At 35.6% G+C, this 141,725-nt stretch overlaps 11 protein-coding genes, 1 non-coding gene and 1 pseudogene across 20 annotated transcripts; 9 read left to right on the forward strand and 4 right to left on the reverse strand.

Moving 5' to 3' along the window:
- Positions 1-5,581: 5,581 nt before the first annotated feature.
- LOC132065254 (phosphoglucomutase, cytoplasmic) lies at positions 5,582-12,778 on the reverse strand. Its single transcript, XM_059458550.1, has 16 exons — positions 12,645-12,778; positions 12,307-12,420; positions 12,131-12,193; positions 11,149-11,268; positions 10,951-11,051; positions 10,514-10,573; positions 10,317-10,416; positions 10,053-10,210; positions 9,862-9,957; positions 9,675-9,738; positions 9,486-9,567; positions 9,205-9,380; positions 9,034-9,110; positions 6,495-6,627; positions 6,135-6,251; positions 5,582-6,055 (listed from the first exon to the last, which is right to left on the reverse strand). Exons 2-16 carry the CDS (start codon positions 12,406-12,408, stop codon positions 5,984-5,986), a joined length of 1,521 nt encoding a protein of 506 aa, XP_059314533.1. The 5' UTR covers positions 12,409-12,420; positions 12,645-12,778; the 3' UTR covers positions 5,582-5,983.
- Positions 12,779-40,806: 28,028 nt separating this feature from the next.
- Positions 40,807-45,737, forward strand: LOC132065255 (sulfite exporter TauE/SafE family protein 3-like). The gene is made up of 12 exons (XM_059458551.1): positions 40,807-41,380; positions 42,311-42,470; positions 43,001-43,201; positions 43,285-43,349; positions 43,800-43,830; positions 43,938-44,026; positions 44,104-44,190; positions 44,306-44,356; positions 44,437-44,658; positions 44,929-45,022; positions 45,107-45,247; positions 45,325-45,737. Exons 1-12 carry the CDS (start codon positions 41,162-41,164, stop codon positions 45,408-45,410), a joined length of 1,446 nt encoding a protein of 481 aa, XP_059314534.1. The 5' UTR covers positions 40,807-41,161; the 3' UTR covers positions 45,411-45,737.
- A 778-nt stretch (positions 45,738-46,515) lies between these two features.
- LOC132065256 (transcription factor MYB3R-1-like) lies at positions 46,516-58,986 on the forward strand. Of its 3 annotated transcripts, none has more exons than XM_059458554.1 (12): positions 46,516-46,795; positions 50,161-50,350; positions 51,235-51,283; positions 52,031-52,088; positions 52,996-53,090; positions 53,828-53,931; positions 54,497-54,625; positions 54,751-56,410; positions 57,134-57,450; positions 57,645-57,759; positions 57,920-58,117; positions 58,508-58,986. In XM_059458554.1, exons 2-12 carry the CDS (start codon positions 50,238-50,240, stop codon positions 58,631-58,633), a joined length of 2,964 nt encoding a protein of 987 aa, XP_059314537.1. In that variant the 5' UTR covers positions 46,516-46,795; positions 50,161-50,237; the 3' UTR covers positions 58,634-58,986. The 3 variants fall into 3 exon arrangements, with proteins under 3 accessions (XP_059314537.1, XP_059314536.1, XP_059314535.1); XM_059458553.1 differs by having other exon boundaries at positions 46,708-46,795; positions 50,153-50,350; XM_059458552.1 differs by lacking the exon at positions 46,516-46,795 and adding an exon at positions 47,534-48,599 and having other exon boundaries at positions 50,153-50,350.
- A 399-nt stretch (positions 58,987-59,385) lies between these two features.
- LOC132065257 (8-hydroxygeraniol oxidoreductase-like) lies at positions 59,386-63,714 on the reverse strand. 2 transcript variants are annotated; one of them, XM_059458555.1, is made up of 7 exons: positions 63,518-63,714; positions 62,852-62,994; positions 62,533-62,570; positions 61,531-61,933; positions 60,750-60,992; positions 59,834-59,992; positions 59,386-59,664 (listed from the first exon to the last, which is right to left on the reverse strand). In XM_059458555.1, the coding sequence occupies exons 1-7, from the start codon at positions 63,552-63,554 to the stop codon at positions 59,554-59,556; spliced, it is 1,134 nt and encodes a 377-aa protein (XP_059314538.1). In that variant the 5' UTR covers positions 63,555-63,714; the 3' UTR covers positions 59,386-59,553. The 2 variants fall into 2 exon arrangements, with proteins under 2 accessions (XP_059314538.1, XP_059314539.1); XM_059458556.1 differs by lacking the exons at positions 62,533-62,570; positions 63,518-63,714 and having other exon boundaries at positions 62,852-62,991.
- A 7,271-nt stretch (positions 63,715-70,985) lies between these two features.
- On the forward strand, positions 70,986-80,151 carry LOC132065258 (protein CIA1). The gene is made up of 10 exons (XM_059458557.1): positions 70,986-71,165; positions 71,288-71,434; positions 71,787-72,008; positions 72,191-72,255; positions 74,108-74,173; positions 74,301-74,369; positions 75,094-75,156; positions 75,543-75,612; positions 78,717-78,800; positions 79,794-80,151. The coding sequence occupies exons 1-10, from the start codon at positions 70,986-70,988 to the stop codon at positions 79,866-79,868; spliced, it is 1,041 nt and encodes a 346-aa protein (XP_059314540.1). The 3' UTR covers positions 79,869-80,151.
- A 902-nt stretch (positions 80,152-81,053) lies between these two features.
- LOC132065259 (D-amino-acid transaminase, chloroplastic) lies at positions 81,054-84,745 on the forward strand. 2 transcript variants are annotated; one of them, XM_059458558.1, is made up of 5 exons: positions 81,054-81,381; positions 81,703-81,752; positions 82,397-82,575; positions 83,287-83,960; positions 84,354-84,745. In XM_059458558.1, exons 1-5 carry the CDS (start codon positions 81,207-81,209, stop codon positions 84,446-84,448), a joined length of 1,173 nt encoding a protein of 390 aa, XP_059314541.1. In that variant the 5' UTR covers positions 81,054-81,206; the 3' UTR covers positions 84,449-84,745. The 2 variants fall into 2 exon arrangements, with proteins under 2 accessions (XP_059314541.1, XP_059314542.1); XM_059458559.1 differs by having other exon boundaries at positions 81,056-81,381; positions 81,706-81,752.
- Positions 84,746-85,808: 1,063 nt separating this feature from the next.
- LOC132065260 (TOM1-like protein 9) lies at positions 85,809-94,400 on the forward strand. 2 transcript variants are annotated; one of them, XM_059458560.1, is made up of 10 exons: positions 85,809-86,014; positions 86,837-86,915; positions 89,431-89,529; positions 89,623-89,736; positions 90,207-90,358; positions 91,377-91,458; positions 91,699-91,784; positions 92,232-92,420; positions 92,726-93,156; positions 93,539-94,400. In XM_059458560.1, the coding sequence occupies exons 1-10, from the start codon at positions 85,914-85,916 to the stop codon at positions 94,210-94,212; spliced, it is 2,007 nt and encodes a 668-aa protein (XP_059314543.1). In that variant the 5' UTR covers positions 85,809-85,913; the 3' UTR covers positions 94,213-94,400. The 2 variants fall into 2 exon arrangements, with proteins under 2 accessions (XP_059314543.1, XP_059314544.1); XM_059458561.1 differs by having other exon boundaries at positions 85,877-86,014; positions 86,745-86,915.
- A 1,100-nt stretch (positions 94,401-95,500) lies between these two features.
- LOC132065261 (protein PEROXIN-4) lies at positions 95,501-100,720 on the forward strand. 2 transcript variants are annotated; one of them, XM_059458563.1, is made up of 6 exons: positions 95,501-95,599; positions 96,016-96,072; positions 97,863-97,982; positions 98,147-98,275; positions 99,278-99,407; positions 100,408-100,720. In XM_059458563.1, exons 2-6 carry the CDS (start codon positions 96,067-96,069, stop codon positions 100,494-100,496), a joined length of 474 nt encoding a protein of 157 aa, XP_059314546.1. In that variant the 5' UTR covers positions 95,501-95,599; positions 96,016-96,066; the 3' UTR covers positions 100,497-100,720. The 2 variants fall into 2 exon arrangements, with proteins under 2 accessions (XP_059314546.1, XP_059314545.1); XM_059458562.1 differs by lacking the exons at positions 95,501-95,599; positions 96,016-96,072 and having other exon boundaries at positions 97,842-97,982.
- A 6,600-nt stretch (positions 100,721-107,320) lies between these two features.
- On the forward strand, positions 107,321-115,563 carry LOC132065262 (protein EMBRYONIC FLOWER 1). 2 transcript variants are annotated; one of them, XM_059458564.1, is made up of 7 exons: positions 107,321-107,605; positions 108,796-108,982; positions 109,717-110,126; positions 110,476-110,586; positions 110,705-112,035; positions 113,336-114,287; positions 114,818-115,563. In XM_059458564.1, exons 2-7 carry the CDS (start codon positions 108,816-108,818, stop codon positions 115,294-115,296), a joined length of 3,450 nt encoding a protein of 1,149 aa, XP_059314547.1. In that variant the 5' UTR covers positions 107,321-107,605; positions 108,796-108,815; the 3' UTR covers positions 115,297-115,563. The 2 variants fall into 2 exon arrangements, with proteins under 2 accessions (XP_059314547.1, XP_059314548.1); XM_059458565.1 differs by having other exon boundaries at positions 110,741-112,035.
- A 7,910-nt stretch (positions 115,564-123,473) lies between these two features.
- On the reverse strand, positions 123,474-125,394 carry LOC132065263 (U-box domain-containing protein 26). 2 transcript variants are annotated; one of them, XM_059458567.1, is made up of 2 exons: positions 124,857-125,394; positions 123,474-124,111 (listed from the first exon to the last, which is right to left on the reverse strand). In XM_059458567.1, exons 1-2 carry the CDS (start codon positions 125,253-125,255, stop codon positions 123,497-123,499), a joined length of 1,014 nt encoding a protein of 337 aa, XP_059314550.1. In that variant the 5' UTR covers positions 125,256-125,394; the 3' UTR covers positions 123,474-123,496. The 2 variants fall into 2 exon arrangements, with proteins under 2 accessions (XP_059314550.1, XP_059314549.1); XM_059458566.1 differs by having other exon boundaries at positions 123,474-124,117; positions 124,857-125,392.
- A 2,473-nt stretch (positions 125,395-127,867) lies between these two features.
- Positions 127,868-132,762, forward strand: LOC132065264 (probable beta-1,4-xylosyltransferase IRX9H). Its single transcript, XM_059458568.1, has 3 exons — positions 127,868-129,767; positions 131,585-131,834; positions 132,587-132,762. Exons 1-3 carry the CDS (start codon positions 128,878-128,880, stop codon positions 132,698-132,700), a joined length of 1,254 nt encoding a protein of 417 aa, XP_059314551.1. The 5' UTR covers positions 127,868-128,877; the 3' UTR covers positions 132,701-132,762.
- Positions 132,763-137,630: 4,868 nt separating this feature from the next.
- Positions 137,631-137,712, forward strand: TRNAS-CGA (transfer RNA serine (anticodon CGA)). Its single transcript has one exon. It is a non-coding gene; the product is annotated as a tRNA-Ser (tRNA).
- Positions 137,713-137,897: 185 nt separating this feature from the next.
- The window catches only part of LOC132062239 (carotenoid 9,10(9',10')-cleavage dioxygenase 1-like), a 9,305-nt pseudogene continuing 5,477 nt past the window's right edge, over positions 137,898-141,725 (reverse strand).

A 141,725-nucleotide genomic window follows, 5' to 3' on the forward strand; every position in this document is an offset into this window, starting at 1 on the left:
AAATAGAGTTCAAGTATGAATTGGAGGATATTATGAGATATAAGTTAACTTGAATTTTTATTCTTGGCATGTTATGAGTATAATCTTGTTGTGGGTGGTACGAATGATGTTGAGGAAATATTGTATATAAATATATATGGTGTTGTGTTATAGTTATTGTTATAAGTGGACTATGGAAAGGAGTTTTGGAGATTGAATGGAACCTAACTTGAATGAAGTATCTTAATTATGGTATTGTTAATAATGTAGTTGTTGTTTGGGAGTTGCTTTGGAATTTGGTAGAAGTAGATGAAATAGGGGAAATGCTGCCCAATTTGCGCTAACTTATGAATTATACTAGTTTGGACTTGAGAGTGTCTTTGAGACCTAACCTTGGTATGAACCCTCTTGAATGTGGATTTCTCAGGCTTTAAAGGTAAATGTTAAGTAGTTGAGAAGACATAAAGGTATGTAAGGCTAACCCTTCTTTCTTAAGGCATGATCCCATTGTTGTATACCTTCACGTGAAATCCATAATGTCTTCCATGATGACTTCATTCCTAGAATCACTAAAGCTCATAGTTCTTGATACTCTCATGATATCATTGATTTCATCCCATGATAGTCGATCCTCTAAGGAAAGATATAGTGATAATGATGATGACGATGTTGCTTTCACTTATGTAATTCTTATGGATATATATATAAAGCTATGTTGTAACACCAAGTCCTTTTGTGGCCGGGTATGATATCGACTATGCACACCACTGATCACTTGGGCATAAATAACACCGTGTCCCATTGTGGCTGGGTACGCTTCACACCGAGTCCTACTATGGCCGGTATGTTACACATCGAGTCCTGGAAAGGTCGGGTACGTTATATTGATAATGATATTTATATAGGTATGCATATGTATATGTATGGAAGGTCTTCTTTAGAGAAAGGAGTAAGTAAATATGATGAACGTCTAAAGAGGTATAAATGGCTCTTCTATCTCGAGTTATCCTTCATGCTTTTATCATGTTATTACTTATCCTTACATACTCAGTACATTATTCGTACTGACGTCCTTTTATTTGTGGACGCTGCATTCATGCCCGCAAGTGGACAGGGAGACAGACTCGACCCTTAGGTTGCTTTATCAGAGACTGCTTAGAGGAGCTCCACTTGATTTGGAGCTGCAGCTATTGGTACTATTCTTTTGTGTACATACATGGGCATGGCGGGGTCCTATCCCATCTTTATGATGTTAAATACTCTCTCTAGAGGCTCGTAGACAGTTGTGTATAGCTGGATGTCACCCAGCCTTGTCGGTTCATATTTTTGTATATCATTTTGTTAGCCTTGTCGGCTTGTGTGTATGTATATGGGCATAGTCGATGATGTTAATATAAAAGTGCCTTAGCCCGATGAGATTTGTATTATTGATGCAGAGGAATTGCGAGTTAGCCATGTGGCTCACCTAGATATGATTGTGAAAGTATAATGAGAGGTACTCGGTGGGTTCGCTCCGGGTGCCCGTCATGGCCCTCCGGTTGGGTCGTGACAATTAAACATGGGGAGAAAAGATCTGTGGGAAGGACAATATATCAGGTGTTTAGTACTATCCAGAGAATAGTTCAATTAAGGAATCCCTTTATTACAAAATTCCTAATAGTTAGGGGGAACTACTCAAATTTATAGAGGAAGGGTCACCTAGATTGAAGATTACAAAGGTTCTTTGGAGCTTGCCTCCAAGAAATTGGATCAAATGTAATACTGATGGAGCTTCAAGAGGAAACCCTAGGAGGAGTTCTTATGGTTTATGTCTTAGAGATGAACATGGGGACTTGATGTATGCACAGGCTGAGGAAATTGGGAACACAACTAATACAGAGGTAGAAGCAAGAGCAATAGTGGAGGCATTGAAGTATTGTAGTAGACAAGGAGTGCATAATATAATCATACAGACAGATTCTGAGATGATTTACAAGATTTTAGAGAAAGGGTGGAAGCCACCATGGACCATTGCCACTTGGATTGAGGAGATTCATGAACTGAGCAGTAATAGGAATATTACTTTCAGTCATATATTGAGGGAAGGAATAAGTTGGCTGATGCCTTAGCTAATCAGGCCTTAGATGATGACATAGTTCAGTGCCATTCTTTCCAAGAACTGAATAGCATTGGGAGGAAGATTATTAATAGTGACAAATCTCAGATACCCTACTTGAGGATCAGGTGTGTTGGGTAATGATTTTTACAAAGGAGAGAAGGAGGAAGAGGGGAAAGAATGAGGAAAGGAATGGAGATGGAATCACCATCATAATCAAGTCCTCAGGGATGAGATTATGGTGGTTTTTTTCACTAATTTTGTGTTTTATTTTGTAGGTACTGAAGTTTTTTTGTTCCATAAAGGCACAACACAGTACAATAAATACAAATCATGGTTTGCAAACAACAAGGAAGGTACAACAATAGGAAGCAAAAAGCACACACAACTCAAATACATTAGTAGGGATGAATATTTTCAAATCTAAACCCAGATACAGCATTATAACATACAGGAAGATCAAAGCTAAGTTCAATGACATAGATCTCAGCAGTCAACACAATAAGAGATGCAGGAAACAACAACAACAAGTGAAATACTCAAAGGATAGATGGAGGAAAATTAAAGTACCTGAATAGTATAGAAATCTTCATCGACACTAGTGGAGGTTTACGAGGCGAGACTCAAGCAGCAAACACCCTCGATCCAGCACATGTAAAGACAGAAAACATCAGTTAGTAGCTGGTTTTGAGGTAAATCGAAAAACAACAACAACAATGGAAGGAAAGAAGCTCAGCATTAGAAACTCAACTCAAAAGCATAGCAAATCGGGACAAAAAAGGAAACAAGTGAACCTGAGAATGAATACATCATCGGAAAAGTACATCATCGGTGTGAATCAAAGCTTTCTCATCATTTTCACACCATGGAGATGAGCAGATAGGAAGGGTTAGAGAGAGACGGGGTTGAAGAGAGAGAGACAACAAAAGGTCAAATGACCTTTGTTGCCTATTCAAGACTTTTTTTTATTATTTTGTCTTTATTTTATTTTCAATTTTAATTCTTGGCCAAGACTTTCTTTGGTTCTTTTGGACCAGGTCCGATTGGGCCTGGCTTTTGTTGGACTAATTACTAGTTTTTGATATTCAATAAAATGCCCATGGGCAAAAACTAATTTTAAAAATAAAAAAAGAGTACATTTAAGGCTACATCCTTCTAACTTTTATTCTTGCTTCTTTTTGGTTGTTCCCTTATGGTGAGTGTAGAATTTAAGGTTTGAGCTTTGATTATATATGTACATTTATTGGTGTGACTAGATCAGGGTCAGTCATAGGCATAATCCTGGATTGTGCTATGATGCTAGTGCTCTCTACAAGCTTAAGTAAAAGGATTTTTATATGATTGTGGCTTTGAGACATAATTAATATGTGATACATTTTAGAGTACTGGAGATTAGGATGAACGGAAATTTGAGGGTGCCTCGTAGTGGATTAAGAATTATTGTATATTGAGGCTATAATCTTACTGGGTTAAAGGATCTGTACTATTTTCTATCTTTGGTGGGAGAATATTTTAGGCTTGAAAATCGAAAACAACCGCTTGTTGAAGAATGACTTAAGAAGATGATGGAGTTTGCTCTAGGCTTTAATTTGTATTCTAGGTTTTGATATAAGAAATTTTGATTTGTGGCTGCAATTAGATAGACATGTGATTTGGATAGACTACTTTTGTCATGGACTAATGTTTCCTTGATTTTACTTTAGCTGCAATAATTCTATGTAGCTCAAAAGGGATTTGTGTTGTTACCCATGTTTGGTACTAAATATTAGGCTGGAACTTTAAATAATCACCTTGGTGGAAGAATTATAGTATATGTTGAAGGTAGCCATAAATTTCTCAAAGAAACTACATCAGGAATGACACGCGCAAGAGTAACATGCATGTATATACGTTGTTACTATGTCTGAGAGGTAATGTCGTTTTAGCTATGACAAGAGAGATTATAATTGAAAAAGAAAAAAAAAAGATTAGAGAGCAACGCCCTAAGGGCATGGTGTCATAAGTATCTAGTCTTAAAAATCAGGGTCGTTAGAGTTATAACATTTGACAAAGAGGCCAATGGCCAAGGGCATTCTATATAGGTCAGTTACCCCACAAAATTTCAAAATTTATACGATTTAACAAGTCTGTGTTATGTGGAATATGGTAGTGCGATACCTACATATAGTTGTAATAAGATCAAGAATGAGGCGAGAGGTTGTATAGAGTTAAGAGCGAAAGGGTATCAACTTAGCTAAGTGTTGCTCCCAAACGGCGCCAATTATGGGATGATTGAACTTATTTTCTAAGGATTGAAGCTTTAAACGTGTTTTGCCTTTGAATGGGTTTTCTAGAAATTGAAATTGAATAAGTGATTTGAATAAGGTTTCTAAATTGGTTTTGACTTGAAATACCTCTATTAAGAGAAGATGACTTGAGAAGTGAATTCAGCTATAAGCCATGATTGATGATTCGGTTGATATACCATGACTTGTGTTTGTTTGTATTTTAGCCTGTATGGGCAAGTTGTGCTAGTCCAGAGGACGATTAGCCGCTATGGATCCTAACATATCGCTTTTGAGCATTCTTTGTGTCAGTCCAGAGGAGGATTGACCTCTGGAAATTAACCCCGGAGCATCTATTGTTGTGCAAGTCTAGAGGACGATTAGCCTCTATAGGAAAATAACCCCGGTGTATCTATTGTTGTGCTAGTCTAGAGGACGATTAGGCTGCAAAGGATGGTAACCCCGATTGATAGATTGATTGTTCGCCCGTGAGTTGGCATGTGTTGATTATTTGGTTGCCCATAAGTTGGCTTGTTGATGATTCTGGATTCGTAAGTGAACACTTAATATAGTGAAGGGTAAATGAGCTAAGCTTGTTCTGTTCTTTGTTATTAGTTTCTTCCCAGATGACTTTCGCTAAGTTTACTGGCTTACTCTATCTTTGGATTTCAAACTGTTTTTGAAAGAACTTAGGTTAACGAGAACGACTTAAGGATTCAAAGTGATTATTTCTTCATCATTGACTTATACTGGATGTTCATGAGATGTTATCATTTGTTTTGAACCGTTTCTCAGTATTGTTTTCAATTACACTTACGACTTATATATTTTGCTATTAACTATTGCCCCTTAGACACTCACTAAGACCTAGTACTCAGGCATACTATTGTTGTTTTTGATGGTATGTTAGGTAACGAAGAAGAGCAGGTTCGTGATACGCATACAGAATAAGAAAACTTGCTGCTTTCTAGACTTATTGGTGAGCTCACATGTTTATTTAAATTTATTTCTTTTAGTTTCTAGGTTGCGTCCCAAGTTAGTTCATTCATTTATTTATCTTAGAAGCTCTATAGATAGTTGTCATATTGTGATTAGTTGTTGTTGAAGTCTCGTTCAACTTATGGAGGCGGTTGCCACATTTCATAATTGATTATTCATATTAGACTTTCTCTGATTTTTATAAGTATGAGTATGCTTTCAGTTAGCCGTAAATGATTGTTTTAAATAAATATTAAAAGACTACTGAAAGAAAATAGATGTTGACTAATTTTATAATGTGCTTCCAGTGTTATTCATAGCATCGGATGCCTGTTGCGCCTAGGGTGGGTTTTGAGTCGTGACAACCCATTTCTATCATTTCGGATCGAGGTACTCAGTTTACATCTCATTTCTGGCGGTCTATGCAGAAGGAGTTGGCACTAGAGTGGAGCTTAGTACAACTTTTCACCCTCAGACTGATTGACTTTGGTGGAGTTTGCTTAACACAATAGTTACCATCCTAGTACTGAGATGAGGTTTGGGAAGAAAGAGAAGTTGTCCTTGCTGGTGTTTATCCAGTAAGGCCAGTATGATTATTCAATTATTTAGTTCTTAAGGTACAAAAGCAAGTAACCATACACAAAAAGTTTAACCATACACAAAAAGTCTATGTAATAACGGTTGGGGCAGAACGGCCAGTGTATTCCTGCATTTTCGATAGCTTAAGAGCAACCTCCACCTGTAACAAGATAAATCTCGTTTAGCAGAAACAGAGAAAAATAAGAGGCGTGGACAAAAAACACTCCAACGTTACTTACCAGGGGAGCAAGTGCTTTCTGAGAATCTCTTCCAATCTTGGATGAATCCTTCTCGTACTGCTCAATATAGAGACGGATGGTAGCACCCTCCGAGCCAGTTCCAGAGAGACGGAACACCTAGCACAGTACCAAAAGTTACACTCAAAAAGTCATTATCATATGCACCCAACAACAGTTGCCATAAAAGCTTTTCCTTCACCCCACTTTATATGCCAGTTAGTTCTTTATATGGTAGTTAATTCTTTTAATAAAAAGGAAATCAGCTCAGAACATAATTTGAATCCCCAATTAACTCTATATTTTTCATTCCTATGCAAAATTCCCATATTTTGAGTAATGCTAGAGCAGGATCTTCCTTACCAATCGTGATCCATCTTGAAATAGATATCTTATACCCTGATGCTTTGAGACCGAACCATCAACTGGGTCCTTGTACTCAAATTCATCAGCATGCACGACATTCGAAACATCTGACCGGATTCCCTTTAGAATCCTGTATAGGAATTTATCTCAAGGTCAAGTATTACACATTGAAAAGACACATCAATGGCATTGAATTTTTATGTTCTATAATAAGTACCTACATGACAACAGGACATCTTATAATAACTGTTGCCACCTTTAACATTCGCCATAAAGGTCCAAGAGAGAAAATCCAAGGAAAAAGAATTCTACTGACATTGGAAAGTAATCTTACTTTTAATATGGTAGACATTTTATAAAAAAAAAAAAAAAAAGCATGCCAATGTTTTCAACTTCAAAAAGTTTGGTCTCTAATGAGGAAAATCTAACAAATAAAAGTTGGGCTCTCACATTCTTCTAATTATAAAAGGAGGTATATTTTTTTAGTGTCACATTTCTTGTTCTTCGGTAACGCTTGAAACTATCACAATCTTGAATTAGAATATATGCTCTCTAGATTTGGGTTTCAGATTACAAAAGATTAAGCTTCCAACTAAAAGAACATCTATCGCAGTAACATCATTTTCTCCTTTTGATAAGTAGCATAAGAGTAAGGTGATAATGCTGTATGAGTTGGAAATTAGAACTTTGCATGTATCTAGCATGAAGATCTGGCATAAATTTGTGAACTCGGCAAAATAGAAATGATCAAGCAACTATCATTTAAGATATTAAATATGGAGAACGCCTAGCTCTTACATACCAGGCTACCAGCAATGGGGCTATATAGATGAAAATGGAAAACTACCAAAAGCGTGCCAAGCTGCCGATATCTAAAAAGGATCCCAATAAAGCAAGCAAAGAAACCAGACACGCTAAGGCACCATTAAGCAGAGACCACTATAGTGGAAGAACAACCATAGCAAAACTTAATAGACATGGAAACTCAATTAGAGATTAAACCATTCCCGGTCCATTGGTGCAGCTAAATTTGAATAGGGTGAATCTACCACAGAGGAAAAGATGGCCCCTTGGCTGGTCGAATTTGGTTTGGCAGCACCCAAAATCAATCGAAAGCTTATCGATTTGACTCATCACATTTCATTTATTTGGCGCAGGAGATTGTGAGTCATCTGGACAAAGGTTTCCATTGGTTTATTCGCAAAATCACCCCTTAGAAAAAAAACCAAGATCTAAACGATTCTTCATTATAGGGGAGAAGGGAGGTGCGGGGCTTAAATGAAAGACCAAACAATGCAACCGGTGCCCACATGTAATAGATTTCTCATTTCTCCTTTTCATGGTATGTATATCATGGATTAAAAACAACCCCTTTTCATGAAATCCCATTATTTGACATGAGTAGAAGATTATGTTTATGATGACAAAACTATAATACAAATGTACTAAAGACGGTCAAAGATTTGACTCGATGGCCACAACCATGAACCAAGTTTTCAAAAGTAAAAGGTGCTGCAGTTGTCAAACTAATCTATAAAAGGCCTAGGCTCTAAAGTCATCCTGTCAGTTAGAACACTTGATGAAATTAGGGAAGGCATGCAGAAGATTATGATTTGGTATAAAGGGTAGAGGGGCAAGCCAATTATCCACCGAGTTTTGAACTATGCGCCACTGGCCCTCTGGCATTTCTTGGTTATAAAAAATCACTATTTGGTATAGGAAATTCTCCTTTATTTCCTACTACAGAAGGACTTCAGTTTGTAGGAAGGAGTCATAGATCGATGGGGTTATGGGGCAAAACCTCGTCTCCCAAATGACACAGTAGTTCTCAAGTAAATAATAGCACTAGATTTATTTTTTTTAAATGGAAAAAAAATACACAAATTTGTTACTGGTCGTTTTGCTATATTCTACCACCTTCGGGTTAAAAGTGCTACAACTGTCAAACTAAGCTAGAAATAGAAGGCTGTGGCTCTAAGATCATCCTGACAGTTAGAACACTTGATGAAAAGTGGAAGACACGCAGAATATTACAATTTGGTATAGAAAATTCTCCTGAAACTCCTACTAAGAACGGCTTTCAGTTTGAGGGAAGGAGTCATAGATAGATATATGCTGGTAAGGGGCGAAAAATCGTCTCCCAAATGACACATCAAGGTCTCTATTAAATAAAGGAGAAGCACTAGATGAATCAACAAAAAGATTTTTTTTTTTTTAAAAAAAAAAAAAAACAACACCCACAAATACATTGTGGTACAGGTACAGCTCTTAGATGATGCTACCTATAACCGCTCCAAGTGTCATTGGGTGCACAGGATCAGTCTAAAATCTCATTGTGTTATATTAACAGTTTAAGGAAAGACCTACTACCCCCTGTTTAAGCTAGTTTCTTCTGGAATTTCCCATAAGAAGGATGGACATCATCAAAATGTAAAGATAAAGAAGAGAAATATATAATGAGAGAAAAATTGCCTAAGTCATGCTTTAGAAAAACTGGGTATTCCAGAGGGAAACTTGAAACTAAAGGATAGCTTACTTGTTAACTTCTTCGATGGAAGATTGCAGCTTCACCAAATGAGCCATAAGCTCCTTAGCACCACCAGCATCAACGTTCTGGAAGAAACAAATGAAATTGATTGGCATGATTTAAGTTAAGCCAACACAGAAAAGCTCATTTTACATTAAATAGGAACTGTCGAGCAAAAACCTCGTAGTCATATCGAGTGTAATAGTGGCGTCCATAGGTTGCCCAGTGTTGGCGAACAATATCTTCAACAGACACAAGGTTACCTCCCCCGAGGTTGTGCTTATTCTTATAGGCAAGGATAGATAACCAAGCCAAAACAGCCCATATTCCATCTTTCTCTCGAATATGGTCTGAGCCTGTGAAGACATAATTAACAAGATTTAACGCATTCATGTGTCCAATTACATTGGCCAACCTACTTGTATCAAATTAGAAACAAGAATTAAGTCCAGAAAGCCAACCAGTTCCAAAACTTTCTTCTCCACAAATTGAACACATTCCAGCATCCATCAAGTTGCCAAAAAATTTCCAACCAGTGGGTACCTTAACAAAGGCAGATATGGAAAACTTAAAATCCAGCACGCCATCAACCCTCCACCAACAAAAGATGAAATAAATAACATATAGAAGTCAATGGAATAATATAGTACCTCAAAAAATTTCAAGTTCAGATGTTGAGCAACTATATCAAGAGCAGCAGATGTGGGCATACTCCTGTAGAAAGGTCAGCATTGCATCACATTAAACTCACAGAGTTCATCACAAGATAAATAGCTCTTGAACAGAAATATTAACAGCATAACAATCATGTACAGCTAAGCTCAAAGCTATACAGACCTGGCAACACCTTTCAAACCTCCAGAAAAATAAGGAATAGCTTGTACAGCGTTGGCAGCAATAATAGCGACAGAATCAGAAGGAGTCACAAAGAATCTAACAAAAGAAAAAACAGAAAAAACAAAATTCAAGATGCAATTTCAGGCAAGTGACAAGTTGTAGTTCAAAAAAGAACATCAACAAGATGTTACCTTTTCCCTAGGACCATGTTACGGTCCCCATCTCCATCAGCAGCTGCCCCAAATTCTGGTGGATTGGGTTCAGAATGCGTTTTAGACAATCCCATACGTGCAACTAACTCCTTTGCATATGTCAGATTGGGATCGGGATGCCCTCCACCAAAGTCCTCCTATTAAATTACTTATACATGTCATAGAAAGAAAAAAGGAGTCCTAAAATATAGATTTGAAAGAACAGAAAGTTGATCGGTTTAATGCAAAGGAAAACGAGAAGACCTTAGGAACACAATTTACTAGAAAGCTTTCATTTGCACCAAGCTCCTCCACAAATATACGCTTTGCATGTACACCAGCAACACCGTGAAGTGCATCATAGCTACAGGGGGAAAAGATGTGAGTACATAGCTGATACTCCTAGCAGGAAAATGAATTGACTGAGGAATGTACATCAAAAAGGTCTCCAACGTGCATACCAGAAACTAAATTTTGGAGAGGAAAGCAACTTCTGGATAGATGGGAAGTCAAATATTGACCTGGAAACAGATATGCAATGTCAAATTTCGAAAAGAATAACCAAATTAAAGTAACAATCAAAAAGATAGAATAACAATATGAAAGTTAATAAAGATGAAAATTAGCTGTAGAACAAGGTCCAAAGACAAATGCACGAAGCAATATCCCTTATAAGTGTTCAGTCAAAAACAAGCCCTAGACTCATCACAGATCCCTTACAAATTGGAAGGGAATGATACTCAAAGTTCAGCAATAGCTGAATAGTGCCTTTGCAACAAATTGTTGATTGACCTTTCCATATCGAAGGACATATTTACATGTATAAGCATTACTTGACATATATAACCAACTAAAGAAGAAAGACATTTATTTTTCCACATAAGAGAAACATTCATACTTCATCAATTTCAGATAATCACTAGTTGAATCAAAAACGTCTACGTCAAATTTCCCCTTTGGACCATCAAAGCTCGAGACACCTGTTGTAGATATGTCCACCTACGTTCAAGTTGGGAGATATCAAAAAGTTACTTCATCAATCAAATTAAGAACTTCAGGAAAATCAAAAATGTACTAGGGAAGCAGTACATCTTACATCAGGCAGGCCCTCGGCAATCAAGTACTCCTTTATTGTCGTGGTGTTCTCATAGATCTTGTTTGTTATACCTTCTGGAGCAGGTCCACCATTTTCCATGTTGTACTTAATTCCAAAATCCTACAGGTGAATACATATGAGAAACTGTACACTTCAGGAAGAGCTGACAAAATTTATCACCTAGGTATTCTAAAAACTCTAACAGGTATTCCGAACAAGGTAGTCTAAACACTAATAAGAATTCTGAAAAATCTGATGGAATATTACCCATTTTCCCACCGCATGCGTTGTCCTCCAAATAAAGCACCTTTCGAGGCTAATAGTTAATTCAAAGGCATTCCAAACTCTCTAATAGGTATTCTATATAATCTAAAAGGAGACCTACAATCATTTCATCAACAATATAGTATTCTCCCACCGTAACTTTTGTCCTCCAAATAATAAAACACGTTTAAAGGGCATGTACATAGATGTGTGTATATACTTATAGGTTCTTAATCAGCCGCAACAAAGGAATATTTCATCATCTGTCCTCCCCACCTCACAAAAAATTTAAAAAATAAACGCTAACTCCCTAGAGAATACAAAACAGAAAGTGTAAGTTTTGTTTTTCATCTTTAAAATGCAGATATATATTTAGTCCAAACAAGCAATAAACAAAACCAGTTCTTTATCAAAAAAATAGAAGCATACTAATTTTACGAACCTAAAAGCTAAAGGAATGGCTCTGAGCATGTAGCATGATTTTCAGGTCTCTCAAGAGTACAATTTAGAAAGGCACAAGCCGTAAATTGAAAAGAAAATCCTACTTTTTAACTGTGAATGAAATAAGAGCTCATAAAAGGACCATAACATCAATTAAACCTAGAATAGAAATTTAAAACCTTACAATTCAACAATTGGTTATCACATAATGTTGGAGAGATACAGCAAGAAAGCATCAAAAGTAAGAAACTGATTAAGAAAATATTGCCGGTAATACCTCATGCGGGCCACCTGGGTTGTGACTTGCTGTCAATATAAATGCCCCGGTAGCTTTGGAACCCTGTATCGAGTATAACGTATTATGTTAACAGATACTTGAATCAAGAAAAACAATAACATCGAAAAGGAAAGGGAAAAAGAAATTTGATGTAGCTCTAGAGCCAAAGTACTTACATCAGCCCCAACTCTCTCACGCACAACAGCTGATACAGCAGGAGTGGACAAAAGTCCATTTTGACCAATCCAAACACGTCTTACTCTGTTTGCTGCTGCCATTTTTGCAATGATCTGCAATGAAAAAAAAAAAGCGGTTATATTCTTAATTATACCCTTCAATTAAGACATAACCATTAAGCAAGTTAAGTATCGGCCTTCATAAAAACATGAAAAAGAAACTGTTTTGTTTCAGAATGTCCCTTACGCATTAGGGAATTTTTATATTATTGACTGAGTTAAAGCAAACAAACAATCCAAAATAAAGAATTGCATAGGAAAAACTTGATTAATAGTACTTGGATGGCATCCTTCGAATAGTATCGGCCATCACCAGAAACCACAAGCGTAGCACCTGCACAACAAAAGTGCGATTAGAAGAAGGGACAAGACAACAAAATCAACAACTGACCCCCCCCCCCCCCCCAAAAAAGGGATATATCTATCAGCTCTTCCATTCAGAGGCGGATCTATGTAGAATGATGTGGGTTCCATGCCACCGGACGCATCGGTTGAAACTGTGTACATATGTATAAGAAATATAATAAATACTAATCATGCCACCCGGAGTAATAGTTGTAAATATGGTGCCAGTGATGAAGGGTCAAATTTCGCTGTCAAGGGACGCGATTTTGGATCCCATCTTGTGCACTTTTTCATAAGCTTTTTGTAAAACTTTTAACTTGATCTTTGTTGACCTTTTTTCTATTCTTAATTTTTGCTGACTTTATTTTTCTTCCTTTTTTATTTTAATTATAAGATATAAGTAGTTTCCTTCTTCCAAGTTGTACGTTCTGCGTTAAGTTGTCAAAAATATTTTTTTTTTTTTTTAAATTGTAACTGTATCTATATTCCATAATGAGCAAAACAGCATATAGGCTGTACTGAAACCATATTTACAGGAGTACTCCAAAACTCTACTGTCATGTTATATATTGAATCTAAAACATCAATGATAGAGACAGTGTCATTTGAGTATATCTGATTGCACCAAAAACGTAGGATCAACAAACAATTCAATTTGACCTTCTGCATACTATTCTCCACATTCTCAAAACATCTAGAATTCCTCTCTTTCCAAAGTGTCCACCAGATGCAAGCAGGGACAATCCTCCATCTACCTCTGTTCTTAGCCAGCAAACCTGCTTCCTCCCAACTCTGAAGTACTTCTGTAATCTTTCCAGGCATAGTCCATGATATGCCTTTAAGATTTAAGAATAATCTCCAAAGTTGTCCTGTAACTTTGCAGTGTAGGAATAGATGGTTAACTGTCTATGCTTTTTCACCACAAAAGAAACATCTGGAACATAGAGGTATCCCTCTCCTCATCAAATTGTCTTGTGTCAGGACTGCTTCCTTAGCCAGAAGCCACACAAAACATGCAACTTTGTGTGGGATTTTGGTTTTCCAAATGTTTTTCCAAGGCCAGTTATTTAGTTGTTGATTGGGGTGGTTCATCCTGCTGTAAGCTAAATTCACATTGAAAGAGCCCTTATTATTATCCTGCCACCATAAAACATCTTGCACTGTCTCTAGTCCACTGAACTGCTCAATTGTGCCGAAAAAATCAGCCACTCTTTGGATTTCCCAATCATTAAGTTGCCTTCTGAAAGTAAAGCTCCAACCTTGAGGTGTCCACAATTCTGCTACAGTCCTTTGTTGATGTAAGACTAGACTGTGTATGTCTGGAAAAAGCAATTCCAGTTTGCCTGCCTCATGCCAATCATCCTTCCAAAAGTCAGTCTTTTCCCCATTAACCACTTTGATCCTGGTATGTTGCTTGAATTCATCCCACAGGACTCTGATGGATCTCCATAAGCTAACTCCATAAGGTGTAGTAACCTCCTTGGTCATCCAATTATCTTCCTCCTCATATTTAGCTCTTATGACCTTTCCCCACAAAGGTTGATTTTCATTAGTATACCTCCACAACCATTTCATTCTGAGTGCCTTGCTCTGTATATTCAGATTCTTGATACCCAATCCCCCATATCTCTTTCCTGTCAATAGAGATTTCCACTTGACCAAGTGGTATCCTTTCCTTTCTTTGTTTCCTTTCCACAAAAAGTTCCTCCTGATGCTATCCAACCTCTTGATAATCCCTGCTGGTATAGGAAACAGGGACATCATATATGTTGGAAGAGCATCAAGAACTGAGTTAATAAGAGTCAATCTATCACCCAGAGACAAATACTGAGTCTTCCATCTTGCTAATTTCTTTTCACACTTCTCAATCACATTATTCCATATTTCTGTGGATTTAGATTTAGCTCCTAGAGGCATTCCAAGGTATATGGTTGGTAAGGTACCAACTTCACCGCCTAAGATTGCATTTAGAAGCTCCAGATTTGGTACATCATTGATGGGATACAGAAAACTTTTCCTCCAATTGATGTGTAAGCCAGATATCCCTTCAAACAGGACCAAGATCAGTCTAAGATATTTCAGTTGCTCTTCCTCAGCATCACAAAAAATAAGGGTATCATCTGCATACTGAAGATGAGTTACTTCCAAATTATCTCTGCCAGCTCTAGCAACATCAAACCCTTTTAGCCAACCATTCACATTGTTGTTTTTACCATATTGTTTAGGCCCTCCATTGCTAATAAAAACAAAAAAGGTGACAAAGGGTCTCCTTGTCTAAGGCCCCTTTGTGCACTGAAAAATCCTGCTAGAGAACCATTTATAAGAACTGAGAAACTCACTGTTGAGATGCAATATTTGATCCAATGGATCCATTTCTGTCCAAAACCCATCCTCTCTAGTAAATTCAGGAGATATCCCCAGTTAACATGGTCATATGCTTTTTCAATGTCAAGCTTGCACAAAATTCCTGGTTTCTTCTGCTTCAATCTGGAATCTACTGCTTCATTGGCTACTAAAACAGCATCCATAATTTGCCTTCCTTTAATGAATGCCATTTGTTGAGAGTCTACAAGTTTAGCCATCACACCTTTTAACCTTTCTGTTAACACTTTTGAAAATATCTTGTAAATGCTGCCTATCAAACTAATAGGCCTGAAGTCCCTCAGTTCTTTAGCACCTTTTTTCTTTGGTATAAGAGCTATGAATGTGGCATTGAGGCTTCTTTCAAATATTTCTTGATCATAGAAGTTCTGGAAAGCACTCATGATATCCTGCTTCAACACCTCCCAACACTTGATGAAAAAACCCATAGTGAAACCATCTGGACCAGGTGCTTTGTCAACTGCACACAACTTTAGACTCCTCAGCACTTCATTTTCCTCAAAGTTTCCCTGTAAGAACTCCTTCTCCTCCTCTGTTAACACTGGACAGTTTATGAAATTGAAATCAGGTCTCCATTGAACTGTTTCTATATATAGCTTCTGATAGTAGTCAACTATTTCACCTTCAATCCTGATTGGATCCTGAGTTAATTCCCCCTGAATAAGCAACTGATCTATGTTGTTGTATCTTTTGTTTGCATTTGCCATTTTGTGAAAGAACTTAGTGTTTCTGTCACCCTCTTTTAACCACAAGGATCTTGATCTCTGCCTCCATGATATTTCTTCATTTTTGATCAATTCCTCATATTCCATAAAAATTGTTGCCTTCCTTACTGTCTCCTCTTCTGTCAGCCTTCTATCTTCAAGGACTGCATCCAATTCTGCCATTTTTCCTAACAGGTTCTTCCTCTGAGAGCCCAAGTTGCCTTGCTCACTTCTACTCCATTCCTTCAGTTTAACTTTTAGAGCCTTTAGTTTGCAATCCAATATGAAATCAGGTCTTCCAGTGAAGTTGAAAGAATTCCACCATTCCTTAACTCTCTCAGTAAAGCCTACAGTTCCAAGCCACCAATTTTCAAATTTGAAATAGTTCTTGCTCCTATTCCAGGAACCACCTTGTAAAGCTAGTGGGATGTGATATGAGGTTAGCCTCTGAAGAGGGATTTGTTTCAAATTACTAAAACTATCATCCCACTCTTCAGAGATCAAAATCCTATCAATTCTGGAGGCTATATCATGATTGTCCCCTTTAAACCAAGTAAAATTTGCATCCTCTAATTGCAAGTCAATTAGTTTCATATCTTCAATAAAATCAGAGAATTCCCTCATTCCTCTTGTTCTCCTAATGCAATTTCTTTTTTCTGAAATGAATCTAGTGACATTAAAATCCCCACACACTGCCCAGGGCCCTCCCATTAATCCCCTGACAGAGCCAATTTCCTCCCAGACTAGCCTTCTTTCAATATATTTGTTAGGCGCATACACCCCTGTAATATGGCAAGAAAAATTCTGAAGTTGTGCCTCAAATTTGCAGGTCAGGGTATAGGCACCTACTTCCAAAATCTCTCCTTTCCAGCTCCTACTATCCCACATCATCATTATCCCCCCTCTTGTTCCACTGGCCTCCAAGCAAGCAAATCTCACCCATCTGCCTCCCCATATCTGCATCACCAACTCTCTTATATCCCCCTCCAACTTGGTTTCCTGGAAGCAAATAATGTCTGCATTCCAGTCCATCACCAAACTTTTAACCAATCTTCTTTTGTCTATGTCGTTCAGTCCCCTTACATTCCATGATACAAGTTTGAATTGCATCAAGAAGTAGATAAGATGTTCCTCCCCTTGCTTCTATTCCCACTGCACTTGAATTTGACATCAAAGGCCACAAGACTTTTTAATTCTTGTACACCTTTAAATCTTATCTTCTTACAAACAGCTTCAGGTTCCATTCTTCTTGCTTGTCTGCAACTATCAACTTGTAGTAATAATTCCAAACCCTCCTCTTCATGACCTTTAAAATCTGCCCCCAACAATTTTCCCATTTTAATCATATTTTGCTGAACCCAAATTGATGCCCTCCTCTGTTTATCAAGAATCGATTGTTGTTGTTGAATAAGCAGAGGTTCTGCTTCCTCTATCTCCCAATCTTCAATTGTCATAATTGCATGATGATCAGCAGTTTTACTTGGACCTTCTTCACCTCTGTTTCTATCATCAACCCTTAATTTTCCCTGACCTTCTGCCTCGTTTATCTGCTGCACTTCTCCTGCCAAATCCCTATTTATATTCGCCACTTCCATCTCGTTCAGATTTGGTTGTTCTATGGCTTGCAAGGTCTTCTGCGTTGTGTTCTGGAGAAGACTAGAGGACTTTCTGTCTCCCGTGTCATAATTGTTCAGCAGCACCTTCTTCACCTCTGTTTCTGTCATCAACCCTTAATTTTCCCTGACCTATTTACTTCTCCTGCCACATCCCCATTTATATTCGCCACTTCCATCTCGTTCAGATTTGGTTGTTCTATGGCTTGCAAGGTCTTCTGCGTTGTGTTCTGGAGAAGACGTTGCTCGAGATCTTCGACTACACATTCTCTGAATTGCGTTATTGGGTTGTTGCAAGTTAAGTCATTAAAAATGACTTGGGCTGCATAATCAGGCCCACCTTTCCTTATAACTGAAGTCCCATTCTTGGGCTCCTTAATTCGGCCCAAAACAGATAATAATTCATTTAAGTCACGCATGTGCAAGTCACATGTGACTTCTGATTCCTTCTCAACAGCTGTTAAAATCCCACCCACGTGATCTCTCAAATTCAAATCCCTAATTTGATGGGATTGTCGTACTGTTCTGCAGAGACCACTCTTCATTACCCGCTGGACAAAAGGAAGATCTGGGTTTTCCTCTATCCCTTCTTCTCCGGCATCATCCCTCTCAGATTCCGGCGTAGATTCAAATCTGACTTTGCTCTCCGCCCATATAGGGAAATAATAAGTGATACCATCCCGAGAAACTACTTCTCTTGGCAAACTTCTCCCATCATTCGAAACCAAGATTCTGGCCCACTTCATATGATTTTTAAGCTCTGTCTCCTCTTCAGTGGCCACCCATCCTCCACATAGTTGACCAATTTCTTGGAAAACTTTGTTCGACCACAAGTGCAGAGGGATTCCAACTGCTTTGATCCAAGTTTCCTTGACATCAATGGAATTTGAAACACATCCCACCATTGGGTTCCACCACTCAAGGCTGAATCAGTATTTCTTCCACTTCCATTGTCCTTGGAGGATTTGTTCGGCCATATATCTGTTGGGAAATTCAAAAAGGAACAAGTCTCCATACATCTCATATATGTTTACCCCAATAGCTTTCTTCCAGATCGTTGTCGACCATCTCCTTATCTCGGACAAGGTAGGTTTTTCCTTGACTTCCACTTCCAAATTCCCAACGAGACATCTTTTCAGTAGCCCGTCCTCTTGAGTGCCAGATTGTGTTGTGACTTCAATGTTGCCTTTCTTGCTTTTCACCTCTGCTTTTCGAACATTCTTTGATTGCCATTTACTATCTCGTACAGCCTTTGCATATGGGTAGTTAGCTTCAGTTGCTCTTGGAGGACTTGCCAGTTCTAGCTTTTTGGGACATTTAATGAAATTCTCTATCTTAAATGCAATGTCGCACCAACCAGCATTTAAGACTGGTTCTGGAATGATGAGTACTGATCTCCCCCCGTTATTTAAGGATAGAATGCTCATATATCTCCCATGTTCATTATGTTTCCTGGTACAGAAATGCTCCGCATCACTTTCTGTGGTTTTCCATCTCCTTATCACCTTTTTTTGGTCTCTTGAGGCTTCTTTCAGCGTAAAACATATCCACTCCATGATCTTGTTGCTCATGGATAACTTTCGCATCATCTTACGACTCCTCTCAACCCATTCAAACCTAACTGCAGTGTCTGATGTCCATCTGGTGATATCGAAAGACTTGAACCCGGCGTTGAGATATATCCTGTTCTCCCCCATTCTTGAGAAGAAAGAACTAAGGACGAAAAAAAGTAGGGAAGAAAAGCTATCACAGAAGGTGGTAAATTAAGAAGGAAAGAAGAGAGGCAAATTCCGGTAGGAGCCCACTGGAAAGGGTGGTTAGAAGAGAGGCAAATTCCGGTAGGAGCCCACCGGAAAGGGTGGTTAGAAGAGAGGCAAATTCCGGTAAGAGCCCACCGGAAAGGGTGGTTCTCTCTCCTAGGAAGGAGGAGAGAGAGGGTTCTTGGGGAGTGTGCCTGGGAACATGTTATATTTTTTTATTTTTTTATTTTTTTGAGAATGGTAATGTTAAAAGAAACATGTTATATTTTTAAGTCTTTACTTCCCTACTTGGAGTTATTTGAGAATGTAGGTTGTTTAAGAGAATTATGGATAGCCCTTGTGTGAGAAAAAGCTAGAGTGATGAGTTCAATGAGCGAGGCTGCAAAGCCAGACCTCTGAGTGTAAACATGAGTATTGAGTAACATATACTTTGAGAGATACATTAAAGGAGTGATCTATGAAGTCCTTGATTTAACAAGCCAAATTTTCTTGTTTGAGATATTTTTTGTAGGTATAAAGAGTTATATAAGAGATTTGGACGGTTATGGGAGTTCTTTGGGAGGTCCCTATGATAGTAATGGAAAGTCGAGACCGTCTTATGAATCTACTTCAAGTGGAGGAATGTTGGGAACATTTTATGAAAAGAAAGAACATGTAGAGAGTTGGCATAAATTTGAAGTAGATATTGAAGGATGTGCAGATTGCATTATTGAGATTGATAAGCATCTTCTTAAAATTTTATAGAACCCGTTGTTGTTGAATCTTTGAAGATGCCTTTTCGTCTATGTTGCTCGGACTCGGGTGCGGTGGTCGGATACGGGTACGGATCTAGAGGTCGGATTCGTCATGATCTAAATATGAAGATTTGTGGGTACGGATCCAGGTACGATACGGGTGCTGGAATTCGGCAAAAAATAATTCAACATTCTAAAAATTTATAAAACCTAAATTGTGAGCTATTATGTGGAAAACTTGAGGAGAAAATATTGATCAAGAGTAGAATCCTCTTGGAAGGAGGTAGACATAGAAATTTCTATGTATAAGCTATTCCATTTTCTTCAATTTCACCATAGCTTTTGTTTTGATTACATAACTCATTGAATCTAACCGGAATTTCTCCCTCGATTTTGGTCAAAGTACCCAAAATTGGTTGACTAGATTGAGTACGGATCCCACACCCACACCCTGTCGTATCGACACCGGTGCGGCACCGAAAATGAAGAGTCTGAGCAAGATAGCTTTTCGTAACGGAGAATTACCTTATGAGTTTCCTGGAGTAAGCATTGACAAAAAGGTAGCCTCATTTGCTAAGGGACTACCAAGAAAAAGTTTGGTGTGATATACTTCCTTTCCTTTACAATGTTGTCTAATGTGTTTAGGAGTTCCTTGGTTTAATGATTATGACTTTTGGTTTGAGAAGGAATTGGGAATGTTCGCATTGAAGGAAGGATGCAATACTTATTTATATCCGTGACCCAGAAATGCTTCATGGATAACATGTTTCCTCTAGGGACTACCAAGTTTGAAGACTTGAAAGAAATTCAAAATGTGACCCTTTTGACAACTGCTCAACTTAACAAAAGAGGGTCAAGTGAGTTGTAGAGACCTCATTCTTGGACAAGCAGAGCTTGTGGAGCATATGTCATACCATTTCAAGGAGTGCCATGTTATCCTTACTACTAGTGCCTCCAACTGGAATGCAAGGTAGCTTGGCATCACCTAATCCTTATTTTTGTGCTATTAGTGCTGCAAATGTGCCATATGTAATGTGATACATCTTTGTGCAGAAAATGCTTCTAAGAGTGTGTATGTGGTTCATGAAGTTTCTAGTCATAATTCTTTGAAGCTGTTTATTCCGGATTCTAATGGTGAAGTTTGTGACTATCCTTGAAAGTGTGATAACAATGATGATTCTTGTGTTTGAAATATTTTTTTTTAGAAGGTAACAGTTGTGTATATTTGACCAAATCAGTACATAGGTTCTACAGAGGAAAGAACTGATCCAAAATCCTAACAAGAACCAAGGATATCTATGATAGAATCAGTATCTTCTAGGTAAATCTGCTTGCACCAGAAACAAAAAAGTCTAATGCAACTCAATTTGATCTTTTGTACTGTATTGCTGCTATCTTCAAAACACCTGGAATTTCTCTATTTTCATATTGTCCACCAGATACAAGCTGGGACAATCCTCCATCTATATCTATCTGAAGCTCCTACTCGCGCCTCCTCTCAGCTATATAGTACATGAGTAATCTTCTTTGGCATTACCCAAGTAATGCCTATGAAATTAACAAATATCCTCCAGAGCTGGATTGTTATCCTGCATTACAGAAATAGATGGTCATCCTACATTATAGAAATAGATGGTTGACTGTCTCAGCCTCTTCACCACATAGATAGCATAGTTTCAGCCTCTTCTTTCAACCATAGTTTGTCTGCTCCTTCTTGTGTGCCTTTAAATTCTTCAAGCTGCTTATAGAATTCAGTCAGTGAAGCTATTTCGCAGTCATTGAAATTCCTCCTAAACTGAATGTTCCACTCTTGAGAGGTCCAAGTTCAGCTACATTCTTCTGTTATTGAACAACCAGCCCATGAATGTCAAGGAAGAGGTCCTTCAGACATCCAATACCCATCAAATGGATCCTCCTAGAAGGTGATGCACAGTTGCACCCATTGTCCACCTTGATAGTTGTATGATTCCTCGTGAAAGGCCACAGTCCTCTTATGAATTTCCACAGACTAACGCCATAAGGAGTATGCACCTCCTTAGAAATCCATTTTGTTGTCCTCACCATATTTTGCTTTGATAATGCTTCCCCAGTAGAATTGAGGTGCTTGAGAGTACTTCCATCCATTCCAATCTAAGAGCCTTACTCTGCAACTTTAGGTTCCTGATGCCTAATCCACCATGCTTTTTCCCCAAACATTACTCCATTTGACTGAATGGAATACCTTTTTGTCCTTATTTCCCTGCCAACGAAAATCCCTTCTGAGCTTGTCTAGTCTCTGCTGATGGGAAAGATGGACACCATACATGTTGGGAGTGTATCCAGTACTGAATTTATGAGAGTGACTCTACCCCCTCGTGACATATATTGTGATTTTAACCCAGTTAATGGATTTGGCACCTAAAGGCATTCCCAAATAAGTGGTGGGCAGTGCTCCTACTTCTCCACCCAGGTCATAGTCAGCTCCTCCATATTAGAGACTTCATTGATTGGACACATGTGACTCTTTTTCCAGTTTAAATGTAAACCAGGGACTCCTTCAAACAACACCAAGATAGTTCTCAAAATTCTTAGTTGATCCTTTTCAGCATCACAAAAGATTTACGTGTCAGTTGCATACTGAAGATGTGTGACTTCCATGTAGGCATATGAGTTTGTGGCCGCCTCAAAACCTTTGAGACATTAATTGGTTCTTGCCACCTTAATCATGTTGTTCAGGCCCTCCATAACTAGAATAAAAAGGACAGGGGACAAAGGGTCACCCTGTCTTAAACCTTTCTGAGCTAGGAAGAATCCTTCAGGCGATCCATAAATAAGAATTGAAAACTTGATAGTTGAGATACAATATTTTACCATTTGATCTATTTTCCTCCAAAACTGTACATGAGAGCATCTTCAATAAGAACTCCCAACCGACATGGTCATAGACCTTTTCAATACCTAACTTGCACAATATACCTGGCTTCTCCTGTTTGATTCTAGAGTCAACTGCTTCATTAGAAATTATAACAGCATCCATTATTATGAGAGCCATTTGTTGAACATCCACCAGCTTGCCAATTACCCTTTTCATTCTCTCTATTAGGACCTTTGAGAGTAACCTGTAGACACTGATATGGGTCTAAAGTTTCTCAATTCCTCAGCTCCTGTCTTCTTTGGAATCAAAGCTATGTAGGTTGCATTGTAGCTTTTCTCAAAAACTCCATGAGAGTGGAAGTTTTTGAAAGTATCCATGATGTCCTGCTTTAGTACAACAACAACATACCCAGTTGGATCCCACAATGTGGGGTTTGGGGAGGGTAAAGTGTACGCAGACCTTACCCCCACCTTGGAAGGTAGGGAGGTTGTTTCCGAAAGACCCTCGGCTATGTCCTGCTTTGGTACCTCCCAAAATTTGATTTAAAAAAAAAAAAAAAAAAAAAAAAACATTGTGTAACCATCTGGACCAAGGGCTTTGTCCATGGCACACATCCCCAGACATGAATACACCTCTTGCACATCAAAATCACCTTGAAGAGCTTCTTTTTCATCTTTAATGATGACTGGACAGTTGATAGGATTGCAAGAAGGTCTCCATTCTGGAGTCTCAGACTAAAGTTTCTGTAGAATAGTTTCTGTAGAATTCAATAATTTCCCCCTTGATTCTTCCTGGATCTTTCACAATTTCGTCTTGGATCACTAGTTGGTCTATGTTGTTGCTTCTCTTATGTGCATTGGCCACTTTATGAAAGAAGCTGGTGTTCATGCTCCGCTCTTTAAGTCGTAGATCTTTGTCTCCATGCAATTCTTCATTTTTGATGTGTTCTTCATATTCCGTCAAAAGAGAAGCCTTCGAAACTGACTCTTCTTCTGTCAATATACGGTTCTCATGTACAGCATCCAGATGACTCAAAAGCTGAGTCTTTTGAATGCCCAGATTACCTTGACTAGCTTTGAGTTTGCAAGTCAAAATGTAGTCAGGCTTGCCTTTGAAGTCAAATGAATTCCACCAATCTCTAATTTTTCCACAAATCCTTCAGTAATCAGCCACAAAACCCCCTTTTTGGCTCCCTTTTCACCATCTCCAACGGCTCCATGGCAGCCAACGAACAAACAAAAGCTGTTTTTCTTCTCCCTCTCCATCGTCGACCCTCTCTCCCTCTCCACTAATCATGGTATAATGCTGGTTGTATGTTGTTTGTAAGCCCATCTCAGAGGAAAATGAGACTTTCATTGAATTTGAAGTGTAATGGCTGCTGGTATGTAATGGCAGATGTGTATAACAGTTGTATCTTTATTGTATAACAGCGTTATGCGTGTTGTTATACACCTTGTATAGTACTGTATAATCAGGTTAGGACTTTAAAAGGTGATTTAGAAGAGTTCATAGATGTATGCATTGTTATACAGTGTATAAAATCTATATAAACAGTGTATAAACACCTTTATACATTGTATAAACAGTGTATAAATATCTTTATACACTGTTTATATAGTGTGTATATAATTATACACTTAAATGGCTATATGAATGTAATGGGTGCTAAAGGACAGTGATGTATTTTCTTTTTCTTTTGGTGAATTTCAAACAGAAAAATGAAGATAAGATCTGGAAAGAAAGATGTGAGAAGTGAAAGATTTATTCTTCTTTTTTAATTTTATAAAAACAAGGAGGGAGAAAATGATGAAAAGCAGGTATGCTGTTAAGGTCAGAGGAAATGGAGGTAAATTGTGTGAAGACATGGGTTACTTTGTCCACCTAAATTGAAGATGTGGTTAAGCGGTAGTAAAGAACAATATAGCGGTGCTTTTTATCGGGCTAGAAAAGTTTAAGGTTATTAGAATGAGAGTTTATGGCTAGGCTGAGAAAGAAACACTAATGGGTGGTTAATTGTGTTTTTTTCTGTTTGTTTTTCTCCCAAATTCCACATTGTAAGGAAACAGGACCGTGATCAGTTTCCAATCTCTGCAAAGTGTCTGTTTGACATTCCTGAACCTGTCATCCCACTCTTGTGTTGGAAATATTAATGTTAATAAAGTTGATGCCTTTGATGAAGTTGCTAAAACTAGTACTTCTTTGGTAGAAATTGTGCATGATAAAGCTTTGGTTGTAAATGAAGACATGTTGGTTAGGAGAGTTGTCTAATTTTTTGGAAGGAGTGGATGATACTCAAAGGCATTGTCTCTTCTATACTAGATACATGATTTTGGAAAGGACGTGCACTTTGGCAGTTGATGGAGAATGACCTCTTTCTATACTTGGAAACAATTTACCTTTATGCAATGATTTATAGCCACACAAAATATATGTGACTCATTTAACACCACTAAGTTTAAAAGTCTTCTCTTCTTTACTAAACTCCGTGCCCGGTCAAATGGGTTCACATAAATTGAAATGGAGGGAGTAAAAGTTAACCGAACCGTACCGATACCGGAAAAAATCGAGAAGATTGGGACGGTTTCAAAGAAGTGTAATTCTAATCAAACAAAAAAAATAACCGAAAAACTGGAATGGTCTAAATCCTTTACCAAGTACTAGAAGGATTTTGTTTACCCAGAAACCATGAATCGCCATTTCTAATTGGAGTATCTGGTAAATGGAGCCTTACAAGAAAGAAGCAACGAAATGGTTAAGGATATATCACTTAGACCAAGCAGTATGCTAAACTCTTCCATTATTGTAGTACTGTGACAACGAAATATGAGTCGAGAAGGATTTATTGCTAATTAAGGTGTGGGAAATGGATTCCACTTTCACTAGTCTAGTCGTTGAAAAGGCTTACTGCCTCAAGGTGATGGAGTGCAACTAATATAGTCCAATTAATATAAGAAAAGCAGCTGTCCTGATGGATTATGTGATCTTTGTCAAAACAACTTCGGATTTTTCATAGTGCTCTCCATGGTATGCATATTCTTCAGGCTATATTACAACATCATACCCAGTAAAATCCCATGAAGTGGGGTCTAGGGAGGTAGAGAGGTTGTTATTCACTGAAATAGGTGTCTTCAACTTGTAATTGAAAAGGCTTGTGAACCCGTCTCTTGGGATTTTCTTATAAGGTCGTCAAGAGAAAGAGCTTTTCTGACTATTAAACAAAGTGAAAATAGAATGCCTCCGGAAAAACAAACTCAAAGTTTAGCACTTACAAAGATTATTAGTATGTTCAGATGAAAGAGGAGTAGCAATAGAACAAGAGATAAAAGAGGAAGGGTAAAGGAAAAATTGCTTGTTTTGTTAGAAAGTGAAAGAGGAAGAAAGGAGGAAGTAGTAATCACATTTCCAAACACCTTGAGGAGTAGGATAAACACTAGGCAAGTAAAATATCTAGCCCCGTCCCTATACACTTCCCCTCTTCCTCTTCAACCAACCATGGGTACAAGCGACAAAGTGCTAGCAAGATGCTAGGAGGCTCTAGAATATACAAAGTGCTAGCATGTCAATCTTACATTATTCATTGGTGGATAATACTATTTAAATAACTTTAGAAGATAAGAATAGTCTTTGATGGTCCAATTACTCTTAGGATAGAGATAGAGAATGCCAAACTGGAGAACAGGGTGAGGAATCATTGAGATCTGAACTCCTGACAATATGGTTCGACTTGCGCCACTTTAGCCCTCAACTGAACAACAACAACAACTATGTTTCGCTCTCAAACTAGTAGGGTCGGTAATTTTGCTTTATTTGGGTCCTTTATTCTTCTTTTTTTATAAGGAAATTTTTATTGAAAAGGTACCAAGCTGGTATTAAAAAAAAAAAGGACTCATACAAAGACCAAACAGACAAGTTGTTACTCTTTCCTTCCTAACAACTCTAGAAAATCCATATATTGGTCCAGACTAAAAAACAGGTTGTTATTACATCAGAAAAACAGATTATGCAAACATTTATTCATGACTCTAAAAATGTGAATACATGCTTTGTTCCTCTGCAGGCATAAGGTCCAAAGTGGGACGGTCTTCCAAATCCTTTGGGTTCAGTTCATTTAGGTATCAAATAACTTGATCTTTTTTTAAGGTTCTCTTTAGCCCTTAGTCCAACCTAGCTACAAGAACATACATCCCACAAACTAGAGAGGTTGTTTCCGATAGGCCCTCGGATGACGCAGTAGAGTCCAACCGCTTATTATTGTTAATAATGGTACATTGTTTCATGGGATGAATACTCAGAATCAACTATAATGGAAATGAATCAACAGAAACCCTAGTGGATTTCAAAGCAGAGGAAAGACATAAACATCAATTAATTGAGAAGCAAATATCGTACAGTGGTAAGATGATGATGATGATGACGGTGTTTCTTGGCAGTGTAGTGAGTAACGGCTTGAGCAGAAACGTCGCCAAAACCCCAAATCAAACCGGAGCTGATGACCTGTGTCTTTACGGGATGTACTGCCAAGCAATTTTGGTACCATTTCCACACCCTCAACATCTATCTATCTCTATGTCCTAAATCCCAAACAATGTGCTTCTCTCTTGTTCAAAAATGGTGTCTCGACTCTTATTTGACAAAAATGCAAAATGGGTTGAATGAATGTTACCGACGAACCAACCCCCAATCTCCTATTCTCTTCCCTTCTCACGCAATTTGACTTGTGCTTTATTTATTTTACGGAAAAGGGCCAAAATTACCCTTAACTTTGAAAAATAGTTCATTCATACCTTCGTTATACTTTTGCGCCAATTATACCCTTACAGTTATTATATGGGTCAATTATACCCTTCTCTTTGCAATCGTTGCCACGATAAGATCATCCAAAGCCCTTCAAAATTAACTATTTTTCAAAGTTCAGGGGTAATTTTGGCCCTTTTCCGTTTATTTTATCCTTCCACTATTACTACAACACTTATTATCCGTCTTGTAATGTGTGTTGTAATTTCTATCTAGGTAACTAATTGTACTAATGCTCTCTTTCATCTAGTAGATAGATTCAATATTTTGACCAGTTATAAGGTGCTTGTCACTGTATATTTTAAATAATAATCACAACTTTTAAGAATTTAAATATATTTAATTACATAAAATAAAATGTGTGATGTTTTTTGTCATAAAATTCTTGTATTTTTCTTCATTTTTACTAGTTTAATATAATGTGGATGATAAACTATACTCCCTCCGTTCACTTTTACTAGTCCACTATACTAAAAATAAATTTTCACTTTTACTTGTCCACTTTAGCATATCATCAAGGAAAGACAAACTTTTTTTTTCTTGTTTTACCCATAACATTTATTACTCATTTTTAAATTATTCTCCAAGTCCAATGAGACTATACATCAACTAATATAGGTCTTATAGTAAAATACATACTTCATTTATTAAATCTTAAGGGGCGTGCAAAGTCAAAAGTGGACGGCGGAGTATATCTTAAACTTGGTCTGATGTAATGGTACCAAATCTCCAAATCGTATCCTGTCAAATATTCGGGCTACTAATTTATTCATTTGTGCAATGTAAAAGATAGTTAAATTCAACCATGGCATCCATTTTGAGGGTTCACGTTGCTGACCATACTTAGCAAATTCAAATTAGTTGGATAAGAGTATTTCGAATTCTTAAAAAGAGAAAGAAACAAAATTCCGAAAGAAGAGTAATGATCATCTTTTTAGTTGTTAATTTGTGTCATTGAGACGATGGATGGAGCAAGATACAAAACAGTCATGGTCGTGTCTTGCGTTGGGCATAAGAGGAGGTCGTAGAGGTTTAATACTTCTTGGGCAATTTGCAAGATTGGCCTTCGCTGGGGGTGGTCTTTAATTTTTGTCCCTCAAAATGGTATTTTAAATTTTAGTCTTGAATTAAATTTGGCTTAAGCCTTAAAGGTAGAATTGCCATGCAATTCGCTTTAAGACGTGGGTATATTTTGCATTGCTTCGTAATTTATCTTAAGGCAAATTCTGCCTTGTGATTTTTATTTTCTTACTGAGTTAGGGTTTGAACCCATAACTTTGGGATATTAGGCGAAGGGCAAAACTTAAAGAGCACCGATTTAAAGGGCAAAAATTAAAGACCACCCCAAATGAAGGACAATTTGTGCAAAAAAAAGTTTCTTTTTTCGTTCCAATTTATGTAGTAGAATTTTACTCGATAGAGAATTTAAGAATGAAGGAGAACTCTTAAAACTCGTGGTTTTATACTTAAACTTGTCGTTATATTAGGGCAATTCGCAGGAATGCCCTTATTTTGGGGTGGTCTTTAATTTTTGTCCTTCGCCTAATACCATGAAGTTTGGGGTTCGAACCCCAGCTCAGTCAAAAAAAAATCGCAAGCCAGAGTTTTATAGCAAACTTAGGCCTATTCGAGCCAAAGTTAGGCCTGCAGGCAGAGTTTTGCAGGCAAGTTCTACCTGGTGAAATTTTTTAAAATTTTTGACTGAGCGAGGGTTCGAACCCGGAATATAGGAGTTTTAGGCGAAGGGCACAAATTAAAGATCAGTGAATTTGAATGGCACTCCACGCAAAAAAATGTTATATTATGAACCCATATCAACGGAGTCCATTAAATATAGTGCTAAGAATTTTAAAGTTTAAATCATGATTTAACTTGTGCACGTGACCTTAAATTTCTTAGTTGGTTGTTAACACTCTCACTTCTTGTTTCTGACTTTTTCTGGGGATATATGTAAACTCTCAAATCATCCTTACAGCCCAAATTTGCATAACGTCCAGAAGAGTTGATAAAAGTAGAAATCAGGACAATTTTCACACTTTGGGGAAGATGTATCAGTTAAGTGATCCTGTTGAGAAACACATTCAATCGGAAATTAGGAAGGGGTTGAAGGAGAATTTTTAGTGGGATATAAGTGGCTCAAGGAAACAGCACAAGATCTATCCTTTTTTTACCAGTCACAACTAAAAACTATTATAAGTGCATTGATTCCAAAGAAGTATTCCTGATACAGCGTGTCATTGTGAAACAACACCAGGAAAAAATGACTCAATGGAAGTATGAAATAGAGAATACAAAGAAAAAATAACTTTGTTTAATTAGCTTTAAATCTACAGAGGAAAAAAAAAAAGACGTGTAACATAGGCTGCCTTCTGTAATGCTCCTATATTGTTTTCGTTATTATACCCATGCTCCATGAATCACTCAAAGGTTGAAAATTTCAAGTGGAGAAACTTAAGTTGCAGTCTTCAGCTCAGGAGCTGCAGCACTCGAGTAAACTGGGTGAAGCACATGACCATCCTTGGGCTCAACGTGCACCCACTTGCGCCCACTCAGCTTGTGGTGCTCAAACTTTACGCAACCTTCTTTCAGAGCATAAAGCGTGTGATCTTTACCTATTCAAACATAGTTTCCAGGATGGAATCTTGTTCCCTTTTGACGAACAATAATATTTCCAGGTATCACCCTCTGCATCCGAAAATTTATATTAGAATAAGAATACTGAAGGGCGCAAGGAATTGCCTTGAAGGGGTACTTGGGAAGCAATGGTTTTGATAACATTTCTTTCAATGCCATAATCCATCATCTCCGTGTCATCAGCGAAGAGAATCCTTACCTCTCCATCAAATTTCTTCACCACTAGATTATTTGGTTTTGAATGACGGCCATTCTTTGTGGATCCTTTTGTCTTTTTGGTAGCCCAACGCTTAAACATCAAGCCCAATCCATTCCTAGATACATCTGAAACAAGTAAAACATACATTAGAAAATTCAAAGCTTGTGTTGGTGGCATTTATTCAGTTTTGTAAAAACTGAGTTTGAATTGTTGCTTTTCAAGTTTTTGCAAAAACTTTAGATTTTGAGTTGCAGGATATTAAAAACTGAAAGAATTCTTCAAACAGTTCTTTCAAACTCGGTATTTGCAAAAACTGAAACAAATGCCATCGTTATTTATTTTGAAAGCCGAAGCTTCATGAAAGAGCAAAATGAAATACATATACCACTAGCAGCATTGTAAATAGCTATTCTTGTTACCAGATCTCTGATATTTAACCTCCTAAATAATGATGTTGCAGGGTTCATCCTGACATTCACCAAGCCTGGCACTGAAGAAAACAAATGATAATGTATGTTAAAGATGAAAGAAGTGGACAGCATCTACAAGGAGTAATAGAGCAAGAACAATGAATATTGAGTTGCACAAAATGGTGGCTCACGTTTTCCATTCCTTGAAGGAGTATATATACACACAGTAACACGAGTTCAAAAAGTATAGAGAAGATAATATAGTTACAAGTTATGAAATAAATCCTAGATTCGGATAGACTGTTATTTCTATGAGTCTCTCCTAATACTCCCTTGCAGACTGAAGGCGCACGTTTTCCATTCCTTGAAGGCACCCCAAGTGCTTGAAATTGTTGAAATATTAAAAAACACATCAGATTTCTTTTCCACATGGTAAGCCCATTTAAAATCCAAATAATTATCAACCATCACAAGATAATAATGATGACCTATGTGGAGAGAAAGGGAGTAGGACCCAAACATCACTAAAATAAGTTGAAGAACAGAAAGTACTTTTATTTCGAATAAGAGGAAGAGACAAACATCTAAACTTGCTAGGTTGTTAAGCGGTGCACACTTTATTGAATTTAAAAGAAGAAAAAGAAAGCTTGTTGGAATTTAATATTTGATGGAGAAGACGATGATCCGGATGACCCAAGACATTGATGCCATCACTGGGGAGACTTTTGCGGCCAAGAAAGTTGTAGGTCGCAACTTAGATGAAAGAGTGTACTACTCGGACCAGAAAGTAGAATTTTCTAGGACACCTGATCCTCTACAAGAAAGAAAGTGGGATCAATACAAAAAAGACTATTGTCACTAGCAGACTTGTGAACCGAAAGAAGAGATCTGGTGATATGAGGAGCATGAAGAATGTTAGGAAGATTAAAGGAATAAGTTGAAGAACGGAGAATAGAACTACCAGTGAACCGAAAGAAGAGATCTAGTGATATGAGGAGCATGAAGAATGTTAGGAAGATTAAAGGAATAAGTTGAAGAACGGAGAATAGAACTACCAGTGTGAGCTATTGGCAGAGCTTGGTCTAATATGAAGTTAATCGGTTCACTTGTAATCTTCAATATGTTGTAAGTTTGCCAAGTCTGGAGTGATATATTGAGTGGCACTGGTATCTGAATACCGGTTCCGAGTGAAGGGAATGGGTACATGGTGTGCTAGATTGGCATTGATATGAAATTGGTAGCACTGATAACACGTATTAGGCTATTAGCAACATGATTTGTGCTATTACAAATCTGATTATAAATCTGGCAATGCACATGACCATCAGTTGACTGCCAACAAGTTCTGCTTATAAGAGGATTTTTATTTTTGGAAAGAACATCGACCTCATTTCCCCATAGGATGCCTTCCACGTCCTCTACCAAAACTTGGAGTGTATGGTTTGTCACCATTTGTGCCCTTTTTTGCAACATTGGCAGTGGGATTGTTGTAGTGATCCAAGGTGCTTCCAGATGAGGACAAGTTGTTTAAAGAAGAGCCATGAACGAATTCATGATTGAGAAGTAGTGTTTGTAGTTCAGAGAAAGTTACTGGCCCAGGTCTAGCAGAGAGAGTGGTAACTATATTTTTGAAGTTAGCTCGAAGCCCCTTAAAAATATAAATATATATTCTGATCTGCCAAGGGAATAGATCTGCCCACTGCTGCAAGCTCATCACACACAACTTTTTCTTTTTGGATGTATTAGGCGACACTAAGGTTGCCTTTCTTGAGGTTTTGAAGTTGCATGTGCACGTTAAGGATTCTTGTCTTGGACGGTGAGGAAAGAGCTTGTTCAATAGTGTCCAAATCTGTTTGAACGTGGTAAGGGCAACTAAAAGGCATAGTGTTTCTTCCATAAGGGATTAAAAGACTCATGATCAACTGATCCTGTTGAATCCAATGATCAAAATTGCATTTGAGGAAGAAGAATTTGGCGTTGGAATGAGGAGAGAAGAGCAATAAGAATTTGTGCAAGTTGACATGTTGGGCGTTTTAGTAGGAGAAGACTCTTGATACCATAATAGAGCAAGAACAATCAATACTGAGCTGCACAAAATTGTTTCTCATGTTTGCCAGTACCTGAGGGAGTATATATGGAAAGGAGCCCCTAAGCGTGCTAAGCTCCCGTTTATGTATGTCCGGGAAGGGCGGTTAAAGGGTACTATTGTACGCAAATTTTTCGAGAGAGATATATATACACACAATAAATCAAGAGTTCAAAATGTATAGGAAGACAATATAGTTACAAGTGATAAAAATCCTAGATCCGGATAGACTGTTATTTCTATGAGTCTATCCTAATAGTGAGGAGAGTTGATGAAGCATTCTACAAGTCTTAAAGATACCCTTGGTCAAAAATTATGCGTTACCACAGATACTAATTATCATGTTATCCAACATACTAAACAAGACACAACGACCCATCTGGATGAGCTCATTAGGATTTCAAGGATATTTTTAGATTGGTTGATATTGTAGCAGCTGAGATTTCCGATGGTAAAAATTCAAATTGCTTGCTCTAATATATGGAAGGATTTGGTACATGATTTGAAAACATATAACGGGTGAAAACTGGCAATATGAGGATAAAGGTTCCACTTTTTGTGCCAATCCTTTACATATTAACATTATAGGACATCCACAGAAAAATGGATTACTAATAAATATTGAAATAAGAGCTCAAATCCTTGTGAGTGAAGAAGCATCAGAGTTTAATTTTCTAATAAAAAATGCAGATTAATAATATTAAAATTTGAGCCATTATGGAAGAGGTCATATATATTATATATAGTAATAAAAGCGAGCAGATTAGTACAGCTCACTCACTCTTGGGACTGTCAATTAAGTAGATGATTTAGGATCGGCTACATGAATAGACTCACTCCACTATAATCATGGCATGAATTCAGTTTGCAGGTACTCATACATTTGGACTATTTTAACCTCAACGCACTCCCCATTCATTCATAATTAGTAAAATAAAACACAAAGAAACAAGTATACAAATTGAATTCGAGTATTGCAATCCAATTATGCAAAGGGATTAGGGCTATTGCCGAAAATATAGAGGAACTTACGAACGAGCATGAGGCTTTCATAATGGAGGTCTTAAGTTCGAAATCCTCTACCTACGACAGCAGGGGATTTGCCTTTTGGGTTGAGCTCGTCGTACTGGACTTGCCTAGTGCGGGTTACCTCTCCTGTGTGGTTTGCGAGCTATTGCACAAGAGCTGAGTTTACCCTGTACGCACCCAAAGAATAGTGGTTGCGTGTTCCCATGTCATCAAATAAAAAATAGAGGAACGTACCAACCACTTGAGTGGTCTCAACGCGCCGAAGCAGAGTGTGGTGGGGCTCATAGATATCACTCCCCTATATTGAGTGGGTCCATATAATACTATTTGGGCTAGGGGTATCAAATTTGGTCGGGCAATTCGCTAATCTGCCTTCGTTGGGGTGGTCTTTTAAATTTCTTTTCTCATTTGAAATCTTTAAATTTTGCCCTTCGGCTAAAACCCATAGGTTCCGAGTTCGAACCACGCTACAAATAAAATTTTAAAAAAAATTATAAGGCAAGTTTAAATTTATTTATGCTAACTAAGACATACTAACGAAGGATTACCAAAGTTATCTTGGGACCAGCATACTTTATGCCTTAGGGCAGACTTGGCATAAGTATGCCGGGTCTGGCATAACTTTTGATAATTCCTTCACAAAGTTTATCGCCGGGATCTAAGATAAAAGTTTGCAAACTTTTATGCCCCCACCGGCACTTTGTGAAGGAATTACCAAAGTTATGCTCGGACCCGACATACTTATGCCTTAGGCGTACTTGGCATAAGTATGCGGGTCCGCATAACTTTGATAATTCCTTCACAAAGTTATGCCGGTCCGCATAAAAGTTTGCCCATTAAAAGTATGCCCCCACCTATGATAACTCTCTTTGTGAAGGAATTATCAAAGTTATGCGGGCCGGCATACTTATGCCAAGTCCCATAAGGCATGAGTATGCGGTGCCCGATAAAATGTGTAATTCCTTAACAAAAGTATGTCGGGTCCGCATACACGCGACCAAACCTTTGTCTTGCGATTTTTTTTTTTTAATTTATGCTTGAGCTGGGGTTCGAACTCGTAACCTCATTATTTCGGCGCGAAAGTTCAAAGTTGCAATGCGAAGGGCAAAAATTAAAGACTGAAGATATACGAGGGCATAATTTAAAGACCACAAATATGAGGGGCAAAATTTAAAGACCACCCCAAAAGAAGGGCACTCCGCGCAAAAAAATGAATTTGGTCCAAATGGTGATGACCCACCCAACCCGTCCAAACTTTTTTGAGTTAGGCTCAACATAATTTTATATTGGGCTGATTTCAGCCCGACCTAATATAGCTCATTTTAAAGTGATCTCCAACTTAGCCCAATACTAGCTCAATTCTAGCCCATTTTTAAGATTTACTTAAATTTGAATTTATTGCTTGAGATTTAGTTTATTTGTTAATATATACGCTTTTCTTGTATCATGTATCTTATAAGTTTGTGGTGTGTTCAATATGAAGGGAAATATTTTTCACGAAAAATATTTACCACGAAAATTGTTTTCTTAAAAAATATTTTCCACAAAAAATCCATAAAAATAATTTTCAGGAAAATATTTTTCGCGAAAATAGATTCAAAAAAACTGGGTCAAGTTGGGCGGGTCATGACCCAGCCCATTTTTAGTCCATTTCAGCCCAACCCAATTCAGCCCAAATAATTTTTGGGTCAATGTTAGCCCAACCCATTTATCACCTCAGCCCATTTTTATTGGGCCAATTTCAGCCCAACCCGATCATTTGACACCCCTAATTTGGGCTCTCAGTTTTGAAATTCATTGGGTCAGTCTGGAATCCAATCAGCCCCAAAATGTTTTCCTTTTAGCAAAATATACTTAGTGCCATAACATATATGGGCGGTCAGCTAAATATAGTTGCATTCGCTAGCCAATATATATATATATATATATATATATATATGTAAATATTTTGTATATTATACATTAATATACAAAAAAAATATACATTTGTTGGCTTGATGGATGGCTATTTACGTCAATTTCTCAAATACTCATAACCTATATGTCATATTGGACCCGCAATGGTGGTTCAATTGGTTTGACATGGGCTTCCATAAAGGAGGTCTCAGGTTCGAAACTCCCCGCATACAACAGCAGAAAATTTGCCTTATGGGTCGAGCTTGTCGCACGGGGCTTGCCTAGTGCTGGTTATCTCTCCTGTGTGGTTTGCGGGCTGTTGCACAGGAGCGGAGTTTACCCTGCGTGTCCCGAAGGATAGCGGTTGTGGATTCCCTTATCATATATATATATATATATATATATATATATATATATATATATATATCATATTGTTCTTACTCATACCACGCAAACTTATATAATGTGGGGAAAAAAATACGATAGTCAAATTATCATAGCATGTGATCTTCACTTTATAGAAGTCAACTAACAATATCATCTCACTCCTCTCTTTCTTCAATACTACACATGTATTAAGATTTAAAACTTATCGTCAAGAAACAATCCAATAGAATCACGATCGCTCTCTGCTTTCTTTATAATTCTAAACAAATGGAACTTCTTTTGAAATTAGGAATTTCAAATAGGGGGTCTGACTGAATTTGAGCTGGTGAACAAATGCCTCTATTTTGGGGTGGCCTTTAATTTTTGCTCTTCAGCATTTTTGGTGCTAAGATAAACTAAATTTTAGCCGGCATGGTTAACGTTTAGCTTCAGCATGTAGCATGGTATCCCACAAGTTATGTCGGACAAGGCAAAACATTCAATATTCAACATCATTTGAAAAAAGGCATAAGTTTAGATTCCACTCGGCATAGTTAGCATTTAGTTTCGGCATATGTATCATCATATCCATAGAAGTTATGTCAGAAAAAGGTAAAACTTTCAACACTCAACATAATCTGAAAAATACCACCAACTTATGTCGCATAACTTAATGCCTACAGGACTTGTGTCAAGCGAGGGAAAAGTTCAATTTCCAAGGATAAAAATACTACACAACTTATGCCGAACGAAACATATCTAGATATTTTCACTAAATAAGCAACAGAGAAAAAATTAACCAGTCCGCATGAAGGCAATTCGTGCAAAAATTTGAATATTACTAGGTAGCTTAAGATGGGATAAACAATAAGTCATAGCCCCAACCCATCCAACATTTTATCAAGTTTTAATTTGTATTCTCATAGTTTGTTTTATATCAAACAAAAAAAATTAGAAAATACTTTGATAAAGCTTCTAATGAGTCGATTTGAGCTATACATTTAGTCGAAATCAGCTCAAGTTTTAAATGAGCTGAATTGAAAAGGTCAAAATAAACTGAGTTAATACATGAACGAATTATTAATTCGCCCAAGCTTAAATAAGTTGAATGGATCATATTTTTATATGTTACTGACATATGAATATGAATTTTAGTGAATAGGGCCTTGTGCAACCTGTGGGAAACTTCTCAACTACTACAATACATACATATTGACATTGTGGTTATGACGTAATTTTCACTTTCTTCCTTTCCCGCAACCACCAATTTCTTAAATTTGAGCTATATTGCAAGTGACGAGGGAGGTTGCTTAGATGGTAAGCGTCCTCCACTTTCAATCCGAAGGTTGCGAGTTCGAGTCACCAATGGAGCAAAGGGGAGCTCCCGGGGGAGGGGATTAAAAAAAAAAAAAAAAAAAAAAACTATATTGCAAGTTGACACATACACATTATGTTAGGAGGACCATGGCTTTGCTTAGATTTTGAGTTTCAACTTTGATGTGTGCTTAATTAAGACATAGTTTCCTCTAATAAAAAATTAATCACGAGTCTTAATTACCAGATTCGACCATTCAAATATGATGATTATTTAGTTAGTTGCCCACGTGATACGATCAAATTGATTTCTTATTATAAGATCCATTTATTATTGAGCTGTTTGGAGTTTGTGAGTGTAATCATTTTGGAGCATTTTTTAACTAAGACAGCTAACTAATACCCACAAGTTAATTTAGGAGCATACTCATCAAGAATCAAACAAATTAGTAGAACAACTTATAATTAAATAGTGACATGACTACATCATCGTAAATCGTAATGTACGTATAAGCTGTAAGGTAGGAAAATCAGAGCTAGAAGTTTGCACCTTCAATAAAATAAGGAATTACTACTAGTTTATACTTTAAATTGTGTATTAGGAATCTGAGTTGAATAAGTTAAAATCATGTGAATTTGTGATTTTTTTTTTTTTTTTTTTTTGTCTTGGCTAATGTTTTATGCATATGGGATGATTCCATTAATGAGCTATTAGAGAATAAGAAAATAAAAGCACAGTGCAAATTCATAGAATTTTAGGAATAAGCTCTGTTCATTCCCCACTTTCCATAAAATATAAAAAAAAAAAAAGTGGTGCCGACTTTTTTTTTTTTTTTGGCTACAAATATGTCGTACTAACATACATACTTTAGATGCCGTCGCTAGATTAAGTCTTGCAAGGTGCTGATATTTTGACTGCCTTATATCAAAAGCTTCTAGATTGAATTTAATAAGGTAAAAATGGTAAGAAACGTAATATTTTTCTATATTATGTTTTTACGATTAATCATTAATGGGAACAAGCAAAGGACTCATTCTCTGACTATGAACCACTACTTTGAGAATGCAGGAGATTCAAACTCGAATAAATATATTAAGACGATTGTAGCAAGCTGACCATGTTAGAGTAAAATAACTCAACTACTAAGATGTTTTCCTTCTGTTCAGATCTCAGTTAATGAATATTAATTAATTAATTCTTGTAGCCTCAGCGCATCAAAAGTATGACCAGTTGCCAGAAATATTGTGTGTGTATGTGTAATTTTATTTTTCTCTCATCCCATGTGACCAGATTCATGGAATGTCTCCATATGGACAAGATTATTTAGAATAGGCTAAAGTCATCGATGGATCTCTGAACTTGTCCTGATTTTTTATTTAGACCCCCCAACTTAAACGTTGACCATCTGGACCCTCGAACATAAACTAAACTATGCCATTTGAACACATCGTGCCAGCTTGGCACATACGTGCAGTACACTACTTTAAACAGAGCGTGAGAGACCAAATTTTTCTTTTTTAAAATTTTTAATCATTAAAAATTAATTTTAAGAAAAACTCTATTTTAAAATCTATCTAAATAATAAAAAATAAAAAACTGAAAAACCCAACCCATCCTCTCCGATAGCCCACTTCGCCGCCACTACCGCCGCTGCCTCCATCGCCACTGCCGCTGCCGCTCCGCTTCAAAATCTATTTAAACAAATCTTCGATGAAAAAAGGCTCCATTTTTTAAATTATTTAAATAGATTTTGAACCGCGGCGGGCGCGGCGGCGGGCGCGCGCCCCCTCTTGGGGCGGCGGGAGTCGATGAAGTGTGCTAGGTTTTCAGATCGGAGAGGATGGGTTGGGATTTTCAGATTTTTTTTAATTATTTAAATAGATTTTTTTTTAAAATAATTTTTTTTTGACATGGCTTATTTTTATTGGTCTATTTTTCCATGTCATAAAGTGCAAACACTCACGACCGATTTTGATCGTATTCAAATGGCACGATTTTAGGTGTTCGAGGCCCAGATGCTTAACGTTTCGATTGGGATTAAATGAAAAATGGTGACAAAGATTGAAGTTTATCGATGACTTTAGCTTTTAGAATATTCCACAAGTAATGAAGTATCCAATTTTCAAGTAACCAAAAAGGAAAAATAAAAATCTAAGCATAGAATTGAAGCTCTTAAAAATTAAATTGAAGTACGAATCACTCACCCCTAAATCTATAGCCAACTTGCCAAGGACATGTTTCGCTAATAGATTATCTCAATATGTTTTCGAAAATTGTGGTGAAACTGTAAATTTTTAGCTAAATGTTTCGAGTCCAGACTCCCGTATACAAAATTATTTTTGGTAAGAATCTAACTGAACAGTTTTCAAATGTCAAGATCTGATTCAGATATGACTCAACCATTACGTGTTCTTAGCCATTTATAATGTATTTGTTGACTAAAAGGTGAACCACTTTTTAAGGATCGTCTTCTCATCCAATTTGCTTATTTGAGCATCAATTTATTTAAGTAAATTACTAACTCACTCTTTCTTTTGTCCTTTATCGAGTTTTAAACTAAATCAAGTTACATCTAACTTTGGGTTCGGATAGACTTTAGATATCTTACCAGAACTAGAATTGTTGCATATTATCGATCATCTTAAGTTTTACACATATAATAAAATAATAGTTAATGACGTTAATTATAAGAGTATTAATCTAAATACTTATGCAATTACTAATGATCTATTAAGATAGCATCTAAATACAAATAAAGTTAAATTAGAATTGATAATTGAAAAATTACGAGACGTAGTGAACATTTAAACTTACATACATACCTATAGTTTCAAAAAATTATGAAAAGTAGCTCCACTTTGGGCTTTGTAGCAAATACACAATACACACAAGCATTGATACAGTATGTGCTAAAACGAACTCTTTGGAGCGTTTTCAACTGATATAATATGCAATGATATATTTGATACCCGTCTGATACCCGCTGCCTGAATACAATCCTTTTGGCACAACTGATAGTCGCCTTATCCAGCAGGTGTAGCTACATTTCATAATAACACTATAAACTATAGCAATTTATAAAAATTTCTCTTGATAATTTGAGACCTATTAAATTAAAATAATTAACAAATAAAAATACCTTTTAAAAATATTAACCAAAATTTTCTTAATTTGTCTTTTTTCAAAGACAAATATGTTGAAACAAGCACTTGCCAGGCAGTCTGAAACCTTGTTGTTTCATGCAGTTGAGAAATTTCAATTCTTGTCCTTACCACATTTTGGACTTTTTCTAGCCTTTTTTCATCATATATTCATGCACTACTCATTTCATTCAAATGTGAGACTCAAAAAGACCAAAGATCCACCCTTTTCTACTCCTTTTCTCCTTCACTCTTTTCCTCCTATTTTTTCTCCCTTCACACAATAAACAAACCCTTTTTATACTTCACTTTCTCTTTACTTGTAGCATTTCTCATCAATCTTGAATCCCCATTTCCCAAGTTAAAAGAAAAAAATTGGTTTAACATACATTTTTGTTTTAAATTTTCAATCTTGAAATTGTTAGAAGAGAAAGAAATCCAAGAAAGAAGGATTCTGTATGTGAGTGTTTGAAAGAAAACCAAGAGAAAAAAAGTTTTTTGATTTCTTGCTTTTTGGTTGAGGAAAACTATTGAATGGCGGAAGTTGGAGGAAAACTGAAGATTTTGAGGCCACTTTTGTCAATTGCATGGAGTTTTCTTTTAGCTGCTGTATTTGTATCAGCAGAAAGAAGCATCAAGAGGGAAACTATGGAAGCCCAAAATGCAACTGAGCTTTCAGATGCAGATTACCTTTCTGCTGTTGTCAACTTCTTATGGAAGCCTAACGAATCTGGTTACCAACATGTTTGGCCGGTAACATTTCTGGATTATTGGTTTGAACCGTGTCATGTTTATTTCTCTTCTTTTTCTAATTGTTGGGTCTCTAGAACCTATGTTGCACGGATTCTCCAAAAATATTGTTGCACCCGGTGTCTTACCGAAAATATTTTTGAAGAGTCCTAGCAACATAGGTTAGAACTAACATTCATATTTTATGACTGAACAATTTATTGAGTATAGGAATGAAACAGGTTACAAATGAATCAGATTGGATATTGAGTATTCATATAGTCGATCTCAACTAGTTTGCATTTGAGGCATAGTTGTTTTTTCATTTTTGTGCATATTTATTTGGTCTTCACGACTGATTAATAGGTAGTAGTTGGTGATTGTATGTGAGCAAAATTGTTAGATTAAGTGGTCCACTAATTGATTAAATTGAATCTGGATTCTGGAGAAGATAAGCTCTATGAGCTACTACTAGATAGTGAATGTCAATGCATGAAAGGGACCACTTGTTATTTCCATGCATATGTAGAGGCAATGTTTTCTTCATTTCCCTTTTTTTAGCAGGCATAGAACATGCATGTCACTGTATGCTTACTTACCATTCGACACCAAAAAGCAAGAAAAAAGATAGAGCTTATAACTAGGATGTTCAATTAGAAATGAACAAAATTATGAGAAGAAACAGAAAGGGATGAACATAACTACAATGTGAATTTAACTGGGCTGATGTTGCAGTGGTGCTCCAAATTAGTTATGTAATTTTTCCATTTGAGGTGTTATACGTAGCAGAGGGCAATATATGTCTTATGGTGTGCCTCATATGGACTAGCACTTTGGATTTATAACCACCTTGAGCTCTGTTGATATTTTCGTTACCCACATTTTTGCTTTTATGCAGTTGACTATGTCGGGAAATGGACATTTTTGAATATGTATTGTCGGGTGTCATTGCAGGATATGAAATTTGGATGGCAAATTGTTGTTGGTACCATAATTGGATTCTTGGGCGCAGCATTTGGGAGTGTAGGTGGTGTTGGTGGTGGTGGCATATTCGTACCCATGCTTAGTCTTATTGTTGGATTTGATCCAAAATCATCAACAGCAATTTCAAAATGTAAGATTACAGACTAGTTTACATGACCTTTAGGAAATTCATTTTCATTACTTGAACGGAGTACTGAATTGCAATTACTTATTGATTACCGAATAAAGGAAGCTCAACTTTTCACCTAGAGATACATATTAGATTCCAAATAATCAATGCAGAACACTTATGAACTCCATCGTTTTACACCATAATTCTTGATATTTGCCTTATCCAAAGACCAAAAAAACCATAGTTCTTGAGCTAAGATCAGTTATCTTTTTGTTGGTAGATCATTCAATACTAATGTTACAAATTTTATCAGAACTTAAGATAGCTTGGTTTATGTTGTTATTCATTATATGGATCAATAAATGGAACTTGACGAGACTAGTCCGGAAGATTAGATTGTTACATCTTTTTCCTCTGGGCAGAGAGGAGTAAGGAAAACCTTTTGAACTCATGTGATATCCGCACTAAACTGTAGTAGGGGGTCATAATTTATGAACGATCATCTTCTGCTATGAACGGTTTTTTCTCCTTCTATTTCTGGTTGACAGGTATGATCATGGGAGCTGCAGTCTCCACTGTTTACTACAACTTAAAGCTGAGGCATCCCACAATTGCCATGCCTATTATTGATTATGACTTGGCTGTGCTCATCCAGCCAATGCTGATGCTTGGCATCAGTATTGGAGTTACTTTCAATGTGATATTTGCTGATTGGATGGTTACAGTTCTGCTAATTGTTCTCTTCCTTGGTAAAGCATCTCTCATAATATGGCGCTCGTGTTTTTTTAAGTTATTGCTCCTACAAGACTTTGATCGTAAATGATTGTCGCAGGCACGTCAACCAAGGCCTTTCTAAGAGGGGTTGAGACGTGGAAGAAAGAAACTATTGTGAAAAAGGTTAGCACCTTTATGTTCTTGGAAGTTTCCTGCTTTTGTGATACTGTAATCTGCACCCTACTTTGTATTCTTTTGTAGCATGTTAGAATATTGGTTTAATATATCGACAACCCCTTAAACTTTTCAGCAAATTTCATTTAGACACCTGAACTACGTTTATTTCAATTGAGCACCTAAACACATGATAAAGCGTTCCTATTATTTTGGAAAAAACTTTTCCGCGTGTTCCCAAGCGTCTATTAGGTAGTTAAGTTAACCACATGAAATATGTCATCTTCTTTAAGTATACACATCAACCTCAATTGGAACATGTCTGAGGTTTTACGGCTTATTAATGCACGCTAATCTCAAAGATTATTTATCCAGTCAGATTTTAGCAAGACGATGTTAAACAAGTCATGCATGTGAAGTGTTGGGTTTTTCTAATCCTCTGTTTTTTTGTTACTTCAGGAGGCTGCTGCTAAACTTTCAGGGGCAAATGGTAGGTTAGGCAAATGAATTTTCTATTTGTATGAAGAGTTTAGAGGGCATTCCGTCTCGATTTCCTTCTCGTGGAGATTAGAGTATTTCTTTCTTTCTTTATGCCAGGCACGGGTGATGAAGCAGAGTACAAGCTCCTTCCCAGCGGTCCCGCCAATGGAAATGAAAAGGATGCTAAGGGTTCGGCTGAACCAGAGGTGACTTATCCAACTCTTGAAAGGAGAATATTATGTTTATCGTGATTTTGTAACTCTAAAAAACCATGTCATTTTAGGTCCCTTTCATGGAGAATGTTTGCTGGAAGGAATTTGGACTCCTTTGTTTTGTTTGGATTGCATTTCTTGCGCTGCAAATCCTGAAGGTTTTCATTTCTGATCTCGTTGGTTCAGTTCCCAAGTATACTTAGGAGGGGATGCTGTAATTTTGTATTTTTTTGGTTAATCTATTAACTGACTGGCCTTGTGTGTTTGAAATAGATATACACAGCTACTTGTTCGGTGTGGTATTGGGTGGTGAATTTGTTGCAGGTTTGTATTTGGTTATCTCACATTATCAAAGACGCAAAGTAATTCTAAAGACTGCTATGAACTCGTTTATTGTCCTGCAGATCCCAGTTTCTGTTGGGGTATCTTCATATGAAGCTATTAGCCTGTATAAAGGTTGGAGGAAGATTCAATCCAAGGGAGACGAAGGCACCAATTTCCGTGTGATGCAACTGATTGTTTATTGCTTCTTCGGAATACTAGCTGGTATGGTTGGCGGACTTCTTGGTCTTGGTGGAGGATTCATCATGGGTCCATTGTTTTTGGAGCTCGGTGTCCCTCCTCAGGTTAGTTTGTTTGCTGTCGTACCGCGTGACCAGCAATGCATTTTTAGTTCTTCGTCTTAAGTTGACATGCAAAAATGTTACCAACCCATGGTTAGTTTTCGTGCTACGTAAAACATAAGCATGGGTTGGGAAATGACAATTTAAAGTGGTTATGGAGGGAAAACATTTTAAATTCATAATTTTCTTAATTTATATCATATCTCTCTTCATTAAAATTTTACTTCTTGTCATACTTAATAACTAGTCTCATGTGTCTGTCTCTGTTATTAGGTCTCAAGTGCCACTGCCACCTTTGCGATGATGTTCTCCTCATCAATGTCTGTGGTAGAGTATTACCTTCTAAAGCGTTTCCCTGTTCCTTACGGTATGTGCCATTATTCCCTTATGTTAGTGAACATAGAATAGATTGTTCAGGTTTCATTCTTTGACAACTATATGTTTCTTACAGCTATCTACTTTGTTGCTGTGGCAACCGTTGCTGCTTTCGTTGGGCAACACGTCGTGAGGAGGTTGATTGTTGTATTAGGACGGGCTTCACTTATCATCTTCATCCTTGCTTTCACAATTTTTGTGAGCGCAATATCACTGGGTGAGTAGCTAGTTTTCCCTTATGCATTCTGTCTTCTCGTCTGAATAGCTATGACATTTGCTTCTTCGTTTTGACAGGTGGGGTCGGAATATCAAATATGATTGGGAAGATCCAGCGCGATGAATACATGGGATTCGAGAACCTTTGCAAATATGAGGTTTAATCAAGTTAGTCTCCAGGAAATGGTGGTTCCATTCTACATTAGCTATACATTATTTAGAGATTTCTGCTTTGGAGAAAAATATAGGAAGTAAGAAGTAGAAATCTTTTTGTTTAGGATTTCTTTTGTCATTTTTCCCTTGTCATTCTGTTTGAATTTTTCTGTTTTAGTGCTTCCATCAATTGAAAATCTGGTACATCTTGAACACCAGGAATAATGGAGAAGAGATTGAGATCGGTTGAATTTTTGTTTCTTTGGCATAATGTTCTATGATCCACTCTACCCGCAATATTAGTGAAGCGTATTCATTCATTTCTCTTTTTAGCAGAACATTTTTATTAATGTATAATTAAAGGTACTTCTATTGCTCAAGACTCAATGCCAATACCTGATGAGCTTGGAAATAAAAAGGTTGTTTCACCCTGTGTTGGTTGGATTCTTAAATATGTCGCCAAGCACCATAGCACCTTCACCTTATTCTAGGTGCGGCAACATTTTTCGAGAGTTCGAGTGCCATACAACCCTCACCTTACTCTAATCCTACTTATAGGGGCATGACTGATCTTTATCACCCAATTTTGCTACGAGGAAGTAATAGTTCAAATACAAACAAGGGCATATCTACTCAATTTTGCATACTTTAAGGGCATATTCAACTCTTTTTCGCTTATTAATCAGTTAATTGGGAGCTCCAGTTAAATTAAGGACATATTTAAACCAACTATTAAACGATGAGGGTACTTGTGAGCTAAACTATTTACGAATGACATATCTGCTCAATTTTGAATACTTTAAGGGCATATTTGAACCTTTTTCGTAAATCCTATATGAGTCCTCTATTCGAGGTCAGTTTCATTTCACTAAAAAAATAGCTATGAATTTTTCGCTAATCCATCACTAAATGCTTATAGATTTTTTTTTTTTCTATTTCTAAATAGGATTAAAGAATTATTTTTATTGTTTAGCGACATAATTTCTACGACGATAAGTCCAAACTCTTGCCCAAGCAGCATCAAGATTGTCCATTGAATCAAATATTTTGTACAATAAATACTTTTAACAATATAAGATTGTGATTTATTTAAACAACTAAGAAATGAAAGTTCTCCTTGAAAAAGAAAAAGAGAGAAAAAGAGGAACCGGTAGACAGCAGGTAGCAAGTAGAAACTAACCGTTGGACTTGAAAAATTTGAAAAGTTGCGAAAAATAGGTACAATCAAACGGCTGAGATAATCTGGTCTACCGGCAACCGGTCCCAATATAGGGTTTCAATCTCAAACATTTGAATTCATCACACCATTTACCCACCCACCCACGCCCTATATTCTTCAAATCTTGCTGAATTCATTACACAATTCTTTTCTTGGAATGCTGCGAAGCTCATTTCAGTTAGTTCTCAATCTTTTTAAATACTCTTCGTGTTGTGATCGAAATCAATTGCTTTACTTTAGATTCACCATTTCTTCAACTCTTCTCATTGTTTTCGTACAATCTTGAACCTTAATTTGATTTGATGATCGAATTAAAGAATACCCAGTGGTGTTAATTTGATTTTTCAGTATGGGTTTTCTGTTGATCGCTTTAAGTTTTGTGCTTTTGTTCATTTAGCTAGCGTCTGGTCTTTTTCCGCTCTAAATCTTATAAGTAAATCAATGATCAACATAGCCAAAAAAATGATCAACTTAAGCCTCAATCCCGAAATAGTTCTGGGTCAGTCCTGTGAATATTTGTATCAATTCCACTTTATTCAGGTCCATTTCATGTTCTTTTAGCCTTCAACTTACTTCTATCATCCTCGAAAATATAAAAAGATGGATACAAAAGTTTTTGGATGATTGGTAGTTCTGATGACAGTATTATTCTTCATCTTTTTCAAAAAGAAGAATATTAACTTCTAAAAAGCATTCCCTTTATTTTGGTGTAGTAGTGCCATATCAAGTAAGATTTTAAGTTTATTATCAGGAGGAGAAATGTCAGTATTAGTTGGGATGCAGAGAGAATGTTACTTTTTGTTTAGTCGATGGGGAAATTTCAAAATACACTTTAATCTTTTTATTTTGTTCCATTAAACTTCTATTTTGGCTATTTTATTGATCCTAAGTAAGATGACAACTTGTAATTATTTATTGTGGACTTCATAATGTCCCTTTCTATTTTGCAAGGTGGTGCTAGTAGGCTGAGATCATTTTTATTCTGATTTTGCATTTGTAGGAAAGAAAGCATGATGGACGACATTTAAGTTACAAAGTAAAGATATTTCCTTAACATATGAAACACAACAACATCACCAATTACGCCTTACGTTAGTTAATAATAGCTATATGAATCCTAACTTTCTATTTTGCTCCATTGGGACCCATTTCTTTCCTATATTCAATAACTTCAGTTTCTTATATGAGATGTTCTCTACAATTTCTACTGATGTATAAATATCTAAACAAACTAAAGAAGATTCATAATGGCTAAATCTTTATCTAACTAGTTGGTATCACTTATAAAGATATGTTCCTTATTTTCTTTTTTCACTGAGTCTGCATCGATTCGAGAGGTTGTTCGTCTTTTAAGAAAACTTCCTCCCATCTGATTTTGGCCAACTTGGTCTTTTTTAACATCTTGAGTCATCATGGTTTCATACGTATGGATTCGTTTAGAGGTCTGCATAGGACATGAACCATCACTTGTGACTTTTACTCATGTTTTTGTATGGACTCATGGAAGCAGGACGAAGGACTAGGACTAGAAACTTTACATTACCTTCTGGATGCAGACTTTGGAGGAATAACATAAAGGGATAGAAAGACCTGAGTGGCTTTGTGACATGCAAAGTAGGGGATGGAAGAGAGTCAGAATTTGGGGTTAGGTCTAATATGAAGAGAAAACGTTGAGAAGTGCCTTCTCTACTAATATGGAGTGTTGAGCTAGAAAGAGATAAAGATGCAACATACTTTGGAAGTTGATTAATTATGAGGTTGGTGAAAACACTCTACAAACAGAAAGAAAGACTCACTAGCCAGGACGCGTGGAGGTGGGGTTTGAGAAGTGATTACGCGTTCTCGCTTAAGTCATATTACCACAAGCTTTTCGTGAGAGAAGGGTCGGGCTTCCGCATGTCTCAGTTTGGATTCCTAGGGCACCAGGTGTAATTCCTCGATTGGTTGGTTGTGTAAAGAGAGCGATTTAAATATTGAAAACGTGAGTAAGAGAAAGATTACATATGTTTGACTAGCTTTATATGTAGATGTTCAAACAAAGCTTACATATGTTACATTGTCAGGTAGCTACACGTATGTGGTGGATTGTATTAAACTGGATTATATTCACCGACATGCTACATAGTTGGACCTTTAGAAGAAAGTAGATAGGATGTTGGGATGGGACATTTCCCCGTTGCCAACATGTGAATCATGTGAGGGGAGAGAAACTGCAGAGTTCTTCTGGGGATAAAAAATAATTTGTACATGTGAGTAATAACCTATTTTTCTTAGTTAGTTTCTGTTGCACCCATGAGGTTTCTACGTTTATGAAAGATCCATTGTCATTTGTAGGGAAGCACATTCCTGTGTAGGTTCTCTACTTTTTGGCAGACCGATTTTATGCTAGAGTTATTCCACATTGATAAAATTCCATACGTCATCGAGAAAACACCTTGTTGCAGATATATAATAGGTAAATAAATTGACCAGTTCTAACAATTTAAAACTTTAAAGTGAGGGAAAAGGGAATAATTTAGAAAAAAATTCTGGACCATGAAAAGAAGGTTGCCATTATATTAACAGAATGTGTAACTAACAAATTGATTCAAACTATTCTGCGGTCAAGCTTCAATTGAGGATTTCAAACTGTTTTTCAACTAATTCCTTTTTTTTTTTTTTGTAGTGTCTTAGATCAAATATGTCGGCTCAATTGGGTTTTTAACACACTAGCGTTCAGATGATTCAGAAGTTCTGCCAAATTCTTTACAACTGCCTTGCACCTTGTAGTTTTAATTTAAGCAAATTCTATCCACATGGTACTCTGATATGGGATGAAAAGTTTCGTGCTTAGTGTTAGTTCATGATTGTTGCAAAAAGAAGCCTTTGTGCAGCCTGCATTTAGATGTAGCGACCAGAGATTAAGTAGTTTCCTAGTTGGCTTTTGACTTTTTGTTGTAATTTACGAGAGTTCATTTCAAAAATACAACTAGTACTTACAGGACACTAATTTGCTCCAAAATGTTTTTGTATTTGATATATTCTGCATGTTTAATTCTGCCTTGTGTTTTCAATTATGCAAATTTGAGATTTTCTGATGAATAGATGAACAGAAAAAGTATGGATAACTGGATATTGTGTTTCTGTTAAATTGAAAATGTTTACACATGTACGTATCAGAGGCTAGCATTATCTTTTGGCTTTAGTTCTTGATTTTGAAAAAACAAATCACTACATAGACTACTTTTTGGTGCTAGGAATAAGGATTTTCCTTCTTTTATGACTTTATCTAATTTTTTGTGGTATTCGAGGTCACTGATTCTAAAAATTGAGTTCGTATCGAACCCATGATAATGCTTGAATCTGCCATATCTCGTTGATTCATGACAGAGAAGATCTGGAATATTAATTGATGGGATAATAAATAAACTTCCCCTCTCAGTTTTCACCTAGGAAATTCTGTAGATGTCATTATTCCATGCTTTGTCAAATCAGCTGCATAGCACAGCCATCACATTATTTGTTGTGCTTTATCAGTTCATCTTATTTTGTCAGAACATCAGGTAGGATCTCTTACATCTTTGGGGGTGACACATAATGAATTTGGAAGGACATTTTGGAGAGAATTGTAGACCTTTAGATGTTGGATTATCCAGATTTGCCTTTGTCTCAAGCAACCATGGAAAGTGATGAAACAAGCAAGTGTCCTTCAGATGACACCAGTAGTCTGCAAAGTGTTCGGCCTTTGCATGGGTAAGTCTCAAAGACTGCATGATCGCATCTCTCGTGTCATAGTTTTTTTTTTTTCTGGGTTTCAATTTGTGCTTTTGTGGTTCCTGTTATTGAGCTTTTCTTCTATTTCACACAAACCCTTAATCCGCTCGTACATACCTGTCACGTAAGATGAAAAGGACGTCGATCTGAGATCTAGTTGGATGTGGTAAAGTCACATTGCTTTCTTTGACCTATCCTGGAAAGTTAGAAATCAGAGATGCATCAAAACAAGTAGTGGAGATATAGGAGACGAAGCAGTAATAAGTTTGTCGCGTTACCTCTATAACATATATGAAGACACTATAATATTTATACTTTTCAATGACAAAATAGCTGTCTAATGCTCAAACCATTAGTCTGCCTGGTGCATCCCTGTCAGTATTACATGGAAAGGAATATATGAGATCTGGTCAGGTTTGGTGAAATTACATTGGATTCTTTAGCTTTTACAACATAGTTAGTGGGTATAAATATAAAAACTGCATGAAAGCAAGTAGAACAGCGGTGAGGAGAAGAAATAATGACAAGTTTGCTGTGTCACACCAATTACACATGTGAAAACAAGACATAATCTATAGTTTTTAATGACAAAAATAATTTCCTGATGTTCAATTTAAGGAACTACATATAGTAATCTCTTTCCTTCCCACAGTATGGCCCCATGTCCGCCTATCTTTACTTTAAGGGTCAAGTTAACATTGTTCTGTGCTGTCCAAGAAGTTCAATCGAATTGAAAGTTATACTTGATTGTGAGCTTTGAAAGGACCATCATATTCACATCCTTTATGTTATCAAATTGAACTTGACAAAAGCTCAGTCAAACAATTTGTCAATTTTTTTATTACTTCCTGCTAATGTTACAGGAGGACGAGTGGTCCTAAAAGACGTTCCAGACAATGGATTCCCGAGGAGGTAAGCTGGCGTTTCCTAAATATTTAGAAACATATGCGTGAATTCAGGGTTTTCTTTTGGTTTTATGTTCTTCTGATCTTTTAACTTCTTCTTCTTCTTTTTTTGGGTAAAACTGGGGCTTTGTTTTCCCCCACATTTTGTATGTATAATGTTATATGCTTTTTAAGGATTCAAATAATTTAGCTCTATCTGCTTTTCGGGGGGAGGGTGGTGATTCATTCCTAGTATGGAAACTCAGAACGCCATGACAATGTAAGTGTGGCACAAATGCTGTTAGCCATTTAGAACTACTTGTCTGTGCCTTTGTGGAGAAGACACTTAATTATTCTATTGCAATTTTATTCTGTTTGTTTGATATTTATAACAGCCTTTAAGTTTGTGGGAACTGTTTCTTACACAAGGAGTATTGAGTCATTCTAGTTGTTTTCTGCCTTCCATTAGTGATCTCAAACAATGTAGATCAAGGCCCACCAAACATTCTGGAAAATGCTTGGGCTAGTAACTGCAAAGTCAAGGATTTAGTATAACGTAGAATCATTAGGTAGAAAAACTGTCAGAAGCTCGTACAGCTCATCTTAGTAATTTTTTTCTAATGTATTAGTTCTTTACTCTTCCTTCTTTTGAAGTTAGTTTCTCTATAAATTTTTAATGTGGTGAAGTACTTGCCAGAGACCATGTAATATTTTGAGTTTACGTTTTAAATCTTTTATGTTGTACTAAAGTATAAATTTCTTAATCTCCTTTCAGGATGAAATCTTGCGCCAAGCTGTCCAACAGTTTAAGGGGAAAAGCTGGAAAAAGATTGGTAAAAACATTGTTCTTTTCTTGTCTAACCTAGCATGTCTTACAGTCAAGGGGCTAATTGCTCATACTTTTAGCAAGACCTAGAATTTTCTCAAATGGCTGATAGAGGGACTAAAACTTATGTGATTCTTGCTGTGTTTATTTAATGTTTTGATATATAACCAAAACAATCTCAGAATTGCTTGTAAATTGAAAAACTGGCCATAGTAGTGAAATAGTGATTTTTCCTTTGATTTGTCTATGTTGCTTTTTCTACTTTCCCAAATTATGTCTCTTTTTTCTGTAAGGATCGTCCCAAAATCAATGCCTCCTTTCCTGGAAGGGATATTCCATCTTTGCTTTGGGGGATTTCCACTTTTCCTATAACAATACTTTATAAACAAAATGTAACTTGTAGCTTCCACACTTTTTCTCCATTTGACATGCAATTACACATTTTCCATGCTCATCTTAATATCCGTAACTTGTCAAAATTTGCCATTTGCTTGGATGCAGTGAAAGTTGCGGGTTGGAAACCAATTCCAACTCAGGCAGAATTATAATAGCTTAAGACTTATGGTGCTTTCAGCTTCTGCAACAGTTGTTTAGCAAGTCATACTTTTCATTATCATTAATAGGAAAATGCTGCATCTCTCCTGACACATATCTGGATGAAGAAGTTATTAAATAGGGCTAGAAATGGTCTACTCTTGTCGAAAAATATTTTTCTGGATAGAGTGTTTCTTCAAGGCATTGAAGTCTTCCTTATAGTACTTGTATGATTTGTTTGAATTGGTTAACCTACAATTGAAGTTGAAGACCTTTGTCACACCCAACTATTACAGCAGATATCTATCTGACAAACACTCACCCAACTAGTAAAGATGATAAATGTTGAGTGCTTACTAAATCTAAGATTTAATTTGCAGCGGAATGTTTTAAGGACCGGACAGATGTGCAATGCCTGCACAGGTGGCAGAAAGTTCTTGATCCCGAACTTGTCAAAGGTTCATGGTCTAAAGAGGTAAAAAAAGTGCTTTCCTGTTGGCCTGTTTGAATCATATCTTAGTAGTACCAGTGGTATCAAAAGCGAAAAGTGCAAAAAAGCTCTAAGGTTAGCTGGAGCTTTAAGCGCAAAGCGCAAATAAAGCGTGGGCTTTAATCAAAAAAGGCGCAATGGTGCAAATACACAAATATGTATATGTTTAGTCCAAGTCTAATAATAATAAACATGAATAACAAATATTTGGACAAAGAAATTGTAAAAACATTACGACAAAGTGAAATATCAGTTGTTTAGTGTCATCTCTGCAAAAGAGGCTCATTGGCAAGGAAAAGTATGTCTTAGAGCCTTGATGATGACACTGAAGCGCACATAAAATGAGGTGAAGCACTCAACATGTTTTGAGCCTCGCTTCAGGGCTTAAGCGCGCCCTTGATAACACTGCTTAGTACCCATTTTGTTTCTTTTATATGACACTATAATATTTGCGGAGTCAATCTGAGAATCTTTTCCAAACAAATCCTAAATATTACAATTATAAAAAAAATTGTGACTTATATTACTTTTCATGTAGTTGAATAAGTTATATTTTCAAAAAAATATGAAGGCATTGTCAGAATTGAGAATGATAATCACATGTTTTGACCATCTTTATCAACAAACTATTGTTATTTTTGGGGCAAAGAAAATACAATTCTTGAGAACTTTTCACCCAAGTGCTTATATTTGCTAATATAACTCTTTTAACTTATGCACAGGAAGATGATAAACTAATTGAATTAGTGAGCAGATTTGGCCCCAAAAAATGGTCCACCATTGCACAGGAGTTAGCAGGACGTATTGGAAAGCAATGTCGGGAAAGGTAAGCACAACATTTTTGTGTTTATCTAAACAATTCAATGTTTTTTTTTCTTCTTCTATAATAGAGTTCCAAAGTTATTAGAACATATTAAGCAAGTGAGATGCTGTAGCTTGTGGGATTTCAAGAATTGTGCATTCCTAGCTACTCTTTCAACATCACAAGCTCACTTTATGCAGCCTTCCTCTGCTAGGAACATTGATTTTTCAAGCCTATGAAACTGATATCTTCCTATTTACCCTTTCCACTAACTGGTTAGATGCTGTTCCTCAGCTAATGACTCAACTAGTCCTCTAAAACTTAAAGATATGCATGATGATGGCTTGAGATGATGGAGGCAGATAACTACTCCCACTTTCTATTGAAGAATACTTTTTTATTTCATATATCTGGATATATTACCTAGTAACATAAATCCTTTGACTTAGTAGGACTTTTGTAGTGTCACATTTCTTCTAGGTCCTTTGATTTATTAACATTGAGGTTGCCATTGAAAGAATAAGTTTTAAACTCATCAACTTTATATGACTATGAATGTTATAATAGTTATTTTGAGAGATCTTTTCAGATGGCACAATCACCTGAATCCTGCAATAAAGAAAGAAGCTTGGACACAAGAGGAGGAATTGACTCTAATTCGTGCCCACCAAGCTTATGGAAACAAGTGGGCAGAGTTATCAAAATATTTGCCTGGAAGGTATTTTGAGATGTTACTTTTATGTCGACAAGAGTTTGTTTCCATCTTGATTTTCTTTCGAGTTCTTATTCTCAGAGTTCTTTCATAGTTATATCTGACGTGAAAACTCTTATGGCTAATTTCAGGTCAGACAATGCAATAAAAAATCACTGGAATAGTTCTGTCAAAAAGAAACTGGAATCATATTTGGCATCAGGTTTACTTGCACAGTTCCCTGCACTGCCTAATGTCAACCATCAGAACCAATCAATCCCTTCTTCGTCTATGAAGTTGCAACAAAATAGTGAAGATGAAAGTGTTCACAAAGAAGGAACAGAAGCAGAGGAAGTTACGGAATGTAGTCAAGGTTCGACTCTTGCTGGTTGTTCCCAGTCTACAAGTGACTGGGGCAATACATTTGTGCATATAAGAGAGAATGGTGGGATGTCGGAGGAATCAATTCGTGAAAAGAATGCAAACTCCAGCGGGGCACCATGTCCTAGGAACTATACCCCAGCTTTTCGAGATGTTTCTTGTTCAATGCCAAAAGTTCCCAGTGAACTTGTGGATTCCAAGTTCCATGAGCATAAGTTCTCATATGACTGGGTCAATTCCATAGGAGAAGATTGGCAGTTTAATAGGGATGACATACCTAGTATTTCTCTTCCGGAGTTCATTCAGGAATCCTCAGGACATTACATGCACTGTTTACATGGCAATGAGAACCATGATTTGGTAACCTATCCATTGCAAACGGCAATGGAATCTGGAGCAACTTTTAACGTAGGAAACATGGTTGAGGATCCATATAAACCCAATGAAATGTTTGATGGTTGCAGGATCGTATATCCTGAGGCGGGAATTCCTCAATGCTCTCCGTCCGAAACTGGGGTTAATGGCAGTGGTGAACCTGCAGATTCGTCAATTTACGAATCATCAAACTATCAGATCCCTGAAGCAGGAAATATGGCTCCACAAAACTGCAATGCTTTATGTTTTGATGATTTTGAAGCTTCATTCCATCAGCGATTTTCTGTTCCTTCGCAATTTTCTTCTGAGGATAGATCACTTGTGTTTGGTATTGCTTCAGATCAGTTCCATTATCCTCCACTTGAAAACCCAGTTCAAGAGTCCTTCACCAGTAGATGTGATGGTTTTATATGTCCAAGTGAGTTTGGCACCCCTTCCAATGAAAATGGCATAGAGAATGAGGTCATGAAAGATGAACCTGATCATACAAAAGATTCCTCAAGGCTAGAAGAACAGAAAGATGGAGGATCTTTATGCTACGAGCCTCCTCGCTTTCCAAGCTTGGATGCCCCCTTCATGTGTTGTGATATTAAACAATCTGTTTCAGATACACAGCAAGAGTACAGCCCTTTTGGCATCCGCCAAATGATGATGTCTTCTGCAAACTGCCTTACTCCATTAAGGTTGTGGGACTCACCATCAAAAGATGATAGTCCAGATGCTATCTTGAAAAGTGCTGCCAAAACTTTCACTGGGACACCTTCTATATTAAAGAAGCGACACCGTGATTTGGTGTCGCCTTTGTCAGAAAAGAGATGTGGGAAAAAGCTTGAAACTGATCTCAATATGTTTGAGGAGTCAGCCAATGAAAAAGTGTCTACTGAAGACAAAGAAAATCTACGTCCATCCTCAGAAGATGGAAGAAAGGAGGAGGGTGATGGAGTAACTGGACTTTCATGCAATGGAAATTCAGAGAGACAATTAGATGGTGGTGGTGCTCACTACCATAAAGAGCTCCATAGTGAAAGAAATGGAGCCAATGATGCAACGGGAAAGGTTAGTTATAATTTGTCATTATATTTTTCTTCTCTGGCATCGGTCTTTTTGTTTTCGGGAATGGGATTATGGAGTGACAGTATAGGACCTCCATTCCAGATTTTATTTTTCTGTAAGAAATGTATCCTCACGAGTTCCAACAATTGGAATACTGAGTAGGTGCTTGGGATATGAAATGGTTGATATTGAAAAAAAAAAAAATGTAGTATTTGCAGTTAAGTTGAAAGAGAGTATTTTGGAAGTTAGAGTTGTGTTTGGACTTGAAAAAATTTGAAGTTTACTGAGTGAAAACTTGAAAGATATTAAGATCTATTTTTCAAACTTCGAATTCCATATTTCAAGTTTGAAGTTGAAAATGGGCCAGTTTGATAAACAAACACTTGAAATAATCTCCAAGTGTTATTTTAAAATTTTGAAACCAAATCTCTGGACAAACAGGACCTAAATCTCACATGCGTATGAAGTCTCTTATTACTATTCAGAGCTCTCCACTGTCTGCATTTTCTTTTGTTACAGATAGTATTAGGCGACTCAATATTCATCACTTTTGTTTCTGCTATTTGCATTTCTTTCTAAGTCAAACTTAATTTAATGTGGTTCAGGCAACTTTGCTCTTAGCTGATTTTGAACCGTGTGGTTTACAAAAAAACCCATTCAACTTAATTTAGCAAAATCCCCGTTTAAACTTAAATACAACTTTTGTTTTGTCATTCCTGGCATCAGGTAAAACAACCTTCTGGAGTTCTGGTTGAGCTTCGCTCAAATGACATGCTTTTCTCTCCTGATCGTTTCTTGATCAAGTGTGATAGAGCTACAAGTCTGAGTAATAAAGCTTTAGGTAACCAGTATGCTAGACGACTTGAAGCTGCATCAAATCAAGTTACTGCTTCATCCTCCTTTGAGACTTCATGCTTGTCTATTGTTTGCTCTCCTGACATACTTGGGAAGCATAGAAGCACAACGCAATCTACTATGTCAATTGCATTGGAGAATACAGCTGAAAATTCTGAAAATGGATTTGGTGCTGAGACTTCAAACATGTAAGATTACTGAAGTGTTAAGTTCTTTTGCTTTCTGTCCTTTTTGTTTTTTGTTTTTGGTTACTTCTCTCCCACATAGCATTTCTGGCCCACAAATTTGTATCTGTTGGTCCGTTTACCTAATGATTGGTTTAAATGGAGTTTTGCTACACATTCGTTTCTAATGATCCATTTACCTAATTAATGGTTTACAGATTTGGAGAGACACCTTTTAAAAGGAGTATTGAATCTCCTTCAGCATGGAAATCTCCATGGTTCATGAATTCTTTTCTGTCTAGCCTAAGCTATGATACAGAACTTGCATTTGAGGTATATACATTATGTGTTCTACTCAGTGACTAATACCTTTCTGTTTGTTAGTTCTTTCACATTTATGTGTTCATGCTCTTTTTTCTTTTTTGTTGATAATGGTGCATTCTGTGCTTGTGTTATATTGCTTTGATTTGTTTGTGTTTTCTTTACTTGGCAGGATCTTCTTTTTATGAGCCCGGGTGATAGAAGCTATGATGCTATTGGGTTAATGAAGCAATTAAGTGAGCAAACTGCACCTTCAATTGCTGATGCCCGTCAGATCTTGGGAAATGAAACTCCAGAAACAATCCTGTCGGAAAGGAATTCCAAGAAACAGAAAACAGATGAAAATTGTGCCCAGGCTTCAAATGCTATCGTATGTTTGGTCCCGATGTCAAACTTTTTATGTGAAGCGATCTATCCTATTACCTATTTTTAAATAAACTAGCCCTGATTTAAAACATTTCTTTTCCTCATTTTCTCTCTAATCTTTTATATCCTATACTAATTTTGGCTGTTTTAAACAATAACCTTGCAGTTTTCCTCTTTTTGTTTCTACTCTTATATTGAAAACTAATCATTCTGCTGTAAGATATGGCTTAGTAAATCTTTTCTGTCAAATGTCACACCCAACTCATTACTCGTTCACAGTTTGGCTTTACTTAAAAATATCCCCGAATTTACAGCAGCAGGTTGATATCTTTCTACAGCCATGGTCATCTGTTGATTGACATTTTTGATGTTTATATTTTTGGTTCCTCTGCAGAGTGAGAGACGCACACTTGATTTCAGTGAATGTGGAACGCCGGGAAAGGGAAAAGAGACTACCAAATTTGGAAGCAACAGCAGCTTTTCCAGTCCTTCCTCCTACCTGTTGAAGTGCTGCAGATAGAAAGTCCTTTTAGGATAGAAGGTTTTCTTCCCTCAAAGGTACTTGTTTGTCGGAACATATAGATTCTATTCATTCATTAAATGTATGCTTCATTCCCCTTTGCTAAATGCGGAAGCCAATAGTACATTCCCTCTTCTCTGAGCTTCATTTTGCAGGAAGCATGGTAATGTTAAAAAAGGGGAGAATAGAAAGCTGTGTAGATTCTTTTTTTGAAGTAGTAAGTTTGAAGAAACTTTCTGTAGGTTGGGTGAGGTTATGAGCATTTGTACTTCACATATTGGACAAAGTGGACTAGATTGACTAAAATTGGGTTTGCTTTGGTAAGTTCCAATTTGTTTGGGGCTGAGACGTAATTGTTATTCTTGTTGTTCTGTCTCCGATATGTTAAAACAACTACAAAGGAAAAAACTTACTCGCATTTGTTCATTGCATTTGCACCAAGCAAACGAATGCAACATCTGTCTAACTCCAAGTGTCTAATATATTTGACGGCAACCAATTGAAGATTACTACTAATATGGGAGCTTTTATTTTCCTTCCTTCCTTTTTTTGGTTAGTACATTGGAAAATGTAAATAGAAATACTAAAATATCTCATAATTTATTAAGAGCAAAAACTCTATATCCTTGATCGACCCTTCTCATACTAGCGGATCTTCGTCATGTCTAATATATTTCACCTAATTGGCTTGATGCAAGTATTTCTTCTCTCTTTCTATATATTGTTGGACTTGTAATCTTTAAAACCACTACACCATCTTAAAATATTACTACTATGAAATTATCCGTTACCAAAAAAAGGCAGACAACAATACAAGCTTGATCATGCTGGACACTTCATAACTCCATATCCTTATTGCTGAAATTTTTATTGTTATATAAGAGGGGGAAAAGACTATATAGTAGGCATATTTGAATAGCTCAAAACTTGATAAGGATCTTTACGCAATTTGGTTCTTTCAAGTACTCAAATGCCTTGTTTATTTCATTGAATGAAACTTCATGAGTCAATAATTCATCTAGTTTGATCTCCTGCAGAAATAAAGCATTAAAACTTGTATTCAGTAATAAATATTTAAGTAATAATATCTTAGAAATTTGGTAGATATAATTTTGGAGCTTATGTTAAGTTCTTTCGGACTCTTTAAAAATATTATCGGATGCGTGTCGGATATTTCAAAAGTAAGGATTGAAAATGTACCTTGCTAATGCATTTGTCAACTATAGATGGAAGATCTGTGTGAGTTCTAATGCCACCATAGATTGATCCCTTCAGTGTTCGACCAAACATAAGAGGGACATAACTCATTTGCCATTCCAACACAAGTCCAGCTCCAAGCACTATCACTGTTCCATATCCCTAATAATAATTGGTTGTCCCATTACTTAATTGTTCAAGTCAAACAAAACATAGCTATTTAATAAAATAATATACTAGAAATAGAAAATTAAAACATTTTTTCTATATGTGGAAAATGGAGTTATACAACACATATACTCCCTTCATCCGAATTTATGTGATATAGTTTGACTGAGCACGAAGTTTAAGAAATAAAGGAAGACTTTAAATCTTGTGGTCTAAAATAAGTCAAAGATATTTGTGTGGTTATAGATTATTTCGTTAAGCGTAAAAGGTAAAGTTTAAAGTTAAATTGTTATCAAATAAGGAAATGTATCATTCTTTTTTGGGCAGATTAAAAAGAAAAGTATATCACATAAATTGGAACAGAGGGAGTAACATATTAATCCATAGAAGCAAGGGCATATGCACGTTATACGAAGCAGTGTCACCTGATAGCGCTTCATCAATTATTTTACTAAATATGTAATACACAAACCGTAAATTTAAATAACATAAAGAATAACACTGCTTGACGTAAAACATTCTTGATATACCCTAGCTACCGCCTACCGTAAAGCATTAGGTTTTGGACAAATGTTATCATACTAAGTGTTGGGTAAGCTTGTATAACCACGCTACAAGAAAAATATCAATTTTGTGACGAAATATTTATGATGTACGTTAAGATATGTGACGATTTTATGATTGAATTCATTAACGGAAAATGAAATTTGTGTTGGATTTATGACACTTTTTTTTAATAGAAAAGACATACCATTCTTGTGGATTGAATGGCTTCATTGATGGTGAGGTGAGGCACATCTGTACACTCGAAGAAGTAGTCAACACCAAGTCCACCAGTGGCATCTTTAATTAATTCTGAAATTGATTTTTCAGAGATTTTAGAAATATTTATAAAATCAGTAACCCCAAAAATCTTTGCTTTTTCACTCTTCATTTCGTGTATATCCATCCCAATTATTTTGGTTGCATCTTTCTGTCGAGCTCCTTCTACTACCTGTATGTTTCAAGAACAATATTTCCTTTACAAATCTTGAGAATAAAATACAAAAAAAAAAAAAAAAAAAAAAAAAGGAAATTGATTTCCCATCTCATTTTTAGAATTAGCCAGTAGCATGAAGCTTTAAATTCCGCCGGTGAAACTTTGAGGAAATTGTCATGAAATTTCACCTATGACAATGACTATTTTTTAATTACAAGACTGATATGTGGCAAGTAAATACTAATTCTACACCAAGTCCAAATTAGATAATAAAAAACTTAAGTTGACCAATGAACAACTAATTCTACACGAAGTCCAAGAATGTACATGTAACATTACGAAATGGCCACTTTTCAGTCCCTGTAATTAAGAAATTAGCCAATTTCATGAAGTTTTAAATTCCACAGATGAAACTCCAGGAAATCCAGAAAATTGTCACAGAATTTCACCTATCGGAGTTTCATGTCCAGGAGTTCACCCATGAAATTTAGAACTTCATGGCTATTTTTCAAAGATATAACCGAAAAGTAATCAGTAGATCTCAGGTACTTACACCAAGTCCAACACCTCCAAGACCAAGGACAGCAACAGTGGAACCCTTTTCAATGTTGACATCTTTCCAAGTTGCTCCAAAACCAGTTGTAAATGCACAACATAAGGAAGGAACATGTTCGATTGGGAGCCTAGGATCAACCTTAATAACATAGTTTTCATCAAGAACTGTGTACTCTGATAACGTAGAGCAACTAACATGGTGATAAATCCTTTGACCTCTAGTTGACATTCTTGATGTTCCATCCAACAACAAACCACTGAAATTTAAAGGGTATTTGTGGCATAAATTGGACTTTTTTGACTTGCAATTGGGACATTCTCCACATTCTCCCAAGAAATGTGGCATCACTATGTCTCCCTCTTTCAAGCTTTTTACCCTTTCACCCACACTTTCTATCACACTGCAATATAAAAAAGAGATTATGAGATCATTTCCTTCTATTCAAGCTTTAAAGGGTTATGTTCAATTGTTTTCTCTTTAAGAACATGCTTAATTTGAATTATTTGGTATAAATTATAATATATGTAGATAAGCGATTGTTAGTTAATTAACTAATAAAAAGCACTTTCATCTTAATAATAATAGTTAGTTATGATTTGAGAGAAAAAAATATTTGCATACAACAACTTAACATTGATTTTGATTCATAAAAAAGGACGCCATCTTTAGCCATAGAGTAGAATGAAACAAATTTTGAAATAGATGGCTAGCTATATATGTACAAACCAAAAATGGTAAGTACTAAATTTAAAACTACTAGAAATGTCCCTAATTCTAATATGATGCATATATAGCTAGAGAGCAGCTAAGGATCAAAGATTTAAATTCTATGATTCAATTTTTTAATGTTTTTAGTATTAAATTCATTATATTTTTAAAATTATAAGCTCAAATATATTATTTATCACAACTCCAGTGAAATTTGATGTTCCACATCGAAAGTATTCTGAACCCTTGCAATGTTGCATTCGCCACTCAGAGAGAGAAATTAGTTCTTACCCAACTCCTTCATGCCCAGGAATGCGAGGGAATAAAGGCTGAAAAGACAAAAAAAACAAAAACAAAAAGAGATAAGAAAGATGGCGAGAAAAACTAATATATGTGTGTGCAACGTAAGATAGCTTATCATAAAAAATGTTATAGACAACCACTAGCTACGAATTTTGTTGTAAATCTATCGTTAAATAGCTCATAGTCATCGTTAATAAAATTTGCCACGGATTTTTATTGTTTAACGTTAGAATCTGCCGCTAATTACTGTTTTTTTTTTCTTTTTCTTGTAGTGTAGGTTGATTTAAGAGCAAGCAAATTCCCATACCTTTGGAAAGCCATTGCAGCAAAGAACATCTGTACCACACAAACTGGCATAAATCATCTTAATCCTAACTTCTGTTGATTTTGGTGGATCCACTTCTATCTCTTCTATTTTCAGTGTCTCTCCTGATTTCCATACTACCGCACCTGCATTTATTTTTAACCATTAATACATGTATACCATCAAATATAAAATATTGTTAAATCTTGAACACTCTTCGCGATTCTGTGTATAAGCGTCAAATAATCAAAACATATTTCATCTTAAAAACTTTTAACGAAATTTCTGCCTTCGTCATTAGAACTATTATTGTTCACTCGTTGGACGAGAAAAATCTTTTGTTTTATTTCCTAGTACGTAAGTAGGAAGAAATAACATGCTTGGTCAAGTTATTCAAAAGCTGCTTATTTTGAAAAGTCTCACATCAGAAGTACATTAGCCAACACTAAATCATCAATTTGTGCTTGGTGAAGCATTCAAACAGTGTTTTTAAGGAGAAGCTACTTTTATCATCTTTTTAAAAATAGCTTCTGCCATTATTCAAAAGCACTTGCTTTTTTCCAAAAATTCTACTAAACGTTTGAACTCTCTAGCTAAAATAAGATTTTTGTTTTAAAAATAATTATCTTTAACTTAGCAGAAAACTTAACCGAACTGGCTAAATCTCACCTTTGCAAGTGATGACCCTGTGGCAGCCTGAATTCATTATGGTGAAGAAGGATGAGGAGCTCGAATGAATTGGTGAAGGAACTAACTAATGTGATGAGAATTTAAATAACCAGAGCTTATAAAGTTGGAGAGTTGTATTTTGGCATGAGAATAATATGATTTTGTAAATTGCAAACATATTTTTTCTATATTTTTAGCGGTGGACCTGTGGTTCTAGCTGGTTAGGTACTTCCAAATTTTTGTGCATCAAGGGATTATCTTGGTCCCGCATATCTTAGGTATATACTTCAATAATGTTGTCTTAAATTAAATTATAAATAAAATATAAAATTTGGATACAAATTTTGCATGTGAACTTGTAAATTGAGACATCACATATATCAACTTGAATATTAAATTTACAATTGGATGCCATTGACCTACAAGATTGGCACAAAATTGTATCATTTTAAAGCACGAAATTAAATTATTGGAAGTTAGATATAATTTGTCTGTGGTGAATACTAACCGATGTCATTATGTCTTACTTCTGGACAAAAACAAAAGATTTGATGTGAATGTTCACAAAAAATAGCCTTGTTTATCATGACACGTGAATTAAATGCTTTTCTTAGACTATCCACAAAAGGGAGAAAGGATGCATTTAAACTTTATTGTTTTCTTTTAAAAAATTTGTTATTGTTATTGTTATTGCTTTTTTAATCTAACATGATAAAGTTTTTGGAAAATAGAATATATTGCTTCGACTGTACCTCGTGAACGACAAATTTTCACGTAATTTAAAAAAAATCTTGCGATGTGCCTCCAAGAATTAACATTTTAGTGATTTAAAGTTCTAAATTCAAACTGAAAAAATGTTTTCAGAATAAAATAAATTGAAAGGGTGAAAAAAGGTGTGGTCATTGAGTGGCCAAAACATGTAAAACTCAATATTCATGTCATTGTTTTCTTCACTAAAATAATCATTCAAAATTTCACGTAATCTGTACTCAAAATAATCACACAGCACACACATAATGATTTGTATTTTAAATCTCATTGAATATTTAAAGTTGAAATTATCGTGGAAGACTTTGTTTTTTCTTTTAATTGCTGTAATTTTGTTTCATAAACAATAAAGCATGTTTTTTTTTAGGAAAAGAGTTTAAGTTATATTATCAGGTCATCTAAAAAATATTTACAGATAAATCTCTTTAAAATTTGAAATCTGTAATCTTGAAAATAAAACATGTCTACATGCTACAACAAGAAAAGATAACTCAATGATATAAAAATGTTTATATTGATAATGCGTATAACTTAAAGTCGAAAAGAAAACGAACATTCACACTAATGGATGGCCATTCATCAATGGGGAAAGCGAGCCGAAAGTTGAGAAGCGTTAGAGGAAGAAGAAAATGATAGAATTGGTCTTATTATGTATGGGATATAAATCCCATACAAATATTTATGGATAATGAAGTGTTGGAGAATGAATGAAACAGATGATGAATAATGCAAAAACTTAAGTGAATGTCGCTTTTGTCTTTAGGGGATTCTTTCTTCTTTCCATTTTTTAACCCCATGGCTAGAATAATCTACGGGGGAAAGAACGTCGAAAATAATTATCCAAAACAAAACTATTTGTTCGAAATGCCCCCAAATTTATGATACTAATATGACATATAAATATACTGAAATGGTATCATATTTATTTATTCAAAAGACATACTTTTCTGAAAAACATCTCTATGATACCATCATCATATATACGTATATGTGATGGTATATGTATTCAATACTTGATGAGATCTTTCTAGGATTCTGCGTAATACCATTGTAGTATATGAAAATACTGAGATGGTATTATAGATAGATGTTGGATTCTTACGAACTAAATGTGATATATAAATATACTGCGATAGTATGAGGACGGATTTTGAGCAAGGAATACTCAGGTAAATATCTTCAACCGGTTAGATAAGAAGCAAAATTAGTTTAGAAAGGACATGAAAAGGAAAAATATTTTACATTTTAGGGATATTTTGTATTGTTTTTCCTGATTTATGTCCCTTTCGAGTCAGTAAAGGCCACACAGTTGGCCATAAGGAGCCCAGCCCATTATTGCAAAAGTGGTCGCAAAAGTGGAAAGGACACTTAACTGGTTATGAGGAAGACTACTCTTGTGCGCTTCTTTGTCTTTTTTTGCTTGTTTGTCTTTTTTTGCTTGTTTTATTTTTGTAGTAGTATCTTTCCTTACCCTTATTCCATTTTTTCTCTTTTCTTTATCTTTTTCGTTTTGACATAGTATTTTATTTCGTTTAATTTGGTTGAATTTAAGTAGATATCAATTGAATGATTTTGATTTTTTTTTTTAATGTAGGTAAATCCTTCTAGCAGAGTTTGAAGGAATGAACATATTCTGTATGATAGTTTGTCAATGCATAATATATGTCACGTTAGTATCATAGAGGATTGAACTGTGGGTTTTTAAGGAATGAACTTGTCGTCTATGATATCATGTCAATATACGTTATATACCAGGTTGGCATCATAAAAAATTGATTAATGGAATGAACTAATGCTCTACTATATATACTGTAAGTATATTTTAGTTCATAGCGTGATTACTTCAAAATTATTATTGTGTATTAATTTCAGTTACATTCTTAATGTTGGAACGAAAAGAGGTGAGTTGAAGTGTGAAAAAGAGTAGAACCAGACAAGGTTTTAGGCGCAATGAGTTGAGACGGTAAATAGTTTGATGGGTGTAAATTCGAGTGGGCATGTACGGCCTTTTTTTATTTTTTATTTTATGGACAGCTATGTGATTTTTCCTTTAATAAATTGGTAACCGAAAATCAAAGTTTTCATTACAGTTTTTGCCGGGCTCCTTTTCTCTAGTCTCACTCTTTAGTTTCTCCAGCCCCAAAAGTCGTGGAAAGGACGCGTGGTGTCACGACCAGCCTAGTGGGCCGTGACGGGCACCCGGAGCTAACTACTGAGCACCACATACCATACTGCTATCGTCTTAACCTGTACCCTTATAAACTCCATAAAACATGCACACATATACATATATATAGGTCCTCGCGGCGGCAGAAGGATAATATACAAAACATACAATGAGGGTCACATAACGTCCGCTACCCACACATGAGTATCTACGAGCCTCTAACCGAAACTCTAAAGTTATGAAGATGGGATAGGACCCCACCATATCCAAGTATGAACACAAAAGAATATATCAAAAACTGCACCTCCGAGATATGAAAGTGCTCATGTGCAAGGCGATCCGGCTCTGGAAGCGGGTCGTCTCTGTTCACTCGTGGGCATGAGCGAGCATCCAAAGAAAAAGGGATGTCGGTACGAGCGATATCGAGTATGTAAGGCATGCATCATAAAATAATAAGGGAACAGGAAGATAAAGTAAAGATAAGAAGATAACCGGTGATTGCTTACCACTTAAGGCGGAGTCATGCATGCATACTCGTAAAAATGTCATCATATCATGTACTGATGTGGAACGTGCAGCCCGATCCATATATCATCATATATCAATATATTGTCGTGGAACGTACGGCCCGATCCATCACCCATATAGCCCGTGTCCTGGCATCCCGCGTCCGGGATGATATTATAAGATACCAGCTGATCAGGTGGCTATGCGTCTATAGCGCCTCACCTTTCCCCAATATCCCCTATATACATATACATATCATATATATATATATATATATATATATATATATATATATATATATAATATACGTAGCAAGCATGAGAGCCCAAGTAAAAGTGCACTCTATCGGAGTGACGTAAGGTCACGAACCTATGATTACATTATGGCATCATCATCATCGCTATGTCTCACCTTGAAGGAACTAATATCATGAGGTGAGACAACAATAACGAAGAATAGCATCAATGAAATCATAAACATAGAAACATCGGCATCATGAAAACATCATTATCATCATCGCTATCATAGAACATGTCTCATAAGAAGCTCTTGAAGACCTTTAACTTTCATGTTTAGGGATGTAAGAGGGTTACGAAAATATAGAGAAGTAAATGATAATACGGGAGTCATGCCTTGAAAGAAGGGGACGAGCCTTACATACCTTTGTATCTTCTTAACAATGTCGACTAAGAGCTTTTCTTCCGGTTTACAATTCTACATACAAAGGGGTTCGCACGAAGGTTAGATTGTTGGAGGTATACTTAAGCCTGAACTAAAGCGAATAACGCTAACGAAAATTAGGCAGCATTTCGTTTGTTTCAACAACTTTCTCTCAAATAATAAAACAGCTTCCAAACAACACAACGACATCCATAATATCATAATACGTAAATTTCCTCAAGTTAAACATTATTCAACTTCCAAATTCATCCCCCAAGATCCTCCATAACCACAACTATAATACAACATCATGCATATCATTCACATGACACTTCCTCAACACCATTAGTACCATTCATAACAAGATTATACTCATATTATATCATGAATCATAACTCAACTACCTTTTAAACCAACATACCATTATTTGCATACTTAAGCTCATATTTCATACTTGTTGCTAATTCAAGTTCTTCAACTACTCAACGCCATCATTAACATGAAATAATCGTAAAACTCACCTTTGATTATATAGAGATGATCTTTGGATGAGAATACTTCACTTGAGAAGAACTCCACTTCAATACCAAAGAGATTCTCAACTTCTATCAACCCTTAGGAAGCATTTACACCCTTGATTCTATCAACTGTTGATGTTTGATCTTTGATTTCCCTTCTTGGATATGTGTTGATGTGTTATGAAGAGGGTTCTAAAGGTTTTTGGAAGGTTGGAGAGGTGAAAAGTGAGAAAAAGAAAAGGAAACCGTGCATATATAAAAATTAAACTCGGACCCGACCCGAAATATACAGTCTACTATACGGATCGTACAATTTATACGGTCCCTATATTGGACCGTATGTTTCTTCCAGAATACCACCCTTCACTGGAAGGGTTCTACGGTCAGGTATACTAGCCGTATAAAATATACGGTCCGTATATATGACCGTATAATCCCCAATTTTTTCGAATTCGTTCTCGTCGCTTCGTTTGGTCTCGAATCCTTGGGGAACTTTCTTGGTTCCTGTGTAACACTCCCTTAACGATCTAACAGACATTATAACTCGTCCTCAAGACCTTACTAAATATTCGTTAGTTCAACATCCATGAAATCTTTCCCAAACATAACGTATACTCCACTTCCTTTGACGAATCTAGTTTCACCAAGTCCTATGAATTAAAAATCTTATCGTATATACATGAAGGCTGCCAATCACCCTCTTGTAGTCGTGAAGATACGTGTCCGACTTAACTGACGTTAGTCTATTCACGACGCAACGACATGAAATTGCCGAGGTGTAACATCCTCCCCCCCTTAAGAACGTTCGTCCTTGAATGTTAAATTCTCGGGAATTCTACTGAAATTTTGCCAGAGTTTTCCCTGTAATTTGGCACTATCATCCGTCATCAAAGAACCCAAAATGACATCGCCACACAGGGCTATAACATCAACAATAAGAAATATGGCCACACACGACCCGATAGTAATAAAGTAAAACATTTCATACCTGGGAGCAATGACGTTTCATCCGGTCTTAATTTTTGTGTCCCAACTTAATAAAATCTTTAGAAAATTACCCTAACTTGAAAATATTCGCTTGGAATTTTTTTTGTTGCCCATCAGACAACTATAAGGCAGACCTTGTGGTCAATCAAGCTACTATCTTGAAATATCCTGAACTTTTGTCTTATAGGCAAAACTAATTTATGACCACGATTTATACTCAATGGGCAATCAGAGCTTTGCCTAACAAATTTTCTGAAGAGAGGCTATTTTTTAAATTTTTTGTTAAGGGGGTCAAAAGATCAAGAACACCCCTTAGACATTTATGAAGTTAACCCAAATGAAGCCCAAGTTTGTGATTCGAGCCCCTTTCATTTTTTTTTGCGTGGACTGTCTTTTGGGGTGGTCTTTAATTTTTGTCCCTCAAATTAGTGGTCTTTAATTTTTTCCCTTCGCTTAATACTTTGAGGTTCTGGGTTCGAATCTAGCTCAATTAAAAAAATGAAGGAATTTCGCAAGACATAAAATTACCTTTAAACTCTATCTTAAGGGAGAATTTTGCCTTCAAAACACTGCCTTAAGGCAGAATTTTACCTTAAACTCTCCCTTATGAAACTCTGCCCGAATCATGTAAAACTTTGTTGTGTGATTTTTTTTAAAAAAATTTTTTACTGAGCGGGATTCGAACCGGAAATCAAGGGGCTCTGACGAAGGAGAAAATTAAAGACCATCAATTTAATGGCCAAAAATTAAAGACCACCCATTCTGGACAGTCCTGCGAATTGGCCAGCCCCTTTCAAGTTTAGTACAACTACTACTTTAAGGTTCCAAAATTTCAAACTCCAGTTGCTCATTGCGAAGAAAGAAAGTCGAAAAAACAAATAGCGGGTTACGTTGTTGCTGCTGCCGTCCGTTAAGGTAAGCCTTCGATTTAATTTAATTTATTTATTTATTTTAACTTTCAAGTAGGGGTGGGCGTTCGGTTCTTCGGTTCGGTTTTAAATACTTCGGTCTCGTTAGACTAAAAAGGGTTCCGTTCTTTCTTTAGTTTTTAAGTTTGGTTCGGTTATATCGTTTTCAATTCGGTGTTTTCAGCGGCAGCAGCACAGTTCCTGTTGAGCAGCAGCAGCAGTAGTTGCTCAGTTTCAACAGCGGCAGCAGTTCAGCAGTTCAGCAGCAGTTTTCTTTGTTTTCTAATGCAGTAATGTTTGCCATATGGGGCTAAGTATATTAATTATTAACATTCTTTTTATAAGAAGGAAATGTCAGGTGGATGTGGGTGTCTTTGAAAGCAATAAGAATCATAACTAATTTAGATAAGGTGTCAGCATTTTTAACAACAGCAGCAGCAGTTTTCAGTTTGGGGTTGGGTTATTTTCGTTTGATACAAAAGATGAAAAGAATGAAGTGGGCTTGGGTTAGTTTCGTTTGGGCTTAAATTAAATAGGGCATGGGCTTGGACTATTAATAAAGCTAAGACATAATATTCGGTTTAAAACCGAAAACCGAATTAAACAGTCTAAACAGAGGCGAATCCCGAATTTTTTGAAAAGTGCACAAATAAGGAATTAACTATGCCCTACTTTCAAGTTAAAAGAAAAAGGGATATCCGTTGACTAGTTTTGGTATATATTTTCTTAATGATCTTCAAATCTACTTTTGCTTGGATTGCTTATTTGATATTCTGATTGTAGTAGAGCTAATAAACTGATTTTATATTCTGTTATTCAATTTTTAATCCTAATATGGCATAACTTGAAAGTAGAGTAAGTGAGGTAGGTTAAAATTAAAGCGAAGCTAGTTGTGAATTTGTAATCCCTTGACTAATCACGACAGCGCGTCTACTCCACGACTTAATTGGGCTATGAATGATTTTGAACTGAGGGAGATTCAAAGGCTTGAAGGCCACACCGATAGGGTTTGGTGTGTAGCTTGGAAACCGGATACTGGAATCAATGGTGTGCCAGCTGTACTAGCTTCTTGCAGTGGAGATAAAACCGTACGAATATGGGAACACAACTCCAGTGGCTCTTTTCACTGCCAGGTTTGAATCTTTTGTTTCGTTTCAATTTAATATACAAGGGTGTATCTGCAGTTAAATCATAGTCTTAGTGTAATTTTCTCTTTAAAAAGAGTTGTACTGACTATTTGGAAGAAATTTTGCAGGCTGTTTTGGAGGAAACACATACACGGACTGTTAGATCATGTGCCTGGTCACCGTCAGGCAAATATTTGGCAACAGCTAGCTTTGATGCCACCACTGCTATATGGGAAAATGTTGGGGTTGACTTTGAGTGTGTCTCCACTTTGGAGGTACCGTTACCTTGTGGCTTCCATGTCTCTGTCATATTAATTTCAGTTTAGATCCATTACCCCAGCTCTAACGACAACAAGTACAAAGTTGGCAAAACTAGTATCTTCTGTCTGATCATATCTGCGCATAGCGCAATATAAACTTTAGAAATCAGCCAGTAGAATAAGGCAATCTGTCACTTATGGAGTTGTGCTTACATGGAATCATATAATTTGGCTTACAGTGCTTTGTGATCCTAACTTACATTGACTTTTATACGTGGTCTTTTTCCATTTTCTTTTACGGGTTATAACTTATAAATCTACTAAACTCCTGTCTTCTTCTTACTTGCCTTACATGGATAATGTCCAGGGTCATGACAATGAAGTGAAAAGTGTTTCATGGAATGCATCATCAGGCACACTGCTTGCAACGAGTGGTCGAGATAAGTCGGTTTGGATATGGGAAGTGTTGCCTGGAAATGAGTTTGATTGTGTTTCAGTTTTGCAAGGACACACTCAGGATGTTAAGATGGTTCAGTGGAATCCCTCTAGGGATACTTTGTTCTCGTGTAGTTATGATAACACTATCAAGGTATATTTGAGGTTCAACTCTGCATCCTCTATCTGTGTATGTGTGTGCGCTATTTGCTAGGATAGATTCTAGCAGGCGTTTCATACCCCTGTTACATGTAAGGCATAAAATTGGTAGCCAACTGCTTTCTTTTCCATTTGTAAGTGATAGCATCTAATCTCTACTGGTGCGTGAAACTGCAGGTTTGGGTAGAGGATGTCGATAGTGATGATTGGCATTGTATTCAAACTTTGGGTGAATCTAACAGGTAAGAGTCATTCTTGGTACCTTTCTATTAATAAAACGCTTTACCTTATAAAAATAAAAAGAACAACAAAACAGGTAAGAGAGTCGTAATGATCATAACAGAATCTTGAATTATTTTTTGTATTAGAGGAGAAAAATTGAACAGTTGAACTATGTCATCAAGGTCGTGATCATACTTTTAGTTTAGTAAACTCTTTTCATTTATATAGACTACCGTATCGTATTGAAATGAGGTTACCTTCTTAGTCCATAACATGTAGATAGTTCAACTTTGGTTATAAGTGCTCCCTCTGTCAGAATGTATTTTCCATGCAAGACTTTGTTTCATATTTTGTCAAGTTTTGAGAATGAGAAATTTCTAGTTTTCATTTGAGAAATATGTGGAATCATAGGTAATAAGTGTTTTAAGGGTTGATAGAAGGGGAAATGTGCTATTTGGAAGTGAAAATTTTAGAATGCGTACAAAAGTCTATTTCAGAAAGATTTGGACTCAAATATGCCACTCGTAAAAAAAAAAAAAAAAAAAGGGGGGGGGGGGGGGTGGGAAAGGAGGTTGGTAAGTAATTTATGGTTTTTAGATAATGCCACGTTGCAAAATCCAATACTTAAAAAAAAAAAAAAAAAAAAAAAAAAAAAAAAAAAAGACAAGGTAAATATATTTATTCATAAACATGGCCAAAGAAAAGTATCTATTTCAAAATTATAGCAAAATCCACCCATTAGTCTTGGGGACTTTTGGGTGCACCAAAAGAAAATAAAGGACCTGAGGTTACCTTCAACCGAGTAAAACTCGACTCTACCCCCTCAAAGGATCTCCTATTTCTCTCTGGAGAGAACACACATTAATTTATTCTATTTAGTTATATTCTTACGCCCCCTCACGTGTTCGATTTTTTTATGAGTCCATGTGAAATTTTTTTTTGATAAAGAGTGAAATGTTGAACAAAAATATTTTCCCCTCATTTAAAAGCTTATGTCACAGAGAGAACCTTTCATTAATGAATATTTGTTTATGTGCACTTCAAGTCATCATCAAGGCTCTTAAGACATACTTTTTTGGCCTTTCAAGACGTGACATAGATAATTGATATTTCCCTTTATCGTAATGTGTTTACAATTTCTTTGTCTATATATTTGTTATTCATGCTTATTATTGTTAGTATTAGACTAAACACACACACACACACACACACACACACATATATATTTGTAAATTGCGCCTTTTTTTCATTAAATCACGCTTCTAAGTGACCTTATAGCTTTTTTGCGCTTAACACTGGAGAGAACACACATTAATTTATTTAATTATATTCTTAGCCATTCCCCAACTAGATTTTTTTTTAAAAATAATAAACCTTTCATTTAATGAATATTTTGGAACTAATGAATTTGAAAAAGCTATTTTTTTAAAAAATGCTTCTAAGTGTATTTTCTGAAAAGTGCTTTTCAGAAAATACTTTCGTGGAAAAGCTATTTTTTAGCTCCTGAAAAACAACTTTTGCTACTCCCCAGAAACACTTATTTTCTCACAAAAGCATGGCCAAATGGCAAATACTTCAATTTTTTAATAAAATAAGCAATTTTGGCCTCCCAAAAGCTTGGCCAAACAGGCTATTAGAGTGTCTGACATTCGCATATCAATGGAATGGTTCACGCATTCAAAAGTTCTGCTCTCAACTTAATAACAAAAAAGTTCTGCTCTCAAATTTGTGCTGTCTTGACTGCTCTTTTACTAGGTTTTTCATGTTCTCAGTGCCCTTTGACCTAAATAATTACCATGTATGGTCATACAACATAGTAACTTTGTTTAAGATTGTTTGGGAGCTTATGTCACTACATGGTTGAGCTTTCAGCGGACATACATCTACTGTCTGGTCTCTTGCTTTCAATGCTAGTGGAGACAAAATGGTGTCTTGCAGGTATGCTTTTCTATTCTGCTAAATTTGTTTTAAAATATATGCTCTCAGGTCGCTGGTGTATTTTAAATAGGACAGTAGTTGCAGTCACTACTTAAACAGATTTTACATTTAATTTTCTAACTTGCAGTGATGACCTTACTGTTAAGATATGGACTGACGTCGGCAGAATACAGGGTTTGCATGAAAACACACCTTGGTTAGTGTGAGCTATGCTCCCTTTTGTAATCATAGTGCTATCCTATGTAGTTGATTATTGGACTTACTTTCACAGTTGGTGTTCATTAGTCTAACTGATCTTTTTGTCAACTCTCTGTGTACTGAAGACTTGGAACTAACAATATACCTGAACTTTCTGTGAACTAATAGTCAAGTTTGCAATATATTTAAGCCTTATAGCTTTTGTTTGACAACTAATGTATGATATCTACAGTTTCATAACTTTTACCCTCCTCTAGTTTGTTAGCGTTGTTTGAATAGTTATAATTACGAGTTTTTTGCTCTTATATCTTGAACAAAATTTTTTAAGATATCTTTAGTATAAGTTTCTGTAGCGGGCTGGGGTGCTTTAATAAGCCATCGCTGTTTATCCCCCGGGCCAAATGTAGTTAAGGAACAACATGGTCAGTTTTACATGATTCAACCTCAACTTTGCCATGTAGTTTCCAATAAATTCATTTCGTAGAAATTGTGTCAATTCGTTTTCAAAAGAACAGTGTATGTCATTTAAACATCATTTGGTGCATTCAGGCGGACAATGATTTTTGTTCACCTAAGTCAGCATTTATTGTTTTCTTTTCTCTGGCGAAGAGTGGTCTTTATTTGTTTAATGAACTTTATTTAATGTAAATGTTTGCAGTAGTTAGTATGTTTGCCAACTCCTGATTTGCAAATTGCAACCATCTCCTTTTTGCGCTTTTCAGGAAACATGTCTGCACTCTATCTGGATATCATGATAGGACAATTTTCTCAGTTCACTGGTCAAGGTAGCTACTCTATATCTATTTCTTATCATGATCATGCTACTGTAAGCCTTTTATGTTTTCACTCCCTAACATTACCTTTCTTTGACAATTTTTTTTTTTTTTTAAAGTGTGCATGTGGGGGTTGGGGGCATCTTAACAAAATCTCTGGTCTTCTTTTCAATAATCAAGAGTTTCATAGGTTATTTTGCTGCCTGTCTAGGGTTCATTTTTGATCTCCTTTTATTGGGACTTGTATTTGTAATTACCCTCAATTGCGTCAGGGACATTGTAAACTGCATAGTACTATTCATTTTTCAATAATCAGGGCATGTCTGCAGTGATAATTTTGTGTCTGTTTCTTCCCCGTCATCCTAGGGGCTAATGTACTTAATATGCTAATATGTCAGGGAAGGAATAATTGCCAGTGGAGCAGCTGATGACGCCATATGTTTGTTTGTTGAGAATAATGACAATGAGGTTTTCAACCTTCGATATCCCTATTTATTTTAATCTTAATGTAATTCATCTTACATGATATCTAGGACACTGGTGAATCTTATCCTGCCCATACTCCTCAATCCTTTTTTTTTTTCTTTTCTTTTATACAAGTCATGACATATTTTATAGATACTTGCACTAAGACAGTGCGTCAGGCGTAATTACAAGTTGTGCAATTGCCTTATTTTGTTTAGCATATCATCTACATGTACAATAACCAGGTTGCACCAAAAAGCTAACAAAAAAAAGTATATCTTCATTTAGGGATGTGTATCTTTCTCCCTTTGCCTTAAAAAATTCTGCTCTTTCTTTCCGCCAAACATTCCGCCAGATGGCCTAAGCTATAATGCTCCAAGTCTAAAGATTTGTTACAGAGCCCCTCTCAATTCCAGCCCTGCAGCAGTTCAGTAGTGGAGTTTGGCAGGGTCCCACTCATGCCGAGAATTGCAAAAACATGTAGCATAACTGCCTAGTGACCCGTGCAAAAAGAGGTGGCAAACTACTTCAGAGTGCTCTTCGCACAGTGGGCATCTGCTGGAAAGCTGAAATCCCTCTTTTGGAGGTTGGTTTGAGTGACAAGCCTCCCACGCCACAGTACAAGAGGAGCAAGAGACCTTCAAAGGTGCCTTGTTATTCCAGCAAGTTATAGCAACTTCTCACTGAAAAGAGACCCTTGGAATGTCCCTTCCAGCTAATGGACTCAGTTTTATTGTGATCCAAATCATTAATATTCCTTCAAAGAAAGAGAGTCTACCCTTGTGCCTGGTAGGAAAAGCCCGCAAACAAAGTTAGGCTGAACTTACCTCAACCTTGTTCCTCAACTCAATGTATGCTCCAATACGTCCGTCAAATACACAATCTACATAATATATCTCATTTCCATCAATTCACACCGTATATACCACAACAACAAAAACAACAAACCTAGTATGATCCCACAAGTGGGGTCTGGGGAGGGTAGGATGTATGTAGACCTTAACCCCCACCTTTGTGGGGTAGGGAGACTGTTTCCGGTAGACCCTCGGCTCAGAAAAGGTACCTGGCACGGTAATGTTAGAAAAAAAGAAAGCCAAAATATCAAGATACATAATAACAAGATACAAACTACTAGTGGCAATAGATGGCAATAAACCTCAAGAATAGAAAACTATGCAATGGCTGAATATTACTAAAGGATAAATAGGAGAGGGTGGACTCGTCCCCTCCCTCCTCGCACAGAAGACGACAACACTTAGTTATCTACTAACCTTTTACCCTAATTCTCGACCTCCATACCTTCCTATCTAGGATCATGTCCTCAGTCAGCTGAAGCTGTGCCATGTCTCGCCTAATCACCTTCCCCAGTTCATATTCGGTCTACCTCTACCTCTCCTGCTATAGCCAACCTCTCACACCTCCTTACTGGCGCGTCCTCGCACCTCCTCTTCAGTCTTCACATGCCCGAACCACCTCAGCCTCGCTTCCTTCATCTTGCCTGCTATCGATGCCGCTCCCACCTTGTCCCGAATAACATCGTTCCTAATCATATCTCTTCGAGTATGCCCACACATCCATCTGAGCATCCTCATCTCCACTACCTTCATTTTCTGAACGTGAGCATTCTTAACTGGTTAGCACTCTACCCCATACAACAATGCCGGTCTAACCACCACTCTGTAAAACTTACCTTTAGGCCTTGGCGACACCTTCTTATCGCACTGTACCCCTGAGGCAAGCCTCCATTTCACCCACCCCGCTCTAATGCGATGAGCGACATCATTGTTAATTTCCCTGTCTCCTTGGATTACAGATCCAAGATACTTGTAGCTTTCTCTCTTGGGCATGACTTTTTCCTCTAGCTTCATTACTACCTCTGACTCATGCGCTACGTCACTGAACTTGCACTCTAGGTACTCCGTTTTCGCCCTGCTAACCTGAAACCTTTAGCCTCTAGGGTCTCTCTCCAAACTTCCGCCCCTATCATTCACTCCACCGTGCATCTCGTCGATCAAAACTATATCATCCATCACTAAGGCACCGTATATACCACAACTCAACTCATGTAGGTGTTTAGCATTGACGGCAAGCCTTCCAAACCCTCAATTCTTCCAATTGGGGTGAAGCCTAAGTTCACCCAGCCTATTGTGATGCTTTCAATGAGTTATTAATGTCATTTGAGTCACTACAATTCACAAATCATCTTCCATAACCTTCCAATAACCACCATTAATGGTCCATTTGAGCGTTCATTAAACACTACCCTCCAATCACCAATAAAGTCCATAAATATCATCAACATTCGCAAATACTCATGAGAAATGAGTTCTAGGCGGTGGAATTGCCTTGTAGTAGCACAACCTTTGAAATCAAAACACCATATTTTACTCACCTTGGATGGTAGATCACAACCCTTGTCCGAAATCGCCTATTCAGACTCGAGCCCTGGCTCCCAAACTCAAAATATATCTCTCCCCGACTGCCCCTGATATTTATAGTCAGAGGGTTCTGGTACTACGCTTGCCCCGCGAGATCCATCGCGCGAGCTCATTCCTGTGCGTGGCAGCCTCGTCGCAACGCCAGGTCTCCGCGAGAAGGGGTTGTCCTACCCAGACCTCCCTCTTGCATTGAGGTTCGTGATGGCACGAGTTTTCTGCTTTGTATCCTGCCGACTTGGCACCTCACTCGCAGTGTTCCTGCGACATGTGCCCCCCAGCTTAGCTCAGGTGAGCTTCTTGCATGTTGCACGCGATGGGCATAGTTTTTTGTTCCATGGCTAGGAATCCTCTTTCCAAAAATCAGGGCCCTCGCGACGTGCCCCTTTCCACTTTTGACATTCCCAAGCTACAATACCAACTCCGCACTCCCATTTCATGTTCCACATTTATTCTTGACCAAACTGTATCGTTCATATTATTAATCATCGTTTGCTCGTAAAAACGATGTGCTTAGCAACGTGGTAACCCATTTATTAGACTTAAATAGTTCCAAAATAGTGCGCTGCAATTATCACCTTTGCCAACCCTTGTTTGGCATAATAATTTTACACTGTGTCTGCCTTATCAAACAAACAAATAAATTACTTAATTAACTGTTTTGGATGACAGGTTGATGGACCCACATTTAAACTACTTTTGAAGAAGGAGAAGGCTCATGACATGGATGTAAATTCTGTGCAATGGAACACTGGGGTAAGTTAATGGAATACCGCAAAGCTCGGATTTTTGACTTTTACATGTTCATCTATCATTGCTTTAACTCTGCATTAGTCTGCTTCAAGATGATTTATCTTTTAGCAGAACCGACATCACCTGGAAATTTCTTGAGCATGTTAGAAATTTAGTCCCTTGTTTAATTGCCATGTTGAAGTGTAACAGATGGTCGACCTTTCTAATGTATCTTGTGATGGTGCATCCTGATTCAGCAACCTGCTTTCTTGGACTTGAAGATTTGAATTTGATACTCTTGGAACTTTAGATTTGAATTTGATACTCTTGGAACTTTAGATTTGAATTTGATACCTCTTGGAACTTTATTTTGGGTTATCAATTGGATTGTTAAAATGTTATACCTCCTTATAAATAAAAAATGTTAATTTATACCTAGACAATGCGTAAGTATAGCAGAGTCTTATTGTGCACGGACTTTTAGTGGCACCTAAATTTGACATGTTAGATTGAAACAGACTTCTAAGATCAAACTAACAACATATATTCGTTTGACTCGAGACTTTAAAATCCACATTTCTAAATGAAGCCTAAGATTATTCTGCCCTGGGATAGTATTGCACATTACAAATGTTGGTTTTCATACTAGGAACGCTCAAAAAACATCTAGGTTTGGCCCTTGGAATGAATATTTGTTGACCTCAGTTTTGCTTCACTTTCTGTTGACCTATCTGTGATATGATATGTGTGTCAGAGCTTATGATTCATGTGGTGGAGAATAAATATGTTAGGCATTGCAATGATCGTTGCAGGGTTTTTCAAGGAGATGAAATGTTTGCTTTCTGTAGTGTTCCCGAATATTCAGTCTTGTTGTTTTATGTCGGAAGACTAGAAAAGCAAATTTAAGTGTATTGCTGCATATTTGAGTTTCTCTTCTATATCCGTAACAAAATGAAAACGAGATTCCTTTGGTTAAATAAATCTTGCAGTAGGTTTACTTCTGTCAAAACCTTGCAGGATAAAAGGCTTCTGGCTTCGGCCAGTGATGATGGGACGGTGAAGATTTGGGAGTTGGTTCGTCTCTCTGGATAGAAGCTGCTGTCAACATAGTTTCGTAGCTGATACTAGAAAGCAATCTGTATTTTTTTTTCAGATCATGTAGAAAATATAATTCACGGTAATTTTGAGCCTTTTGAAGCTTTGAATTGCTACCAGAAAATGTTAGCTTTAGGCTTCAAAACTGGGGTGTGGAACTCTTCATTGTACCATAAAATAAACTGATACAATGTTGTTATCACACCTAGAATGTCAAACTGTTGGAAAGAGATATTAATTTACTTATTTTATGTGTGCAAGAGCCTCCCATTTTTGTGCAGTAGAGGCTATAGTCAATTAAGTGACATCTGAAGATGATACTTTTAAAAGTCTTGTATACCAAGTATGATTGTGTTTTCTCTTATATGTTTGATGTTACATTTTCATTTCCGACGATGGCCTGTCATTTATTTTTTTATTAACTTGTGCAATGCCATTTACTATTTTTTTTTCTTTTTCTCTCTCTTTTTAACCTTTCCTTTTATGGGATGACTAGTTTTTAGCTTATGGCAAAAATCCTCTATCATATAAAATGAAACGGTAGATAGAATTGCAACGAAATAAAGTCCACAGCCCATGCTAATTTAATCACATCTCAACTATTTTATGAGTATTTGTTAGTTTCTGGCTTTCTGCCAATACAAATATGGGTTCGTTGAGGATTGAATGTCCACGTGATGTTATATTTCGGTGATTGTGAGAGAATATGATTAGCCTTTCAAGTTTTTTTTTTTTTTTGAAAAAGAATGGATGTGATCCTACCAAAAGTAACCCATTGAATTCCATCAGAACTTCAAAGTTAAGCGTATTTGGGTGAGAGTAATACTAGAGTGGGTTGTTTTTGTTGTAAATTTGAAAAAGAGAATCATAATCGAAGGACTGTTAAAGCAAAAGAATCAATTATATAAGGACTAAAAGAATTGTTAGCAATATCTTTACTGCTTGTTTGGTTGTTTGTCATGTGTTGTTACGTAACTTATCATAGTACTGTATTATTTTGATGAATATAAAATTTGAATGAATTGTATCATTTCATGATGCCATCGTGCACCAACCTAAAAATTAAGCTTATAATATTTTATATTAAAAAAAAACAATGCAATCACATTAAAATTCATTTTATAAATTTAACAATAAATATGATTAAATTTAAGTAACAATAACATAGTAACAAATATCCAAACAAGCCGGCTAAGCAATGGACAATATTTTATGAAGGTTCTGTTTTTTTTCAGTTTGGTTATTAAGAATGGCCAAACTATTTCATTATTCAAGTTTTGATCTTTTGATTCTTCATGCCACTCTTTCACGCATAACTCATACAACTATACTACAATGGCTTCTTCCTTGTCAACTCTCCCAAAACCCATCTCAGAATCCTCTTTTTTCCTACCAAAATTAAGCAATTCCATTGTTATTCCAAAGAACATCTTAATTTCAAGATTAAAGATCAGACCTTTGATCCAATCAAATGTTTTCAAGAATTCAAATCAAACCCAATTTTCCTCTGGTAAATTTGAAATGATTTTTCATTAAATTCTTTTATTTTGGTAATTGGGGTTCCATATTTCAGTTTATTATATCACTCCATCCGGTTCAAAATAAGCGTCAGAGCCTTTTTAACATTCTTAAGAAATAGATACTAACTCCTAGAAAACAATAGGTATTTTACTAAACTACCCTTAATTCTTATTTATTGTCTGAGTAAATAGGGGCAAATATGAAAAAAAAAAATTAATTCTAACACTTATTTTGAAAAGGAGGGAGTAGCTCTTATTACAAGTTTACTGAAATTTTGAGCTAATACTAACATGGGTGTTTGGTGTGGCAGAAGGAGAATGTAGTCCAATGTTTGATGTCCCACTTCTCTCTTGCTCAGAGGTCTGTCCTTTATCACTTTTATGTATTTATTTCACTTCTATTTTTATTTGGTACTATGATGACATGAATTGAGCTTAAATGGAGAAACACGGTCCGTGAGGATTCATATAGCTGACCCTAACTTTTTTGAGATTGAGGGGTAGTAGTAATAGTAATGGTAATAGTAATAGTTGTTGTTATTCTTAATGTTTATGTTAAATAATTGTTTGTAAACCTGCAGAGATAGAGCTTAAATATTCTTGCCTCTATAGTGGAGAACATAATTGTTAAAACTAAAAATTTTAGCTTGTTCAAAGCAGCTACTCTGGTTGCTTAGCTTAATTCTGAAGAGATAATAAGAAAGAGAGTGATTTCTTCCCATCTGCCTAGATCTTGTTGTGCAGAGTTACTCGGTACCAGGCGCCTGGAACCAGTAGAGTGTATATGTGCTTTTCTGGCGAATAGACAGTTTGCGGCTTTGTGCATATCAATCATCAAGTTGTTAGATTGATTTTAACAGAATGTGCTCTTGCTGACCCCTGCCTCCATGGAAAACTAAAAGAAACAAATATTGAGAATTAATTTAATTCAGTGGAATTTTCAGAAAAAAAAAAATCGAAAATTCATTTAATTTAGTGGAACTTTCTTATTAATTTCTTGTAAAGGTTATTGAGAGGTTGAGAACAAATCGAGAAAGTCACAAAACCAAGCAACAGTATTTGGCAATGTACTCTAGCGTTTTTGGTGGAATCACAACTGATACAGCTGCGATGGTGATTCCCATGGATGATCACATGGTCCATAGAGGGCATGGAGTTTTTGATACTGCTGCCATTATGAATGGGTTAGTTTTCCTAACTCTATAAGTTAAGCCATTCATTTTGGTTCTTTAAAATCTTTTCTTTTTCCATCAGAGTTGATTTGTGAGGTGGAATTTCATTCCTGTATCTAACATAGATCAAGTCTGAAAAGGCCTATCGTTCCTCTAGATTTAGCTGCACTTGATTACATTAAACACATATCCAAGTGGTTGTGCTCATGCATCCCCTTGATAAAATTTGTCTTCATAAATACATTCAATAGGAAGTTCACTGCGTAAGACTAGTCAATATATTATCCTGCAGTTTTTCATAAAGATATGCTGTTTGGGGCTTTCGTAATTTCTCAACAAGTAAAATAGTGATTTAAATCCCTTTAAATTGGGTCTTTAGCACTTACAAGTTGAGATAATGAGGTCTGATGTTCTGGCAGATTGAACATACTATAACTTGGTTGTCTGTCTAATTTGACCAAATTCTAGTCACATAGAAGTAGAACATAGCTTGTTTGCCTATCTAACTTGGCCAAATTCTCATACTTTTTGTTCAATTCTGTCTTCTAGTTAATCTTGAACCCGATTTCTCTTACGTTCTACGTTGGGCAAACCTCCATTTACAGGATTAAATTATGTGAGCAACTCTAAAGTGTGGACTAATTATACTTTACATGACTCTGAACTGGTAAATCTGTAAATGTCTTTAATTTTCTATTCTTCTTATTTCCTATCTACCCTCAGATACCTTTATGAGTTGGATCAACACCTTGATCGTTTCCTGAGATCTGCAACCATGGCCAAGATACAAATTCCTTTTGATAGGGAAAGCATTAGACGAATTCTCATTCGTACAGTAAGCATTTCACAATGCAGAAAAGGTTCTCTAAGATACTGGCTTTCGGCGGGATCCGGTGATTTCCAACTATCTCCGTCCGGCTGTCATCAAGCAGCTCTTTATGCCATTGTAATTCAAGATCAATCACCTCCTGATCACAGGGGCGTCAGAGTTGTAACTTCATCAATCCAAATAAAACCCCCACAGTTTGCTGTCATGAAGAGCGTAAATTATCTGCCAAATGCACTTTCCAAGATGGAAGCAGAAGAAAATGATGCATATGCAGCGATTTGGTTGGACGGCGACGGCTTTGTTGCTGAAGGACCGAACATGAATGTGGCTTTTGTTACAAAAGACAAGGAACTTCTGATGCCTTGTTTTGACAAAATTCTCAGTGGTTGTACAGCTAAAAGAGTTCTGGTTCTTGCAGCAAAATTAGTAAAAGAAGGTAAACTTCAGGGTATTAGAGTAGATAACGTATCTGTGGAGGACGGGAAAAGAGCAGAGGAGATGATGCTTATTGGCAGTGGAGTTCTTGTACGCTCAGTGGTGCAGTGGGATGAAGAAATCATCGGCAATGGTAAGCCTTTCTCTGCTTCCATCAAAACAATGAACTATGGAATGTTGTCCCTTCATTCCATTTGCTTTGGTTTCTTATGCTGCTGAAAATATGATGTTTCAAAATTCGAGCACGAAATAATCTTTTCTCGATTTCTGGAACAAACGTAAGTACTGCTTGACAAACTGAGACTAGACGGATATTAGATGCCAATATATCGCTCTTTCTGAACACAATATATTGCTCTTTCTGAAGACATGTTCTATCTAAATATTGTTCTATGATTGGAGCTAGTATTCATGATTATGCAACAGTAACATAAATGTACAATCGTTCAAGGAGTTTCAAATGATTTTGACTGTTTTACTTGTGTATTCTTATCTCCTTTCTGTTTCTTCCTCCTCATTACTGTAGGTAGAGAAGGTCCTGTAACACAGGCTCTGCTAAATCTTCTCTTGGAGGATATGAAGTCAGGGCCTCCCACGGTGCGAGTTCCCGTTCCCTATTGAACTGGATCATCGGCGGAGGTAGATGCTCAGACACGAGTTGGCCGAACCTAGTAGCTTTGCTCAAACAACATATCCATAAAGTTAAAATCCTGGCTCCGCCTTTGAAGTAGATAGCATATATTTCCTTGCAATTGTAATTTGTGGATCAAGATTGAACAATCTCACTCATCAAGTCTTATAGGAAGTATTACAGCATAAAAATGCTTCTCAACAGTAGAAATGATTTTTCCTAGAAATGCTCTTCATAAGAATGTAGTTATCACATGGCAAATGCCAAAAACTGTTTGATTCTTCTCATATTCCACCATTTTCTCTCCATTAGTTAAAACATGATGTAGGTATCAACAGAATGTATAACTTGTACGAATCATAAATATGCACATTGAAGCTTACAAAAAAAAATAGTGCAAATATTAAAGATAAGAAGTTGGAGATCACTATCAGGGTGAGTGGCCGGATGATTGAGACGACTCCATTTTAATTACAGTCTCGGAATCAAGCTTTGCCAATAAGCAAAGGACCTCGTGGTTAGGAGCGATATTCAGCACGAAACTGAATTAGCTGAACTATAGATTGAATTTCAGATGCTGGATGCCTTGAGCCCAAAAAAAAAAAAAAAAAAAAAAAAAGAGAGAGAAATTAAAAATCTATCTAGTAGCCAACTACTGTACAGATTTTCTTGCTAATCAAGATCAAAATTAAATGTAAATTTATTTGGACATAGTTTTGAAAAATTTCTACTCAAAAATAATTTTCTTTCATGTTTTAAATGGACCAAACTTCAAGAAAATGTTCATATCATGTCTATGGAATGCTACGATATGCTCAAATTACATGATAAGTAATAAATATACTCTTTCGGTCACAAAATAAGTGTCGCTTTAAGAAAAAAAAAAAAAAAAAAAAAGAGATTGTCCCAGAATAAGTGTAGTTTTAGGAATTCAAGACAAAAAAAAATAATAATTATTTCCAACTATATTCTCATATTAAAGAACTACTACTTTTTCTTTATAGTGTTCAGTTCTTAACAAACATTTAATAAATATGGGTGTTAGCAAACTATATGTTGCGAAATGAGTTAAAGTAACAGTTATTTTGGGGCACAAGGAGTATTAAAAATAAGGAATAAACAATAAATGCCTTACAAAAATCCATTGAAAACTATTATGTGGTCTTTCCCCAACTTACTACAAACCTTAGGGGCGTCATTTAATAACACCCAAACTTGAAAACTTGCCGTAGTCAGTGGCACACGTGTTCACTCCTCATTGGTTCTTTCTCCAGTTTTCATTTTTAACTTATTTTTCCGCATCAAAAAAATAAAATCATAATAATCATCATAACAGAACAAATCACATGATTCGTTTATCGCCGGTCATTTTTTAACGGCGGAAAGTTCGCCGGCGGTAACTTTGAGTTGATCGGATACGAATTTCTATTTTGTTTTAGCGGTAAAAAAAGAAGAATGGTGAATTTTTTGGTGGAAAGAGCGACGAGCGATATGCTGATAGGTCCAGATTGGGCAATGAACATTGAGATCTGCGATATTTGCAATCGCGATCCAGCGTATGCATCCACATTTCCCTTTTTAATATTCTGCATCTACAAATATTCAATTTTTGTTACTCAAAATCACCATTCCTAGTTTCTCGTATAATAAGTAAGTCAATTTTTGTTTAGAGTAATTGTTTTCCTTTGTTTTTCCATGTAAAATTCTGTTTTCTGTTATTTTGTTACTGAAAAAGCTGTAATTTTCAGCTTTAGTAGCTTCTGATTAGGTATTTTTTCTGTTTTATTGAATACTCCTATGTTATGTGGTTATCTTAACTACCTAAAGATAGATGAATGAAAGCACACACCAAAAGATTTCTAGAATTTGAACTGAAAGTGTCTAATTGAACACTTTATTAGGAGTTGAGGTGTTGCTAAATGAAATATTCTGACAAGTTTAAGGGGCTGGCTATGTATTTTTTTTTTTTCTGTTTCTTGTTACTTAATGTATGATTTTGTTTTCTGTTTTATTGAACATTTTGTTACTGAAAGAACTCTAATTTTCAGATGTAGTAGTTTCTGGCTAGGTACTGGTATCAGTATGTAATATTAGTTTAGAAATGTAGTTATTTTTTCCTCTTTTTTTTGCATTTAGAATCTGCTTTTAGCTTTTTTCAGTTATGAGATGTTTTTTGTGGATGATCTGAACTAATTCTAAGTCTTTTATTTAAGTAAAAATTAAGAACTGAGGTTCTTCTAGGCTCAACGTAATTCCCCCTTTTTCTTGGTGTTTTTCTATTTTCAGATATTTGGCATAATTATTGAGGTGTTTGCTTTTGTTTGGACTGAAGATTGGTTAAAATAGTTCTGATTATTTGCTTAATTTTGGTTCCCCAGGCAAGCGAAGGATGTTGTGAAAGGAATAAAAAAGCGTCTTGGCAGTAGGAAATCAAAAGTCCAGCTACTCGCCCTGACGGTAAGCTTTTGAAACTATTAAATTCCATAATACTTGGTGCGACAACTTAACTATTTCTGTCTACAGTTTGACCTTATCAAAAAAGTAAATTCCACAATTTAATACTTGCTTGAACTAAATGGATTTTCAAGTCCTTACTTCCATCATTTTTGTTGGTTTTCCATCTACAGTAATTTAGTACAATGTGCTACTTCTTCTCCAGATTCTAATGGAAGATTATGAAAGTATTGATATAATGAACTACTTGGAGCAATATGCCATCAGTGTTACTAATAAAGCTCTAGCAGCATAGAGTATTGGTTTCTCTTCAACGTATAGTATCACAGTTGCGCCTGTGGTACAAATATGGTGCTTGGAACTAAGAAAGTCTAGCTTCTTTCTTTCTCTAACTTTTGAACACAGTTTATGCATTGATCCATTCAAATTGTAAACCAAGAGAAATTCCTAGCTTAAAGTGTTCTTTTTTCATACTTGTCTTAATTCCCAAAGTTCTCGGATCAAGTTTTTATCTTCTGGGTCTAATGTGGCAACTCTTCTTAATCTTGGGTGTGGTTGGAAAAGCTAATCTCCCAGAGATCCTTTTCGCTACTTGTTTTTATGATAGAGATGATACAGCACACAGTAAAATTGTACAGAGACTCAACAAAATTGCCAGAGATGAACTTCGAAGTAGTTTATCTTATCAAAAGAAAAAGAAGATGAATTTTGAAGTGCAGAATCAAGAATTTGGGAAGATATTATGGTTCTTTTGTGTTTCAATTAAGAAAATTGAGAACAAAAGGATTCCAAGTGGGAGATTTGATAGAATGATGGAAATGAGGGATGCATTTGAAGAATAGCTGGCCAGTTCAATTTGGGTTAAAGGTTTCCCTTTGGATTGGTCTCCTTTATATTCAGGTTACCTTTTTAAATAGAAACAGATAGGATTGAGGAAGAGGAGAACAAGTGGTTCAGTGATGCTTTTCATTTTTAGATAGATGGTCAATTGGTTGTTCTGACTTGAATAGAAGGGACTTATGGTGGTCAGTACGGTTCGCTAACTATTTTGGTGAATCAAAGATATCTGTGGTTTGTTCCTTGGGGTGGATTCTGATAATCAAGACATCGTGGTGAAAGGTTTGGGTCATGGATTTCTGTTGTAAGATGATCAATGTTGTTACAAGTTGTGACTACCACTGAAGAAGGCATCTGAAATCATTAAGATAAAGAATTGTGGGGACCTCTCATTGAGAAATCTGAAGAAGACTTGGTGGGAAAAAAATGCCAATTTTATCTAAGGGAGAGAAATGATATTGCTGAAGTGCACTCCCCCGAATACTCTTAACTTATTCTATGTTTTTTCCCTAATCCATGTCTCTATTTCCTATGTCTTCTAATGTAGCTAAGAGTATGTTAAAAATTACGGGAGGTTCATTGTGGAAAGAAAAAGAGGAGGAGAAGTTCCATTTGGTAGATTCGGGATAGATAACATTTCCCACTTATAAGGTTTTAGGGATGTGGAAAGTTATCAATCTTCAACATAGCGCTTTCAGGGAAGTGGTGGTGGAGATACGAAAGAGAGTGCATTAGGAAAATGAGTTTACTGGTTAGAGATAAAACTTCAAACAATGGATGCTTATCTGAATGGGTCATGTAGTTGCTTGATTGTGATCATATAGAAGAGGATCTCGCGGGGGAGGGATAAAAAAAGGAATGATGGGAGGACCATGTGGTGGATTTTTTTTGGTTTGGGGGTGTTTGGGGTGGGTGGGGGGGATGAGATGATGATATGCAAAGAATTGAGGGCAAGAATTTTTTTTAAAAGAAATAAGAGGGGAGAAGAGGATAGTCTAGACTCTAGAAAATATCTGGATGACCAAAGCACCAAAAAGGAGTATCTATTCTACGTCTACGGAGTGAAATCTTAATGGCTGATAATCTTAGGAATGTGAAGCAAATTGTCGTGAATGGGTGTTATCTACGTGAGAAGCATAGAGAGGACACGGACCACACACAGTTTGGGACTTTGGTAATGTTTGGGCATTATCAAGGGCGCTGACTAAAGTAATGTTGAGTTGGATACTGAAGAAGATATCCAGTAAGAGGAAGGTAGTTTGGATCAGAACATATTATGTCTCTATCATCTTATTTGGAATGAAAGAAATAGAAAACATGTCAAATAATGAGAATGATGTAACAAGATAGATTGATCCTCTTTATTTTATGTATATTTTGGTGTGAAGAGAGCCTTCTATTTTTAGGTAGTTGGGGTTTGGTTCGGTGATTGTGGTCAAGCCACAAAATCAGCTCAAAATGTTTTCATCTTTGTGTATCTATAATGAAAAATGCTTGACTAATCATAAATTAATAAATAAGTTGGGTGCTTGGATATGTATTAATTTGTTTATATCACTTTCAATTTTGCAAGGGTTTATGCTGTTCCTTGAGAGTTCTGTTATTCTCTTTGCTTGGCCTACCGGTACCAATTAAAAAATTGACTTGCCACACGCTTAACCTGAGTGTTACCATTTTTCAGCTGTTGGAAGCAATTGTGAAGAATTGTGGAGACATTGTGCATATGCATGTTGCTGAGAAAGGTCTTCTTCAACAGATGGTGAAAATGGTAAAGAAGAAGGTAATTGCAGACTCTGAACCTCCCTTACGTTTTTATGGAATCGTTCCCCTTCATAAAGTTCAGGCATCAATCTTGTCTTTTTTTTAAACGCAGCCCGACTTTCACGTCAAGGAGAAGATATTAATTTCGATAGACACTTGGCAAGAAGCTTTTGGAGGACCAAGGGCGAGATACCCACAATATTATGGAGCCTACCAAGAGTTGTTGGTGAGAGTGAATGCGGTTTTTTACTCTTCTGTTATGTGTAGTTATTTTTCATCACTATTGGGTTGGCATTATTTGGGTTCATGTGACAAAGCACCCAGACAAGTTCTGCATGGCTCCAGGCATAGAAGTTCAGTTTTCTAACTATTCACTTAAGCAGCAACTATATAAGCAATAGGGTTTACTTGGAGAGTAAAAGTTCTCTTTTCCTTGAGTAAGTTATTCTGGAGCCTTTCATGAATCATATGGTAAAGAATCGAGAACCTATGCAACCAATATTAATGGTTTATACCAATTGATGGTTGTGTGTTGGTTGCTAAAATTCCAAAACCAAATGCTTGATTGTACTGACTGAACTTATACCAGTACTTGGAGTTTGTCCATGCCCAGTTGCTATGGTAGTAGTTTCTATATGCTTGTTTGACACCTCACTTGATAGAAAATGTTTTGCTAAGGTATTGCTTGACTTTCAGCGCCTTGGAGCAGTATTCCCTCAGAGATCAGCACCTGTGCTCACACCTCCCCAAACACATCCACTGGCATCTGATCCACATAATCGTCAGAAGCCTGAATCTGGACAGAATGCAGCAGAGTCTTCAGCAGATGCTGAGTATCCCACCTTGAGGTGACTGTTTTACCTTTAATATTATCAGGCCGTTTTTGTTTATTGAGAAATTTTCAACATTCTGTCCGTTTCTTTAATCCCGTTACCCATCTGTCAGCATTCAACAAGTGTAGCTAGTTTAGTTTGGTGGGAAAAATATGAGAACGGAGGATCAGTATAGGAAAATGGCCTTGCATTCACTTGATTAATTCGTACTTTATAATGCATGCCTTGGCAGTTTCTCTTGGACAAGCACAATATCTGAATTTTTTACTACTGGCGTCTGGAAAGTTTGAACTTAGGGGAGGTTTGGGACTACACTAATTTTTCAATTCGTGCTAGTACTACGTTATCCCTCAAAAGGTGATTAAGAATCAAATAACCTCTGAGTTTGATTGCTAATAAATCATTGGTCTTCCTAGCATGCAATGTCCATTGAATTGCGACCTGTATCATTAAATCTCGATCCGAGTGCTTGGTAGCTATATGAATATCTTTAAGAAGCAAAAAGCGGTAGAACTAGACTTAGATAGGTTTAAGATGTAAAATAAGAACTTACCGGTCCAATTACTATTTCCAATTTTACGAGTTTTTCTCTTAGGTTTTTCTGTTGGCATTCAGTTGTGTTACAAATTGTAAGAACAATTTACTTCATAAAAAAGTATGAATAAAATTTACCATAAGTATAACGTATTCATGTTTATTACTTTTGTTTTCTGCCACTTGTGCAAATGTGCTATTTGTGGATTTAAAAAAATGGATTTGTATGGGAAGTGTCTCTTTTGAGCTACATTTATGAATTTCCTTAAGAAGCAGAAAGCGGTATAATTATACGTACAACAGGTTTAAGATGTACGATGACAACCTAGTGATCCTACTACCATTTCCAATTTTATGAGTTTTTCTCTTAGGTTTTTTGTTGACATGCAGTTGTATTTTCATAAACAAGTATTAATAACAATACACCATAAGGATAACGTGTGCATGCTTATTGCTATGTTAATTCTTTTCTTTGATTCTTTTCTGCATGTTTCTATAGCTTGGCAGAGATCCAGAATGCACGTGGTATTATGGATGTTCTTGCTGAAATGCTGAATGCATTAGGTCCTGAAAACAAAGAGGTAAAAGTCCTTATGCATAGTATGTCTAAAGGGATATGCTCCCTTGCTTGTGTATTGAAGTATTGAGACCAAATGTTTTGATTCAACAAGTTAGATGTTAAAATTTAGATGCTAATTGAAGCAGACAAAAATGAAACAAGGGAATATTCACCTCTAAGATATGTTCATTCTTGATCAGTTAGTTTTATGAATTATGTCTTTTCTTTATTTGATGCAACTTATTTGCATGTGGGGTTACAGGGACTTAGACAAGATGTCATTGTTGATTTGGTGGAACAATGCCGTACCTACAAGCAGAGATTGGTACACCTTGTGAACTCGACTACGTAAGGCCTTCTTTTACTTGGCCATTTCTCATGACTTTTTCTAGATATCTTGATATGCTTCTTATTTCGGAAATTAACCTGAAACTCTTGTAATTACAGAATGTTCGTCTTTCTAGTGGAAGGGTAGTGTAAATATTTATTTCAAGCTTCTTACCTGTATCACCTGGGTTTGTTCTTGCTAGGAAAAAATTGAAGGCTAAACATAATTTCCCCATCTATTGTTGTTATATATACTGTAAAAGTTCAAGTAATATGAGTTACCTTTACTCAAAGATGGGTTTTTCATTAACTTCTTGGAAATTGTAGAGACCGGCCATGTTTACTGTTAACATTGAACTTAAAACAGTTTTGAACTTAAGATGGACATTTTATCTGTCATCTCTGTTCTCCCATTTTGTCATGCACCACAGATGTGGTTCTCATGAACCTTTTATTTACCTGATCCAGGGATGAGTCACTGTTATGCCAAGGACTAGCGCTGAATGATGACTTACAGCGTGTATTGGCTAAACATGAAGCTATTGCTTCGGGAACTTCTGTTAAAGGGGAAACATCAAAATCTGAACCTGCTCGATCCCTTGTAGATGTTGATGCTCCTCTTATTGATACTGGAACCAGCGACCAGTCAGACCAAGGGTACTTTAATTCTGTCTTATTTCTTTTTACCAATCTAATGTACTTTGTTTGAGTCTTTCACTTCTAAATACGCTCGACTTTTGAATTGATGTATTGGTTTTCAAGAAGGATCTGAGAATGGATATCAGATTCTCATACCTAAAATCAGTAAGACATGAATTGCCTATATTATATTATTATCGAATATTTGTCTGACAGTTAATATTTCTTACAATAGCAAATACAGGTATTGATTTTAGTTTCAGAGTGTTGGTCAGGTCAAAAGCAATCTTTTTAATTTAAAACATATATGTTGGGCTTTCCAGATCTACATCAAATGCTTTAGGGACACAGTTGCTTCTTCCTGCTCCTCCGTCAGCTAATGGTCTATCAACAACTCCAACAAAAGTTGACCCTATGATAGATCTTCTGAGTGGAAATGACTTTGACCCTCCAACAGCAGAGAATGCTCTTGCGCTTGTTCCTGTTGGAGAACCTCAGCCAGCAAGTCCTTCACAGCAGAATGCCCTTGCTATTCTCGACATGTTTTCACAGCCAAGCACCACCCCCTCTACATATTCAGTTGGTCAGGCACATCCTTCATCCCCTCAATTTCAGCAGCCACAGGATTTTCATTCTGTGCAACCATCTTTGTACCAAAATGGAAGTGTCCCTGGTATGAGCAATGCTCAAGGCTCCAATCCTGCCTGGAACGGGCAGATGTCTCAGCAACAACAGCCAGCTTCTCCAGTCTACGGTGATTCCTATGTTATCCTACATGCTTTCCACTTGAATTACAGTATGAAGGACCTTGTAAAAAACCAAAAATATATTTTGGAAATATGCCTGTTGTGTACCTTGGCAACCTGTGCTTGTAAGGGTGGATAAGCTGCCCAGTGGTGATCCAACACTACCGACTTAAAAAAAAATGTCTGTTGTGCTAAAGCCTAGTTTGGATTTTGTCCTTTTGAGCTTTTCTCTGCCTGGTTCCTTGAGAGACCTAGTAGATAGAAGTCGTATGGGGAAGACATTAAGAATATATGGTTCTGCATTCTCCTTATTCAATTTCTGTGGTGTTATGAATTGCCCATGTTTTTAAGACCCTTGCTCATTCGTTTACTCGTTCAATTCCTGAATAGGTAATCAAAGCACTAATCCTTTTCCACTTCCTCCATGGGAAGCTGAGGCAGAAGACAGCCAAATAATGGGTAGCCCTCATGCTCAGCCTATGCCAAATAATCCATTGATGCCAGGTAGTTCACAAGCTCTAGCAATGCACACTAATCAGGTGATGCCTGGCAGTCCCCACGCTATGTCCATGCAAAATAATCAGCTGGTTGCAGCCAACCCCCAGCAAATGGCCGGTGGTGCATACCTCCATGGCATGTATGCACAGCCAAATGCTGCTGGACAGCCTGCTATGATGAACAATCAGGCCATGCAAAGCAATCAGATGGAAGGCTTCCATCCTCAACAATTCCAAGGTGGACAACCAGCGGGTTCGTTTCCACAACAAATGCCACCTGGGCACATGGCTTACATGTATTCCCAGCAAATGTATGCCAACCAAATGGCCAGCTATGGTTATGGTAATGCTCAACAACAAAATGCGCAATTCCTAAACCAAGGGATGTCTGGGCTCTCTGTGAGGGATAATGGTACCCTCAACAATTCTACCTATCCAGTTTCCACTCCTTCATATGTGCCATCTGGAAAGCCCTCGAAGCCGCAAGACAAATTGTTCGGGGACCTTGTTGACCTTTCAAAATTCAAACCAACCAATGGTGCCCCCGGCAGAGCTGGTAGCACGTGACAGTGACTGGTTTTACACATTTTTATTCTTTTTTATTTTTATTTTTATTAGCATTCTATTTGATTCTTAAGCTTCTGTTGTCTCTTCTTCATTTTAAATTTTACACATTCTACCTTGAATATGTATAGGATGTATTCATTTATTCATTTTTATGCAGTTTCAGTGATAGTTATATGCTGTTATATTTAGTCACCTTTCGTATGTTTTTGGTAATCAAAGTTCAGAGGTTCTTTTCAGTAAGTTCCCTCCTCCCCCCCTCTTTTTTAACGAGACTCTTGTCATAATATTGTACTCCCTCGGGATAAAAAAGAGTGTTCTTGCTTTATTTTTTTTTGGTTCAAAAAGAGTTTCCACTAACCAAATCAAAAAAGAATTAACCTTACTTACTTTTTCAGATTTGCCCTCATTAAGTGATCAAATCCTAAATTCCTAATATCTATTTAATTAGGGGCATTTTAGTCAAATATCTATTTTTGTCTAGGAGTTTAAGTTGCTACTCAAGTAAAACACCAAGTGGTAATTAGTCTAAGATATTGGCTCGACAAAGTTAAAATGTTTAAGAAGACACAAAAGTTTGTTAGCCTTCCTGTACACCCCGTTTCTGTATGTCTCTGTATGCTATAGCGGATATTACATTGGAATATCACACATCATAAGCTAATATGACACAAAACTCAAGATCAAGGCTTAACAAATTCATAAGTATTCAATCAGCAACAAATTCCCCTGAAATTAAAACTATATCTTCGAAAGCATTTTACTTAATACTCCCTCTGTCTCAATTTATGTGACACTTTTCTTTTTCGTCTGTTCAAAAAAGAATGATAATACATTTTTATATTTAGAAATGATTTAACTTAAAACTTCCTCTTTTACCCTTAATGAAGATGATACATCTACACGAATATCTATAGTTTGTTTTCGACCACAAGTTTCAAAAATCTTCCTTTTTTTTCTTAAATGTGATGTTTAGCAGTATTTGAAGTTAAGTTGAAAAAGCGTATTGAAATTGTGTTTGAACGTGCATTTAACTTGAAAATTTTTCACTTGAAAACTGATCAAAATTCGAAACATATCTTAACTTTTTTTCCCCCAAAAAATCAGCTCGGTTTATAACAAAAAGCAGTTTTGGAAAAAGGAAGAAAATTTCATGGACAAACGGCTCCTAATTTTTGACAAATTCAAGAGAAGCAAATAAAGTGGTCATTTTATACATAAATTTAAAACTCGGTGGACCTTATTTGACAATTCTAAAAACTCAGGAGGTATTACTGAATTTACATGTTGCATCTTAAAATAGATTGGTAAAGCTCATCAAACCCCTTTTATAACTTTTTTAATTATCCCCCAAAGAACTCCTTTTTCTTTGATTCAGATCAAATTTAAGGTAAAGATTCTTAATCTTCAATCTCATATCATATATTGAATTGTGCAAAGTTTAGTTCTTGAAGGGGTTTTGTGTTGTTATCAAGAATTTAATGTTAAAAATCTTGTCTTTCATTGGGGAATTTTCTCTGTTTTTCTATATTGTTGAATTTTGGGCAAGACTTTATCTTATAGTGAGCTATATTCTATTGCAAGTTGAGTTCTTGACCATTTCTCTAAAGGTGAAATCTTTGGGCTTATTCTGTGTGAATTATCATACCCTTATATTAGTATTGATACAATTTTGGGCTCTCACTATTGAATCTAGTATTTTTATATATTCAATGTGTACTGGGATTGTGAATTTTTTGGCTTATTCTATGTGAACAAGCTTTGTTGTGGGTTCTTACTGTCTTTTTTTACGCTATCGTATTTTAGGTTTCTCTGAGCTTTGAAGTGCTTGTGCTGATTATAAAAGAGTGAATAAGGATGCAGGTTTGTAACCCTTAAAAATTGATTTTAGAATCTTGTTTCTATTATTTCTTAGCTTGATCTATAAATTTACTCTTCCTGTTCTGCTTATGGTTGACGATCTTTATATTATCTAATGGTCCATTTGGGTTCCTTTTTAAGTAGGTTTTGATGTGTAAAATTGTCACATAGACAGCTTGCATGGAATTTGGCAGTTCAAAGTGATCAGGTTGCTTTTGAGTTGTGGTGAGAATCAGTAATTAGTTAATAAAGAAATTGTCTTGATGAAGGAGTATTGACAAACTTCATTAAACATTGTAGGTTTGGAAGCCATGAATCAAATAAGAATTAAGAAGTCACCCCAATATGTAACTCACAGAATTGTTAAATGACATCTTATTAGGTTACAAACTTCATCAGTTTGACCGTCATTTGTAAACTTGGTGATTGTGGATTCATCGGTTCGATATTTTTAACTATTCTCACACATTAGATGTAACGTTTAGTTCGGGCACTGGTGGTGTGGAGAGAGCGGGTTTAGGGAAGCTTTCCCTAAAATTATATAGTCTCTCTTACTAGAAAGAGCTGATAGTCGAACAGATTTGTAGGTCGTATGCGGGGGAAGTTCATTGGGAATTGAGATTTAGGAGGACTAGAGCATTGGGAGTTGGGCGAATTTCATAACCCGGTATGGGCAGAGCACACCGCTCACTACATCCAACGTATGGAAATGGAGAGAGGAATCTACATTTCTGGACCGCCCTATTTGGGTTCCTAGGGCGCCCAAGAAGGTTTATTTCTTTGCATGGTTGGCAGCAAGGGGTGTGATATTGATTGTGCAGAACCTGAGGAAGAAGAGGATAACCTATATTAGTTGGTGCGTCATTTGCAGGTGTTTGGGCAAAGAAGTAGATCATCTCCTGTTGCATTGTCAGGTGGCTACACAATTGTGCTTGGTGGTCCTTAGTTAGTTTGAAAAGCAATGGGTGATGTTGGGCACAATAAAGGAGGTGTTTCATTTGGGGGTGGGTTATGTGGAAAGCGAGACATAGGTGAACGTTTGAAGGGGTAGACCAGGATTTTGTAAAGTACAAAGTAGTCTCTTGGTTTTCGTAATTGTCTGTGTACCAATACGGTCCCATTTGTATAAAGGCTGGGTTTCTTTTGTGGAAAACCATATTTTGGTGTAGATTTCTACTTTTTGGTAGACAGTCCACATATGGGGATTCCCCATCATTAAAAAATTATTTACCTTATAAAAAATGGAACTATAAGTTTTCATCTGATGTGATGAATAACTACCTTCATAGCTAAAACATTAAGGTTTTTTTTTTTTTTTTTTTTTTGCAATCTCTTTTTGGATTCTTTTTTATTCTGGAGGACGGAGGGGTGGTATGTGGCATACACATTTCTTGTTGTTACTTGCTTCTAAGTGCGCACAAATATATGGTTCTTTGTTGCAAACTAGAACCGTGCAAGCAAGATGAGTACATATATAATTACATTAATGTTGCATACAACTCAGCATTAGAAAGCATAAATGATGTGCAATTTCAAGTCAGATCTTTCCCAAGAAGAAGAAGTTAAAAATGAATTGAAATAGAAAGAAGATTCGTTTGTCATTCAAATTTATTGGAGGGATGCACTTTTTATTGACAGTGTAAAACTAGTAAGGGTAACGATTCTAGAGTGGAGAAATTAGTACTTTATGACTTTAGGTCTCTCCTCTCAACAATTATGGCTGCATGTTGATAAGTATTTTACTGTTGTATACCTTCTTTGGAAAATTTAACCTTGATTCTATGGTGATGCAGGCTTCAAGGGCAAGACTTATCAAGGAGTACAAAGAAGTACAGAGAGAGAAAACAGCTGATCCTGATATTCAATTAGTTTGTGATGATTCTAATATCTTTAAATGGACGGCTCTTATTAATGTATTATCCTCTATGATATGCTCCATTATGTGCAACCCTCTTTTTCATGGTTTTCTTCCAACACCCCCCTCTCCCCCCCCCCCCAACCCCACCACAAAAAAAAAACACCAAGTGGTGGGCAAGAAAATGATTTAATTAATGATTTTTTTTCATGTTGTGCGCAGGGACCATCTGAAACTCCTTATGATGGTGGAGTATTCCAGCTCGCTTTCTCAGTTCCAGAGCAGTATCCTTTGCAACCTCCTCAAGTGCGGTTCCTGACCAAAATATTTCACCCAAACGTTCATTTTAAGGTATCTTTTAAATTATCCTTTTGTGTTACTCTTTAGTTTCTTTAATGAGATTAAACATTGCTTAGAGTCTGATATCCTGAAGTGCCACAAGACACTAGTGAAATTGCTATCTGTGTCCTGCTTTATGTTTTGCTGCTCTCTGTCCTTCGATAAAGCAGAAGTTTGTAAATGCTGCTGGTCTCTCTCTTTATATATAAACTCATGGAGCAAAGTTAATTACAAGGAAATGTTTTTCCGCTCAATTATTTGGGGTAATGTCAAACTCCTCTTCAACTTCTGTTTCCTTCACCCCCATGCTTCATTGAGACATAATTTAGCTTCACGTGCACATTAATTTGGTCATTGTATTGTGGAATTAGCTTCCTGACTACCAAACAACCAGCCAACCGACCAAGCATGCCCTAATTCCAAACTCGTTAGGTCAGCTATATGAGTCCTTTGTATCCATTTTGCTCTATTCAGTGGATTCATCATACTATGAATGTCAACTTTCTGCAACCTTATAGGCTGGGACCTGCTACACTTTGCACATAAGTTGAGTTTGACAATAGTTTTTTTAACCACCGATTGAGTTTGAGATTAGTTGTTCACTATTTGTTGTATAGACTTCTAGTGGAATACCTTTTTATAGTTTTTTCTCCCTGTCCTAGTTTTGTACTTGTACATGTAAAGGCCTATCTTTTGTTTGGAAATAATGTAATTATCTGGGTCTCTGGGCTCTAATGCAGTTTTCTTATTTCCCCGGAATGGAGAGAACCGAATCATATATTTCTAGATGACTGAGAAAAATCTCTCACTATACAGTAAATAGATTCTTTTAAAATAATATTTGACACATATGTATGTGTCTTTAAAGGTGTTACAACTCAAATTTCAATTGGGACACGCCGAACCCCAAATTATTGCGCAGTTAATTGTTACTCGCTAATCAAATTGGAGTTGTTTCTTACTAAACTCTTCTTTTCGTTCTTCATTTATCTCTCTTTCTTTTTGGATACTCAGACTGGAGAGATTTGCCTTGATATTTTGAAGAATGCATGGAGCCCAGCATGGACACTCCAGTCTGTTTGTCGAGCTATAATTGCTTTGATGGCTCATCCTGAACCTGATAGCCCGCTAAACTGTGACTCAGGTATTATGTGATGTGTGATGTCATTGATTTGATTGATTGCAGATGCATCCATTTTCATTTCAAGCTCTTATAGGTTTTTTTGCTAAGCTTCTAGGAAGTCAAAAAGTGTTTATTTTTTTTTCAAGAAGTGCTTATTTTAGAATATTGAGACGTTTGGCCAAGTTTTTCGGAAAAAAGGTGCTTTTGAGTAGTAGCAGAAGCTAAAAGAGTAGCTTTTCTCTGAAGCACTTTTGAAACCTTGGCCGAGCACAAATTTATAATATTGACAAAAGTGTTTTCAAATTAATTAGTCAAACACTAACTACAAAAGTATTTTTTCGAAAAGCACTTCTCGAATAAGCTGATTTTGGAAGCTTGGTCAAACAAGCTGTTAGTCTCCCCTTGATGATTCCTTGTTAATATTCGATAGAAATATGAGAACATTAGGACCATTTACGTGTCTGAAAACTTCTAAAAGAGATTTAAACTCTATTTGCAAAGAATTTGATTCCACTAGACAGTGTACATTAGATTCAACCAAAAGATTTAGAGAGCAGAATGTCAGCAAGGGAGAGAGAAATAGGTGCAAATATGAGGGAGAAAGAAAAATTGCTTCTACAGTTGGGAGAAGAAAGTCAAAGGAGCAATTTTGATGATTGCAAAATCTGCCATTGGTGTTTCTTATGGTTTACGGGCAAGAGAAGAGAGCATCACTTCAAGTTTCAATATCAATAGAAGGAGCTGCTTCTAACTAATTGTCTTTAATGAACTACATTTTCTTCGATCCCTTTGTGGAACCAGCCTTAGACCTCTTCTTTTGAATGCTTTCCGGGGCTAAAAAGATGAAAGAATGAAAGGAAAGAGGGGGTGTTCACGTGCTCGAATTTTGTTTAGTCTCAAGATAGATGATAGTGCTTCTTCTGTCGTTACTTTTTTGTCCTCTACCCTTTTGAAATCCTCTAATAGTCTAATTAGATCGATTTTTTGACGCTGATGTTCGCGCCTACTTGTACTCTCACAGGCAATCTTCTTCGATCCGGTGATATCAGAGGATTTCAATCAATGGCAAGGATGTATACTAGGCTTGCAGCAATGCCCAAGAAGGGATAAAAACAATGAGCTACAACCGTGTTCACACAACTTGTAATAATGGCATTAACAAAAGTTCAATTGTTGCACATTTGCTTAGTGTTCTGTAACAGTGTGCATGAAACTATATAAATCACTTTATCAGGGTTTTTTTGTGTCTTTAGTAAGGTGGAATTGTAAAAATGATCTTGGTTGTTGTACCTTGCAAAGACTTCATGAGTATCTTGTGCATGTTTTCATCAGAATATGTCCCTATAATTGACACTTGCTCAGGATGATCTTCTATCTTGTGCTTGTAATAATATATTGTAATTTTGCAAAAACACTAGGTGGTTTCTTCTAATCTATTCAAGTCTTGGTGAACTGAGTTACCTAGTATCTGTGTTAGTGGGAGGTAGAAGGTACCTTGTGCAATTAGTCAAGGTGCGCCTCAAGCTGGCCCGGATACTATGGTTATAAAAGAAAATATTGAATTCTTGTCCCTACTAATCGGATACACCTTAATGGGGTTTTGATGCAAGAATTTATTTTGAGATGCACAATGCTTCAGGAATACAAAGGAATCGAATGATTCCTTAGCTCAACTTTTGGACCAAAGTTATTTCCATTAACTTTCACATCAAAAACTTGCTTGTCATTGTCCCAGAAAATAAACAAAAATATGAAGGTTTTTACTCCATGGCACTATAGATTGCATGATGGTCTCTTTGGTTATCAAAATGATGAACTCTACATAGCACATAACAACTTTATTACATCTTTGTTAAAGAATCATTAAATTTGACGGAGCAGTTGAGTTTTTTCCTTTGATACAAATAATGGGAAATTACATAAATCACTCTTCTCCCTTGCATCCTCTAGGGGTGTCAATGGTACGGTTCGGGCGGTTATTTTAGAAAATTTATACCGTATCAATTTTTCGGTCATTTCATTTTGTGGAACCAAAATTAGACTTTTCGAAACCGTCCCATCATGTCGGTTTCTCTTCGGTATCGGTACGGTTCGATTTAATTTTCGGTCTTTTTTTTAATTTAAAAAAAAAAGAAGAACATCATATTATAGTCAGTAGTAAAAATTAAGACACAATATCATACATACTTCTATAGGACTTGGACAAAAACTCTTTAGATATTTTTACTAATTAAAAGGTGATGAATCAAGAAAACATGAAAGACGACTAGAATAGAGATTGAACCCACTATTTTACGGTAGTGTAAAATAATGTTAAGCAAAAACAAAAGATATATTTTAGATCGCACGCGGGGAAAAAATCAATCAAGATGAGACTCAAAAACTGAGACTACTAAGATTAAATATTCAATAAGAGAATTAAAATCACACGAGAGGAAGAATATCTAATAGTGCTTTGTAGCTTTCTAACCAAGATCGTTGGAATACCTTGTAGCTTACTAGTTACTACTCGAGATGCTAGAACTAATTTAATTCACTAGGAGCAATATAATAAGTTTCAGAGTTGGAACTTGAGGTGTTAATTATATTGCCGGCTTGTAGTCATTTTCAACATCCCAAACCCAAGGAGAAAATTTTCATATTTTATTATATTTTAAATTTAATATATAAAATATATTTTACACATATAAACTTATTTGGTTCGGTTCGGTATTTTTCGGTTTATTTTTATAAAAATAAAAACCAACCTAATTATTCTGTACGGTTATAAATTTATACAAAAACCATCGGTTTTATTAAGAGAAACCTAAAAATCGGTTCGATACGGTACGGTTCGGTCGGTTAAGTCAGTTTTTTGAAAACCATTGACACCTCTACGCTAGGCTAAACCTTGTGACTATGTGTCTACATCACCATAATGTACAGCTTTTTATCATTAACCGTGTATTTTTTTTTTTTTTTGGGCCACTTTTTTTTTTTTTAAAGGACTTCATTGAAACTCCGTTGTTTTTAGCCAAACAAGAACACTTGGCTTAAGTAATGAAGTTCCAGCAATTTTTTTTTTTTTAAATTATAAATTTGTCTCAAGAAGGATGGTTTAGAAGATTAATGAGTTTTAAAAGGTAAAATATTCTTAAAATAAAAAATATATTTGGCGTTTGGCGGCAACTAAAAGATATTGACATAATTCACTACTACAAGAAGATAGGCATTTGGTGGAAATTAAAGTCGCCAGTTGAGCTGTCAAAACGGGCTGGTCCACGTGGGCTTTGGAATTTGATGGGTCAGGCCGGGCTGGCCCACCATTTTGATGGGCCTTAAAAAGCAGTGGCTCGACCCATCACTTCTGGGTTAATGGGCCTACCGGGCAAAACCACCTTTTAAAAAAATAATTTTCATAATTCTTTAATTTAAATTCCAATTTAAAAATGCTAAATATTTACAAGAGAATATGACATGGTGTTACTACTTCTAACCAAATCTCAAATCCACAAATAAAATGATTCTAATAATGCTTATTAAGTTTGGCTTCAAGTAAATATTGACTGTATGGCTTCGGTATGAAATCTCTACCATTTTATGCAAATGATTTGGGTACAACTGAACAAAAAAAAGATCTTGTAGGACCAAACCTTCTGCGCAATTGAATAATTTTTGACATAGTTAACACTTAACATATGAATAATAAATAATATAACCCGAACCAAATAGAGATGTTAATAGCAAACTGAACAGTCAATGAGTAGCAATATAACTAGCTAAATAGGAATATTAACCCAACTTTGTTCCAATAGATCTCAATAAAATGCAAAAGAAAATGACAATATTCCATCCATTTAAAGTAAAAATAAACTTCTCTTTTTACTTCTCAAAGAAACTTCCTTCACTTTGTTTCTATTTTTTTTAATTTTTAATTATTAGGCCCACCGACGGGCTCAATCCATGCATTTTTTTGCTCAGATTGCCCTTCTTTTGGGGCGGTCTTTAATTTTTGCCTCTCAAATTGGTAGTCTTTAATATTTGCCGTTCACTCAACACCCAGAGATCCTAGGTTCGAATCCAGGCTCAGTAAAAAAAAATAAAAAATCGCAAGCCATAAGTTGGGATTAACAAGTTGGACCCCAACTTATGCCTTAAGGCAAACTTTTACACAAAATTAGGCCTTAAGGTAGAGGTTTGCAAAATCCTATATATATATATATATATATATTTTTTTTTTTACTTAAGGCAGAGTTTGAAACTCAACTTATGCCCTGCGAATCCCACTTTATGCCTTGCAATTTTTTTTTTTTTTTTAAATTTTTAACTGAGAGGGGGTTCGAACCCGGAATCAAAGAACTTTTAGCGTAGGGCAAAAATTAAAGATCGCCCGCAGCGAAGGGCAATCCTGCAAATTGCCCCAACCCATGTGCGCTCAAGCCCACGGGCTTAATTGGGCCGGACTAAAAAGCCTCGTTTTTAACTGGGCTCCAAAATTTCAAACCCAATCCTATCAAATCAAGGGCTAAGTTGGGTTGGCCCACGGGTCTTAGCCCATATTGACGGCTCTAGTCGCGAGAGGAAATTTTGTGGCGACCACGTATTCATTTAGGTAAGTGTAAAGGTTATCCTGGCGACAGAAGAAACTCGACACGAATGGTTAAAACACATTCATATCTTTTACTTGGACACTGCTAAACAAGCGACTTATAGTATCATATACAGTAGTATATGCAATTGAGAAAAATATTCATATGTCATTCTCGAGCCTACCTTTTTGTCAGGAAAAATATAGTTATTGTTGTTTCAATCACAAGTTATATTTCCACTACCTAAAAAGAGGACAACAAAAAAGTTCTTTTTGAATTATAAATTTGTCTCAAGAAGGATGCTGGGGCTTCAAATATTTCTCACATTGATGAACTACGTGCTTTGATTACAGATACTTGATTTCTATTTCACACTAATTAGTTAGTTAGTGCTCCAATATTTATTGATGTCTCTCCTCTTCTCTTTTTTGTTTATTGGTATGTTCTACTTTTTTATGCTATTCTTTCACGCCTTTTACAATTGAAGTCTTGATATTGACATTACCCCTACGCATTGTTGACATCAAAGAGAAAATTAATTTATTTTTCAAGAGATACATCCATTGCATTTTGAACCTCTAAGACGAAAGTGGTACACGTTTGTTCATAGTTTTTTAGGTACTCAAATGACTTTGATGGCTGTGTATTGTGGAAAGATGAAAATGTAAGGCAGAAAATAAATAAGATGTTACAATCTTATATTGCAAGTTAGATAAAGTTACAATCTTAGATTGCTATTTGCTAAAAATTAGATAAAGATCCACAAATGGATATCTTTTAGTTACCTATTATTTTTTTTTTTTCCAAATTTAGTTTATAATCATGTGCAAGTTAATTTTGCATGTTCCCTTGATGATCCAGCTATTTCTTTCGTGCACGGTAGAGAGAGAAAGCGGAATAATTTATATCTGCAATAATTTTTTTTTTCAAATTACATTTAAATATAGCCTCTTCTTTTTTCAAATTACATTTTCAAGTCACCCATTGTTCATATTTGATCTTCATGGTTTTTTTTTAAATTTTATTTATCTTATATATCTAAGAGGTGTAAACGAAAATGGTAATGATTTTAAAAAAAAGGAGGGAAGGAGGGGGGGGGGGGGGTGGTTAGTTTAACATCTTTATTTAAGGCTAACTTTTTGGATAAAGATTCCATAGTGGTTCTCACCTCACTATATTTATCTGACTGTTTATCCATATGTTAGTAATTGTTCTGTGAGGAACCTTCTACTAATTTTTTCTTTTGTTATTGATCATGTATGGTTTCATGAAATAACAATTGAATCAGAGTAGTTTACAGGCCGTTGCTCGCATTCGTATTTTAAAATTGAGGGCCTCGACCTTAACATTTTTAGTATTGAACTTAATTGACACTAATATGTTTTCAAGTTTCAACATCCTCCTTACAACGATAGACTCATTAGTTTCCCATCACATCATTGGCTTTTCGTGGTCGTACGTACGTAGGACAGAGTATTTTTTTCGTCCAGAGTAAAAGAAAAGTACCATAAGAATCATTATTAGTGATTGGCACCCTTTTAGGTACATATCTGGATTTACAATAATTAATTTGTAATTTGATGGTTAATATTGGTAATTATAAATGAATGGTCATAGTGAGATGATAACAATGGTTGGTCGACTTTGCCTAAAAAACAACGCAAATTTTCAAAATTTTATGTTTCAACCATTTTGACACAAAATGTCACCTCATAAAAAAATTAGGTCAAAGACTATAAGAATCATTATTAGTGATTGGCACCCTTTTAGGTACATATCTGGTTTTACAATAATTAATTTTTAATTTGATGGTTAATATTGGTAATTATAAATGATGGTCAGATGACAACAATGGTTGGTCGATTTTATGTAAAAAACAACGCAAATTTTAAATTTTTTATGTTTCAACCATTGCTAGGCAAAATGTCACCTCATAAAAAAATTAGGTCAAAGACTATAAGAGCATATGTAGATAAGGCTTTAAAATCGTAGTTATAATTAATGAACTCATGAATATAATACTTTAGAATCTGATTCTTTTTCGGGAAAAGAAATGGCATCACTTTATCTATTTTAGAAACTTAGCGAATGTAAAGAGACAATTCATCATAGGAAATAACGAAATTTCTACGAAAAAGCTCGTTTGTGAAAATTGAAATATGCTCGAAATTTAACCTAACGAACACACACAAAATAGTTTCCTCCTACTGCCTCTGGTAGTGACAATTATTAATATGGATAAACCTAAAATATAAATTCGAAAATCTTTTGTAAATAACAAGACGTCAAGAACAACGTATTACGTAAATAATTTTGTTGTAATCTACTTATTGGTTACAGCCCATATTGTTGATATCGTTCAATAATCTATTTACTGGTTTAGTTTTCACGTTAATATATAAAAAGATATACTGACATTAATACTGTAAAAAAATTTTATACTTTAAGCGAAATTCTACCGTATACGAATGTATCGATCAAGTCGTAGTTGTTAACAAAAAGTCTTATGCTTCCTTGCATGGGCGGATTATGCAACATACACTCGAGCAATGCGTTCATTCGAACCCATTATAATCTTAACGTGTGAATTGCGATGTTTTGTTAGAAGAAGAATAGCTATGCAGTTTCGATATAAACTTAACGTACTCCTCGATCGATACAATATTAACAATCTTAATAATACTAGGCTAAAAACTTTAAAAATCGAACTACCAAAGTCAAATATTGAATCCGTCCCTTCTCCCTCGATCTCTTATGGTACATGTATCTATTGACATATATCCAGATCAGGCAAAGGCTCAAAGCTCTTGCTTGCATGAAAGTAAACATTCACCCAAAAAAAAAAAAAAAACATGCTAAAAAAATAGAAGAATCACTAAGACTACATGATAACAAAATTACAAAATGAAAAAAAAAAATATTGCCAGAAAACCTTAAAATCACTTTTTTATTTTTTAATATTGGTCCCACATATTGCAAGTTCTATTTTGTGCCTTACGTTTTCAACAAGTTGTTCCCTTTATATTCAATGAATTTATCTATTATCTTCAAAATTTTAGGGTTATCCCCACAAAAATATTAGGGTTTCTTCCTCGTTATCTCCTTCACACGCGCCGAACATAGTCGCGTCAACACGCACCACTCAGATCACTCCTAAGTGCGTGCCATCTGTATTCCGACAAGGACACTAACTCAGATCCCCACCCTCACTCTAGCGCGTGTACGACACGCGTCAGACCCCATCTTTGACTAGGGTTTATCACTTTTTTCTCTCTCTGTACACATGCAAATTCACAAAAAAGTTAGATACACGCAATGTGTATGTATAGATAACAACACCAACAACAAATAACTGGTTTCAAGAACATAGATTAATAAATAAAAAAAATAAAAAACATAAAACATAAAACCTCACTCTCACTCCTCTCTCTACAATTTATTCATCTCAAAGCAAACCAAACCTCAAACCTAAGGGTTTCGCTTTCATTTCGCACTCCAAATTCATCTCTTTATACTTTAAATCACTTCAAGATTTTTGTAAATCTGGCCTCATTTCTGTTTCTTCTTTACAAATATAGTCTTTTTTTCATCATCCGTGGTAATTAAAATTCTGGGTTTTTCTCATCTGAGCTTTTCGAATTTGGGAAAAAGGTAAGTTTTTTTCTTCAAATCTTTCGATTTTAATTGTTGGGGTTTTTATTTAAGGTGATTTGCTATCTGGGTTTTGAATTTTAAAAGATTTTTTAGCTGATTATTTGGTCATGACTTACTGTTCAGATGTATAATTTTACCCGTACGTTTTAAGTATTTGGTTCTTTTTTCCTTTTTGTTTATTTTGTTTTTGTTTACTTGTTGGCTTTAATTTTTTTTATTATCGATTTTACTGTGATTAAGGTTGTGGGGTTCGATTGGTTTGAGGTTTCTGCTGCCTAGGTATAGGCGAAACCCTAATTTTGCATATGCATGATTAATTTGCTAGATTTGTGTATGATTTTATGTGGTTGGTGGATTTATTGATAAAGATTTTTTCTTTATGGCTTTTGGATTAAGTCTATATATTGGGAGTGAGCTGAGCATTTTCACAAACCCTAATTTTGCATATGCATGATTAGTTTGCTAGATTTGTGTATGATTTTATGTGAATTGTGGAACTGTTGATAAATATTTTGTCTTTATAGCTTTCGTATATATTGGGAGTGAGTTGAGCATTTTCACAAACCATAGTGGCTATAAATGATTTCTTTGTTATATGGTTAATGTTGTTGTTTTATTTTAGCTTAGTTATATGTCTGTTATTGTAATGCATGTTGATCATGAAATAGTTGATGGGAAAAGATTAAATTTTTGCTGTCATTGAGACTAGGGTTTCTAGCATTTGTTCCATTAGAATTACATCAGTGTTGTACTGTTATTTCGTAATGGTGAGGTTTACTTATATACACTGATAATGTAAAGAATTTTTATGCTGAATTTCAACCTTCCGCAGTAGGTAACTTTCCTTATCTTTTCAGGTTACTTATATGTCCCACTTTCTGTGAACCACCTGTAGCTATATATCTTTAAGATGACCTGGTAGTATAACATTGTCAGCCAGTGTATATATATACGCTAAATTCATTTGGTAATCATGCCCCTCAAGTACCTTAAGCATGGTTTGAAGATAAAGTTCCATTTTTTTCAGTGTACAGAAACACATAAGGACACATATATATTTCAGTAATCATACAGGTGCAAATGAGAAACATATTTTGTCTACCTGATAAGTATTTTCTTCTAAGTAATGCAGCTGTTTGCAATGCTTCTATTTCTTTGAGTTTCTGAACTGAATTTTGCTTATGTAGACTTTTAGTTATTCTCCTTCATGGAGAAAAGTAACATAGCAGTGGAAGAAAATTCTCACACAAGTGATATCGGTACTCCTGTGTCTAAATCCTTGGGATCGCTCATACAAATTGATTCAATATCTATAGACCTTGATATTCCTATGCCGAAGAAAGAGGAAGGAAACTGTCAACATTTTTCAATACGGTGAGTCTCCAATCACTATAGTTTGTCTTCTGATGTTGCTTTCTGTTTCTGTTATATATACCTTTCCTTAATTTCATCTTCGCGGTTCACGTGGTTGAGAAGCTGATTCTTTTGTCTTGACACTTGATTGTTGGTTACGTTATTGATGGTCACCTTATGGATACTCACTTACAGTATTATATTGGATGGACAAATAGATTATGTATCTAATAGCAGATATTGGTTCAACAAACGAGAACATGAATGCTATACTCAGGATTCATGCGAGTGATCTCCTTTTTTTCTTTTGCATAGAAAAGTGAATAAAAGCTCACAAATTGCCAAACCAATAACAATCCATGGTTGATAGTTGCATACTCATATGTTGTATCATAAGAGAGTGGAAAGTTTAGCTCTGATGTATAGCTGGCTTTAATATATATGTTCGGACTTTTAGTTTGATGAATCATGGCACATCACTTTAATTGTCACTGATGTTTTGCTTTGTGGTTATCTCCTTCAGAAGTTTTTGGCCAGAGAAATTTATGTTTCCATCAAAAATTTTACCATTAGTTACAGTCTAAGCCTTGTGAGGATCGAGTAAAACCAAGCAATCAATTGGGATGTTTTTTCGATGAATATATGCTGCCAAGTCTTTATAACCAAATCCTATGTTTTCCATGGCTTATAATAAGACTTTTCTGATCTCTTTCGGTTTGATATCTTCTTGACTACATTTCTTATGCTGGACACAGTGGATATGTTGCCGAGATGAGAAAAAAGGACCGGAAAATTTGTTTACCTTTTACATCAATCAGTGACGACCGCAGTATTTCTGAGGAGCAACTTCCTCCTCTTGATGTTCCGAAATCTAGGTGGTGGCGATGCAAAAATTGCATTCACGAGATTGGCACAGAATGTGCAGGAGAAGAGATTGAGATCCTTTCTCCAAGCTGCAGAAGTAGATTGATCTCTACAAACATGGCTTCTACTAGTGCTACGACAAATGCATTGTCAGAGATGAAGCATGAGTCAACTTCACGAAAAGGTGACAGAAACAAAGCTGTTATCGATGATTCTTCCAATACCAGTGGCTATGATGACTTCTTATGTAATCTTTACAAAGGAAGGTGCACTTTAGTTGAAGAAAAAACTGTCACAGCTGGTATATTCTTTTATAGTTCACGTACTATGGCACATATTTTGCGTATTTCTATTAATTTAGAATGATACTCCATCCGTCCCAATTTATGCGACGCTCTTTCCTCTTTAGTCAGTCTAGAAAAGAATGACATCTTTCCATATTTAGTAACAATTTTACTTTGAACTTCCCATTTTACTCTAATGAAATGATTTATAGCGACAGAAATTTCTATGGCTTATTTTTGGCCACAAATTTCAAAAGTCTTCCTTTTTTTCATTAACTCCGTGCCTAGCAAAACACCTTCACATAAATTGGGACAGAGGGAGTAATAATTTCTGCCTACGTGTTTATAGTCCACATGACTTTTCAGGCAACAGAACTTGTTCAGGAAGTGTTAGAAATGAGGAGATCAGATATCCAACTATTGAGGTAGCAAAATCTAAACACTGCTCAAGCCAAGAAATAGATAGAAAGAGCCCTGGTAATTCAATTGCAATTTTTTTTTTTTTTTTTTTGGATGTGTCAATATCCTATAATCTGCAATTTACATGCTGTGCCTTGTTTTAAATTAACCAGAAATCTTTTGGTTTCCAAAACAGCTGCTAATCTGTCAAACTCTGACTCAACTCTGTCAGGGGGTAAAATTGTTCCTCATGGAAATCTCTACATAAGTGCTGATGATGTAAGTGCTGATATTGGTGCAGAGACGACAGCAAGGGGTTCTCCAAATGATAAGGCTCTTGAAACCAGTAAAACGAAACTGAGTAGGTTACCTTCCATTGAATTGACAGACCACAATGAAACATCTTCAGGAAGTGACACAATTTTGTCTAAAAATAGACAGTCTGGTTTGCACAATGATATTCCAAATGATGTACCACGTCGGAAAACTCGAAAGGTGCGTCTGTTGACTGATATATTGGGTGGACAAGTCAATTTGGAGACTAGTCATGCCAAAGCAGATCGTAATTCATTGAGTCATGCCAAAGCAGATCGTAATTCATCGAGTACCACGACCGTGGTGCCTTCTGAGTCAGAACCAGTTGGTATTCCTAAGGATAAGAGATACTGTCAGAAGAAGAGGAAGATGTCTCAAGAAGTTGACAGCAATCTGTCGGAGATGGGCATACAATGTAATGTTGCTAAAAGGGTCAGGTCATTTAATGGAGGAGCTGAGAGGAGTTCCATGGTAATTGAAATTGCTGATTCACGTTCAGATGAGAAGGAATCTGAAGAAGAAGGTAGACCGAATGGTACCAAAGGTCTGCGGATTAAGCATAGAAATGGAGTAAATAAAAAGAGAAATAAGCAGCTTCGACCTGAAATGCCCTGGCAGGATACAACCATGGAAAATAGTGGTTCAAAGGGATATGGTGCTGTTAATATGCAATATTCTTCCATGAGTGAAAAATTTGAACCTCATTTAAGTAGTTATCAGTCATTGGTAGGAAAAGATAGAGATTCTGATTTGTGTTGGAAGAGTAGTAAGTTTCCTGAAGTTGGACGTGTTCCCTCAACTCTTATGCATCCAGACAATAATTTCCCGGGAGAAAGTTCGACCAGGAGGAAGAATCTCCTACCAGTGACCACTGATATAGAAATGGTGACTTTTCAGCCAGCACATGAATTATCTCCTAAAGTAAGACTGGACCTGTCTTTGAACAGCTTCAGAGATTCTGACAAACATGCTGAGAATGATATGACAAACTGGCCATTCAATCTGCAGAAGGGCAATACGAGTAGCGATCCTCAAAGGAAAGATAATACTCTTGTCAGACAGTCAAATGTGCCTGAATCAAGTCATTCTTCAAGGAAAGGAGTGATTTATGACCTCAACCAGGGAGTTCCGCACACATCATCAATGTGGCAAGATATCCAAAACTCTCCAATTCTGCTTCAGAAGGGGAACCTTCACATTCCTGAGACAATGGTATTGGTTTGTTTCTGCATTTTACTCTCTTTTTTTTTTATTTTTTATAACCGTGGTGTCCAGGCCAGTTTGTGCGCACCTTGACTAATTCCATGGGATACCTACTACTTGCCACTAGCAACATGTACCAGGTAACTCTATCCACCAAGGTTGTAGACACATGGGGAAAAAATCACCTAGTGTTTTTGTCTCCGCTGAGATATGAACCTGTGACCTCATGGTTCTCCTCCCAATTCATTGACACACCCTGGGTGTTTCTGCATTTTACTTTGAGCCTCCCTTTTGTTTGCGATGATTTAGTTTCCACCTCCTCCCCGCCATTATTTCCTGCGGGGTCGAAGGATCTATGTAAAATGGCTAAAAATGCATATTAAGTGGAATTGATTTAGAAACATTGTTTTTCTTTGGTTGCTCAGGCTATAAAGTAAAGCTGAAACTTTTTGTAATTCGCTATTGTAGTTTTTCTTTACATGTAAGGACCTGCAGAGAAATTTGAAATTGCCTTCGGAATCACATTGTAGAAATTGTTTGTGTACCTAATAGGAGTACTACTTTTGTTCAGATTTATATGATGGAAAAGCCAAACTAACTTTAATAAATTACCACTGATATATTGGAGACTTGAAATCCATATTGTAGAAAGACAATGTCCTTTATTAGCCAAAAAGTAAAACAAGCCTGTCCTTTGTCTCTAAATTTCAGGAAGAGCTGTACCATACAGTTCAGATTGATTATGTTGATCTGACAAATGGGATTGAGGGAGGTTGACAGATTGGAAAAAAACAGTCAGATAACTGAGATCTGTTTTCTGTTTAACCTTACCTGATATATCTTAGAGCACTGCCAATTGTATGATAGAACATATTCAATGATAGAACATCTTCATGTGAGAAGGTAAATTTCATGGATCACAACAATGCAAAAAAGAGAAGAAGAAATGATATTCACTTTAAACAGTCACGTCCCATTTTTCCTTTCATTTCTTTTATGTTTTTAAAACAAAAGATGCTACTGAAGCGACTAGCTGAATATCCAGTCTGGATGTTAAGAGACAACATCATTATATTTACTGGTGTGGTTATGCTTATTATTTCGAGTCTGAGTTTACTTGGTTATTGTTCTATATGCTTAATACCTCTCTATATTTTGGGTGAAATGAATTTCAATCAGTGGTTGTGTGACTTGTTCTAATTTTGTGATGTTTCATGAATGTTGTGGAGTTAATCAATGCAACTTATTAGCACAAGATTTAAGGTAACTGCTTGTATTCCAATGAAGTCATGTAGATCTTCCTTTGCAGGAAATGCCTCACCGGCATAACAAAGAAAATCTTAATGATTTTCTAGAGCATTCAGATGTAATTAAGCATCATAAATATCAACACTCTGAGAAAACTTTAGAACGAGGGTTGTCAGATGATATACCAATGGAAATTGTGGAGCTAATGGCTAAGAACCAGTATGAGAGAGGTCTTACTGATACCCGAACCAAATCCATGATCGAAAGGACTGATAGCTTTGCAAGGCCATATACTGAAATACATGAGAGTGAAGCAGTGACGTGGTCACGTCCTGGGGTAACTAGTTTCCGTCCAGGTAATGCGAATTTGAAGACTGACATTGGAACAAGCAGAGGAAGTTCTCTCCAAAACTCTCATGTTAAGAGGAACTACCTGGGGATGGAAAGACCGCCGACCAAACTCTTTGGTACTTTTCCACAAACTCAGCAGAAATTTTCCAGTGGAGGGCAAGGTTCTCCTTCTGTGCACATCAGACCCGGTTTGCAGCGTGGTGAAGAAGCAAAACCTGTATGGTTTCCACCTGGGCAGAACATGCCATTGGGACTTGGAATTCCGCAGAAATCCATCCGTCAGCCAAATGATAAAATGATTCAGAAAGGGAGGACAATAAGTGACATAAAGTGTGGCGACGTGAGAATGCAGAATGAACCTCATCTTTTTTTCCAAAAATCAGGCAATGCCGATTTGAACGTGAAAGGCACGGGGTCTTTAGATCCTTATTGTAATGAGACAATCCCAGCTATGCAGTTACTCAGCCTTATGGACCGAAGGATGCCATCAAATCCTCCTTTCAATCTTGATGCAAACAAGCTCCTTGAGAAACCCTTTTCGCCATGCAGCTATCACCCGAGGTTTCATATGGATGGAAAGCAGAGTATTCTCAATGGGTCATATTTATCACATCAGCACTTGAAGGAGTCCCCCGGGGTACACCCTGGTGGTTATTATGCAGGTTTGAGCTCAAGATAATTTTTTTTTTTTCCCCTTTTCCAGTAAGCTTCAACTTTCTAGAATATTTTTCAGAGAAAAATGACAAAAATGCTCTCTTTATCTTTGGTAGCTGGTTCAAAATAATCCTTAAGTATCAGTTGAGCAATTTTGGTCCATTAAATTTGCCAAACGTGAACATTTTTGGTTTCCATCAGATATTTACCTAACTCATTGTTAAATTTAATCGGAACTGTGAAAATGAAAAAATATTTATCAGGAACTCACATTTGGAAGTACATATTCTGTAGTTCATGTTATTTTTGGTTAAATTTAACAATCCTATTTTGGTAAATATTTAACAGAGACCAAAAGTGCTCACTTTTGTCAAACTTAAAGGACCAAAACAACTGCTCAGTTGATAGTCAAGAGACTATTTTGAACCTACTACCAAAAATACGGACCATTTTTGTCATTTGCACTTCGTTTACTTAAATTGGTCCATCTGTTGTTCATGTGTAAATGAAACAAACTCTAATAGAGCTGAGTTTACAGATCAAATATCTTTCAAGTCTCGAGGACAAGAGAAATCAAGAAAATCTTATGCGCCTTCGCGATCTGGCGGAAGCAAATTGGAGAGATTTGCGTCTTCAAGTGGCCTGCTAAGCATGGTTCGAGATTCTTGTCCTGAGAAGAACGAGCAAAACGGAACCCTAGGCACATCAAGTTCTCGGGTGCTTCCACAGCAGGATCGGAATACTTCAAAATTCTTTGACTTGGAGGGCTACAGCTCTGCCAGAGCTGTACCCATCAAAAGCAATTGTGAAAGTTATATTTGCAGCCTCAATCGAAACCCTGCTGAATTTAGCGTACCAGAAGAACGGAACCCCTTCACTAGGACCATAAAGGATCCAAGAATCGGGAAGAAGAGCTCATCAAGAGAGAGATCTCAAACTGTTGATTTGAATAAGCGAAAGCAGCGGAGAATTACAAAGGAAAGAGTCGGGAGGCCACCAGCATATACTATTGGTTAATGCTGGTTGGCTTCTCAGCATCATAATTTCATTTACTATACAAGTTAAGAGTTTTCAGGGTAAATTACTCTATGATAATAAGATATGTATCAAAATGTTCAGAAAATTTGAATAGAGTTATACTCTGTACACAAACTTTTGAAACTGATTCGAGAAACCGGAGCCCTTGATTCCGGATCTTGATCCAGCTTGCAGGCATGGTGGTGAGTTCTGGATAACTTGTGTGTCTAGTTGTTGTGCTTCTGTTGTGAAAAAGAAAAGCTTAAAGTGTGTGTCTTCTGTATGTTTCAAGCATGTTGAACAGAGACAATATGAGATAAAATCAGCTTTGCTTCTCTATTTTAAAACGTCACCTTCTATTTTTTGGTATACATACATCTATATAGTCGATTTCACTAGTTTGAAATTGAGGTATGGTTGATTAGTTGATAGTTTGTTTGCCAGCGCCACATCTTCAACTTGGAATTAAGACTTCAGGTCTAATCTAAGCTTGTATGCCCTCTATTTCATTTATGTTATATTATTTCCTTGTTACTCTCTTTAAAAAAGAAATACACATTTTACATTTGGCAACATTTTTACTTTGAAGTTCTTTTTTTACAAGTTTTGTTGACATGTTTCTACAGTCATATAAATCTCATGGCATGTTTAAGGCGGACGAAAAAATGGCGGTCTTTACATTCAACGGGTAAATAATTACATATTAGATGTATCAGAAAATTCATAAGTCTCTTTAAGATAAGCCTTTTGTTCTTATTTTTTCGAAAGAAAAACTTCCCTGGATATTTAATTACTATAATGGAATGGTGATCAGAAGTTAGTTATGCGCTTAATTCTTGGAACCATATAAAATCCAGATTTAGGGAAGCACGAATCTAGCGTAAGATTAAAGAGATGTATTGAGATTTGTAATTTCCAAAGAGCTTTCTTTTTCTTGTTTAATCTAATATTTAATTAATTGTACTAATGTTTTGCTTACAAATATCAGTGTTTTAAGAGGCGTTTCGGGGCGAGCCCCGGGACGAAGCGTACCAAAAATGCACCGAGGCGTACAGGCAGGGCGTAAGCCTCAACATTCTGGGCGTTTATTTGAGGCGTAAGCCCCGTGAACTTTTTCAAATTTGACTTAATAAATCTTTTCTTTAAAGTTAAATATCCAAAAGTTAACTCATAGTAAATTCTCAAACTAAAAATCTCAAAATGTCAGAAGTTTTTCTAATTGTTTATCCTAATTTCATAATCTATTCTCTTTATTGTTTATGGAATAACAGCTACACTTTAGACCTTTGTATGCAAAGTGCAAACTAAGCAAAGAGCTTTAATTCTTACTATGCTTCCATTCTTGCATATTCCTTTGTATGCTTTATTTTCTTCAAGATCTTTTTAGCATTTTTCAGTTTTTCTTTTTCAAGATAGTTTTTAGTTTTAGATTTATTTTTGTATCGCTCTAGTTTAGATAATGTTTTGAAGACTCTATTCTAGCTATTTGTATTATAATGCATATTAATTTATTATCTAGTTTAGGTTTCAAAACAAAAACTTTATATTATTGTTATTTTTATCTTTGAATTATTAGGATAGAATTTCATTTTTACAACTCGATTATATTTAATCATAGTCATGTTATCGGTGTAATGCATCTTTACATCATTCACTTTTTAGAGATTTTTTTTCAATGGTTCGTGCACATGTTAGCATATTAATGTTAGATATATACATTTTTTTACTAAATTTTAAAAAAAAATCATTTTAATATATTTTTTTCTTATATGTTTATTTTATTAATTTATAAAATACTCCCTCTGTTTCAATTTATGTGAATCTATTTCCTTTTTAGTCCGTGCCAAAATGAATGACCTCTTTCCTAATTAGGAAACAAATTCATTTATGAAATGATTTACGCCCACACAAATATTCAAGACTTATTTTGAATACAAGTTTCAAAAAGCTTCACTCTTTCTTAAATGTAAATGCGATCGGAAATGATGGTTACATAAATTCGAAACGGAAAATCTTGAACATTGAATACCCATGGGCTTACGCCTCGTATCAGTACTACACTGACAGGCGAGCATATGTAAAAACACCTCGCCTTATGCCACGCCTTTTAAAACACTGATAAATATTAGCAAAACTTAAGCTTGACCTTATATATATTACAGTACAATGCTTGACATCATTTCATTTTTATATAACTTTAACGAATTCAAATACATTAAACTATTTGATTAATATGAATTTTTATACGATATTTTTTCTCCTTTTTTGAACCCAAGACTTGTTTTGTAGGTCGATTTGACCGTAAGACGCTATCAGGCAGGGAGTTAATTTGGCTGGGGCAACCACCTGTAAAAGAGAACGTCTATGGTCTAAGATGAGGTCAATGAGAACCAAAATCTCGACTTCTCAATTAGAATAACTAATATGAAAACAAAACTAATATTTCCTCCGGTTTAAAAAGAGTATTCACTTGACCTTTATTTTTTGGTTCAAAAAGAGCATCCATTAATTACGAAATCAAGAAAGAATTAACCTTATTTTTTCAGATTTGCTCTTATTATGTGTTAAGTGATCAAATCCCAATACCTATTTATTTAGGGATAGTTTAATCAAATTATCTATTTTTGCATAGAAGTTAGTATTTTCTTAAGAGGTGTACAAATAGCTAAGTGAACAATCTTTTTGAACTGGAGGGAGTATCTTAATATCTCGTTATATACTGTAGTACAAAATTGAAATAACCATCAAGTAGTGTGGTGATTGAGATGGATGAGATCTCTTCACCCTTAACTAGAGGTTTTGAGTTCGAGTTCTAGATTGGAGAGAAATTATATCCTAATAGGGAAGTATGCTTCTCATTTAATAGATTATACGTGGCGCGAATTTAAATTAGCAGAGTCAGTGGATTTCGAATTTCAGATTACTATCAAATATATATATACCCCCTCCATCCCATATTAGTTGTCAAATTTCTCTTTTGCAAGCCCTTTAACAAATCATAAATAAAACGTATATTTTACTATCTTATCTTTATCTCTTTCCAATACATTGTACTCCAATTAATATTAGTTATATTCAAGAATACTTAATATTAAGAGTAAACTGCTACTTAAATTATTAATTTGTTCTTGATTATGTAAAAGTATTTTTAGTAATTTTTGACAACTAATATAGAATGAATGGAGTAAAAGAAAAGGGTAAAGTGTTTCTCGAAGGGTCAATTTAGAATGAGTGAAATCTCAGAGTTTAGTGTCGGACAACTCAACGTATGGGTGGACATTCACGACGTTCATTCTGCGCGCGTGCAGCTTGAAAGTGCGTACTCCTACGCGCGCTCATGTGCGAGTTGGCTAATCAGTTTGAATTTTTTCTTCTTTTTGTTGGTTAAAAGACAACCTCAGGTTAGGGCAAACGTACGTACGAGGCTCACTTTGTGAGTCACGAATAAAGCAACTCAATATAATGTAGCTGCCTAATTATACACTTCCCTTTTACTAGTATAATTCGAATTTAGTTAATCTAATTTAACGAGTTTGTAATTATTCTTTTCGTTTCAATTTATATGACACTTTTTTTTTTTAGTTACTCTAAAAAAGAATGACGCATTTCTATACTTAGTAAGACGAATGACACATTTGTATATTTAGTAACAATTCAATTTTTAAATTTATATTTTTACCGTTAATGAAATGATTTCTACGCATATAAATTTTTGTATATAGTTTGTTTTATATCACAAGTTTTAAAAGTCTTTCTTTATCTCTGAACTTCGTGCCCAGTCAAAACACCCTCATATAAAATGGGTTGAAGGGAGTACCTTCTTTTGTTTAATCATTCAGTATACGGAATTTACCGACTTAGCGAATTCGGATTCTATTGTGTAAGGTTCACAAAAGAGGGAAAACTCTTCCTATCAAAAAAAAGAAATTTATGATTAATGATCGGCATTTTCAAATATTATGCCTTGAAAAGGACTCGAACCTCCACGCTCTTTAACACGAGATTTTTAGTCTTTCATGTTTATTATTTCACAAACAAAGCATCTTAAAAGTGAATCATATTTCATGTATATGATATCCATCTAGTGTAATGTTTGCAACATATGATCACAAAGATGGATCTCATGGACAGATCCAACTTTACGGTACGGCTCATTAAAATCCAAAGATTTCGACGCAAAACATAATATATATATATATATATATATATATATATATATATATATATATATTCATTAAAATTTCAACAAATAGTATATATGAACCCATATGGATCTCAACAAATAGTAGATATGCATAAAACTAATTTAATATATTATGGGTTCAATCTAAGAAATAAACTCAAATATTGAACTCATAGAATTTAGATTTTGGATCCGCCTCCAATGAATCATATTGATCGGTTATGTCATATAGGTCTGAGATGGATTCACGACCTTTGGTTAGAGATGTTGCAAGTTAACTAACCTTTTTGGCTTACTCCACGTATGAGGTGATATTTGGATTGGTGTATGTAGAATATAAATAAAAATGTTGTTCCTCTGAGTAGGAAATAAACGTACTATAGTACTGTAAAGAGAAACGTATGATTCAGACTCCCTCCCAGTAATTACGTGTCCTTGATCCCATGCATGATATATATAGAGCTACGTAAGTGACATATATAATCCACGCTTACTATATATAAGTAGGTTTTAATATGAATATTTGGCGAAAATGACGATAATGTTTGTTCCATGACAATAATCAAAGTGTTATAATATCACATCTCAAACCTAATTCGATCGGCAATATTTATCGACGGGCCATTATTTTTAACTTAAAGAGGAATGAGGAGTAGTTTATTATTGGCAAACTATCTAGCATTTAGGAAAATGAAATATCGAAATGAAGAGAGATTATAGACTTTGGAAGAACTAAATATAGTCCAGAGCTAAGTGTTCGTCATGGTTTTATTATTGAATCTTGAGGTTTGTAACCAGAGTTTAAAATGTACACACTGACGGCTATTATAATACATCAAACTTGCCATATAAAAGATAATTATGGACAGCCCTTCATAATTTATGATATTGGTAATATGAAAAAAGAATCCAATTTATACAGATGATACAACAAATTAAGATATACTTTACAAAATCAATATTGACACCGTTATGGCCGGCCTCTCCCACCAACCCTCACCATTCGTACGTACTCATGATTTATTTAATCAAGAGATTTATGTAGTTATGTATGCATTATTCTAAAAGATCGATGCACTGTTCTAAGCACAATTTAGTTTGTTAAGTACTTTGTTAATTATGCATTCTTTTTGTGTTGGAACGAAATTTATATTTGTGTTGAATAAATGATAGGATCCTTTTTAAAAGATAAAAGGAAACGTTAATTATATTCCGTGCATGATTTTTACGTCTGATCACAGGCAAAGACTGACTAGAGATTATTTGCAGATTGAGTTCGAGATTTTATATCTTATAATTTATAAAATCTATTAGGTCCGATTTATCATGCTTAATTAGTGAATTTTAAATACAATATAAAAGTATTGAGTTGAGAACGAAATGGGACCAAAAAGCACGTCAGCACCATGCACAGAATTTTCGCAACATGTATGAATCAGTGGGGAACCAGGATTTTAAAAAAGGGAGTTTAAAAATATAAAGAAGAAGACAAATAAAGAAGTCAAGGGGGTTCAACGTCTACTATATATACATAAAAAATATTTTTCACCTGGTATATACAGTGTAATTTTTAGCCGAATGAGATTCGTCCGAACCTCCTTGGCCCTTACTGGCTCCGCCCTTGGCATGAACAATTAAGATAAAATTGCTGCCTATGAAGATATTGAAGTGCACAAAAACAAAAAGACAAAAACTATATGAATATTCCTTAAAATTAACATACAACAACAAGAACAACATACCCGGTTCAGAAAGTGGGATCTTGGGAGCGCAGAGCTTACCCCTATCTTGCAAGGTAGAGAGACTGTTTTCGATAGACCCTCGGCTCAAGAAAAAGGCATTTCAAAAAAGGTTAGCTAAGAATTAACAGAAGTAAAGAAATCATTGCAAAATACAATAAGAAGCATAACATAGCATAATGTCAAACAGAAACAATTTTGACAACAAACTAAAACGATAATCAAAATACAAAATGCAACGAATAATGACAGAAATTGAAAGGCAATAAGCTATCAGAAAGTGCTACTCCTACTAGTATGTATTCCTTAAATTAAAATTAACATATGACCTACATATTATTATAACCATAGGCGGGTTTAGAGAGGTCTCGGGGTTTAATTGAACTAGTTCATTACTTCCGACTCAAATAATTTTTAAAATTTAATAAGATCTCGCTCATTTTGAATCTGCTAATTACGTTTAAATTCTGAATTGACTCTTCTTATAGCAACTTTTGGAAAAATGAAAAAATAAACTCGATTAATAACTACAACACATAAAATAATAAAATCACACTCATTGTGAATTTAGATAGATGTTGGATTTGATTTTCTTGAAATATTTTTTGGAAAAAGACGAAAGAATAACTCGTGATCGATAACTACAAAACACAAAAGTAATAAGATAATACTACTTGTTATGAATCTACCGTGTTAAAATCTTGAATTTGACACCTATTGTAACCATTTTTTGAGAAAATAAAAGACCACAACACACAAAACAATACCGAGTTCAATATACTTTTTTGAATTATAAAAAGGGTCTGATACTCTAATTTTTTTCTAGCTCTTTCTGCAATATTGTCCCACTTCTTCAGTACTGATGAAATTCACTGACTATACACAGCGTCTGCAGTTCATATCAACCCCACCACCACGTGAAACTGTCACAAAAATCCAACACTTTACTCAGCAAAATGTATTTTAAGTTTCAGGTGATTTAATACATCATATTCCTTTATTAATATAATATTCTTAAAGAAAGTTAAAGTATACAAGAAAATAATTTTATTAATATCAGTTCCAATTTAAATAATGAATAATTAGAGTATCATACAAGAATTTCTTACAGTGTATCTTACTAGCGATCTCATGTGTACTACTATTATGTTTTGCTTATATTCTGCCAAAATATCATATAATTTAAAAAAAGTTGACCATTGAAACTGATCTCCTATTGAAATAGACTAAAGTAAAAGGAAACGAGAAACAAAAAGAAAATAAACACAACAGTGTATGGGTCGAAATTTGAGTTACATAAATATCATGTGTACTCGCAAAAAGAAGATGAAATGAATCAGAAGGCAACGCCAAAGGAATGGAATCAATGTAACGCCATGAATATTTATGGCAACATACCAAGAGAATCTCGAAGATGCCAGACGCGATAACGAAGTAATTGTGTATTATGATCATAACGGAAACAATAACGCATGGCGACAATCACAGCATTTATTATCAATCATTAACTCAGGAGTTAATGACATACGTTACATCACAACGGGCAGATCAACCTGAAGATCTATAAATAACTTACCATTTGTACATTTTGGGGGCATCGAATACTTACAAGAGAATTATACCAAAATCCTTTACTTTCTTGTTCAATCTTCTAGTGCATATTGATATTTATGTCAAGTTCTTATAATTTACGAGTTGAAGAAGAATTAGATTGCAAGCATTGATAACAAGAAGAATAAGTTTTCTTTCTCTTCTCATTGTCGTTTAATTCTTTAACTGTTCACCTTATTAGTTTGATCAAAGTACTTAGTTAAAATATATATATACCTACTGTGGTTAGCCCCTTTACTTTCTTTACATAAATTTAACTAATTGGGCAAAGTACGAATTTTGACTCAAACAAACAGTGAGAGCAAAATTGTCCATTTAAACCAATTTTTATATATATGTATATATATATATATAAGTCAAGATTTTCATTAAGTATATTTTGAGAGGTCAAAACGCATTATTCGAGAAAGTACATTTCCGAGAAGTAAAAGACTCACTTGACCAGAGATCTCGAATTCGAGCTCTGAATACGGAAAATTTGGTAGGAAGCGCATCGCCGAAAAATGGGCCCTACGCAGCGCCAAGCGAGTACCGAGTATGCAAAACAAGAAGTAAAGACTCAATTCTTGCGGTATTTACATAAACTCTAAACCTAATTACAACAAATAAGGAACTAAAATAAAATTGCTAAAATAAAACATTAATTATTGGGGGAAAAAAAGGTTTATCAAACGACTCGGGGCTCCACTTCCTCCTCATCCTGGGTCGGGTCGACCCGCCCGTAATTTTGCAGTATCTTAAGAAGCTGTGCCCCTTTCCTCCTCCCTCTAGCACTACAATCACCTTGCAAAGCCAACATCACCGCACGCGCCACCTCCTCCGGCGGCGCTGGCACCAACGCGCCGTCACACGCGCCGCCGTATATCACCGCCAACACGCTAATCGCGTATTCCTTCCCTCGAGTCCCGTCCATTCGCCCCATAACTTCAACCATCATCGGCACCGCTAGCGCGTGGGACCTCACCTCCTCCGCCCCTTCCGCCACCGTGCAAAGCAATTCCAACGCCGCTAACGACCTCTCCGCCGCCGCCACATCTAAATCCGACAAGGTGTCGACAACTACACCGACAGCTCCTACCTCGACTGCCACGTGTCGGTTATTCTCAGACAAACAAAGTGCTAATAATACTTTGCTAGCTGATTTTGCTACCGCCACGTGTCTGTCCTTTAGACAACTCACTACACCTCTCATCACTGTCTCCGGGCAAGTTACTGAATTTGTGCCACCGTCAACCGCCGCCACTGGATTTGGAACAAGTGAATGCTCCAACACGTACATTGCCTTAACCTTGTTGAAAAATTAGAAAAATGAACCATTGGAATAAAGGAGCGAAAGAATAAACTTAAATGTTGAACTACTATAGCACAATTTTAGCACTACATTAATATTGTGTGCTTATTTTGACAAACAAATTGTGAAAATATTAGAACTACTCTGACTCATAGTAGCTGTAGTATATTATAATTAACGGATTCAATTGAACATAACATTTTCGACACGAGCATAGATATTTATATAAAAATCACTAAAAAAATTCAAAATTTATTAAATTGTGAGTTTATAATTTAAACAATATAGTGAGTTCAATAATAAGAACCTAAATGTTGACAACTTGGTTGGTTCAATTTCCAAAATCTGCTTATTTTATCAAAAAAAAAAAAAAGAAGGAATTATTACTTTGTCAAAAGTATTCTATTGGAGCTGTTTGGGTTTGGATAATCAATAGTAAAATATTTGTATAATATTAAGACATCAATTTATGCCTAGATGAAGTTTCAAAAGTGTTTGAAAAACTAATTTGTTCAGCTTTTAAAGAACAACTTTTGCTGCTACTTAATTTTTTTTTTTTTTTTTTTTAAAAAAGTTTGATCAAATACCTTATTTCTTGAAATAATTATTTTGAGCTGCTCAAAAACTTGACCAGTTAACGAGCCATAAATCTATCAAATTTAAATCTTAAATTCGTCACCGAACAAACAAAAGTGTTAGGTCAAAAGTTTGAAGTAGTATTTAATACTGGACAAACCTTGTCCAAATCCGAACAAGTAGTGAGCTGTAACTCCGCCACGTGGAAAAGTTCCTCCAAGTTAGTGTACAAAACCGGAGGAGCAATTTTAGTAATTTGCATGGCTTCTCTTGGTGTGTAATTAATACTAGTGTACTGTGAAATAGGTGGTGAACTTGGTAATGGAAATCTCCATTGAGTAAAACTCTGTGAATTAGTGTTAGATGATGAAGAAGATTCAGATGAACTCGCCTGAGGTGGTGGCGGTAATGGTGATGGAGTTGGGTTAGGTGGGTCAGAAAGTGGGTTGGGCAGGGTGGGTGGGGTGGTGGTAGTAGGGCTGAGAACTGACTGAGTACAACGGCGAAAGAAACCACAAGAAAATGAGGTTTTGAGTTTAGGGTGGTGATGAGTTTTCATGGTGATAATGAGAGATGAAAAACAAAGAGAAAGTGAAATAAAATGGGTGGTCCAACAATTGTGTACTGCATGTGTGAATGGGATAGTTCATTTAATATAAAGGTTATTTGGTGTGAAACTGAGAGATGAAGGAAGTGCAAATGTGGCCTTAAAATCTTGAGTTTAACGAAGCTAGAGATTCAAGTACGAATTTGGCATTTAATAACTTTAGTCTAAAAATTTATTTAGTACTTACAAATTATTAATATACTTAGAATAAAAAGGTTAAAATGTTCGTACAAGAATAGGAGTTAATAAGGCCCTGCAATGTTAAAAGTTATAGATCGAGGTGAAGTCAAATAAGAGATCTAAAAAGTCTATTTTTTTCCGTTTAATTCTTACGTAGCCATAAGAGATCATTTTCTCCCAACCGTACTAATTTGATGGAATTTTTCATATTTTCCCTTATATATGAGTTCATAGTATTAATTAGAAATTTTGAACCTTTTTTTTTCTTTGTTTTGAAAAGACTGGCTCAAGCCTCATTTTGAAAATATTAATAAATGCATCTGCTTTTACATGCATGAGTTGTAAAATTCAGAAGTAGCAGTGTTTTTAGCCTGCAAAAATGGGGACTACTCAGATTTCAGATTTTAGAACGTGATCGCATTATATTGAAGAGGGATCTGAGTCATTAGGTCACTCAATGAATTTGATATTTGTACTAGGTTTCAACTTTTTGGGTAATTTCTTTTATAGGAATTATGAATTTCTAGTGGAAAGGCTATTTTTCTTTGACTTTAAGCCATATATATTGATGACACTGTTTATACATTGTTAAAATAATTTCTTTATCTACATATAATAGATGTTGAACCTCTTTGACTTCTTTGTATGTTTACTTTTTAAAATTTTGAACTCTTTAGGAAAAATCCTGACTCCGCCACTGGTTGTGGCAGGTAATAAGTATTCCTTCAAATTTAATCAAATATCTCGAGTTCGAGTTCTGTATGGAGTTGTTTTTATTAGGGAACGTTTTACCCCTAACAATTATCTACTATAGTCTATAGTTAAATCCTCTTACGTACCAAGCAAGAATCTTGTGAAGAATTTTTTATATCATCATATATCACATTTACTTGTTATAACATGTATCTTATCTTAGTCAAGATTATGAATCTTTACTTTTCATGAAGTGCGCTGCATGTAAATATTTTTGCGTGACCTTATAGTATAAACATATATTTTTTCTAAATATCTTTTTGATCTGTGGATATATGTAAATTAAACTTTTAATAGTAATTAGACTTTTTTTAGATGTATGTAAATTATCTTTTGGGTGATATTTAAGTTGATTGTGTGTACTACTTTACCTTAAAATACTCATGGATCAATTTTGGTGAGAGAGTGAAAATGACAGTAGGTCTATTTTAATTGTCTGATCAATCGTCTAAATCATAATCCAAATATGTCTTGATCTAGCCTCTAACTACGAGTTTTCCATCTCATTGAAGGAGAGTTGGAGTAACTAGTAAAGTTGATGTCTGTGATCGTGAGGTCGTGATTTCGCCCGAAACAATCTCTCTAGAACAAAGATAAGGCGCGACAATAAACCTTGTAGTTCGGTGGCCTTTTCCCAGACGCGAGCATAGCGGGTTTAGTGCACCGGACTGCCCTTTATAAAGATATACTCTAATTTATTAATGATAGATTCATATCTTTGCTAATTTCTATTATCCATGCATGCACCTCATTATTATGACATGAAAATGCTTTACCATATCTACAACAAAACATAGCCAATGAATCCCACATGCTTTACCATATCTAATTATTCTAAAATTAGATTTACTAAAAATAAACAAAACAATTGACAATCATGCACAAGCTTTGATAAATATAGTGCTATAGACAAATATAATATCTAATAATTATATTCATCACTTTTAGCCCAAAATCCAAAGAAATCGCTTGATCTTGTGAACCATAATATTACTATTAATCAACCTATGCAAGCATTATATACTTTACTAAAATAAACTAAAACATTGAACCCGCTAATGCTACCAATCACAACAATTACCTCAAATGCCGCCGCCCCCCCCCCCCCCCCCCCCCCACACCCCCAAAAAAAAAAAAAAAAAAACTGAAATAATTTGAGAAACGAAAATGGAACTCCACCAGCCCCCAACCCAACAAAAAAAAAAAATAAGGAAGGTAAACAAGACAAGATATATGATTCAAAAATTTCATCCTAGTCAAAATTCAATATTTCAAAATTATTTACCATGATATCTTCGTATTAATCCAAGTATTTAATTATTATTTCAATACTTTCTTCTACTAATGCTATTAACACAAGTTAAATGAAATGCTATTTCAAAATTAAGGGTCTTTTTAATTCAAAATCAAGTTATGTTGGTATTATAATCAGTAATAAATGATATCATCTTCTTAATGGAATAAATAATCTCACAATTGTGATTTAAAATTGAGCTTTTATTTTAACTAGTACAGGATAGATTTAGTCTCAAAATTTATATCGAATATAACCAACTCAAAGTAAATTTGGTCTTGTTGAAAAATAGAGAGTATTCTATTAGGCATTGTACTTTGACTTTGTGGGACATTTTTGCTTATGTTATCCTTTATGTTCTTTGTTGATATGATAAAATTTTAAAAGTCCAATAAATATTTCTCCTTTATACTTTTCAACTCAGCTTTTGATTCAAAAATTCAAAGAAAGGATTTTGGGCTTAGTAAATTGTTAAAAAAAATAGTCTTTTTTTTTCACAGAGCCACTTGAAGTGAGAATTGTGTCTACTTGTTCTTTGTCCTTCTATACATTTGCTTCAAGATATCAAATGCCCATTTTATATTGAACAGAACTGAGATGACCCTTTTCATTTGAGCTCAAGATTTGCTCATCTCAAGTTGAAATCTGGTTCTTCTGGTGCTTTTGGTTAATGGGTATTGGTTTTCTTGAACTTTATTTAAGATTTAGTTGGTGGTGGGTTGCTCTTTCTCTGAAAATGTTTTGATTTTTACATTGACATAGTGTGTCATTAGTTGAGTTTAGACTAATATTTGCTTGCAAGAATGTTTGGTATGATCAGAAATTGAGATTGTGCTGTGATTGGTTGAGAAGTGTTTGTATTTCTGCTGCAAATTCTCCAAAAGAACTGATTTTTATGTGGTTTTGAGGTAGCTTGAACTTGTACAGAATATCATTATTGATGGTTTAGAACATGGACTAGCATGGAGTGTTTAGCTTTTCTGATGTTATCATGATATGAGTTTTAGCTATGTATTCTTTTAGAAGTTCTGGTGATAAGAACAACATACTTAGTGTAATCCCACAAGTGGGGTGTGGGGTCTGGGGAGGGTGGTGTATACGCAGTCTTACCCCTACCTTCACAAGGTAGGGAGGCTGGTTTCTTAGAAAGTTGTGTTGATATTGATTTAATTTGGAAAGGACCTCTAGGATTAGTTGTGTGCTTGGCAGTTGGAGTGAAGGTAATATTGGATAGGCCGTGAACATCCAACCGTTGTACAGTAAAAATTGGATAGTTAAGACCTATAGTCATTAAATTCTGGCGAGAGGGTGTATCATAGGCAATCAAGGTCCGTTTGATTTGTTGTAATGGCTTCTGTTAGAAGAGCATTATCCCCAGTGCCTCGTCCGGGAGATAGAACTAATGGGGAAGCATTGTCCCCATCTCCATTGTCCAAGTCATCGTCGTGTAACGAAAGTTATACACCGCCTACAGGGTTGATGTCTTCTTATGTTGGTTCATTGGATTATGCATGTTACAAAGTTCAGACGTTTGTAGGTCTTTTTTCGCGAAGATCATCTAGGCCCTTGGAAAGATCAAAGTTAAAGGGCCAAATTTGGGGGAGAGCACTTGTCCAATTCTGTATGTGCTTTGTTGTTGGAGCTTTTATTGGCCTTACTCCACTTGTTTCTCTGAATTTGTCAGCAAATATAATGTTTAAACATCAAGATTTCTATGAAAATGGCCGCTTATTTGATGATGTGTCTAGAAATGTGACATCAACTATTGACAGTTCGGTTTTCCTGGATAATTTCACTTCAGAGCCTAATTTAGTATACAGTGAACTGAAAGACGAAAGTTCTGTCAATGTCTCCGTTGACGAATCACCTGATCAAGAGTTGATGGCGTCTAAAAAACTTTTGATCATTGTGACGCCAACAGAAGCACGGTCATTTCAAGCTTATTATCTGAATCGATTGGCCCACGTATTAAAATTAGTGCCTCCTCCTTTGTTGTGGATAGTTGTGGAGATGGACTCGCAATTAATGGTGACGGCTGATATATTGAGGATAACGGGAGTTATGTACAGGCATCTTGTATGCAAGAAGAACTCAACAGAAGTAAATGATAAAAGTGTGCAGCTAAGGAATATGGCATTAACACATATTGAAACACATCATCTTGATGGGATTGTTTACTTTGCTGATGATTCCAACATATACTCCCTAGATGTCTTTGAACAAATGAGGCAGATCAGGTCATCTATTTATTCATTTTGCATATAACTGTATGCTAGTAATCTTTCTTTGTTTCTTTTTTCATTATTTAGTGATTAACCTGCATGCTAGCAATCTTTTGATTTATGAACTATTAAAGCTTTTCTCAGTTACCAGCTGGAAATTCCATTGAAGACTTTATTTGTCTCAAGTCATAAAGATTTGATTATGATAAATAGATTCATCACTTTAGTCAGATATATCTATTAGTTTTAGTTTATCATCCCGAAATAATCAGAAAAGATAACAGTTACTTATGAATGGATATTGTATGCCATGCATTTGGATCATGAAGTTAGATTAAGAAGAAGCATAACTCTTCAAGTTACTCTACCGAGATTTCTGTTATGGAGGAAGCTTACTCATTTTATTCCTTTCTTACCTTTATGACTGAAAATAGCGAGAACTTTGTTGAATTAGCACTAATAACTACTCCCTCTGGATCAAAAAAAGAGTCCATTTAGCTTTTTTTTCTTGGATCAAAAAAAGAGTTCACTTAGCAAATCAAGAAAGAATTAACCTTGTTTTTCCATATTTTCCCCTATTAAGTGTTATATGATCAAATCCCAATGCCTATTTAATTAGGGGTAGTTTAGTTAAATTACCTATTTTTGTCTAGGAGTTAGTATTTTCTTAAGGGGTGTGCAAATGGCTAAGTGGACTCTTTTTTAGATCTGGAGGGAGTATTATTCAAGAAAATTAAAGTCAGTGAGAAGACATATATGCAGTGAAAGGAAAAGAAAATGTATTGTCTTTCCACATGGAAAACACTAGCCCTTCAAAAATTGGTCCTGCTCAAAGGAAAAAGGAAATCACTAACCGCGGGCTTGTTGGAAATGTGTCATTCCTTGATGAGTCCAATCTTGAAATGAATATTCATTTTATGTGTTGTTTTCTAGCTTCCCTATCATTTGACGGACATGTGAGAGTGATCAGAAATGTGTTGTCATGTCTATGGTGTTATAATATTGTCAAAGATGCAAAACACCATGGAATTTAACTGAAAAGTACAACCGAAGTCCACGCTTCGATGCACAGAAGCACAATATGACAATAATAGTGATATTTATACAACCGTAGAAAAATAACTTTACACATGAACAAAAATCATATAAGCTGAGGAATTGAAGAAATACAATTATGTGAAATATATTAAGTAGAAGAATATTTAGTTGCTCACTTACTACTCCGTTCTATAGCTTCCCCGCTTTTGCACCTTTCTATATTGTAAAATTTTCTAGAACAAAAGAATGAAACCTTCTCATGAATCCTCTGCCAGCAAACAGCTGGTATGTATGAATCAAGCACTAAAAAAAAGTATTGGAGATGCACCCTCATAAAATCTATGTTGCTCGGACTCTATAAAAATATTGCCGCACCCGTGTCGGATCCTCCAAAAATACACTACATTTGGAGGATCCGACACTCACCCGTCGACAATTTTGAAGAGTCCAAGCAACATAGCATAAAATTATACATTTTGCACATATTGGTCCTATGGTGGATTTTCTTTTTATTTATATGTTTGCAGTTTGAGACAAACCTCACTAGTTACCATTTGCATTGCCACCCCCCGCTCCCACAACTTATATTTCTTTATTCCTTATCTTCATGTTAAGTTTTATCTTAAAAGAGAAAACTTATCCTTTCTTGGTCTTTGATCTGTCTCTAGTTGCTATTGCTCTTAAGCAATTTACTGGCTTTCATTGACAAAGATGATGAACTTTGCTTATATACATAATTTTCTGACTTATCATTCTGTCTATCAGCTTTCTTGATAGAAAATTGTTGTATGCAGCCGGTTCGGGACATGGGTTGTGGCAAGACTAGCTGAAAATAATAGGAAAGTTATCTTGCAGGGTCCAATCTGTAATGGCTCTCAGGTTATAGGTTGGCGTACAGATGCAACTGCAAAAATATTCCAGAGGTTCTATGCTGAATTATCAGGATTTGCATTCAATAGTACCGTACTTTGGGATCCAAAGAGGTGGAACCAACCAACACTAGAGCCCATTAGGCAGCTCGATATAGTAAAAGGTGGCGCCCAAGTGAGTTTCTTCCACTACTATTGCTACTCTGATGTGTGTGCAAACAATTATTTTATTAGTCAACACTCCTGTAATCACCACAAATTACATGATTATATAGAGAAAATGACAAAAATGGTCCCTTATTTTTTAGGGTAGGTTCAAAATAGTCCCTTAAGTATGCACTTAACAGTTTTGGTCCTTTAAGTTTATCTAAAGTTAACACTTTTAGTCTTTGTCAAATATTTACCGAACATTGTCTGTTAGATATGACCGAAACTATGGAAAAAAAATTAGCGGGAACTCACATTTAGAGGTACAACTTCTGTAGTTTCTGCTATTTTAATTTATTTCAAGAGTATGATGCAACTTTTTGAGGTGCAATTTCTGCTTTTTATTTGTAATATCTTTTTAGTGTCTAGTGCGGTTTATTATGTTGCATATTTTAGGATTTGATGGGACTTTCTTGGCGTTTATAGTTAATCTTCTTTTCCACTGTTTCCATCAAATCTAACATAAATTATTTGACGGAGACTAAAAGTGTTTAACTTTGGTTAATTTAAAGGACCAAAACTGTTAAGTGCATACTTAAAGGGATTATTTTGAACCTATCCTCAAACATAACGGACCATTCTTGTCATTTTCTCTATTATTTACTATCACATTTCAGAATACAGTTAACGAAAATGTACTTAAATTAGAGCGTGACACCACCTAACTACCCTTTTCTCCTGTCTATATATGATATTACTCTCAATGATCCTATATTGCAGGTGAGGGGATTTATTGAACAAGTTGTGGAAGATGAAAGCCAAATGGAAGGCTTTCCAATGCACTGCTCAAGAATTATGGTTTGGCAATTCAATACAGAGTTGTTGTATCCATAGAGAATGCTTCTACAGCGTAAACAAGGTGGACAAATTATGTTCATAACTTTTCAGTAAGAGCTTATTAGCTTTCTTTAAGGAGTTCTTAACATTCTTTATTTTTGCAATTTTTAGCTTTTATGATACAAATAGATGACGACACACAGTCCATTTCAAGTTTTTGAAAATTTATTACTTATCTAGATTGCAGGTTTTTTTTCAGAAGTGTTTGCTTGTCATCGTAGGAACATAACTCTGTACTTCTTTTTGTCCACCGTGAGTATTCAAATAACAACAACAACATACCCAGTGTAATCCCACAAGTGGGGTCTGGGGAGGGTATGATTTACACAGACCATACCCCTACCTTTGTTGGGTAGAGAGGTTGTTTCCAATAGACCCGTGAGTGTTCAAATGGCTACTAGAATATATGGGAAGCCTCATTTTGCTTCTTTCAATTTATTTTCACTTTTCTTTTGTGCTTTATTGCAATCATAGCAAGGGAATGACACATTAGGTTGTGAAAAAGAAGAGAAATTGAGAGAAAACACTACTTGATTAGTCCCTCAAGCTACTGAGTTTAATTAGTGAATGTACACCTTTTAAAATAGGAAAAATCAATATAACTAATTATGACTAATCCTAATTGGTACGCAGTATCATTTCTCTATTATTTAAGAAGGTTCATACCAAACAATTGCCAGTTCGAAGGCAGGGGATATATGACAGCTCATGCTGAGTAACTTTTGGACTTGGCCACGATTTCTAAGATAGTAGAACCTCCTTGCTTCTGCATTTTTGTTGGAAGGCTGTCATTACTTTCCTGGCACATAATATTCAAAGCACGGAACAAGGTGAATGGGGATTTGATTGATGATAAAATAGAATTCTGGGTCTTGAATTATATTTTATTTAAAAAAAAAGGAAAAAAAAATCAGAGAAGAACACTGATTCAATTGATGGTAAAGTAAGATAAATCTTGGTCCAGTTCTCCACCTTAGCGACGTAAAAATAGGATTGAATAAATTCTATTGAGTCTACCTCATTTTTTAAAATTTTCGATGATTATGTGTGGGTGCTCAGTACAACAATTGCATCTAAGTTCACTATTAAATTCAGTGGCGGAGCCACATGCATCCAAGGGGTGTATCGACACCCCTTCCTCGAAATATTACACTGTGTAAATACATAAAAAGAACTTTTTTACGTATTTATACTATGTATTGAACCCCCTTAATTTCGTCGTATATTTACTTTTTTATATTTTGATACCCCTTAGTAAAAATCCTAGTTCCGCCACTGTCTACATTGATGAGGTTTCTTCCTTCTTCTTTTTTTTTTTTTTGATGGGGAGATAAAATGCCTCTCTTGATATTATAGGATTCTGCTAGTGCACGAGTAGCTTTATATGAGTTCTCGTTCACTTCTCAATAAGTTTTGGTTTGTCTATTTTATAACTCTTTTCTTCCAATTGCTGGGAGAACTAGTTAATGATTATGAGCATTTGCTGCAAAATTTTATCCGACCATCAGCTCGTGGTTACAGGAATACTGCCTGTGTCTGAATCCATGTAGAAGTATCTGGAGACAGGTATCCACTTTTCTTGTTATAAGGGAATATTTCTGTACAGTTGTTGAGTTCGTCGCAGTTTACACTTCTGGCTACTAAGTGGAAAGACGCAACTAGCCATCCACACAAATGTAGAGTTGCAAGTATTGGGCCAATTCTTTTGACTAAAGCTTTTTCAATATACAACTTAATGGTTCAATGGAGGATTCAACCTCATTGAGCTTGCAGATTAGTCTCTGGACTTGTGCATATATCAATATTTTTTACTTAGCTTTACAAGATTGGTTGTAATGTTTAATGATTTCTTGATAGATTCTGTACTGAAGGCTTTATGGCTGATCTTCTAAAGAGCAAAGAGAAGTTTTCTTGATTGTAGACAGAAAACTATGAACCAATTCAATTGTTGAATCAAGTAAAAGTTCATTCTTGTTAACTTCCAAAATCTATCCTTTTCTTATGCTATCATTTGCTTGTGAAATTTCAGGTTTATAGCTCTTGTTCTGTTGAAAAAGAACCAAAAAGATTAGTAAATGAAGGTTGAATTGTCACTGTTTAACCATTGAATTCTGAAACTTAGTTAAAGATAAATCATTTAATACATACATTTTCTCCAACTCAAACTACAGACGTACGCTTGGACGTTTTTTCTAGAACTATCCAGTTTAGTGATAAATGTATTGCTCCAAGTGGTGTCATCCGATATGCTTTAAAACTTCATTTTGGGATGACTGTGAAGTCTTACTAAAACTGTACAACCTTAAATCTGAAATCATATACTAGTTGGGTTGTGATAATAAATTGACACCACTTGTATAAAATCATGTGGACGCCACTGATCTAATCTCCTATCAAGTGAGTACAAGATATGTATGTGCACTCTCTTTCCCCCATCACCACAATCTAATGAGCACTTTATCCGGTTCTTGATGCTTTCCATAAACACCGGAAAAGTAGTAATATGACAGAAAGATGTACATTATCATTTACCAATATTGCAAGCTCTTGTCCAAATAAGATGTGGACGCCAACACTTTGATTAATCTCGTATCAAGTGTAGTACAAGATATGTATTTGCACTCTCTTTCCCCATAATATATATATTATTTTTGATGCTTTCCATAAACACCTAAAAGTAGTAATATGATAGATAAATATATATATATATATATATATATATATATATATATATATATATATATATATATATATATATATAGATGAATATTAATACATATACACAAATGTTATTTGTTTATTAAGTGGAATTATGTGGCCATGATAAAACAGTGAAAAGTAAAAGGAGTGTAAAAGTGAGACATGACCAAAAACATAATTAATACCGCCACTTCGAAAACGACATCATCCGTTCGACGCAATTTTTAAGAACAGGACAAAATAGGAAAAGTACGAATATATTTAATACTAAGCTACAGTAAGATTATACTTCTAACTAATGGAATTATTCGATGGCAAGTGCTTTGACCAAATTACCCTTGGTTGACGATCCACTTCTTCAACTCATGCTTTTACATAGTTTAGTTTTAAAAAAGGGAATTTGTCTATTACAAATTAAATTGCACGAATTGTCCTTCAAATGGGCTAGTACTTAATTACACTTTCTCCTACCGAGTTTCATGCCATCATCTCTTTCTAATCAACAATCGAAAAGCGCTTTCGCACAGTCACAAGCCTGTAGTCTTAAATTTTTAAGTATAGACCAACTTCATCATTTTAAGAAAATATATCTATACGTTTCTTGACCGTTTATATTTCGTCTTCTCGATGTTATTCTTTGTTATTTGTGTGAGACGTACGTGTCTAAACTTATACCCAAAGGTATAAGTTTTAAATCTTTTGGTTTTATGACTTCTTTAACGGTTTTGTGTTTAATTTAAATCGTTATTTCTTTTTTCCTAAATTTCTCTTCTTTAAATTTTCTCTAAGCGCACCTTTACCATTTTCTAAACTTATTATCATTATTTAAATGTCCTTTTTTTTTTCTTCTTCACGTGAATCCCACCTTATTTTTTTTTTTTTGCAATTATCTCGTAATTCTTCACGTGGATCCGACCTTAATTTTTTTTATCTCTACTATTATGAAAGAGTGGGCCCCACCTTAAATTTTTTTTTACTATTGTAGAAGAGTGGGCCACACCCTATTTTTTTTTTTTTAATTTACTATTATAGAAGACCTTTAATATTTCGCCTTCTTGATGTTATTCCTCATTATTAGTGCTAGACGTATAGTAAAAGTTTTAAATATTTTAGTTTTATGACTTCTTTAGCAGTTTTTATGTTCAATTTAAATCGTTATTTCTTTTTTCCCGAACTTCTCTTCGTTACATTTTTCTCTAAGCGTATCTTTATCATTTTCTGAACTTATTATCATTATTTAAATATCCTTTTTTTCTGTTGCAATTGTCTCCTACTTCTTCATGTGGACCCCACCTTAATTTTTTTTCCTAGCAATTGTCTCCTACTTCTTCACGTGAACCCCATCTTAACTTTTTTTTTTTTTTTTTTGCAATTGTCTCCTAATTCTCCACGCGGACCCCGCCTTAATTTTTTTTAAATCTCTACTATTATAGAAGAGTGGGCCCATCTTAATTTTTTTTTTTCATTCCTACTATTATAGAAGATTGGGCCTCACCTTAATTTGTTTTTTTTTAAAAATAATTTTTCTACTATATAATTGGGGCCCACCTTTTTTTTTTTTTTTTTAAGTTACTGACGATGTGGTAAAACCCAATTTTAATTTACTATTATAGAAGACCTTTTATATTTCGCCTTCTTGATGTTATTCCTTATTATTAGTGTTAGACGTATGGTATAAGTTTTAAATATTTTGGTTTTATGACTTCTTTAGCAGTTTTTATGTTCAATTTAAATCGTTATTTCTTTTTTTCCGAACTTCTCTTCTTTACATTTTTCTCTCCGTACCTTTATCATTTAACTTATTATCATTATTTAAATATCCTTTTTTTTTCTGTTGCAATTGTCTCCTACTTCTTTACGTGGACCCCACCTTAATTTTTTTTTCCTAGCAATTGTCTCCTACTTCTTCACATGTAACCCATCTTAATTTTTTTTCTTGCAATTGTCTCCTAATTCTCCACGCGGACCCCACCTTAATTTTTTTAATCTCTACTATTATAAAAGAGTGGGCCCCATCTTAAATTTGTTTTTTTTTTCATTCCTACTATTATAGAAGATTGGACATAACCTTAATTTTTTTTTTTTTACAATTTTTCTACTATATAATTGGGGCCCACCTTTTTTTTTTAAATGACTGACGACCAAACTATATAGAAACTCATCTATATAGTAGAAAAATGGTAAAGATACATTATTAACCATTTCAAAAGGATCAGTTGGACAAGCAGTTGATATGTCCGAGTGGTTAAGGAGACAGACTCGAAATCTGTTGGGCTTTGCCTGCGCAGGTTCGAATCCTGCTGTCGACGATCTTTTTTTTTTTTTTTTTTTTTTTTTTAATCCCTCGCACTATCGATGGAAGCCACGTCACTAAATATGCATTGATTCATCAAAAAAAAAAAAAAAAAAAAGTGGAACAGCCGTGTCCATATAACAATCTGGTCACAAATATACATTCAAGAGAATCACTTCGATCATAGGTTATATACACCATCTATGAGTTCAATGGCATAAAAGCACCATGAAATCCATATGGCACTTTGCAAGGTAATATGATGATGGCAACTTGCTCACTTTCAATATTTTTTGCATCAACTATATAGACCTGCAAGATAGAACTTATATGCATATCAGAAGAAAATTAAATTCCCAAGTCATGTTTGAGTATAACAAACTATAAGAAGTTTCAAGAAACACGATTCAAAGTTAATCAATCGATCCTAAAATTTTCAAAATCGACATAACAAAAGAAGTTTGTAATTGTCCCTCCAAAGCATACATTCGATATTTTCCTAGGTTTAATCATCGGGCTTATGTAACTCACAGGATCGACTAATATGAATTCACACCTTAGACAGTATTTTCATTATGGGGTTATTTGTCAATTCAAAAGCATCTTGTATTAGTGAGTGGATGTAGCATGCTAGGTGGAGGTTCAATTGAAACCCCAAATTCCGACGCGGAGCATAAATTTATATGTAAAACTTTATTAAAATTGCAATTAATAGTAGACATAAACCCATAACTTTTAAAATACAACTGGTTCAAACTAAGAATCTTGAAGTTGAACTCATAGCTAGAATTTAAATCCTGAATTCGGCTCTGTCTCGTATAATATATTGTAACAATACATATATAAGATTAACATGGTCCATAAGAAAGAATGACACGTACAAATCGAGAAAAAATGATAAACTATATTATGATCAACTTACTTGAGATTCATTTGTATTTTCATTGTGTGTGAAAGCCACTATCCAACCATCATCCTCATCAACACCTCCAAGTTTTGGAACAAAGGTAGCTCCAGTACAGAAAGTGTTCTTTGGGAAAATGTGATACTGAACCTTAAACAAATCCTCTTCTTCTTTGTCATCCTAAGTAATCAACATTAAAAATATATCAATTATACATAAATGAATTTTACACTTTTAGAAACTAACAATTTATAAGTAGCAATTACCTCAGAAATTTCAACTTGTCTTTCTTCAAAATGAAGCTTGGCTAACCCTCCAAATTTAGCAAATCCTCCTGATGAATTCTTTGCTAAATTCAAGATATATGTCATCATGAGGTCTAGTTAGTAACATGAAAACGCTTATTTTATCGCTAAATGACAAAAAATCAATCGTTAATCCTATTTAACGAAAGATTAGCGGAAATTCCGGTTAGCTAAGGGCTATCTAATATATACCAGATCATAGCTAAGAATTTCTGTTTCTTAGTAGTGATTAATTATATCTCATTTTCAAAAGTAATCTTTTTGTCACTCAGTCAAATAGAAATTAGAGTACTAACCAAAGTAATTAGAGAAAGCTTCCGAATCAACAAGTTGTAGATAACCAAATTTGTTTTTAAGACCAATGAATTGTTCATTGATAATTAGAAATTCCATAACAAACTGATCACCGGTTGTACTAGGAGTTTTCATCTTCACTTCTCCTGTTTTCATGTTTAATCTCCATACGCAAACGTGAAAAAACGAAAAAAAGTTCTTTCGACAATTGAACTCTTTCAACCCGTCTAGACTCAATTCAGGCTCGTCTTGTGTTAGTTTTAGTCTCGGTATAATCGATCGACGAGATCTACATGCCCTCACCACCACCGTTTACACAGTAAAAAAAATGGAATCAAATTGATTAAGCAATTTTACTAGTTTCATGATCACATAAATTTGAAATTAAATCAACTAAAAAATGTTAAAATACCTCATCATTATCTTCAAAACAATTTATTATGTGAAATACACAACATGGCTCAACTTCAAACCATTTGATGGAATTAGCATCACCATAACGAGGCATTACTCCAATTCGTGCATATGCATCTTCGTCGTATTTTATTAATCTGCAAAAATCAGAAGTATATATGTTAATTGAAGGATTTAATCAAAAGTATTTCATTAAAATTTAGTATCACTACTTTTTTTAATATAAGATGTTTGAAATACTTACTCTCCTCCAGTAATAAATCTGTTTATGTCTATAGTTAGTGGAAAATCCAAAATCACATTGTACCTAGACATAATATTGGGATTATATACCATATTAGAATAACATTAGCAAATGCAATAATTGGATTTAAATCCATATACATTGAATAACAAATATTTTTTACACTATCATGTAATGTAATTGATAATAGCAAGTTCCACTTTATTTTTCAGATTACCGTATATCAGGCTTGATAGAAAAAATTACCTATTATTATAGGTTAATTTTATTTGACAGTATGAATAAGTTATACAATATCGGTGCATAAAACTTAAAACCCATAATAATTACCTCATTGAAACTCCTATTTCATGGCAAAGAATACACCTATCTAATTTGAGATCCACCTTGTGAACCATTTGCTTTCCATCAGCTGAAAATAGGAAGGAAGCTTATAAATAAATTAGAAAACAAAAAAAACCTTTCAATTGAAGTCTTCCAATTTAGATTCAAAATGGAAAATAACATACCTGAAATGACTCCTAGCTCAAGATAGGGCTTTAATGGATTAATTCCCATTATAACAAGTTCATCCGTATCTAGGAATTTCTGCCGAGATATAAGATAATTAAGTAACTATATATATATATATATATATATATATATATTAAATGAGATAGTCACATCTATAATATGATATAAAACATGCAAGAGCTCCTGTCTTCAGATCTCGCTCACACCCAAAAATAAAAATAAAATATTTTTTACATGAAAATCAGATCCACTACATGTGTGAGGCTCGTGAGAGACACAGTTTAATTAAGTAATTTACAATTTGTTTTTCCTAACAACCTAAATTTTTGGATTAGACAATTACTTGTAAAACACACACTACGATTTTCAATAAAGGGTGTTCAACTCTTCACGGATGGTCACAGCTTCGCCACTGCCACCAACCAAAAAATAACATAAATTTTACATGCTCAACTCTTGAAAATGTTATAAAAATTGTTTTAATATCTCAAAAAGAAATGTCTAGATTCATTATTTAATGGGTATTAATATTTTCTTCAATGGTGTTTTAAAAGTTGGCAGATTGTGTCTAAGAGACTATGAGGAAAAATCGTGAAATCATCTTAACGGTTCTATTATCATTAATAGCCATTATTGGTCTTTACTATAATTTATTCAAAATAATGATTTCATGATGGAAACGTATTTGACCATTTGAACGGCCTTCTATGGTCTTTATTATGTTAATAATATCTTGTTCCCCTTCTCAACCTATATATTCTATGTATTCATTTTGCAGAAGTGATAGAGAGAAAAACAAAGTAAAAACTTTTGAACACCTTTTCTTCGTTTAGTGCTGGATACAAAAAGATAATCTTTGTCAGTTTCTGTGCTCCTAGTTTATACTAGAAGAGCTTGTTGAATCCTGGGGGATACACCCATACCGGGTGAAATATCCTTAAGGACAGTGTCTTAATTGACATGCCTCAAGCTATCAAGAGTTTCTCTACAAGGGTTCGTGATCAAGCATTTTCCTCAAGTGTAAAAGAAGTTCCTACAAGTGTTCGTGATGAAGAAAAGTCCCTACACATGTTCGTGATGAAGTATTTTCCGTAAGATTTTCCAACAATCTTAAGGATATTTTTATACTCTATTCTTACGGAGAATACGGTTTATAATATTTCCAACAAGGCATCTAGCGATAAATATTACTTGAACTACTTGGGGGACAATGGGGATGCACTTGGTGGAATCGGTTGGTCCACGACGAGTTTGGCTGGGACGTCAAGTATGTCGCTGGCGAGACTCTTGTTGCTAAGTTCCTAAGGCAAGGGAAATATGGGTAACCAAGCACTTGTATTTGAGAAGTACGTAGA

This window comes from Lycium ferocissimum, chromosome 7, assembly GCF_029784015.1.
Source record: "Lycium ferocissimum isolate CSIRO_LF1 chromosome 7, AGI_CSIRO_Lferr_CH_V1, whole genome shotgun sequence".
Taxonomy (NCBI): Eukaryota; Viridiplantae; Streptophyta; class Magnoliopsida; order Solanales; family Solanaceae; genus Lycium; species Lycium ferocissimum.

Bases quoted from the DNA above. Each gene is read 5' to 3' on its own strand.
- LOC132065255 (XM_059458551.1), top strand. From the start codon at position 41,162: ATGGCGGAAGTTGGAGGAAAACTGAAGATTTTGAGGCCACTTTTGTCA. The intron at 44,027-44,103 runs GTGACTTATCCA...ATGTCATTTTAG, and splicing joins AGGGTTCGGCTGAACCAGAG to GTCCCTTTCATGGAGAATGT. The intron at 44,659-44,928 runs GTTAGTTTGTTT...CTCTGTTATTAG, and splicing joins AGCTCGGTGTCCCTCCTCAG to GTCTCAAGTGCCACTGCCAC.
- LOC132065254 (XM_059458550.1), bottom strand. From the start codon at position 12,408: ATGGCAGCAGCAAACAGAGTAAGACGTGTTTGGATTGGTCAAAATGGA. The intron at 10,417-10,513 runs GTATGCACGTTG...TTCCCCCTGTAG, and splicing joins TCTCCAAAATTTAGTTTCTG to CTATGATGCACTTCACGGTG. The intron at 9,958-10,052 runs GTAACATCTTGT...TTCTTTTGTTAG, and splicing joins AACATGGTCCTAGGGAAAAG to ATTCTTTGTGACTCCTTCTG.
- LOC132065263 (XM_059458566.1), bottom strand. From the start codon at position 125,255: ATGAAAACTCATCACCACCCTAAACTCAAAACCTCATTTTCTTGTGGT. The intron at 124,118-124,856 runs GTTTGTCCAGTA...TTTTTCAACAAG, and splicing joins CTTGTTCGGATTTGGACAAG to GTTAAGGCAATGTACGTGTT.
- LOC132065257 (XM_059458555.1), bottom strand. From the start codon at position 63,554: ATGAATTCAGGCTGCCACAGGGTCATCACTTGCAAAG. The intron at 61,934-62,532 runs GTAAGAACTAAT...TTTATATTGCAG, and splicing joins CCTGGGCATGAAGGAGTTGG to TGTGATAGAAAGTGTGGGTG. The intron at 60,993-61,530 runs GTAAGTACCTGA...TGAAACATACAG, and splicing joins TTGGAGGTGTTGGACTTGGT to GTAGTAGAAGGAGCTCGACA.
- LOC132065262 (XM_059458564.1), top strand. From the start codon at position 108,816: ATGGAGAAAAGTAACATAGCAGTGGAAGAAAATTCTCACACAAGTGAT. The intron at 108,983-109,716 runs GTGAGTCTCCAA...TGCTGGACACAG, and splicing joins TGTCAACATTTTTCAATACG to TGGATATGTTGCCGAGATGA. The intron at 114,288-114,817 runs GTTTGAGCTCAA...CTGAGTTTACAG, and splicing joins CCCTGGTGGTTATTATGCAG to ATCAAATATCTTTCAAGTCT.
- LOC132065258 (XM_059458557.1), top strand. From the start codon at position 70,986: ATGAATGATTTTGAACTGAGGGAGATTCAAAGGCTTGAAGGCCACACC. The intron at 72,256-74,107 runs GTAAGAGTCATT...TTGAGCTTTCAG, and splicing joins ACTTTGGGTGAATCTAACAG to CGGACATACATCTACTGTCT. The intron at 75,613-78,716 runs GTTTTCAACCTT...TTTGGATGACAG, and splicing joins TTGAGAATAATGACAATGAG to GTTGATGGACCCACATTTAA.
- LOC132065256 (XM_059458554.1), top strand. From the start codon at position 50,238: ATGTTGGATTATCCAGATTTGCCTTTGTCTCAAGCAACCATGGAAAGT. The intron at 56,411-57,133 runs GTTAGTTATAAT...TCCTGGCATCAG, and splicing joins CCAATGATGCAACGGGAAAG to GTAAAACAACCTTCTGGAGT. The intron at 57,451-57,644 runs GTAAGATTACTG...AATGGTTTACAG, and splicing joins GGTGCTGAGACTTCAAACAT to ATTTGGAGAGACACCTTTTA.
- LOC132065259 (XM_059458558.1), top strand. From the start codon at position 81,207: ATGGCTTCTTCCTTGTCAACTCTCCCAAAACCCATCTCAGAATCCTCT. The intron at 81,753-82,396 runs GTCTGTCCTTTA...TTTCTTGTAAAG, and splicing joins CACTTCTCTCTTGCTCAGAG to GTTATTGAGAGGTTGAGAAC. The intron at 82,576-83,286 runs GTTAGTTTTCCT...ATCTACCCTCAG, and splicing joins ACTGCTGCCATTATGAATGG to ATACCTTTATGAGTTGGATC.
- LOC132065261 (XM_059458562.1), top strand. From the start codon at position 97,851: ATGGTGATGCAGGCTTCAAGGGCAAGACTTATCAAGGAGTACAAAGAA. The intron at 97,983-98,146 runs GTATTATCCTCT...TGTTGTGCGCAG, and splicing joins AATGGACGGCTCTTATTAAT to GGACCATCTGAAACTCCTTA. The intron at 98,276-99,277 runs GTATCTTTTAAA...TTGGATACTCAG, and splicing joins ACCCAAACGTTCATTTTAAG to ACTGGAGAGATTTGCCTTGA.
- LOC132065264 (XM_059458568.1), top strand. From the start codon at position 128,878: ATGGCTTCTGTTAGAAGAGCATTATCCCCAGTGCCTCGTCCGGGAGAT. The intron at 129,768-131,584 runs GTCATCTATTTA...TGTTGTATGCAG, and splicing joins GAACAAATGAGGCAGATCAG to CCGGTTCGGGACATGGGTTG. The intron at 131,835-132,586 runs GTGAGTTTCTTC...CCTATATTGCAG, and splicing joins TAGTAAAAGGTGGCGCCCAA to GTGAGGGGATTTATTGAACA.
- LOC132065260 (XM_059458560.1), top strand. From the start codon at position 85,914: ATGGTGAATTTTTTGGTGGAAAGAGCGACGAGCGATATGCTGATAGGT. The intron at 90,359-91,376 runs GTGACTGTTTTA...ATGTTTCTATAG, and splicing joins GCTGAGTATCCCACCTTGAG to CTTGGCAGAGATCCAGAATG. The intron at 93,157-93,538 runs GTGATTCCTATG...ATTCCTGAATAG, and splicing joins GCCAGCTTCTCCAGTCTACG to GTAATCAAAGCACTAATCCT.